The following is a 123795-nucleotide window of genomic DNA, read 5'->3' as shown; positions in this document are numbered from 1 at the left end:
TCATTGAAACATATAAGATTCTGAGGGAGTTTGACGGTAGATGCTGAGAGATTGTTTCCCCTGGCTGGAGAGTCCAGAACGAGGGGGCATAGTCTCAGGATAAGGGGTAGATGGGGAGGAATTTTTTCACACAGAGGGTTGTGAATCTTTGGAATTCTCTACCCCAGAGGGCTGTGAATGCTGAGTTGTTGAGTATATTCAAGGCTGAGATAGAGTTTTGGACACTAAGGGAATCAAGGGACACGGGGGATCGGGCAGGAAAGTGGAGTTGAGGTCGGAGATCAGCCATGATCTTATTGAATGGCGGATCAGGCTCGAGGGGCCGTATGGCCTGCTCCTGCTCCTAGTTCGTAAGTTCTCCGTCCCCTTCCCCCCCTACCCCCCACTCCCCCCCCTCCCCCCAGGAAACTGTCTATTTCTGTTTTAAATTTATTTAATGATGTAGCTTCCACAGCTTTCTGGGGCAGCAAATTCCACAGACCTACTACCCTCTGAGTGAAGAAGTTTCTCCTCATCTCAGTTTTGAAAGAGCAGCCCCTTATTCTAGATTATGCTCCCCAGTTCTTGTTTCACCCATCCTTGGGAACATCCTTACCGCATCCACCCGATCAAGCCCCTTCACAATCTATAGGAATCATAGAAGTTTACAACATGGAAACAGGCCCTTCGGCCCAACATGTCCATGTCGCCCAGTTTATACCACTAAGCTGGTCCCAATTGCCTGCACTTGGCCCATATCCCCTCTATACCCATCTTACCCATGTAACTGTCCAAATGCTTTTTAAAAGACAAAATTGTACCCGCCTCTACTACTGCCTCTGGCAGCTCGTTCCAGGACACTCACCACCCTTTGAGTGAAAATATTGCCCCTCTGGACCCTTTTGTATCTCTCCCCTCTCACCTTAAATCTATGCCCCCTCGTTATAGACTCCCCTACCTTTGGGAAAAGATTTTGACTATCTACCTTATCTATGCCCCTCATTATTTTATAGACTTCTATAAGATCACCCCTTAACCTCCTACTCTCCAGGGAAAAAAGTCCCAGTCTGTCTAACCTCTCCCTATAAGTCAAACCATCAAGTCCCGGCAGCATCCTAGTAAATCTTTTCTGCACTCTTTCTAGTTTAATAATATCCTTTCTATAATAGGGTGACCAGAACTGTACACAGTTCTTATATGTTTCAATAAGATCGCCTCTCATTCTTCTGAAGTCCAATGAGTAGAGTCTCAATCTACTCAACCTCTCCTCATATGTCCGCCCCCTCATCCCCGGGATTAACCGAGTGAACTTTCTTTGTACTGCCTCGAGAGCAAGTATGTCTTTTCTTAAGTATGGACACCAAAACTGTATGCAGTATTCCAGGTGCGGTCTAACCAATACCTTATATAACTGCAGCAATACCTCCCTGTTTTTATATTCTATCCCCCTAGCAACAAAAGCCAACATTCCATTGGCCTTCTTGATCACCTGCTGCACCTGCAAACTAACTTTTTGATTTTCTTGCACTAGGACCCCCAGATCCCTTTGTACTGCAGTACTTTCCAGTTTCTCGCCATTAAGATAATAACTTGCTCTCTGATTTTTCCTGCCAAAGTGCATAACCTCACATTTTCGAATATTGTATTGCATCTGCCAAATCTCCGCCCACTCACCCAGCCTGTCTATATCCCCTTGTAGGTTTTTTATGTCCTCCTCACTCTCTACTTTCCCTCCCATCTTCGTATCATCTGCAAACAGACTTGTGCCTTGTAGATGGTGGAAAGGCTTTGGGGAGTCAGGAGGTGAGTCACTCGCCACAGAATACCCAACCTCTGACCTGCTCTTGTAGCCACAGTATTTATGTGGCTGGTCCAGTTAAGTTTCTGGTCAATGGTGACCCCCAGGATGTTGACGGTGGGGGATTCGGCGATGGTAATGCCGTTGAATGTCAAGGGGAGGTGATTCAACTCTCTCTTGTTGGAGATAGTCATTGCCTGGCACTTGTCTGGCGCGAATGTTACTTGCCACTTATGAGCCCAAGCCTGGATGTTGTCCAGGCCTTGCTGCATGCGGGCACGGACTGCTTCATTATCTGAGGGTTGCAAATGGAACTGAACACTGTGCAATCATCAGCGAACATCCCCATTTCTGACCTTATGATGGAGGGAAGGTCATTGTTGAAGCAGCTAACGATGTTTGGGCCTAGGACACTGCCCTGAGGAACTCTTGCAGCAATGTCCTGGGGCTGAGATGATTGGCCTCCAACAACCACTACCATCTTCCTTTGTGCTCGGTATGACTCCAGCCACTGGAGAGTTTTCCCCCCTGATTCCCATTGACTTCAATTTTACTAGGGCTCCTTGGTGCCACACTTGGTCAAATGCTGCCTTGATGTCAAGGGCAGTCACTCTCACCTCACCTCTGCAATTCAGCTCTTTTGTCCATGTTTGGACCAAGGCAGTAATGAGGTCTGGAGCCGAGTGATCCTGGTGGAACCCAAACTGAGCAGGTTATTGGTGAGTAAGTGCCGCTTGATAGCGCTGTCGATGACACCTTCCATCACTTTGCTGATGATTGAGAGTAGACTGATGAGACGGTAATTGGCTGGATTGGATTTGTCCTGCTTTTTGTGGACAGGACATACCTGGGCAATTTTCCACATTGTCGGGTAGATGCCAGTGTTGTAGCTGTACTGGAACAGTTTGGCTGGAGGCACGGCTCGTTCTGGGGCACAAGGCTTCAGCACTACAGCCGGGATGTTGTCGGGGACCACAGCCTTTGCTGTAACCAGTGCACTCAGGAAGATGGGGAAGGGAAGAAAAGAGGTGGGGGTGGCAATGTTGATTAAGGAGAATATTGCAGTGCTGGAGAGAGAGGATGTCCTGGAGGGGTCAAGGACAGAATCTATTTGGGAAGAGTTAAGAAACAAAAGAGGTGCCATTGCATTACTGGGTGTATTCTATAGGCCACCAACGAGTGGGAAGGAGATAGAGGAGCAAATTTGCAGGGAATCATAGAAAGTTACAGCACAGAAGGAGGCCATTCAGTCCATCGTGTCTGTGCCAGCCGAAAAAGAGCTATCCAACTTCATCCCACTTTCCAGCACTTGGTCCGTAGCCCTGCAGGTCACGGCTCTTCAGGTGCACATCCAGGTACTTTTTAAATGAGTTGAGGGTTTCTGCCTCTACCACCCTTTCAGGCAGTGAGTTCCAGACTCCCACCACCCTCTGGGTGAAAAAACTTCTCCTCAGCTCCTGTCTGATCTTTCTAAATTTCTAAAATTCTCCAGCCCTGGCAACATCCTCGTAAATCTCCTCTGTACCCTCTCTAGTGCACTCACATCTTTCCTGTAATGTGGTGACCAGAACTGTGCGCAGTACTCAAGCTGTGGCCTAACTAGTGTTTTATACAGTTCCAGCATAACCTCACTGCTCTCATATTCTGTGCTTTGGCAACTAAAGGAAAGTTTCCCGTATGGCTTTTTAACCACCTTATCTACCTGTCCTGCTGCCTTCAGGGATCTGTGGACATGCACTCCAAGGTCCCTCACTTCCTCTACACCTCTCAGTACCCTCCCATTTATTGTGTATTCCCTTGCCTTGTTTGCCCTCCCCAAATGCATTACTTCAGACTTCTCCGGATTGAATTCCATTTGCTACTTTTCTGCCCATCTGACCAGTCCACTGATATCTTCCTGCAGTCTACAGCTTTCCTCCTCACTATCAACCACACGGCCAATTTTTGTCTCATTTGCAAACTTCTTGATCAAGCCCCCCACATTCAAGTCCAAATCATTAATATGTATCACAAAAAGCAAGGGACCAAGTACTGAGCCTTGTGGAACCCCACTGGAAACAGCCTTCCAGTCACAGAAAGACCCGTCGACCATTACCCTTTGCTTCCTGCCACTGAGCCAATTTTGGATCCAATTTGCCACATTCCCTTGGATCCCATGGGCTTTTACTTTTTTGACCAGTCTGCCATGTGGGACCTTATCAAAAGCCTTGCTAAAATCCATGTAGACTAAATCAAATGCACTACCCTCATCGACCCTCCTTGTTACCCGCTCAAAAAATTCAAACAAGTTAGTCAGACACGACCTTCCCTTAAATCCATGCTGACTGTCCTTGATTAGTCTGTGCCTTTCTAAATGATGATTTATGCTGTCCCTCAGAATCGATTCCAGTAATTTGCCCATCACCGAGGTTAGACTGACTGGCCTGTAATTACTCGGTCTATCTCTTTCTCCCTTTTTAAACAGCGGTACAACGTTAGCAGTCCTCCAATCCTCCGGCACTACACCTGTATCCAGGGAGGATTGGAAAATGATGGTCAGAGCCTCCGCTATTTCCTCCCTGGCTTCTTTTAACAGCCTGGGATATATTTCATCCGGGCCTGGTGATTTATCCACTTTCAAAGATGCTAATCCCCTTAATACTTCCTCCCTCACTATGTTTATCCCGTCCAATATTTCACACTCCTCCTCCTTAACTACAATCTCTGCATCGTCCCTCTCTCTGTGAAGACAGACGCAAAGTATTCATTAAGAACCAAACCCACATCTTCCACCTCCACACACAGGTTACCTTTTTGGTCTCTAATAGGCCCTACTCTTTCCTTAGTTATCCTCTTGCTCGTCATCAATAAAACATCTTTGGATTTTCCTTGATTTTACTTGCTCATAATTTTTCATGCCCTCTCTTTGTTTTCCTAATTTCCTTTTTTATTTTCACCCCTGCACTTTCTATACTCCTCTAAGCTTTCTGCAGTATTGAGCTCTTGGTTTCTGACATAAGCTTCCCTTTTTGGCCTTATCTTACTCTGTAGAATCATGGAAAGGTTACAGCACGGAAGGAGGCCATTCAGTCCATCGAGTCCGCACTGGCTCTATGCAAGAGCAATCCAGCTAGTCCCATTCCCCCACCCTATCCTCGTAGCCCTGCAGATTTTTTCCTTTCAAGTACTTATCCAGTTCTCTTTTCAAGGCCACAATTGAATCTGCCTCCACCACCCCCTCGGGCAGTGCATTCCAGATCCTAACTACTCACGGTATAAAAAAGTTTTTCCTCATGTCATCTTTGGTTCTTTTGCCAATCACCTTAAATCTATGCCCTCTGGTTCTTGACCCTTCCGCCAATAGGAACAGTTTCTCTCTATCTACTATGTCCAGACCGTTCATGATTTTGAACACCTCGATCAAATCTCCTCGCAACCGTCTCTGTTCCAAGGAGAACAACCCCAGCTTCTCTAGTCTATCCACATTACTAAAGTCCCTCATCGCTGGAATCATTCTAGTAAATCTCTTCTGCACCTTATCTAAGGCCTTCCCATCCTTCCTAAAGTGCGATGCCCAGAACTGGACCCAATAGTCCAGGTGTGGCCAAACCAGTGTTTTATAAAGGTTCATCATGATTTCCATAATTTGTACTCTATGCCTCTATTGATAAAGCCCAGGATTCCATCTGTTTTTCTAACTGCTTTCTCAACCTGCCCTGCTACCTTCAACGATTTGTGCACATTTACCCCCAGATCTCTCTGTTCCTGTATCCATTCTGGAGTTGTGCCCTCTAGTTTATATTGCCTCTCTTTGTTCTTCCTACTGAAATGTATCACTTTTTTTGCGTTAAATTTCATCTGCCACGTATCCGCCCATTCCACCAGCCTGTCTATATCCTCTTGAAGTCTATCACTATCCTCCTCACTGTTCACTACACTTCCAAGTTTTGTGTCATCTGCAAATTTTGAAATTGTACCCTGTATACCCAAGTCCAAGTCATTAATGTAGATCAAGAAAAGCAGGTTTTTTTTAAGGTCGAATTTATTTTAGTTAAGTTTAGTAAACAATCTGATAAATTGAGGCATGTCAGGGCAGCTCACACCCGTTGAATCCACGGCTTGTGCAATGTGGGAACTCCAGGATGCTTCCTGTGTCCTGGACAACCACAGGTGCAGGAAGTGTCGTTAGCTGGAGGAGGTCGAGCTCCGGGTCTCGGAGTTTGAGCAGTAGCTGGTGTCACTGCGGTGTATCTACGGGACTGAGAGCTCCGTGGATAGCACGTTTCAGGAGGTGGTCACCCCGCAGCTTAAGAGAGTGCAGGCAGAGAGGGACTGGGTGACCGCTAGACAGACCAGGTGGACCAGGCAGGTAGTGCAGGAGACCCTGAGGGCATCTCACTCTCTAACCAGTATTCAGTTCTGAATACTGGTGAGGGAGAGGGTTCCCCTGGGGAGTGCATCCAGAGCCAAGCCCACAGCACCATGGGTGGCTCAGCGGTACAAGGAGGGGGAGAAAGTTGAGGAGAGCGATAGTGATGGGGGATTCTATTGTTAGGGTAGCAGACGGGTGTTTCTGTGGCCGCAGACATCATTCCAGGATGGTATGTTGCCTTCCTGGTGCCAGGGTCAAGGATGTCACTGAGCGACTGCAGAACGTTCTGGGGGGAAAATGAAGAGCCAGAGGTCATGGTCCATATCAGTACCAGTGACATAGATAGAAAGAGGGATGAGGTCCTGCAGGCAGATTTTAAGGAGTTAGGAAAGAGATTAATAAGCAGGACCTCAAAGGTAGTAATCTCCTGATTACTCCCGGTACCACGTGCTAGTGTGTACAGAAATAGGAGGATAGAGCTGATGAAAGCATGGCTGGAGAGATGGTGCAGGAGGGAAGGCTTTAGATTGCTGGGGCATTGGGACCAGTTCTGGGGAAGGTGGGACCTGTACAGGTCAGACGGGCTGCACCTCAGTGGAGCTGGGACCAATGTCGTCTCGGGAGGTTCACTAGTGCTGTGGGGGAGTTTAAACTAATTTGGCAGGGGGATGGGCACCAGGATGTAGCATTGGAAAGGAGAAACAAGGTGCACAAAGGATTGGGAGAGACAGATAGCACTAGAATAAGAAATAGTACAATATTAGGTGGGATCAGACTGAGAGAGAGTGTAAGAAAGTCTAAGACTGATTTGCAGTGCCTGTGTGTAAACGCACAAAGCCTGGGAAACAAGGTTGGTGAGGTGCAGGTCCAAATAGCCACATGGGAATATGATGCTGTGGCGATAACGGAGACCTGGCTCAAAAAAGGGCAGGATTGGGTACTAAATATTCCTGGATACAAGGTGTTCAGGAAAGATAGGAGAGGGCATGGGAGTATTGATTAAGGAGAATATTACAGTGCTGGAGACAGAGGATGTCCTGGAGGGGCCAAGAACAGAATCTATTTGGTTAGAGTTAAGAAACAATAGAGGTGCCATTACACTACTGGGTGTATTCTACAGGCCACCAACTAGTGGGAAGGAGATAGAGGAGCAAATTTGCAGGGAAATTACAGAGAGGTACAAGAACTATAGGGTTGTGATAATGGGGGACTTCATCTATCCTAATATAGACCGGGATAGTAATAATGTAAAGGGCAAAGAGGGGGAGGAATTTTTGAAATGTGTTCAGGAGAACTTTCTTAACCAGTATGTTTCTGGCCCAATGAGGAAGGAGGCATTGCTGGACTTGGTTCTGGGGAATGAGGTGGGCCAAGTGGAGCAAGTGTCAGTGGGGGGGCATTTAGGGAACAGTGATCAAAGTATCATAAGGTTTAGAATAGCTAAAAGGACATGGACCACTCTAAAGTAAAAATACTCATTTGGAGGAGGGCCAATTTCATTGGGACGAGAGCCGATCTGGCCCGGGTAAATTGGAATCAATGATTGGCAGGCAAAACTGTAATTGAACAGTGGGCGGTCTTTAAAGAGGAGATGGTTCGGGTACAGTCTGGGTACATTCCCACGAGGGGTAAATGTAGAGCAACTAAAGCCAGAGCTCCCTGGATGACAAAAGAAATAGTGAGTAAGATGAAACAGAAAAAAGGGGCTTATGACAGATGTCAGGTTGGTAACACAAGTGAGAACCAGGCAGAATATAGAAAGTTCAGAGGGGAAGTGAAAAAGGAAATAAGAGGGGCAAAGAGAGAGTATGAGAATAGACTGGTGGCCAACATAAAAGGGAATCTAAAAGTATTCTATGGGCATATAAACAGTAAACGGGTAGCCATGATGTGGAGATGCCGGTGATGGACTGGGGTTGACAATTGTAAACAATTTTACAACACCAAGTTATAGTCCAGCAATTTTATTTTAAATTCACAAGCTTTCGGAGGTTACCTCCTTCCTCAGGTGAACGATGTGGAAATGAAATCCTCGAAATGAAATCGCATTTATAATTCACAGAACAATGCTTGGTGATTACAGACAGTTTTTTCAACTGCCCGTTGCCAAGGCAATCAGTGTGCAGACAGACAGGTGTTACCTGCCAGGTCTCAGAATATACAAATCACCAAAAAAAACAACAAACAAAAAAAAAACAGAGATAGAGAGGTAGAAACATAGAAAAGACAGCAACTGACCCGTTATATTAAAAACAGATAACATTTGTTCGCTGGTGGGGTAACGTGTAGCGTGACATGAACCCAAGATCCCGGTTGAGGCCGTCCTCATGGGTGCGGAACTTGGCTATCAATTTCTGCTCGACGATTTTGCGTTGTCGTGTGTCTCGAAGGCCGCCTTGGAGTACGCTTACCCGAAGGTCGGTGGATGAATGTCCATGACTGCTGAAGTGTTCCCCGACTGGGAGGGAACCCTCCTGTTTGGCGATTGTTGCGCGGTGTCCGTTCATCCGTTGTCGCAGCGTCTGCATGGTCTCGCCAATGTACCATGCTCTGGGGCATCCTTTCCTGCAACGTATGAGGTAGACAACGTTGGCCGAGTCACAGGAGTATGAACCATGCACCTGGTGGGTGGTGTCCTCTCGTGTGATGGTGGTATTTGTGTCGATGATCTGGCATGTCTTGCAGAGGTTACCGTGGCAGGGTTGTGTGGTGTCGTGGACGCTGTTCTCTTGAAAGCTAGGTAATTTGCTGCGAACGATGGTCTGTTTGAGGTTGGGTGGCTGTTTAAAGGCGAGTAGTGGAGGTGTGGGGATGGCCATAGCGAGGTGTTTGTCCTCATTGATGACATGTTGAAGGCTGCGGAGAACATGGCGTAGTTTCTCCGCTCCGGGGAAGTACTGGACGACAAAGGGTACTCTGTTGGTTGCGTCCCGTGTTAGTCTCCTGAGGAGGTCGATGCGATTTTTTGCTGTGGCCCGTCGGAACTGTCGATCGATGAGTCGAGCGTCATATCCCGTTCTTACTAGGACGTCTTTCAGCGTCTGTAGGTGTCCATCGCGTTCCTCCTCGTCTGAGCAGACCCTGTGTATTCGCAGGGCCTGTCCATAGGGGATGGCCTCTTTGACGTGGTTAGGGTGGAAGCTGGAAAAGTGGAGCATCGTGAGGTTGTCCGTGGGCTTGCGGTAGAGTGAGGTGCTGAGGTGCCCGTCTTTGATGGAGATTCGTGTGTCCAAGAAAGAAACTGATTCTGAGGAGTAGTCCATGGTGAGCTTGATGGTGGGATGGAACTTGTTGATGTTATCGTGTAGTCTCTTTAGTGATTCCTTGCCGTGGGTCCATAGAAAGAAAATGTCGTCGATGTATCTGGTGTATAGTGTTGGTTGGAGGTCTTGTGCAGTGAAGAAGTCCTGCTCGAACTTGTGCATGAAAATGTTGGCGTATTGGGGTGCGAATTTGGTCCCCATGGCTGTTCCGTGTGTTTGGGTAAAGAACTGGTTATCGAAGGTGAAGACATTGTGATCCAGGATGAAGCGGATGAGTTGTAGGATGGCTTCCGGAGATTGGCTGTTGTTGGTGTTGAGTATTGATGCTGTCGCAGCGATGCCGTCATCGTGGGGGATACTGGTGTATAGTGCCGAGACGTCCATCGTGGTGAGAAGTGTTCCTGGTTCAACTGGTCCGTGGGTACTGAGTTTTTGTAGGAAGTCTGTAGTGTCGCGACAGAAGCTGGGGGTTCCCTGTACGATGGGTTTCAGGATGCCCTCGATGTATCCAGAGAGGTTCTCTCACAGGGTTCCGTTGCCTGATACGATGGGACGTCCGGGTGTGTTGGCTTTGTGTATCTTTGGGGACCAAATTCGCACCCCAATACGCCAACATTTTCATGCACAAGTTCGAGCAGGACTTCTTCACTGCACAAGACCTCCAACCAACACTATACACCAGATACATCGACGACATTTTCTTTCTATGGACCCACGGCAAGGAATCACTAAAGAGACTACACGATAACATCAACAAGTTCCATCCCACCATCAAGCTCACCATGGACTACTCCTCAGAATCAGTTTCTTTCTTGGACACACGAATCTCCATCAAAGACGGGCACCTCAGCACCTCACTCTACCGCAAGCCCACGGACAACCTCACGATGCTCCACTTTTCCAGCTTCCACCCTAACCACGTCAAAGAGGCCATCCCCTATGGACAGGCCCTGCGAATACACAGGGTCTGCTCAGACGAGGAGGAACGCGATGGACACCTACAGACGCTGAAAGACGCCCTAGTAAGAACGGGATATGACGCTCGACTCATCGATCGACAGTTCCGACGGGCCACAGCAAAAAATCGCATCGACCTCCTCAGGAGACTAACACGGGACGCAACCAACAGAGTACCCTTTGTCGTCCAGTACTTCCCCGGAGCGGAGAAACTACGCCATGTTCTCCGCAGCCTTCAACATGTCATCAATGAGGACAAACACCTCGCTATGGCCATCCCCACACCTCCACTACTCGCCTTTAAACAGCCACCCAACCTCAAACAGACCATCGTTCGCAGCAAATTACCTAGCTTTCAAGAGAACAGCGTCCACGACACCACACAACCCTGCCACGGTAACCTCTGCAAGACATGCCAGATCATCGACACAAATACCACCATCACACGAGAGGACACCACCCACCAGGTGCATGGTTCATACTCCTGTGACTCGGCCAACGTTGTCTACCTCATACGTTGCAGGAAAGGATGCCCCAGAGCATGGTACATTGGCGAGACCATGCAGACACTGCGACAACGGATGAACGGACACCGCGCAACAATCGCCAAACAGGAGGGTTCCCTCCCAGTCGGGGAACACTTCAGCAGTCATGGACATTCATCTACCGACCTTCGGGTAAGCGTACTCCAAGGCGGCCTTCGAGACACACGACAACGCAAAATCGTCGAGCAGAAATTGATAGCCAAGTTCTGCACCCATGAGGACGGCCTCAACCGGGATCTTGGGTTCATGTCACGCTACACGTTACCCCACCAGCGAACAAATGTTATCTGTTTTTAATATAACGGGTCAGTTGCTGTCTTTTCTATGTTTCTACCTCTCTATCTCTTTTTTGTTTGTTGTTTTTTTTGGTGATTTGTATATTCTGAGACCTGGCAGGTAACACCTGTCTGTCTGCACACTGATTGCCTTGGCAACGGGCAGTTGAAAAAACTGTCTGTAATCACCAAGCATTGTTCTGTGAATTATAAATGCGATTTCATTTCGAGGATTTCATTTCCACATCGTTCACCTGAGGAAGGAGGTAACCTCCGAAAGCTTGTGAATTTAAAATAAAATTGCTGGACTATAACTTGGTGTTGTAAAATTGTTTACAATAGTAAACGGGTAGTAAGAGTAAGGGTGGGGCTGATCAGAGATCTACTCATGGAGGCAGAGGGCGTGGCTGAGGTACTAAATGAGTACTTTGCATCTGTCTTTACCAAGGAAGAAGATGCTGCCAGAGTTTCTGTAAAGGAAGATATAGTTGAGATACTGGATGGGCTAAAAATTGATAAAGAGGAGGTATTCGAAAGACTAGCTGTATTAAAGTAGATAAGTCACCCCGGTCTGGATGGGATGTATCCTGAGTTGCGGAGGGAAGTAAGGGTGGAAATTGCGGAGGTACTGGCCATAATCTTCCAAACATCCTTAGATACGGGGGTGGTGCCAGAGGACTGGAGAATTGCAAATGTTACACCCTTCATAGAGTTTTTTGATGAGGTAACAGGGAGGGTCGATGAGGGCAATGCGGTTGATGTGGTGTATATGGACTTTCAAAAGGCATTTGATAAAGTGCCGCATAATCGGCTTATCAACATTGAAGCCCATGGATTAAAGGGGGCAGTGTCAGCATGGATACAAAATTGGCTAAGTGACAGGAAACAGCGAGTAGTGGTGAATGGTTGTTTTTCGGACTGGAGGGAGGTGTACAGTGGTGTTCCCCAGGGGTCGGTGCTGGGACCACTGCTTTTCTTGATATATATTAATGACTTGGACTTGGGTGTACAGGGCACAATTTCCAAATTTGCAGATGACACAAAACTTGGAAGTGTAGTGAACAGTGAGAAGGATAGTGATAGACTTCAAGAGGATATAGACAGGCTGGTGGAATGGGCGGACACACGGCAGATGAAATTTAACGCAGAAAAATGCAAAGTGATACATTTTGGTAGGAAGAATGAGGAGAGGAAATTTAAACTGAAGAGCATAATTCTAAAAGGGGTACAGGAACAGAGAGATCTGGGGGTATATGCGCACAAATTGTTGAAAGTGGCAGGGCAGGTTGAGAAAGCAGTTTAAAGAAAGAGGGGATCCTGGGCTTTATTAATAGATGTGGAGATGCCGGTGATGGACTGGGGTTGACAATTGTAAACAATTTTACAACACCAAGTTATAGTCCAGCAATTTTATTTGAAATTCACAAGCTTTCGGAGGCTTCCTCCTTCCTCAGGTGAATGTTGTGGAATTTCATTTCATTTCCACAACATTCACCTGAGGAAGGAGGAAGCCTCCGAAAGCTTGTGAATTTCAAATAAAATTGCTGGACTATAACTTGGTGTTGTAAAATTGTTTACAATTTATTAATAGAGGCATAGAGTACAAAAGTATGAAAGTCATGATGAACCTTTTTAAAACACTGGTTCGACCACAACTGGAGTATTGTGTGCAATACTTGGCACCGCATTTAGGAAAGATGTGAAGGCCTTAGAGAGGGTGTGGAAAATATTTATTAAAATGGTTCCAGGGATGAGGAACTTTCGTTACATGAATAGACTGGAGAAGCTGGGTTTGTTCTTCTTGGAACAGAGAAGATTGAGAGGAGATTTGATAGAGATATTTAAAATCATGAAGGTTCTAGACAGAGTAGATAGAGAGAAACTGTTCCCATTGGTGGAAGGGTCAAGGACCAGAGGACATAGATTTAAGGTGATTGGCAAAAGAACCAAAGGTGACATGTGGAAAAACTTTTTTTACCCAGCGAGCGGTTGTGATCTGGAATGCACTGCCTGAGGGGGTGGTGGAGGCAGATTCAATCATGGCTTTCAAAAGGGAACTGGATAAATACTTTAAAGGAAAAAATTTGCAGGGCTACAGGGCTAGGGCAGGGGGAGTGGGATTAGCTGGATTGCTCTTGCATAGGCTCAATGGGCTGAATGGCCTCCTTCCATGCTGTAACCTTTCTATGATTGTAGGTGTCATGTTGCTTACAGTAATAATTGAAAAGCAGACCGAAGATCATGATTACCACAGCAAGTCTTTCTCCAATTTGTAACAACATTGCTGTGAAGATTGGAGCCTGCGAGTCCCAGTCCTCGAGTTGAATTTTAAGTATCAATAGTTGCTGTTAAACTTCAAACTTAATGTTACAAAGATTCTAGACCAAAGATCCTCAGATGGCTCGGCAGGTTTATTCAATATGCTTCTGATCCATTCAGAGCAGGAAGGGCCTAGGTTCAATTCCTGGTCTCTGCTGCATTGGCTGATCGCAGCTATTCCTGGATGGAAAACACTGTCAGTAGCGTGTGGTGTGTGCGCGCGTGTTTGGTGCCTGTGTGCGTGCTCGTTTGGTATGTTGTGTGCGAAGGGGGTGCCCGTGTGTGTGTGTGTGTGTGTGTGTGTGTGTGTGTGTGTGTGTGAAGCTCAGAGAGAATTGGCTGGACTATGATGGCCCCATGGTTGTGTAACTTACCGACTCTTATTGCCAATCCTCTTGCATGAATACTAGCCGCTCAGACAATATACTGGAGGGCCCTTACGAACCAAACATCTCATCCAGCCCTCTACATGTTTCTGCAGCAAAGTTGTGGAGAGAAAAATAGTTGAGAAACAATACTGCAGCCCACGGGTGAGTTTAACCTCCCCCCCCTCACTTCCCCTGGCAATAACCTTTGGATGACTTAGTAACCAATGTGCTGCACTTTGCAGAATCGGAAATGAAGGGACAATCTAAACCATTGCTAGACAGCTTAACCCTGCAGTGGAAATGTGAACATCTGATCAGTTCAATTGAATTGAAATCTCCCATCAAAATCGCAGAACCAAAAATGTGAAGTTTAGAATGGGGCGGTTCTCCTCGGCCAGGATAAGAGTTGAATATTCCAGCTGGCAGTGTGAGTGGGGTGCGCCAACTCCAGTTGGACGTATTCCTGGAGGTTTCATCACATGACCTCCTGCCTCCAACCACCCCGCCCGGCCAAACAGCCTTTTTTCCCCCATCTCCAATATTTTTATAACTAAGAAACAAAAGTGTTCAAAGAAAATGAAAAGACACAATTTATTTTTAACGCCCTGTGATTTTTCTCCCGAGTGTTGCTCGCAGCAGTGTCCAGACGATTAATCTTCAATTCCTGGAGACTCCAGGACAATCCCTGGAGGGTTGTGAGAGAGTTCCTCCAGTGCCTTATGGGGAAAAGCACTGTCTGCTGTTGTATTAAACACCAGAAGGCCCCAGGCCTGATTCCGGGTTTGTGCTGAATTGGCTGTCAGGGCACCAATGCAGAGCTATAGTTGACTGGAGCTCCCTTGGTTAAAGAGGGGAAAATCGGCCAGGATTCCCACTCCTGATCATGATCCGTTGTGGGCAGGATTGGACTCGGCTGTGATGCCCTCTGTAGTCAAATACCTGATAACACTCCCACGTGAAGAATGACCCCCTTGGACAAGGTACTGGAGGGCAGCCAGGGCTGGTGGAACAGTAACCAGTGGAGAGAAGGGAACAAAAGGAATAAAGAAATGATTTGGATATGTTGGTTGACCAGATGTTGAAGGTGTCACCACATTGTATGATGGCACTTAATATTGACAATCGGCATTTATAAAGCATCTTAAACATCGAAAAACATCCCAAGGCAATTTGAACTCTCAGCCTCTGGATTGCTCGTTCTGTACTGTAACCACGAGGCATCCTGATAGAAACAAATGTAGCAGCTATTTTAGGCACAGCAATATTCCCACAAACAGCAATGAGACGAATGACCAATTCATTTGTTTATTTTGTTGCGGGAAACAGTGTTGGTCACCATACCTCTCCAGCCTCCTTCGAATATTGGCCACAGGATCTTTTACACCCAGCTGAACAGACAGACGGGGTCTCAATTTAACTTCAGATCTGAAAGACGACACCTCCAACAATGCAGCGCTCCCTCAGTACCCCACTGGAGTCGCAGCCTTGTTCTTTGTGTTCAGGAGTGAGGCTTGAATGCACAATCTCATGACTATGGGGCGGGAGTGCTACCAACTGAGCCAAGTTTACAGTAGGGAAAGGAGGAAAGAAAATTACATGAAGAGAAAAGGAGTGGGGGAGAAGGGAAGATAAAGTTCCAGCGAGTGATTGTAAATATAAACAGAGCAAGTGTGAGCTTGGTCACTTGGTAGCACTCCTGCCAGAGTCAGAAGATCATGGGTTCAAGACCCACTCCAGGATTTGAGTACTTAATCCAGGCTGGGACTTCAGTGCAGTGCTGAGGGAGTGCTGCATTGTCCTCCCTAATGTATTTAGTGTGTGATAGCTAGTGGTAGCAGTACCCCAGGTTGGAATGATACAGCACAGAAGGAGGCCATTCGGCCCATCGTACCTGTGCCAGAAATAGCAGGCGGTTTGGTCAGTTGCGTCTCTCTGGATCAGCTTGAAACACCAACCTTCTAGTTAACAGCCGACCGCACTGACCCATTGCGCCGCAGAGGTTATCCAAACCACCAGTAACGGGCTTTGGAAGATTCCTGGGAGAAGGTCACTTGCTCGCCCTTGTTAACAGGGAATAAGGTGTGGAAGATAGGAACAGGAGGAGGCCATTCAGCCCCTCGAGCCTGTACTGCCATTCAATGAGATCATGGCTGATCTGTGACCTAACTCCATAGGGGTACGGTAGCATAGTAGTTATGTTACTGGACTAGTAATCCAGAGGCCTGGACGAATAATCCGGAGTCATGAGTTCAAATCCCGCCACGGCAGCTGGGGCATTTAAATTCAAATCATTAAATTCAATTAATTAAATAAAATCTGGAATTAAAATACTAGTAATCAGTAATGGTGGCCATGAAACCCATTTGGTTCACTAATCTTCTTTAGGGAAGGAAGCCTGCCGTCCTTACCCGGTCTGGCCGATATGTGACTCCAGACCCACAGCAATGTGGTTGATTCTTAATTGCCCTCTGAAATGGCCTAGCAAGCCACTTAGTTGTAAAATCTCGCTAAAAAAAGTCACAATAGAATAAAACCGGACGACAAAGGCAAATCAAGCCCAGTCGACCCTGCAAAGTCCTCCTCACTAACATCTGGGGACTTGTGCCAAAATTGGGAGAACTGTCCCACAGACTAGTCAAGCAACAGCCTGACATAGCCATACTCACAGAATCATACCTTTCAGCCAACGTCCCAGACTCTTCCATCACCATCCCTGGGTATGTCCTGTCCCACCGGCAGGACAGACACACCAGAGGTGGCGGTACAGTGATATACAGTCAGGAGGGAGTGGCCCTGGGAGTCCTCAACATTGACTCTGGACCCCATGAAATCTCATGGCATCAGGTCAAACATGGGCAAGGAAACCTCCTGCTGATTACCACCTACCGCCCTCCCTCAGCTGATTAATCAGTCCTCCTCCATGTTGAACACCACTTGGAGGAAGCACTGAGGGTAGCAAGGGCACAGAATGTACTCTGGGTGGGGGACTTCAATGTCCATCACCACGACTGACGGAGCTGGCCGAGTCCTGAAGGACATAGCTGCCAGACTGGGCCTGCGGCAGGTGGTGAGCGAACCAACACGAGGGAAGAACCGACTTGACCTCGTCCTCACCAATCTACCTGTCACAGATGCATCTGTCCACGACAGCATTGGTAGGAGTGGAGACGAAATCCTGCCTTCGCACTGAGGACACCATCCAACGTGTTGTGTGACACTACCACCGTGCTAAATGGGATAGATTCAGAACAGATCTCGCAGCTCAAAACTGGGCAACCATGAGGCGCTGTGGGCCATCAGCAGCAGCAGAATTGTATTCCAGCACAATCTGTAACCTCATGGCCTGGCATATTCCTCACTCTACCATTACCAACAAGCCAGGGGATCAACCCTGGTTCAATGAGGAGTGTAGAAGAGCATGCCAGGAGCAGCACCAGGCGTACCTAAAAATGAGGTGCCAACCTGGTGAAGCTACAACTCAGGACCACATGCATGTTAAACAGCGGAAGCAACATGCTATAGACAGAGCGAAGCGATTCCACAACCAACGGATCAGATCAAAGCTCTGCAGTCCTGCCACATCCTGTCGTGAATGGTGGTGGACAATTAAACAACTGACGGGAGGAGGAGGCTCTGTAAACATCCCCTTCCTCAACGATGGTGGAGTCCAGCACGTGAGCGCAAAAGACAAGGCTGAAGCGTTTGCAACCATCTTCAGCCAGAAGTGCCGAGTGGATGATCCATCTCGGCCTCCTCCCGATATCCCCACCATCACAGAAGCCAGTCTTCAGCCAATTCGATTCACTCCACGTGATATCAAGAAATGGCTGAGTGCACTGGATACAGCAAAGGCTATGGGCCCCGACAACGCCCCGGCTGTATTGCTGAAGACTTGTGCTCCAGAACTAGCCGCGCCTCTAGCCAAGCTGTTCCAGCACAGCTACAACACTGGCATCTACCCGACAATGTGGAAAATTGCCCAGGTATGTCCTGTCCACAAAAAGCAGGACAAATCCAATCCAGCCAATTACCGCCCCATCAGTCTACTCTCAATCATCAACAAAGTGATGGAAGGTGTCGTCGACAGTGCTATCAAGTGGCACTCACTGACCAATAACCTGCTCACCGATGCTCAGTTTGGGTTCCGCCAGGACCACTCGGCTCCAGACCTCATTACAGCCTTGGTCCAAACATGGACAAAAGATCTGAATTGCAGAGGTGAGGTGAGAGTGACTGCCCTTGACATCAAGGCAGCATTTGGCCAAGTGTGGCATCAAGGAGCCCGAGTAAAATTGAAGTCAGTGGGAATCAGGGGGAAAACTCTCCAGTGGCTGGAGTCATACCTAGCACAAAGGAAGATGGTAGTGGTTGTTGGAGGCCAATCATCTCAGCCCCAGGACATTGCTGCAGGAGTTCCTCAGGGCAGTGTCCTAGGCCCAACCATCTTCAGCTACTTCATCAATGACCTTCCCTCCATCATAAGGTCAGAAATGGGGATGTTCGCTGATGATTGTAGTGTTCAGTTCTATTCGCAACCCCTCAAATAATGAAGCAGTCCGAGCCTGCATGCAGCAAGACCTGGATAACATCCAGGCTTGGGCTGATAAGTGGCAAGTCACATTCGCGCCAGACAAGTGCCAGGCAATGACCATCTCCAACAAGAGAGAGTCTAACCACCTCCCGTTGACATTCAACGGCATTACCATCGCCGAATCCCCCACCATCAACATCCTGGGGGTCACCATTGACCAGAAACTTAACTGGACCAGCCATATAAATACTGTGGCTACAAGAGCAGATCAGAAGCTGGGTATTCTTTGACGAGTGACTCACCTCCTGACTCCCCAAAGCCTTTCCACCATCTGCAAGGCACAAGTCAGGAGTGTGATGGAATACTCTCCACTTGCCTGGATGAGTGCAGCTCCAACAACAATCAAGAAGCTTGACACCATCCAGGACAAAGCAGCCCGTTTGATTGGCACCTGATCCACCACCCTAAACATTCACTCCCTTCACCACTGGCGCACTGTGGCTGCAGTGTGCACCATCCACAGGATGCACTGCAGCAACTTGCCAAGGCTTCTTCGACAGCACCTCCCAAACCCGCGACCTCTACCACCGAGAAGGACAAGAGCAGCAGGCGCATGGGAACAACACCACCTGCACGTTCCCCTCCAAGTCACACACCATCCCGACTTGGAAATATATCGCCGTTCCTTCATCGTCGCTGGGTCAAAATCCTGGAACTCCCTTCCTAACAGCACTGTGGGAGAACCTTCACCACACGGACTGCAGCGGTTCAAGAAGGCGGCTCACCACCACCTTCTCAAGGGCAATTAGGGATGGGCAATAAATGCCGGCCTCGCCAGTGACGCCCACATCCCATGAATGAATTTTTTTAAAAAAGCCCCATATCCCTTAATACCTTTGGCTAACAAAAGTCTATCAATCTCAGATTTAAAATTAACAATTCAGTTTGCATCAAATGTCATTTATGGAAGAGAGTTCCAAACTTCTACCACCCTTTGTGTGTAGAAATGTTTGTATAATCTCTCCTCGTAATTTAATCCTTGGAGTTCAGGTATCATTCTAGTAAATCTACGCTGCACTCCGTCCAAGGCCAATATGTCCTTCCGAAGGTGCGGTGCCCAGAATTGAACACAGAACTCCAGGTGCGGTCTAACCAGGGTTTTGTATAACTGCAGCATAACTTCTGCCCCCTTGTATTCTAGTCCTTTAGTCTTTTTGATTATTTTCTGTACCTGTCCATGACATTTTAATGATCTATGTACATGGACCCCTAAGTCTATTTGAACCTCCACTGTTTCGACCTTTTCACCATTTAGAAAGTACTCTGTTCTATCCTTTTTAGGATGATCTCACATTGAAATCCATTTTTCACAGTTTTGCCCATTCACTTAATCTATTAATATCTCTCTGTGATTTTATGTTTCCATCTACACTGCTTACAATGCTGCTTATCTTTGTGTCATTGGCAAATTTGGATATGTGGCTCTCTATCCCACCATCTAAGTCGTTAATAAATACGGTGAATAGTTGAGGCCACAACACAGATCCCTGTGGGACACCACTAGTCACATCCTGACAATTTGAGTACCTGCCCATTATCCCTACTCTCTGCCTCCTGCCGCTCAGCCAATTTCCTAACCAGGTCAATAATTTGCCCTCAATTCCATGAGCTTCAACTTTAGCTAACAGTCTGCTATGCAAGACTTTATTGAATGCCTCCTGGAGGGCCACATTAAAAAAAATCCATCGACATTCCCCTGTCCACTAGTTTAGTCACCTCTTCGAAGAAAGATGGGCCGAATGGCCGCCTGCTGTGCTTGTATGATTCGAAACTGGGGTACTGCTGCTACCAGCTGTCACACACTAAGAAGAACAGAAAATTGTGTTACAATGGGGTAAAGTATTAGAGGCCAGAGGAGTGTTAGAGAGCGAGCATCACTTTCAACCACTTTCTTTTCCAGGTAAAAAGACTCACGATCTGGGAGAGTACGACCCGCTCAGGCAGGCTGACAGTGACGACAGCGAGGACGATGCCAATCTCAACTACCAGAAAAATGGGAACGTCCAGACTGAGGCGAACAGGGAAGCGGCTCGTGACGGAGACCCGGACTCTGCGGTCGAGATGCACACGTTGAAGGTGAAACAACGCAGGCTCGATGAAGCCAGCTCAACGGAGGTCCACGCGACTGAGGTGTCGGACGAGTTTACCATTCAAGCCAGATCTTCGGTCCTCCCCTGCCTGCGGACAGCTGCCTTCCTCCTCACTCTTGCTTTGACCATGGTCCTGGTCCTGGTCTGTGCTTTCTTCATCCCGTGTCCGAGGAGCCGGCCACTGAGGACGTCATGGAACAGGAGCCTTGGCCAAGCAGCTGGTAAGCAGCACTGAGATGGTGGAAAAGCAACGGCAGCCATACTTTGTGTGTTAGCGTGATGGGGGGTCGGAGGGGAGGAGCAAGCCTCGCATTCCCAGTGCACTGTGCTGCAGAGTGGGGAACAAGGACTGGTGAGCCCAGCCAGGGTGAAGTGCTGACCTTGGCCATGGGGAGGTGCTGAGTGTAGGCCAGGCACCTCAATCCAATCTTCAGCACCGTCTAGTGACAGACTGCACGATTACATGAGCTGAGGCCAGGCTGCACACTGTCCAGTTTGGTGGGGGAGTGAAAGGAAAATGCACTGGAATTTTGACCGAGTGGTGGTGCTTCTTTGTAACTTGCTTTATATTTTCTCCCTTCTCCTCTTCCTGCTGCCTCCGAGCCACGACCTGTACCTTGGTGTTGGGGGTGCAGGGAGTCAAGGGGACAGGTACCACTCAATCTGTGACTACCACTAATGCCAGCTGGTAGGAGATGGGGAGGATGGCCTGGGAATGCAAGCCCTGCAATTTATCGCCTCTATGGCGAACCGCCCGGCTCTCAGCGTCTCCCAATTTAAGAATTGTTATAAATGACAGGCTTCACAAGATGTATTTCTTGTGTTCAGTGCCAAGGACTATTCCTTAAAGTGAGCTCTCCCTCCCTACAAACTGAAATGTGCCATTAAGTGCACGATACATGGTAACATAGCGTTGCCTGGATGGTTAAACCTCTTTGTTATTTAACTGTACTCACTGGAATTGACACAAGCCCTCATGGTCCCCTGGCTTTCAGACCATCGCTTGATCAGACCGTGTGATTGAGGCTAGGAACTACGAATCAGATTTATTAAAGTTAAAATTAAACAATAGCAGAAATGAAATGCAGCGGATTTCATTGGATTACAGAACTTTTAACTTGCATCTCATCGGCTACAAAAGTAATAAAATGTCCAACAACCCCCATTGATACAGCGTCTTTAACGTAGTGTAAGGGGTTTTGTTTCAGGGGCTTATCGCAGGTCAGCCAGTTATGTTTTCCTGAGCTGCCCTGCCCGCTGTGCAGTTTCGAATCGCTTTCCCCTTCCTGATTCTGAGCTTAGGACTTATCAAGTGGTAATAAGGACAGAAGAACAGACCAGTGGATTGGTGCAAGGAAAATCAATGTTTATTAATAAGAAAACTAAAACTACAAGGTAAACAGTATTATACAGAAGATAAAAGGAATCGGGACCAATGTCCTCGGGGGGTGTTTGCTAGTGCTGGGGAAGGTTTAAACTAGAGTGGCAGGGGGATGGGAACCTGAGCGGGGAGTCAGAAGAGAATAAAGTTGAGAGCAGCAAGAGAGGGGAAGACCCAGGGGAAATCTACAATACAAATAGTACAAACAGTTGTTCAAGAACAAGTGAAAGGGAAAAGCGTAGAGCAGCGGAAAGAAAGTGTACTTTAGGCACGACAGATAAAATAAAAACTAGAAGGCGTAAGGCGACTAACCCAGCATCAAAGCTGTGGCAGGGAGTTGGAAACCTGAGCAGGGAGACAGAGGAAAGCGAGTCAGGAAGGGACAGAAGGTATGGAGTAAAAGGTAAAGTGTTAAAAAAGGAAAAAGCAGGAACTAAGTGTCACAAAACATATTTGAAAGTTCTTTATCTGAATGCACGTAGCATTCGTAACAAAATGGACGAGTTAACGGCACAAATAACTACGTATGGGTATGATTTTGTGGCCATTACAGAAACATGGCTGCAGGGTGACAACAACTGGGAATGAAATATGCCAGGATATTTAACAATAAGGAAGGACAGGCAGGAAGGAAGGGGAGGTGGGGTGGCTATGTTAATAAAGGAAGGAATCACTGTAATACAGAGAAATGATAGTGGGACAAAGGATCAGGATAATGAAACAGTTTGGGTAGAGATAAGGAATAATATGGGGAAAAAAACACTCGTGGGCGTAGTATATAGGCCTCCTAATAGTTGCAACTCTGCTGGAAGAAGTATTAATCAGGAAATAGTCGGGGCATGTAATAAGGGAACAGCTATAATTATGGGGGATTTTAATTATCATATTAACTGGACAAATCAAATTGGGCAGGGCAGCCTTGAGGAAGAGTTTATTGAGTGTATTAGGGATGGATTTCTTGAGCAGTATGTAACTGAACCTACAAGGGGGCAAGCAACCTTGGACCTGGTCCTGTGTAATGAGCCAGGATTAATTAATAATGTCCTAGTTAAGGATCCCCTTGGAATGAGTGACCATAACATGGATACATTCCATATCCAATTAGAGGGTGAGAAGGTTGGTTCTCAAACAAGCGTACTGAGCTTGAAAAAAGGAGACTATGATGGTATGAGAGCGGAATTGATTAAAGTGGACTGGGAAAATAGATTAAAGGGTAAGATGGTACATGAGCAGTGGTGTTCATTTAAGGAGTTATTTTACAACTTTCAAAAAAAAAATATTCCACTGAGGAAAGCAGGGTGTAAAAGAAATGAACAGCCATCCGTGGCTAAGTAAAGAAATTAAGGATAGTATCCGACTAAAAACAAGGACATATAAGGTAGCCAAACTTAGTGGGAGGATAGAAGATTGGGAAGTCTTCAAAAGACAGCAAAAAGTAACTGAAGGATTGATTAAGAAAGGGAAGATAGATTATGAAAATAAATTAGCAAAAAATATAAAAACAGATAGCAAGAGTTTCTACAGTTATATAAAAAGAGAAAGGGTGGCTAAGGCAAACGTCGGTCCCTTAGAGGATGAGACCGGGAAATTAATGGTGGGAAACATGGAGATGGAAAAAATGCTGAACAAATATTTTGTTTCAGTCTTTACGGTAGCGGACACTAAGAATATCCCAACACTGGACAAACAGGGGGCTCTCGGGGGGGAGGAGTTAAATACGATTAAAATCACTAAGGAATTGGTACTCAGTAAATGAATGGGACTCAAGGCAGATAAATCCCCTGGACCTGATGGCTTACATCCTAGGGTCTTGAAGGAAGTGGCAGTAGGGATTGTGGATGCTTTGGTAATAATTTTCCAAAATTCTCTGGACTCGGCAAAGGTCCCAGCAGATTGGAAAACTGCTAATGTAACACCCTTATTTAAAAAGGGTAGTAGGCAGAAGGCTGGAAATTATAGACCAGTTAGCCTAACATCTGTGGTGGGTAAAATTTTGGAGTCTATTATTAAGGAGACAGTAATGGAACATTTGGATAAACATAATTTAATAGGACAAAGTCAGCGTGGCTTTACGAAGGGGAAGTCATGTCTGACAAATTTGCTTGAGTTCTTTGAGGACATAACGTACAGGGTGGATAAAGGGGAACCAGTGGACATAGTGTATTTAGACTTCCAGAAGGCATTCGACAAGGTGCCACATAAAAGATTATTGCTCAAGATAAAGAATCACTGGATTGGGGGTAATATTCTGGCATGGGTGGAGGATTGGTTATCTAACAGGAAGCAGAGAGTTGGGATAAATGGTTCATTCCCGGACTGGCAACCAGTAGCCAGTGGTGTTCCGCAGGGGTCGGTGCTGGGTCCCCAACTCTTTACAATCTATATTAACGATTTGGAGGAGGGGACCGAGTGTAACATATCAAAGTTTACAGATGATACAAAGATGAGAGGGAAAGTAGAGAGTGAGGAGGACATAAAAAACATACAAGGGGATATAGACAGGCTGGGTGAGTGGGCGGAGATTTGGCAGATGCAATACAATATTGGAAAATGTGAGGTTATGCACTTTGGCAGGAAAAATCAGAGAGCAAGTTATTATCTTAATGGCGAGAAACTGGAAAGTACTGCAGTACAAAGGGATCTGGGGGTCCTAGTGCAAGAAAATCAAAAAGTTAGTTTGCAGGTGCAGCAGGTGATCAAGAAGGCCAACAGAATGTTGGCTTTTATTGTTTGGGGGATAGAATATAAAAACAGGGAGGTATTGCTGCAGTTATATAAGGTATTGGTGAGACCGCACCTGGAATACTGCATACAGTTTTGGTCTCCATACTTAAGAAAAGACATACTTGCTCTCGAGGAGGTACAAAGAAGGTTCACTCGGTTAATCCCGGGGATGAGGGGGTGGACATATGAGGAAAGATTGAGTAGATTGGGACTCTACTCATTGGAGTTCAGAAGAATGAGAGGCGATCTTATTGAAACCTATAAGATTGTGAAGGGGCTTGATCGGGTGGATGCGGTAAGGATGCTCCCAAGGATGGGTGAAACTAGAACTAGGGGGCATAATCTTAGAATCAGGGGCTGCTCTTTCAAAACTGAGATGAGGAGAAACTTCTTCACTCAGAGGGTAGTAGGTCTGTGGAATTTGCTGCCCCAGGAAGCTGTGGAAGCTGCATCATTAAATAAATTTAAAACAGAAATAGACAGTTTCCTAGAAGTAAAGGGAATTAGGGGTTATGGGGAGCGGGCAGAAAATTGGACATGAATTTAGATTTGAGGTTAGGATCAGATCAGCCATGATTTTATTGAATGGCGGAGCAGGCTTGAGGGGCCGATTGGCCTACTCCTGCTCCTATTTCTTATGTTCTTATGCTATGGATGCAATAGTCTTACACTTAACGGGATGGAAGAAACGGACACATCGAGGGAAAATTCTAAAATCACAATTTTAGCAATACCCCTTCAACTCCCACCCTCACACCTCGCTAGGTTGTCTTGTGGCAGCCAGAAAAAAAATAATGTTCACTATGAAACAGATGAAAAGGCCTGGCCCCTGTGTCCTGCTGCTGCCTTCGACATGTGGTTGCGATGTTTAATGGACAGCCTTCCTTCTTGGTTGCTAGCAGGCAGACAGGACACTGGGCCAAGGCGAAGAGAAAGAGAGAGAGGTTCTGGGATGCCCCCAGTTATACCCTCCCGGTAATGGGTTAATTTTGTGCCTCATCAGTTTGCCCCATTGTCCGATTTGGGCGTGAAAACGTGAGACAAAAGGGGTCCCGATCTTGGCCCATTCTCATTAATGGCCGGTTCCTGTACTGATCTGTTCCATAACTGCTTTCCATTGTTCCGAGTGTTCCTTGATGGGCTATCTTTAGTCCTGGGATTACTCCTGCTCGAATTTTGATGTATCGGCCGGCAGCGTTGATGGCTTGCCTCAGGGCGTGAATGCAACTGCATTGTTCAAAGAGAATCCAATTTCAAATGCTGCCGGCCTTTGGCCGCAGCCATTTTGAAAGACCCTGGATTTTTTTAAAACACAGTCACACCAGGGTTTCTTTAATAACTCCAATAAATCTTCGGGGTGGGGGGACATGTGAAATTTTGCAAATCCCTTCAGTAGTGAAACGTCCCTCGATGCTTCACAGGAGTGTAACCAGACAAAATTAATCAGACAAAATTTGACACCAAGCCACATAAGGAGATATTAGGACAGGTGACCAAAAGCTTGGTTTTAATGAGTGTCCTAAAGGAGGAGAGAGAGAGAGGTAGAAATGCAGAGAGCCTTCGGGAGGGAATTCCAGAGCTTAGGGCCCAGGCAACTGAAGGCACGGCCGCCAATGGTGGAGCGAAGAAAATCGGGGACGCGTAAAAGGCCAGAATTGGAGGAGCGCAGAGATCTCGGAGGGTTGTAGGGCTGGAGGAGGTTACAGAGATAGGGAGGGGCGAGGCCACGAAGGGATTTGAAAACAAGGATGAGAATTTTAAAATCGACCAATGTCCACACCCCAAATCTCTCGGTGTGGTTCGTTCTGCCCTCACGGACTCTTCGTGTCCAGCTCCACATGAGCAGTGGAACGAGACGTGCTGCCGGCCGGTGTCACACATACCTGCCAAACCCTTTGAAGTTCAGTTTGGTATTTTCCACCGTTCTGTCAATCATCCACAAGATTTAAAACACAGAAGTAGTCTGTTGTTATGGAAGTGCACTGCCTGGTGTGGCGGCAGACATGAAATAGATACCAGACACAGTGGGGGTAATTTTAACCCCCAAGAACGGGTGGGTGGGAGGTTAAAATAATAACTTTTTGGAACGGGACCGCTTCCCGGCTCTAACGCACCCACTTCCAGGTTTAACCAAGCCGTGTTTGGATGCGTGCGCATAACTGACACCAGGAAGTCCCGCCCCCACTTGAAGCTGATACTTAAAGGGGCAATGTACCTCATTGAAATAGTTGAGGTACTTAAGTTTTTGTGTATTATAAAAGTAAAATAAGTTTAACCTTACCTATCTGGGTTTCCCTTCGCTTCCCAACCATGACAGGTGAAAGCAGGGGGGAAGGGCCGGATCCATGAGGTGAGTGAGGGCCTTTATTGCACTGCTTGTGGGCCCAGAGGAGCAAGAGTGCTTCATCCAGGCTCAACAAGCTCACCTGGCCGACAGGACCCCGCGATTGGCCAACCCCTCCCCCCACCTCGATCCCCGATTCTGGATCCCCCCCGATCCCCATGCTGGTTGGATCCCCCTGATGTTGGAAACTCGGAAGCAGATTGTGACGCGCTCATTTGGCTTCTGAGTTCTCTGCGCGAACATCTGGGCGGGTTGGGTTCCCGGCTCCAAGTTAAAATCATGCCCAATGACACTGAGTGGCGATATACCTTTTGACTGAAATGAACATTCACAGAACTCTTGGGGCGGGCAATAAATGCCGGCCTTGCCAGTGATGCCCACGTCCCAAGAATAAATAATATTTTTTTAAATTGAAATCTAGTGGTTTGGTGAGGGATGAGGGACTTCAATTATGAGGAAAGACTGGAGAAGCTGGGATTGTTCTCCTTGGAACAGAGAAGGTTAAGGGGAGATTTGATCGAGGTGTTCAAAATCATGAACGGTTTTGATAGAGTGAATAAGGAGAAACTGTTTCCAGCGGCAGAAGGGTCGGTAACCAGAGGACACAGATTTAAGTTAATTGGCAAAAGAACCAGTGGGGAAGATGAGACATTTTTTTACACAGCAAGTTGTGATGATCTGGAATGCGCTGCCTGAAAGGACGGTGGGAGCAGATTCAATAATAACTTTCTAAAGGGAATTGGATAAATACTTGAAAAGGAGAAATTTGCAGGGCCATGGGGAAAGAGCAGGGGGAGTGGGACTAATTGGATAGCTCTTTCAAAGAGCCGACACAGGCACGATGGGCCGAATGACCACCTCCTGCTGTATCATTCTATGGTTTCTGACTGAACTGTAATCAAATTGTATTTGCATAACTAGTCTTCTGACTAAGTGTGAAAGGCCCTGGATTTTGCCTGGTGGTTGTATATTTGTTGTAGCTGGACTGCCTGCATCAATCAACGTTTCAAATGACCAGCAAGACCCGTAAATTAATATTAAATATATAAAGGAGCTGATTTTCATCTTACCGCATTTTTAGGGATTAACATCGTCGTCATGGCACTGGTGGGCTGCCTGTTGCGATTTTCGGGCGGATTGTGATTTAGGCAGCCAGCGTGGAAAGGCGGGGTCCTAATAAATATATGTATATCAGGGTCAAAGGACGTTGCCAGAATCCTGCGCCATTTTTGTCTCTAACTATTATTACCCCAAAGGGTTTTGTAGAGATCTGAGGCAGCGTTATAGAGTCTTTTGATGCTGAGAAGAAGCAGCAGCAAGTGTGAGCACGAGGTGCAAGTAGTTGTGAGGACAGTAGCAGGTTCTGAGTGTGAAAGTGCAAGCAGGAGATGCAGTGAAGTGTCATTATTGTGATGGAGGAGAGGCATGGGGAGGGAAGGATTGGTTCTGCCGTTGGAAATTTGGTTGGGCACCTGCTGCCCATGAGAGTACCTCCATGGCACCAGTAGAAAATCTGGGCTCTTGGACAAAGCTATTTTACTAACAGATTCAGAAATGCAATTGCCACTAACTAGTATAAGAACATAAGAAATAGGAGCAGGAGTAGGTCAGAGGGCCACTCGAGCCTGCTCCGCCATTCAATCAGATCATGGCTGATCTTCTACCTCAACTCTACTTTCCTGCCCTATCCCCATATTCCTTGATTCCCTTAGTGTCCAAGTATCCATCGATCTCAGCCTTGAATGTACTGAAGGATACATCATCCACAGCCCTCTGTTGTAGAGAATTTCAAATATTCACGACTGAGTGAAGAAATTCCTCCTCATCTCAGTCTTAAATGGCTGATCCCTTATCCTGAGATTATGACCCCTATTTCTAGACTCTCCAGCCAAAGAAAACAGCCTCTCAGCATCTACCCTGTCAAGCTCTCTTAGAATCTTTTATGTTTCAATGAGATCACCTCTCATTCTTCTAAACTCCAGAGAGTATAGGCCCATTCTACTCAATCTCTCCTCATCGGACAACCCTCTCATCCCAGGAATCAATCTAGTGAACCCTCTAAGGCAAGTATATCCTTCCTTAGATAAAGAGACCAAAACTGTACTCAGTACTCCAGGTGTGGTCTCACCAAAGCCCTGTATAATTGCAGCAAGACTTCCTTACTCTTATATTCCAACCACCTTGCAGTAAAGGCCAACATACCATTCGCCTTCCTAATTGCTTGCTGTACCTGCATGTTAACTTTTTGTGTTTCTTATATAAGGACACCCAAATCCCTTTGAACACCAACATTTGATAGTTCCTCACCATTTAAAAAATATTCTGTTTTTCTATTCTTCCTCACATTTCCCCACATTATACTCCATCTGCCACCTTCTTGCCCACTCACTTAATCTGTCTATATCCCTTTGCAGACTCTTTCTGTCGTCCTCACAGCTTACTTTCCCACCTAGCTTTGTATCGTCAGCAACTTGGATACATTACACTCGGGCCCTTCATATAAGTCATTAATATAGATTGTAAATAGCTGAGGCCCGAGCACTGATCCCTGCGGTACCCCACCAACCTGCCAACCTGAAAATGACCCTTCATTCCTACTCTCTGTTTTCTGTCCATTAACCAATCCTCAATCCATGCTAATATATTACCCCAATCCCATGAGCCCTAATCTTGGGTAACAACCTCTTGTCTGGCACCTCCCCTTTAAGAGGCGCAGGAAGCCTTTAAGTAGCAGCAGCCCACCAGATTTCCCACCCTCCCAACTGGTGAGCTAATTATAGGGAGCACAATAATCGCTGGAAGCTCGCTGAGTACATTTCAATTAAAAAAATAATAATTCTTGCCATTTATTACCCATCCCAGTTTGCCCTGAGAAGGTGATAGTGGGCCTCTTTCTTGAAATGCTGCTGGAAAATGGATAGGGCCTCCTACCACTCTCATCGGGTGGGTGGAGTCACTGAGAGACTGCGGGAGACACCAGGGAGAGAGCAGAGACACTGAGGGACTGGGAGAGACACCTGGGAAAGAGCAGAGACACTGAGGGACTGGGAGAGACACCAGGGAGAGAGCAGAGACACTGAGGGACTGGGAGAGACACCAGGGAGAGAGCAGAGACACTGAGGGACTGGGAGAGACACCAGGGAGAGAGCAGAGACACTGAGGGACTGGGAGAGACACCTGGGAAAGAGCAGAGACACTGAGGGACTGGGAGAGACACCAGGGAGAGAGCAGAGACACTGAGGGACTGGGAGGGACACCAGGGAGAGAGCAGAGACACTGAGGGACTGGGAGAGACACTAGGGTGAGACACCAGGGAGAGAGGAGAGACACGAGGGAGAGACACCAGGGAGAGAGGAGAGACACCGAGGGACTGGGAGGGACACCAGGGAGAGAGCAGAGTCACAGAGAGACTGGGAGAAACACCAGGGAGAGACTGGGAGAGACACCAGGGAGAGAGCAGAGTCATTGAGAGACTGGGAGAGACACCAGGGAGAGAGCACAGACACTGAGGGACTGGGAGAGACACCAGGGAGAGAGCACAGACACTGAGGGACTGGGAGAGACACTAGGGTGAGACACCAGGGAGAGAGGAGAGACACGAGGGAGAGACACCAGGGAGAGAGGAGAGACACCAGGGAGAGAGCAGAGTCACAGAGAGACTGGGAGAAACACCAGGGAGCAGAGTCACTGAGGGACTGGGAGAGACACTAGGGTGAGACACCAGGGAGAGAGCAGAGTCACAGAGAGACTGGGAGAAACACCAGGGAGAGACTGGAAGAGACACCAGGGAGAGAGCAGAGTCACAGAGAGACTGGGAGAAACACCAGGGAGCAGAGTCACTGAGGGACTGGGAGAGACACTAGGGTGAGACACCAGGGAGAGAGGAGAGACACGAGGGAGAGACACCAGGGAGAGAGGAGAGACACTGAGGGACTGGGAGGGACACCAGGGAGAGAGCAGAGTCACAGAGAGACTGGGAGAAACACCAGGGAGAGACTGGGAGAGACACCAGGGAGAGAGCAGAGTCATTGAGAGACTGGGAGAGACACCAGGGAGAGAGCACAGACACTGAGGGACTGGGAGAGACACCAGGGAGAGAGCACAGACACTGAGGGACTGGGAGAGACACCAGGGAGAGAGCACAAACACTGAGGGACTGGGAGAGACACCAGGGAGAGAGCAGAGTCATTGAGAGACTCGGAGAAACACCAGGGAGACAGCAGAGACACTCAGGGACTGGGAGAGACACCAGGGAGAGAGCCTGTCCATCGCCTGATCGATTTAGTACCACACCAAAATCAATCGTAAAGTCTTTCTTTTGATTTGAAGTAGGACAGATCTCCCTCTCTGTCCCAGATGAGTATACCTGCCCAGTGACTGACAGACTGACAGACTGACAGACAGTCACTGTTACATAAGAACAAAGTATTTTTAGGAACAGGCAGAAAAAACCCAACCAGCTTGTCCCTCTTTAATAGATCAGCCCCACCTCCATGGACCAAGTGTTCTTTTTTCATACAGGGCTGTCTCTCGTGTTGCTGTGTTTCTGCTGAGGTTTGTGTCCACAGTCCTGCCTGTTCATTGACAGGTCTTTCTTTCTTTCCCGCAGGTTTCCCTCCTGTGATTACCCTCTGGGATGTTAATAACGACCAGGTTTCAGATGTTATTGTTTCGTTCAGCTCCACTGGGAAAGCGCAGGACCAGAGAGGAAGCCTCAGGCCACAAGGTAAATTAGGGCTGGATGGAGTATCTCGCCTTCACTCAATCAATTAAAATCACTTTGTCCCATTATAACATGCACTGGACACCATGACCAAGCATAGTGAAGCAATTAATCCCACTCCAGGCAGGACCCGTAGCCCAGACATCCCAGGTTTCTCTCCTGTGATTACCCACTGGGAAGTCAATAATGACCAAGTCAATGAATTACATAAAACTTTAATTAAGTAAATATATAAAACAGGGTTAGATAGAGATGGCGGTGCAGGTGGTGCTGTAACTGCAGTGTGTGGGAGTTTGTGGAGACCAGTGAGATCCCGAGGAACCACACCTGCAGTAAGTGTCTGCAGCTCGAGGAACTTCAGCTCAGAGTTGTTGAGCTGGAGTCTGAGCTGCAGACATTGCATCAGGGAGGGGAGAGTTACCTGGACACTTTGATCCAGGAGGCAGTCACACCCCTTAGACCAGGTAGTAGCTTAGATTCATTCAGCGGTCAGGGACAGAAGGATGTGACTGAGTCAGGCAGTTATGGGAACCCAGGATGCAGTGATGGGGGAGCCTCAACAGGTACGAGGTACTTGCTTCCTGTGTGGATGAGAGCCAAGACTGCAGGGAGGATGGGTAAGCTGCCCAGGCACTGGTACAGGGGGCCATTCAAGTGGGGGGAGTAAAAAGGAATGTGAAAAGGGATAGTATCGTCAGGGGGATAGACACTGCTCCCTGCAGCCACGACCGGGAGTCCCGAAGGCTGTGCTGCCTGCCCAGTGCCAGGGTTAAGGACATCTCCTCACAGCTGGAAAAGAACTCAGAGCATGAGGGGGAGGATCCAGTTGTCGTGGTCCACGTATGAACCAATGACAAAGGTAGAACTAGGAATGGGGTTCTGCTGAGAGAGTTTGAGGAGCTGGGGTCTAAATTAATAAGCAGAACCTCAAAGGTTAAATGTGTGGCTGAAAGAGTGGAGTGGGGAGACAGGGGTTTCAATTCATGGGGCACTGGCACCAGTACTGGGGAAAGAGGGAGCTGTTCCACTGGGACGGGCTCCACTTAAACCGGGCTGGGACCAGCATCCTGGTGAATCGAATAGGGCGGTAGATAGGGATTAAAACTAATAAGGGGGGAGGGTTCAGGTGAGGGTAAATTTATCAGTCTAAAGAGAAAAATCAAGGCTGTAGAGCAGAGCAGCGATTTTGGTAAAAGCAAACAGAGTGTGTCAGGAAGGGACAGAAAGTTTAACAAAGGTAATAGGGCATCAGTGACTAAGGTCACATCAGGGAAAAATAGTAAAAAGTTAAAATTAAAGGCGCTGTATCTGAATGCTCAAGTATTTGTAACAAGACAGATGAATTAATGGCACAAATAGAGATAAACTGGTTTGATCCAGTAACCATTCCTGAGACGTGGTTACAGGGTGACCAAGGTTGGGAACTAAATATTGCAGGGTACTTGAGTTTTAGAAAAGACAGGCAGAATGGAAAAGGAGAGGGGGGAGGGGGGAGGGGGTGGGGGGAGCCCTGATAATAAAGGATGAGATAAGGACAGAAATGGGAAAGGATCTTAGCTCAGAAAATCAGGATGTAGAATCAGTCTGGGTGGAGCTAAAAAATAACAAGGGACAGAAAACACTGGTGGGAATGGTTTATAGGCCCCCTGACAGTAGTTATACTGTTGGACAGAGTATAAATCAGGAAATTAGAGGAGCGTGTAACAAGGGTAATGCAATAATCGTGGGGGATCTTTAATCTTCTTATAGACTGGGCAAACCAAATTGGCAAAACGAGTTTGGAGGACGGGTTCATGGAATGCATTCGAGATAGTTTTCCAGAACAATATAAGAAATAGGACAATCGGCCCCTCGAGCCTGCTCCGCCATTCAATAAGATCATGGCTGATCTGATCCCAACCTCAAATCAAAATTCATGTCCAATTTCCTGCCCGCTCCCCGTAACCCCTAATTCCCTTTGCTTCTAGGAAACTGTCTATTTCTGTTTTAAATTTATTTAATGATGTAGCTTCCACAGCTTCCTGGGGCAGCAAATTCAACAGACCTACTACCCTCTGAGTGAAGAAGTTTCTCCTCATCTCAGTTTTGAAAGAGCAGCCCCTTATTCTAAGATTATGCCCCCTAGTTCTAGTTTCACCCATCCTTGGGAACATCCACCCGATCAAGCCCCTTCACAATCTTATATGTCAAGGAACCAACTGGGGAACAGGCTATTTTGGATCTAGTATTGTGTAATGAGACAGGGTTAATTAGTAATCTTTTCGTTAAGGATCCTCTGGGGCAGAGTGATCATAAAATGATAGAATTTCATATTGAGTTTGAGAGTGATGTAGTTAAATCTGAAACGAGGGTCTTAAATTTAAACAAAGCCAATTACGTAGGTATGAATGGCGAGTTGGCCAAGGTAGGTTGGGAAATTAGATTAAATGATATGGCAGATAAGCAATGGCGAAGATTTAAAGAAATAATTTATAATTTTCAACATATTCCCATGAGGAATAAAACCTCCACAGAAAAAGTCATCCAACTGTGGCTAACTAGAGAAGTTAAGGATAGTATTAGATTAGAAGAGGCGGCTTACAATGTTGCTAAAAAGAGTAGTAAGCTTGAGGATTGGGAGGGTTTTAGAAATCAGCAAAGGACGATCAAGAAATTGATGGAGAAAATTGAATCTGAGAGTAAACTAGCAGGAAATATAAGAACAGATTGTAAGAGCTTCTGCAAGTATGTAAAAAGAAAGAGATGAGAGAAAGTAAACGTGGGTCCCTCAGAGACTAGAGAAATTATATAATGGGGAATAAGGAAATGGCAGAGACATTAAACAAATATTTTGTATCTGTCTTCACAGTAGAAGACACAAAAACATAACAGAAATAGTGGGGAACCAAGGCTCTAATGAGAGAGAGGAACTTAAAGTATTTAAGATTAGTAAAGAAAAAGTACCAGAGAAATTAATGGGACTAAAAGCCAACAAATCCCCTGGACCTGATGGTCTACATCCTAGGATTTTAAAAGCGGTGGCTGCAGAGATAGTGGATGCATTGGTTTGGTTCTTCCAGAAGTCCCTAGATTCTAGAACGGTCTCTGTGGATTGGAAGGTAGCAAATGTAACGTCACTATTCAAGAAAGGAGGGAGAGAGAAAACAGGGAACTAAAGACCAGTTAGCCTGACATCAGCAGCAGGGAAAATGCTAGAATCCATTATTAAGGACGTAGTAGCAGGGCACTTAGAAACTGATAATATGATTAGGCAGAGTCAGCATGGTTTTATGAAAGGGAAATCGTGTTTAACAATCCATCTGGTTCACTAATGTCCTTTAGGGAAGGAAACCTGCCATCCATAACCGGTCTGGCTTATATGTGACTCTAGACCCACAGCAATGTGGTTGATTCTTAATTGCCCCCTGAAACGGCCTAGTCAAGCAACAGCCTGACATAGCCATACTCACAGAATCATACCTTTAGCCAACGTCCCAGACTCTTCCATCACCATCCCTGGGTATGTCCTGTCCCACCGGCAGGACAGACCCACCAGAGGTGGCGGTACAGTGATATACAGTCAGGAGGGAGTGGCCCTGGGAGTCCTCAACATTGACTCTGGACCCCATGAAATCTCATGGCATCAGGTCAAACATGGGCAAGGAAACCTCCTGCTGATTACCACCTACTGCCCTCCCTCAGCTGATGAATCAGTCCTCCTCCATGTTGAGCACCACTTGGAGGAAGCACTGAGGGTACAAAGGGCACAGAATGTACTCTGGATGGGGGACTTCAATGTCCGTCACCAAGAGTGACTCGGTAGTACCACTACTGACGGAGCTGGCCGAGTCCTGAAGGACATAGCTGCCAGACTGGGCCTGCGGCAGGTGGTGAGCGAACCAACACGAGGGGAAAACCTACTTGACCTCATCCTCACCAATCTACCTGTCGCAAATGCATCTGTCCATGACAGTATTGGTAGGAGTGACAACCGCACAGTCCTCATGGAGATGAAGTCCAGTTTTCGCACTGAGGACACCATCCAACTTGTTGTGTGGCACTACCACCGTGCTAAATGTGATAGATTCAGAACAGATCTAGCAGCTCAAAACCGGGCATCCATGAGGCGCTGTGGGCCATCAGCAGCAGCAGAATTGTATTCCAGCACAACCTGTAACCTCAGGTAATGGCCCGGCATATTCCTCACTCTACCATTACCAACAAGCCAGGGGATCAACCCTGGTTCAATGAGGAGTGGAGAAGAGCATGCCAGGAGCAGCACTGGGCGTACCTAAAAATGAGGTGCCAAACTGGTGAATCTCCAACTCAGGACTACATGCATGCTAAGCAGCGGAAGCAACATGCTATAGACAGAGCTAAGCGATTCCACAACCAACGGATCAGATCAAAGCTCTGCAGTCCTGCCACATCCAGTCATGAATGGTGGTGGACAATTAAACAACTAATGGGAGAAGGAGGCTCTGCAAACATCCCCATCCTGAATGATGGCGGAGTCCAGCACGTGAGTGCAAAAGACAAGGCTGAAGTGTTTGCAACCATCTTTAGCCAGAAGTGCCGAGTGGATGATCCATCTCGGCCTCCTCCCGATATCCCCACCATCACAGAAGCCAGTCTTCAGCCAATTCGATTCACTCCACGTGATATCAAGAAACGGCTGAGTGCACTGGATACAGCATAGACTATGGGCCCCGACAATATCCTGGCTGTAGTGCTGAAGACTTGTGCTCCAGAACTAGCCGCACTTCTAGCCAAACTGTTCCAGTAGAGCTACAACACTGGCATCTACCCGACAATGTGGAAAATTGCCCAGGTATGTCCTGTCCACTAAAAGCAGGACAAATCCAATCCGGCCAATTACTCACCCATCAATCTACTCTCGATCATCAGCAAAGTGATGGAAGGTGTCGTCGACAGTGCTATCAAGCGGCACTTACTCACCAATAACCTGCTAACCGATGCTCAGTTTGGGTTCCGCCAGAACCACTCGGCTCCAGACCTCATTACAGCCTTGGTCCAAATGTGGACAAAAGAGCTGAATTGCAGAGGTGAGGTGAGAGTGACTGCCCTTGACATCAAGACATCATTTGACCGAGTGTGGCACCAAGGAGCCCGAGTAAAATTGAAGTGAATGGGAATCAGGGGGAAAAGTCTCCAGTGGCTGGAGTCATACCTAGCACAAAGGAAGATGGTAGTGTTTTTTTAAATTCGTTCATGGGATGTGGGCGTTGCTGGAAAGGACGGCATGAGTGCAGCTCCAACAACACTCAAGAAGCTCGACACCATCCAGGACAAAGCAGCCCCCTTGATTGGCACCCCATCCACCACCCTAAACATTCATTCCCTTCACCACCGACGCACAGTGGCTGCAGTGTGTACCATCCACAGGATGCACTGCAGCAACTCGCCAAGGCTTCTTCGACAGCACCTCCCAAACCCGTGACCTCTACCACCTAGAAGGACAAGAGCAGCAGGCACATGGGAACAACACCACCTGCACGTTCCCCTCCAAGTCACACACCATCCCGACTTGGAAATATATCGCCGTTCCTCCATCGTCGCTGGGTCACAATCCTGGAACTCCCTTCCTAACAGCACTGTGGGAGAACCGTCACCACACGGACTGCAGCGGTTCAAGAAGGCGGCTCACCACCACCTTCTCAAGGGCAATTAGGATGAGCAATATATGCCGGCCTCACCAGCGACGCCCACATCCCATGAACGAATAATAAACGAATAATAAAAAAATTGAAGGAAATTAGTATTAGTAAAAAAAATATTGCTGGAGAAATTAATGTCCAATAAATCCCAGGACCTGATAATCTGCATCCCAGAGTACTAGAAGAGGTAGCCATGGAAATGGATGCATTAGTTGTCATCTTCCAAAATTCTATAGATTATGGAACAGTTCCTGCACATTGGAGGGTGGCAAATGTAACCCCACTATTTAAAAAAGGAGGGAGAGAAAAAACAGTAGTAGGGAAAATGCTAGCGTCTATTATAAAGGATATGATAACAGGACACTTAGAAAATATCAACGGGATTAGACAAAGTCAACATGGATTTATGAAAGGGAAATCATGTTTGACAAACCTACTGGAGTTTTTTGAGGATGTAACTGGTAGAATAGATAGGGGAGAACCAGTGGATGTGGTTTATTTGGATTTTCAGAAGGCCTTTGATAAAGTCCCCCATAAGAGGTTAGTGTGCAAAATTAAAGCACATGGGATTGGGGTAATATATTGACATGGATTGAGAATTGGTTAACAGACAGGAAAGAGAGTAGAAATAAATGGGTCTTTTTCGGGGTGGCAGGCAGTGACTAGTGGGGTACCGCAGGGATCAGTGCTTGGGCCCCAGCTATTCACAATATATATCAATGATTTGGATGAGGGAACCAAATGTAATATTTCCAAGTTTGCTGACGACACAAAACTAGGTGGGATTGTGAGTTGTGAGGAGGATGCAAAGAGGCTTCAAGGCGATTTAGACAAGTTGAGTGAGTGGGCAAATACATGGCAGATGCAGTATAATGTGGATAAATGTGAAGTTATCCACTTCGGAAGGAAGAACAGAAAGGCAGAGTATTATTTAAATGGTGATAGGTTGGGAAATGTTGATGTACAAAGGGACCTGGGTGTCCTTGTACACCAGTCACTGAAAGCAAACATGCAGGTGCAGCAAGCAGTCAGGAAGGCAAATGGTATGTTGGCCTTCATTGCAAGAGGATTTGAGTACAGGAGCAAGGATGTCTTACTGCAGTTATACAGGGCCTTGGTGAGACCACACCTGGAGTATTGTGCGCAGTTTTGGTCTCCTTACCTAAGAAAGGATATACTTGCCATAGAGGGAGTGCAGCGAAGGTTCACCAGACTGATTCCTGGGATGGCAGGACTGTCGTATGAGGAGGGATTGGGTCGACTCGGCCTGTATTCACTCGAGTTTAGAAGAATGAGAGGGGATTTCATTGAAACATATAAAATTCTGACAGGGCTAGACAGACTGGATGCAGGGAGGATGTTTCCTCTGGCTGGGGGGTCCAGAACAAGGGGTCACAGTCTCAGGATACAGAGTAGGACATTTAGGACTGAGATGAGGAGAAATTTCTTCACTCAGGGTGGTGAACCTGTGGAATTCTCTACCACAGAAGGCTGTGGAGGCCAAGTCACTGAATATATTGAAGAAGGAGCTAGATAGATTTCTAGACACAAAAGACATCAAGGGGTATGGGGAGAGAGCGGGAATATGGTATTGAGATAGAGGATCAGCCATGATCATATTGAATGGTGGAGCAGGCTCGAAGGGCCGAATGGCCTACTCCTGCTCCTATTTATATAATGTGGGGAAATGTGAGGTTATTCACTTGGTAGGAAGAATAGAAAAGCAGAATATTTTTCAAAAGGTGAGAGACTAAGAAATGTTGCTAGTCAGAGAGATTCAAAACCATAGAACCATCGAAAAGATACAGCACAGAAGGGGGCCATTCGGCCCATCGTGTCCGCACCGGCTCGAAGAACGACCAGGTGCCCATTCTAATCCCACCTTCCAGCACCCGGTCTGAAGGGAGTCTGTTCTGTTTGGGTGGGACAGCTGATACAACTGGCCTGAACCCCCAGGCTGGAGAGCGGTGGTAAATCACCCAGATTTCCTGCTCCTGATTGCTCTTACTGGAGACTGCGCATGTGTAGCCATCGGGGAAGGGGGTGGCGGAGGCCCATCTGTGACTCTCCCTGAGTCGAATCGCCTGTTGGCACTGTGTTGTCCAGACTGACGCTGGGTGAATGGCAACTCGGGGGGAGGCAGTAAGAGTCAGCAAGAGGAATGGCAGACTGTATAAATTACGGAGGGGCTTGGAACTGGGAGAGAGGATGCTGTTGAGACGCGGTACGTCGGATCCTCTGACCTCCATTTGCTGTTTTTGCAGCCGGGTTGAAGCTTCACGTATCGGTGGCGGTGCTGTCCGGGGTCGACGGCAGCGTTCTGTGGACCTCCCCCGCCTCGGAGCGGCTGAAATTTATCCAGTGCGGCATTGGCTACACGGGAGGAGTACAGGATGCCCTCTGTCTACTGGTTGGAGTCAATCATATATTGAAGGCCGTCAACAGCAGCTCAGGTACGCAGCCCCCCCCCCCCCCCCCATTCAGCTCAGGTACGCAGCCCCCCCCCCCGCCATCAGCTCAGGTACGCAGCCCCCCCCCCCCCCCCCATTCAGCTCAGGTACACAGCCCCCCCCCCCCCCCCCCCCCGACAGCTCAGGTACACAGCCCCCCCCCCCCCCCCCCATTCAGCTCAGGTACGCAGCCCCCCCCCCCCCCCCTTTCAGCTCAGGTACGCAGCCCCCCCCCCCCCCCCATTCAGCTCAGGTACGCAGCCCCCCCCCCCCCCCCCCCCATTCAGCTCAGGTACACAGCCCCCCCCCCCCCCCCATTCAGCTCAGGTACACAGCCCCCCCCCCCCCCATTCAGCTCAGGTACGCAGCCCCCCCCCCCCCCCCCCCCATTCAGCTCAGGTACACAGCCCCCCCCCCCCCCCCCCATTCAGCTCAGGTACACAGCCCCCCCCCCCCCCCATTCAGCTCAGGTACACAGCCCCCCCCCCCCCCATTCAGCTCAGGTACACAGCCCCCCCCCCCCCCCCCCCCCATTCAGCTCAGGTACACAGCCCCCCCCCCTCCCCCCCCCCCATTCAGCTCAGGTACACAGCGCCCCTCCCCCCCCCCATTCAGCTCAGGTACACAGCCCCCCCCCCCCCCCCCCATTCAGCTCAGGTACACAGCCCCCCCCCCCCCCATTCAGCTCAGGTACACAGCCCCCCCCCCCCCCCCCCATTCAGCTCAGGTACACAGCCCCCCCCCCCCCCATTCAGCTCAGGTACACAGCGCCCCCCCCCCCCCCCCCCATTCAGCTCAGGTACACAGCCCCCCCCCCCCCCCCCATTCAGCTCAGGTACACAGCCCCCCCCCCCCCCCCCCATTCAGCTCAGGTACACAGCCCCCCCCCCCCCCCCCATTCAGCTCAGGTACACAGCCCCCCCCCCCCCCATTCAGCTCAGGTACACAGCCCCCCCCCCCCCCCATTCAGCTCAGGTACACAGCCCCCCCCCCCCCCCCCCCATTCAGCTCAGGTACACAGCCCCCCCCCCCCCCCCCATTCAGCTCAGGTACACAGCGACCCTCCCCCCCCCCCCCCCCCCCCACCAAGCCTGGTGAGGTGCCAGAGACCCGTTCTCCGATACCTTTCACTATCTCGGTATCTTCACACGCTGCCCTCTTACCGACGCTGGCTGCGGGTTTAACCGTCCCTCTGCACCGTACGGTGCCAGGACCTGGGTTTGTCACCACAGATTCCTACAATCTCACTGTGACAGAGCCCTGTGAATTTACAGTGCACTCTCCCTGCGGTAAATAACCACCCCATTCACAATTTTGTTTCAGGAAGTAACCTGTGGGAAATGAAGAGCGTGTACCGCCCTCATCGAACTCCAGCTGCCCCGGCACTGCTGCTTCCAGATATAGACGGTGATGGATTCGCAGACTTGCTGCTCGGGAGCAGACCTGCTGCACTGGTACGGAACCACTCACAATGTAAATAAACACAGAGCTCCCAGTAAAATACCCACAGGGTGGCCCCATCCCCAGTTAGGGTGGCGATCACCCTTCACGCCCAGTAAGTGACTGCTTTGCTCAGCGGTCGTGCTGTTGCCTCTGAGTCAGAAGGTTTTGGGGCAAACCCCATTCCAGCACATGGGGGATAAATTTGTGTGGGGATTCTCCCGCTTATTTGCCCTCAATCTGGCTAAGTTACAGTGGATAAGGAGGAAAACCTCTGTGGAAATTCACCCCCGACAGTCGCGTGCAGTACTGAGGGGGTGCTCCACTGTCAGAGGTGCCGTCTCTTGGAGGAGACGTCAAACCGAGTTCAGGTGGATGTGAAAAATCCCTCGGCACTATTCGAAACAGAGCAGAGCTCTCCCACTCTCTGAGCTGGCAATTCCTCCCTCTGTCGACACCACCAAAACTACAGATTAGCTGAGCATTCACCTAGTTTGAGGTTTGTGGGATCTTGCTGTGCACATTTGAGCTACTGCATTTCCCACATAACAACAGTGACTACACTTCAAAAATAATTAATTTGATGTTAAATGCTTTGGGCCATTCTGAGGACGGGAGACGATGCTGTTTAAACACATCAGGGTTGCTCATGTCATTAACCCCAAGGCTTTGTCTGACAGTGAACCATGCCTCACCCCCATGTCAGATGCCTACACTTGAGTGTGTTGCTAGGTTATAGTGAGAATAAAAATACTGTGCTTTCCAAACATCTCTGACTTTTGCTGACCAGAGCTCTGTACTCACCGTCCCAGTCTCAGGGGCCCATATACCCTGGCCCCACCCAGAGCTCTGTACTCACTGTCCCAGTCTCAGGGGCCCATATACCCTGGCCCCACCCAGAGCTCTGTACTCACTGTCCCAGTCTCCGGGGCCCATATACCCTGGCCCCACCCAGAGCTCTGTACTCACCGTCCCAGTCTCAGGGGCCCATATACCCTGGCCCCACCCAGAGCTCTGTACTCACTGTCCCAGTCTCAGGGGCCCATATACCCTGGCCCACCCAGAGCTCTGTACTCACTGTCCCAGTCTCAGGGGCCCATATACCCTGGCCCCACCCAGAGCTCTGTACTCACCGTCCCAGTCTCCGGGGCCCATATACCCTGGCCCCACCCAGAGCTCTGTACTCATCGTCCCAGTCTCAGGGGCCCATATACCCTGGCCCCACCCAGAGCTCTGTACTCACTGTCCCAGTCTCAGGGGCCCATATACCCTGGCCCCACCCAGAGCTCTGTACTCACCGTCCCAGTCTCAGGCCCATATACCCTGGCCCCACCCAGAGCTCTGTACTCACCGTCCCAGTCTCAGGCCCATATACCCTGGCCCCACCCAGAGCTCTGTACTCACCGTCCCAGTCTCGGGCCCATGTACCCTGGCCCCACCCAGAGCTCTGTACTCACCGTCCCAGTCTCAGGGGCCCATATACCCTGGCCCCACCCAGAGCTCTGTACTCACCGTGCCAGTCTCCGGGGCCCATACACCCTGCCCCCACCCAGAGCTCTGTACTCACCGTCCCAGTCTCAGGGGCCCATGTACCCTGGCCCCACCCAGAGCTCTGTACTCACCGTCCCAGTCTCAGGGGCCCATGTACCCTGGCCCCACCCAGAGCTCTGTACTCACTGTGCCAGTCTCGGGCAGAGGCCAATGTACCCTGGCCCCACCCAGAGCTCTGTACTCACCGTCCCAGTCTCCGGGGCCCATATACCCTGGCCCCACCCAGAGCTCTGTACTCACTGTGCCAGTCTCAGGGGCCCATATACCCTGGCCCCACCCAGAGCTCTGTACTCACTGTGCCAGTCTTGGGCAGAGGCCAATGTACCCTGCCCCTAACCAGTGCTGAGTACCCATGCACACTGCTCCTGCCCTGACTCGAATGCCCCTACCTGCCACTGATACAACAATTGGAACAGATCCTGATAGCTTATCATCATAGTAATTTTGAAAATAAATAATAGGCAAACCTGGTTAGTGTTGGTGATGTGTAGGATGTGGACAACGAGCAGTTATACTGAGCAAATAACCCCTGTAACATGCTGGCAAAAGTGCAGTGTCTCCCACACATACCGAGGGCTGGGATTTCCCGTTTGAGGTTTGGAGTAGCAAGGTGTTTGTGAAATGGAGTGGATCAGGCCTGTCAGGTACTGCTCTGGTGCTGTGGGTGGGCAGTCGCTTTATTGAATCAGCTAATGGATCCTCTGGGGCTCAGTCTGTTTTATTCAATGTTCTCCCCTCTCCTAAAGCGGTGCCACATTCGCCCATTCTTAGTGTATAGACTTAGACATTGAGTCCTTTTATTCATTCTCGGGATGTGGGCGTCACTGGCAAGGCCGGCATTTATTGCCTATCCCTAGTTGCCCCTGAGAATCACAGAATCACAGAAAATTTACAGCACGGAAGGAGGCCATTCGGCCCATCGTGTCCGTGCCGGCCGAAAATGAGCCATCCAGCCTAATCCCACTTTCCAGCACTTGGTCCGTAGCCCTGTCGGTTTCGGCTCTTCAGGTGCACATCCAGGTACTTTTTAAATGAGTTGAGGGTTTCTGCCTCCCACCCTCTCAGGCAGTGAGTTCCAGACCCCCATCACCCTCTGGGTGAAAAAATTCTTCCTCAGCTCCCCTCTAATCCTTCAACCAATTACTTTAAATCTATGCCCCCTGGTTATCGACCTCTCTGATAAGGGAAATAGGTCCATCCTATCCTATACTGTATCTAGGCCCCTCATAATTTTGTACACCTCAATTAAATCTCCTCTCAGCCTCCAAAGAAAACAACCCCAGCCTATCCAATCTTTCCTCATAGCTAAAATTCTCCAGCCCTGGCAACATCCTCGTAAATCTCCTCTGCACCCTCTCTAGTGCAATTACATCTTTCCTGTAATGTGGTGACCAGAACTGTACATGGTACTCAAGCTGTGGCCTAACTTGTGTTTTATACAGTTCCAGCATAACCTCCCTGCTCTTATATTCTATGCCTCGGCTAATAAAGGAAAGTCTCCCATATGCCTTTTTTAACCACCTTATCTACCTGTCCTGCTATCTTCAGGGATCTGTGGACATGCACTCCAAGGTCCCTCACTTCCTCTACACCTCTCAGTATCCTCCCATTTATTGTGTATTCCCTTGTCTTGTTTGCTCTCCCCAAATGCTCACACTTCTCGAGATTGAATTCCATTTGCCACTTTTCTGCCCACGGTGGTGCTGGGCCTTCTTGCCTTCTTTGCAGCCATTTGATACGACTGAGTGTCTTGCTAGGTCAGTTCAGAGGGAGTTAAGAGTTAACCATGTTAGTGTGGGGACTGGAGGCACATAAAGGCCCAGACCGGGTCAGGACGGCAGGTTTCCTTCCCTAAAGGATATTAATGAACCAGTTGGGTTTTTACGACATTCTGACAGTTTCATGGTCACTTTTACTGGTACCAGCTTTTTATTTCCAAACTTTTTAAAACTGAATTCAGTTCTCAAACTGGGATTTGAATTCACATTCTCTGGATTATTAGTCCAGTAATATAACTATTACCCCCCATGCTCCCAGCCACCAGCTGCAAAGCAGCTCTGGGAGCTGTCTGGGGGCAGGGAAGCTGCTTGCCCTCGCCTGGGAATGGGCGAACGCTTGGGGGGGGGGAGCGGGCGAGTGCCGGGGGGGTGGGGGGGGAATCGGGCGAGTACGGGGAATTGGTGAGTGCCGGAACAGGGAGTTCACGCAGGACGGAGAGAGGAGACGGGACAAAAATGAATATCCAAGTCTGTTGCGTATTTTCTAATGGATTGTTTCTATTCCAGACCAATCGGATTCGAGACGTGTCCTTTGTGTTTGTGTCAGGAGCAAAAGGGGTCCTGATTGGTCAGCCGGTTTTTTACAATGTCACCGGTGAAGGCAAGCTGATTGGCCCAAAGGCCTATGTATCTGGCGGAGGGGCTCTCTACGTTCTGTTTGGTTACGGTAAGCAGGAGAGAACAAACTTGTCTTCCCCCCGATCCCCTTCTAACATTTCACTGCTGTTCCCCACATGGGGTCCCCAGTTCCGCAGTGCCCCCTCCCTGCAGTCCGAGGCTGTGGTCACCGTTAGTGTCGCTGCACGGTCAGCTGACGGTGGTGTGACACGGTGACACCGTTTGGCGAGGTGGCCTATTGCGGCCGCATTGCCTGGTCAGGAGGTAGTGAACTTTAACCTATTGCTGTGCGGGTTTACCAGAGGATACGTCCATCTGGTCCTGAGTCAGTTGATCTTGGCCAGGTTGGAAGCAGAGAGGGACTGTTAACCGTTCACCCAATGGGCTCGGGGTGGGAGCTCCTGCTTCTGACCATTAGACACCCAATCGCTGCAATTCTAGGGTCTCCCCTCACCCCACCCCCCCACCTTGGCGAGGGGAACAATGTCTGACCCAAATCCATTTGCCGCCAGACTACTTTCTGACTTACTGAACCAATTGGTGACCAAAGCAAGACATTGTGCCAAATGGCTCTCAGTAGAAACACATCTAATCTGAATGAACTCCAGGGACTTGAGCATATAATCCAGGCTGACACTCCCAGTGCAGTACTGAAGGGGCGCTGCACTGTTGGAGGTGCCATCTTTCAGATGAGATGTTTGCCCTCTCAGGTGGATGTAAAAAAATCCCACGGCACTATTTGAAGAAGAACAGGGGAGTTCTCCGGGTGTCCTGGCCAATATTTATCCTTCAACCAAGTCACTAAAACAGATTATCTGGTTATTATCACATTACTGATTGTGGGATCTTGCTGCGCACAAATTGTCTGCCACGTTTCCTACATTACAATAGTGACTAGAATCATAGAATCAAAAAAGGGTTACAACACGGAAGGAGGCCATTCAGCCCATCGAGTCCGTGCCGGCTCTATGCAAGAGCAATCCAGCTAGTCCCACTCCCCCACCCTATCCCCGTAGCTCTGCAATTTTTTTCCTTTCAAGTACTTATCCTGTTACCTTTTGAAGGCAATGATTGACTCTGCCACCGCCCCCTCGCTAACCACTCGCTGCGTGAAAAAGTTTTTCCTCATGTCACCTTTGGTTCTTTTGCCAATCACCTTAAATCTATGTCCTCTGGTTCTTGACCCTTCCACCAATGGGAACAGTTTCTCGCTGTCTAGACCTGTCATGATTTTGACTTCCTCTATCAAATTTCCTCTCAACCTTCTCTGTTCCCATGAGAACAACCCCAGCTTCTCCAGTCTATCCACGTAACTAAAGTCCCTCATCCCTGGAATCATTCTAGTAAATCTCTTCTGCACCCTCTCTGAGGCCTTCACATCTTTCCTAAAGTGCGGTGCCCAGAACTGGACACAATACTCCAGATGCGGTCGAACCAGTGTTTTATAAAGGTTCATCATAACTTCCTTGCTTTTGTACTCTATGCCTCTATTTATAAAGCCCAGGATCCCATTTGCTTTATTAACCGCTTTCTCACCCTGCCCTACTGCATTCAACGATTTGTGCACATATTCCCCCAGATACACTTAAAAAAAGTACTTAATTAGCTGGAAAGCACTTTGTGTCGTCCTAAGGTCGTGAAAGACACTGTAGAAATGCAAGTCTTTCTTTATGGGAAAATCGTCCTCTCTGTTTAATTGGATATAAACACCGTGGACCCAGAGGCTTGCGTAAACTGAGCTGAATAACCACATTTTCAAGTGATTGCCAGTTCCCGTGTATTGATATTAAAATATATATGGATTTACTGATTAGAATTGTGACCGACAGTCACTACATCTCCTCCCTACTCGTTTTGCTCACATGCCTGTACAGTCACCTCTGGTCCTCGTCTCTTTATCATTTACACGGTGACCCCTTTGATTCCACCACTGTTATCACCCTCTAACTGCCTCTCCGACATGAAGTTCCGGATGAACTGTAACCTCCAATTTAATGTTGGTGCAATGAAAGCACCCTGTCCCTGAGCTGGGCTTTATCAGTCGTCTTGCTGCCATCTGGAGCCCAGCCTCGCCATCCTGCTGGGACCCAGCTTCCTGCCCCACAGCTGCTTTTTTGCCAAGATTGCTTTCTTCCACCGCCAAGGCATTGCCCACCTCCCCATCACTTCTTGCCCACTGTTGCCGAGGCGCCAGTCCGTAGTTTCCTCACCTCGCGGCTCGACTTCTTCCTCCTCCTCCCCCTCCTCCCCCTTCACCCTTCACTCAGTTCTGGGCACCGCACCCCAGGAAGGATATATTGGCCTTGGAAGGGATGCAGCGCAGATTCACCAGAATGATACCAGGGCTTAGAGGGTTAAATTATGAGGACTGATTGCACAGTCTAGGTTTGTATTCCCTGGAGAATAGGAGATTAAGGGATGATCAAATTGAGGTGTTTCAGATGATTAAATGATTTGACAGGGTAGATAGAGAGAAACTATTTCCTCTGGTGGGGGGAGTCCAGAACAAGGGGGCAGAACCTTAAAATTAGAGTCAGGCCGTTCAGGGGTGATGTCAGGAAACATTTCTTCACACAAAGGGGAGTGGGAATCTGGAACTCTCTCCCCCAAAAAGCTGTTGAGAGTGGGGGCCAATTGAAAATTTCAAAACTGAGATTGATGGATTTTTGTTAGGCAAGGATTACGGAACCAAGGCCGGTAGATGGAGTTAGGAACATAGGAACAGGAGTAGGCCATTCAGCCCCTTGTGCCTGCTCCGCCATTTGATAAGATCATGGCTGATCTGTGATCTAACTCCATATACCTGCCTTTGGCCCATATCCCTTAATACCTTTGGTTGCCAAAAAGCTATCTATCTCAGATTTAAATTTACCAATTGAGCTAGTATCAATTGCTGTTTGCGGAAGAGAGTTCCAAACTTCTACAACCCTTTGTGTGTAGAAATGTTTTCTGATCTCGCTCCTGAAAGGTCTGGCTCTAATTTTTAGACTGTGCCCCCTACTCTTAAAATCCCCAACCAGCGGAAATAGTTTCTCTCTATCCACCCTATCTGTTCCCCTTAATATCTTATAAACTTTGATCAGATCACCCCTTAACCTTCGAAACTCTAGAGAATACAACCCCAATTTGTGTAATCTCTCCTCGTAACTTAACCCTTGAAGTCCGGGAATCATTCTAGTAAATCTACGTTGCACTGCCTCCAAGGCCAATATGTCCTTCCGAAGGTGCGGTGCCCAGAACTGCTCACAGTACTCCAGGTGCGGTCTAACCAGGGTTTTGTATAGCTGCAGCATAACTTCTGCCCCCTTGTACTCCAGTCCTCTCGATATAAAGGCCAACATTCCATTTGCCTTCTTGATTATTTTCTGCACCTATTCATGACACTTCAATGATCTATGTACCTGAACCCCTAAGTCCCTTTGGACATCCACTGTTTTTAACTTTTTACCATTTAGAAAGTACCCTGTTCTATCCTTTTTTGATCCAAAGTGGATGACCTCACATTTGTCTACATTGAATTCCATTTGCCACAGTCTTGCCCATTCACCTAATCTATCAATATCGCTTTGTAATTTTATGTTTTCATCTACACTGCTTACAATGCCACCAATCTTTGTGTCATCGGCAAACTTAGATATGAGACTTTCTATGCCTTCATTTAATAAATATTGTGAATAATTGAGGCCCCAAGACAGATCCCTGCGGGACTCCACTAGTCACATCCTGCCAATGTGAGTACCTTCCCATTATCCCTACTCTCTGTCGCCTTTCGCTCAGCCAACTTAGGGTACTGATCAGCCATGATCTAATGGAATGGCGGAACAGGCTCAAGGGGCTGAATGGCCTCCTGCTGTTCCTATGGTCCACCCTTCACCAACCAAACCATGTGTAAAATGCCAAGACTGTGATCTCTCCCACACAAAGTGCCGCGTGCACATCCTTGCCAAACTCCACAGGCCACCCTGGCCCTTGTTCTCACATTCAGCTGGCCTCACTCCACCTGTGTCACCTCCTCCAGGGTCCCTGCTACCCTTGCTGCCAACCGCTCAATCGTTCACGGCTGCACCTTCTGCCACTGTGCCCCATCCTCCATCCCATCTTCTCTCCACCTCGGCAACTTCCTGATTTCGGGAACTTCCAACGAGCCCTTCTCGTTGGTGCCTGTACCCCCTATCCCTAACCGGTTTCCCCTGTTTCTCTCCCACTCAGTATCCACTCTGTGCAACACTCTGAGACACCCCTCTATGTGAGGAGCTCCTCAGAAATCTAAATTGTGATGAAAATTAATCGAAGACCTTAATCTCAGGAAATAATAACTCCACATCATGAAGCACAGGGGTAAGTGGAGAAGAAAAGGCTGTTACTGGATGAACTGTGTTTTCGTGACCAGTTTCCATTTTGGATCTTTCCGAGCTGCCACTAACAGAATTCCCACAATAAAGTGGAGTGTCCGATTCAAACTCTGAGCAGTGAGGCCCCTCACTGTGCTCCTCGCGGCTCCATGTAATGTGAATATTGAACAAGAAGACAAAAGTTAATCACCAGAAACAGCTTTTAAAAACTCATTGTTTATGAACTAAAAGAACTCCACCCGACCTAAACAGATTCACGTTAAACAGACCAATCTTTGAGAACAGGAGAAGAGGGGGACTGTTATTCTGTAGTCACTGGCACCACCTCTTGGAGGATATAAGGTGGAACAAGAAATATTTGAAGAGTTATATTTTACAGAGCAGTCCGGCAGGTTTTGTTTTAGTGAGAAGGATTGTCGCCGCTGTGCACAACAGCACTGAGGCCGAGAAAAGGAAGAGAGATCAAATAGTGATCAGGTGACAACAATCTTGGGTCTTAAAAGCCTGCAGATTGTAGGTGGAAAGGAAGACAGAGAGCTGCACGGTTATGAGGTGAGGCACCATGTCGATATACTGTGTGAATCCCAGTCTAACCAGCGATGATTTACATGGATGGAAATTTTCCCCAATTTCCGCAGCAAATGCCCCTGTTTATTTTTAAATTCTGGTCATAGTTTGTAACTAAATTATATCCGTGCAGACAGCAATTGCTCAGAGGTCAGCTTTGTAAATCAGTGAACAGAGCAACAGCAGCTTAATCGATTGAAGGAAAGATACACTGGGAGCACAAAGCAAGACTCTCAGTTACTAGAATGGGGAGCACCTCCTGCCTGTAAAGAAATCTCCTGCTCTTCACTGACACAATTTTTTTCCAAGGCCTCACCCCTCCCTTTCTCTGTAACCTCCTACAACCCTCCGAGATCTCCGCGCTCCTCCAATTCTGGCCTCTTGCGCATCCCCGATTTTCATCGCTCCACTGGCGGCCGTGCCTTCAGCTGCCTCGGCCCTAAGCTCTGGAATTCCCTCCCTAAACCTCTCCGCCTCTCTCTCCTCCTTTAAGACTCTCCTTAAAACCTACCTCTTTGACCAAGCTTTTGCTCACCTGTCCTAATGTCTCCTTATGCGGCTCGGTGTCAAATTTTGTTTGATAATCGCTCCTGTGAAGCACCTTGGGACGTTTTACTGTGTTAAAGGCTCTGTATAAATGCAAGTTGTTGTTGTTTTAAAGGGAACGTTCAGGCTGTGTCCGTGAGGGACATTTACAAGCAGGCGAATGGTAAAGGCAGCTTGCCTCCACTTCTACAAAGCCAGGACTCCGTATGGGAACGCAAGAGAGAGGGAAATGTGTCTGGATTGTTGGAGGTGTACAGGTGACTAGGCATTACTCTAACTATCACACACACAGCATGCGGACTGAAAGGGGGTGTTTTTCAGTGGGGCACCTGATGGATTTATGTCCAGATAGTTGTTTCTGAGAGCAGTCTTTTCCTTTGGACATGGATGTACTGGGAGGTGGAGGGAGGCTCCTCCAATACGTTGCAGTCACCAGGCCGAGCTCAGCCATTCCCTCAGTCCGGGGATTTCAACCACGTGACTCAAGAATAAAAGTTTAAGATGAAAAATCAGCGTCAGCAGTTGTTTCACTGTAGGTCAGGGAGGGTGGTAAACAATCTCAGCTCAGCAACGTGGCCCTGGACCTAACTTTCAGGGTACTCCTTGCATCTGTCATTATGTAAGTTGGACCCATGTTTGACTGGAATTTGATCACTGTGGTTTAGGAAATATTCTACCCTTGTAACATATGAGCTCAGTCACCTGACTTTGCATTTCTATAGCGTCTTTCACGACCTCAGAATGTCCCAGAGTGCTTTACAACCAATGAAGTACTTTTGAAGTGTAGTCACTGTTGTAATGTAGGAAACGCAGCAGCCAAGTTGCACACAGCAAGATCCCACAAACAGCAATGTGATAATGACCTGATAATCTGTTTTAGTTTTGTTGGTTGAGGGATAAATATTGGCCAGGACCCCGGGGAGAACTCCCCTGCTCCTCTTCGAAAAGTGCCGTGGGATCTTTCACGGGGCCTTAGTGTGAAAGACTTCTCAATGTATCAGTTGTCTGTGTAGAATGAAGTCTTTGTGAATACGACTTGTTTACTGGCTATCTTGAGATGAACAACTCAGTCTGATGGTAGGTTGGTGCAGGGTATGAGGTTAGCACCTGCCTTTGTGCCCTGTCCCTGAGGGTTTACATGTGATGCTGACTCCCTGCCAGGAGACTCTGCACTGAGTCACGTAGTGAGATCGATGCCAAGTCAAATTTGTCATCCTGCAACCCCAAAATAGCAGTAAGGTGACCTGTTCCTGCAAACAGTCACGTATTTGAGCGAGCTACTCTGGCACTCTTTCTCACAGGGCTCACATGACTGCATTGTGCTGTCAACGATCAGGGGATACATGCTTTAAAAGATTATTTTGACAGCTAAGGACACAGTTTAGATGACTGAATATAATGATGGCCTCTGAGCGATTTATTCCTGGGGTACAAGTTAAGTGCTGCTAGGGTGGACGGGGTGAATATACGTGAGGAGTGTTGGGCTTGTCTCGGTGCAATGTCTTAGCAGTTGGTGGAGTGTAAAAAGACAGAATGTGCATACAGTATTGCATGTACAGACCGCGGGCTCTCCCGCGCGCAGACCGCGGGCTCTCCCGCGCGCAGACCGCGGGCTCTCCCGCGCGCAGACCGCGGGCTCTCCCGCGCGCAGACCGCGGGCTCTCCCGCGCGCAGACCCATTTCCTATCGATACCCATGCTTCAATGTGCCGCCATGTTGAGTGAGAGGTCTCTGTTTAGAGGCAGCCTTTTCCTGTACAGTGACTTCCTGACCACAACTGGGCCCGGGTTTGAGGGTTGGAGTTGGAGTTGACCCAGGCCACTGCTGCGTTGAGTGCTGTCGGCTGGGGATGGGGGTCGATGACAGTGGGAGGGGTTGTTTGTCATTTTGATGCAGTATTTTCAACCCTAATTTACACACTTTATTCGTGACTTTGAATGTTGCCACCATGAGATACAGCCGCCAACGAAACCTCCTCTACCAATATGGCGGGTGCAGCACTTCCGGTCCGAACTGCGCGCACATCCTGCCCGCCATAATGAGCGCTTAATAGGCCGGTTAGTGCAGAAAACAGTGACTGGAAAACCGAATTCATCGGCTGAGGGACCTCTCCTGGAAGGACAAGGGCCCGTGGTCCTGACCCCTAGGCAGTCGGGAAGCTGCTGAATGGAACCAATGGCCATCCTCCCAGGAAAGGATATTACAGGGAGAACTGGGATGGGCCATTACTACAAACCCCCTCACCCTCACTGGGCAACCTGGGCATGAGTAACCCGCCTGTCCTCTCCATCGGGGCAAAGTGTGTGTGGCACGAGGGAAGGGAGACCTCGAGACAGAGAAGGAAAATTAGCAACAAAAATAGAGTAAAAGGCACGAGGAGCTGTATTTTTCCATCGCTGTGAATCTCACTGAACAAATGTAATGTAGAACTGTGGGAGCCAGGGCAGTGAGCAGACTGTGTGTCTATCTGCAGTCCATCACAGCTCCACTTTCAGCCTCTCTGTAACACATTACCTCCCTCTAGTGTAGTGCTATTCAGATAGAAATGTCTGTTGATCATGAGGATATTTGGGCAGAAACAAAAATTTATCATTTAACAAAGAATATAGTCAAACGTGGCGAGCCAGCAAGAGGGAGCACGACCGTTTCACACGACACTAGATCCACCTGCGGTTTAAATGTCCGAGACGTCAGCATCTTTTCATTCACCCTGGGGACAGATAGAGTTTCATTGCGAGATCACAGTGCTCTGTATTCACCCAGGGAGAGGTGTGTTTCCACACTGCAATCTACCAGAACAGTCACAGACGTGGATCCGACCCCGGGGTAGTCCCCCGACCCACTGAACCCCGGGGTAATCCCCCCGACCCACTGAACCCCGGGGTAATCCCCCCGACCCACTGAACCCCGGGGTAATCCCCCCGACCCACTGAACCCCGGGGTAATCCCCCCGCCCACTGAACCCCGGGGTAATCCCCCCGACCCACTGAACCCCGGGGTAATCCCCCCGACCCACTGAACCCCGGGGTAATCCCCCCGACCCACTGAACCCCGGGGTAATCCCCCCGACCCACTGAACCCCGGGGTAATCCCCCCGACCCACTGAACCCCGGGGTAATCCCCCCGACCCACTGAACCCCGGGGTAATCCCCCCGACCCACTGAACCCCGGGGTAATCCCCCCGACCCACTGAACCCCGGGGTAATCCCCCCGACCCACTGAACCCCGGGGTAATCCCCCCGTCCAGTGAACCCCGGGATAATCCCCCCGCCCAGTGAACCCCGGGGTAATCCCCCCGCCCAGTGAACCCCGGGGTAATCCCCCCGCCCACTGAACCCCGGGGTAATCCCCCCGACCCACTGAACCCCGGGGTAATCCCCCCGACCCACTGAACCCCGGGGTAATCCCCCCGCCCAGTGAACCCCGGGATAATCCCCCTGACCCACTGAACCCCGGGGTAATCCCCCCGACCCACTGAACCCCGGGGTAATCCCCCCGTCCAGTGAACCCCGGGATAATCCCCCCGCCCAGTGAACCCCGGGATAATCCCCCCGACCCACTGAACCCCGGGGTAATCCCCCCGACCCACTGAACCCCGGGGTAATCCCCCCGACCCACTGAACCCCGGGGTAATCCCCCCGCCCAGTGAACCCCGGGATAATCCCCCCGACCCACTGAACCCCGGGGTAATCCCCCCGACCCACTGAACCCCGGGGTAATCCCCCCGCCCAGTGAACCCCGGGGTAATCCCCCCGACCCACTGAACCCCGGGGTAATCCCCCCGTCCAGTGAACCCCGGGATAATCCCCCCGACCCACTGAACCCCGGGGTAATCCCCCCGACCCACTGAACCCCGGGGTAATCCCCCCGACCCACTGAACCCCGGGATAATCCCCCCGCCCAGTGAACCCCGGGATAATCCCCCCGCCCAGTGAACCCCGGGATAATCCCCCCGCCCAGTGAACCCCGGGGTAATCCCCCCGACCCACTGAACCCCGGGGTAATCCCCCCGCCCAGTGAACCCTGGGGTCATCTCCCACCAAGGGGCTGGTGTGCGAGCACCGACTGCGGATAGTTTGAGGTGGACGTGAGACAAGCCAAATGTTTTGTGTGAAATAAGATGGAGCGACAGAGCCACAGGTCAGTGTGAGCCGGAGCCCAGGGGGACACTGCCCCCTGCTGCCTCTCTGCCTGCACTGTAACAAGAGTGACAGCAATCAGTTCCTCAAAGGAAAGCATAGAATTTACCAGAAACAAACATGGATTTTATTTGTTATGTAAAATCTCCCACCACTTCAGGTGTGAGAGTCAAACTGGAAATATAGCCAGTGTCACATCAAACACAGCCAGTTCTGTCCCCACAGTCCGATCTGCCACTGGCTCCCTCGCACTGAGTGTTTGATGGGATATTGTAGAAGAAGCTTTACTCTGCATCAAACCTGTGCTGTACCTGTCAAGCCGCCCAGGTGTACACGGTGTGTGACAGAGTGGACTGTACATAGTGTGTAATGGGTTTGTAGTCTGTGACAGAGGGGGTTGTGCGCGATGCGGGACAGAGGGGGTTGTGCGCTGTCTGTGATGCGATTATACAAGGTGTGTGACAGCGAGGATTGTACGCTGGGTGGGACAGAGGGGATTGTACACGGGGTGGGACAGAGGGGATTGTACACGGGGTGGGACAGAGGGGATTGTACACGGGGTGGGACAGAGGGGATTGTACACGGGGTGGGACAGAGGGGATTGTACGCTGGGTGGGACAGAGGGGATTGTACACGGGGTGGGACAGAGGGGATTGTACACGGGGTGGGACAGAGGGGATTGTACACGGGGTGGGACAGAGGGGATTGTACACGGGGTGGGACAGAGGGGATTGTACACGGGGTGGGACAGAGGGGATTGTACACGTGGTGGGACAGAGGGGATTGTACACGGGGTGGGACAGAGGGGATTGTACACGGGGTGGGACAGAGGGGATTGTACACGGGGTGGGACAGAGGGGATTGTACACGTGGTGGGACAGAGGGGATTGTACACGGGGTGGGACAGAGGGGATTGTACACGGGGTGGGACAGAGGGGATTGTACACGGGGTGGGACAGAGGGGATTGTACACGTGGTGGGACAGAGGGGATTGTACACGGGGTGGGACAGAGGGGATTGTACGCTGGGTGGGACAGAGGGGATTGTACACGTGGTGGGACAGAGGGGATTGTACGCTGGGTGGGACAGAGGGGATTGTACACGTGGTGGGACAGAGGGGATTGTACACGGGGTGGGACAGAGGGGATTGTACACGGGGTGGGACAGAGGGGATTGTACACGGGGTGGGACAGAGGGGATTGTACACGGGGTGGGACAGAGGGGATTGTACACGGGGTGGGACAGAGGGGATTGTACACGGGGTGGGACAGAGGGGATTGTACACGGGGTGGGACAGAGGGGATTGTACACGTGGTGGGACAGAGGGGATTGTACACGGGGTGGGACAGAGGGGATTGTACACTGGGTGGGACAGAGGGGATTGTACACGGGGTGGGACAGAGGGGATTGTACACGGGGTGGGACAGAGGGGATTGTACACGGGGTGGGACAGAGGGGATTGTACACGGGGTGGGACAGAGGGGATTGTACACGGGGTGGGACAGAGGGGATTGTACACGGGGTGGGACAGAGGGGATTGTACACGGGGTGGGACAGAGGGGATTGTACACGGGGTGGGACAGAGGGGATTGTACACGGGGTGGGACAGAGGGGATTGTACACGGGGTGGGACAGAGGGGATTGTACACGGGGTGGGACAGAGGGGATTGTACACGGGGTGGGACAGAGGGGATTGTACACTGTGTCGGAATTGTACTAGGTGTGTGTGACGGGATTGTAAACTGTGTGACAGAGGGGATTGTACACTATGTGATGGGATTGTACAAGGTGTCTGACAGGAGACTGTACACGGCGTGTGTCGGAGGGGATTGTACACTGCGTGTGTGATAGAAGGGGTTGTACGCGGAGTGGGGCGGAGGGGGTTGCACGCGGAGTGAGACGGAGGGGATTGCACGCGGAGGGGGGCGGAGGGGATTGTACGCGGAGGGGGGCGGAGGGGATTGTACGCGGAGGGGGGCGGAGGGGATTGTACGCGGCGCGGGGCGGAGGGGATTGTACGCGTTAACTGTTATCTGAACATGTCCTTTGCCTCCCCAGCAGTGATGGTTCTGCGAGGGACCTGCAGACCCTGGGCAGGCCTGGAGAAAGTTTCAGTGATTTGCTGATCACTACAAGGAACAGGCTGCAGCTGCTGCGAGGACATCACCTGATGCAGGTGTGGTCTGCAAACCACAGTAATATTGAAAGGTGAGTGTCGGGTGAGGTTACTACACAGAGCAATTTAATCAGTGAGTGTAACCCAGGGAGGGAGGGTTACCTCTCAGGTTTGTGCTGCGCGTGAAGCCTCTCAGTGCAGCCGAAGCAAAATTCTGTTCTACCTTTACCAGGAAGAGATTAGCACTTTCAGGATTTACTGTCCCTGTATAATCCACACTGCACGGTACAGACGGTGTATAATCCACGCTGCGCGGTACGGTCCGCGTGCAATCCACGCTGCGCGGTACGGTCCGCGTGCAATCCACGCTGCGCGCTACGGTCCGCGTGCAATCCACGCTGCGCGCTACGGTCCGCGTGCAATCCACGCTGCGCGCTACGGTCCGCGTGCAATCCACGCTGCGCGCTAGGGTCCGCGTGCAATCCACGCTGCGCGCTAGGGTCCGCGTGCAATCCACGCTGCGCGCTAGGGTCCGCGTGCAATCCACGCTGCGCGCTAGGGTCCGCGTGCAATCCACGCTGCGCGCTAGGGTCCGCGTGCAATCCACGCTGCGCGCTACGGTCCGCGTGCAATCCACGCTGCGCGCTACGGTCCGCGTGCAATCCACGCTGCGCGCTACGGTCCGCGTGCAATCCACGCTGCGCGCTACGGTCCGCGTGCAATCCACGCTGCGCGCTACGGTCCGCGTGCAATCCACGCTGCGCGCTACGGTCCGCGTGCAATCCACGCTGCGCGCTACGGTCCGCGTGCAATCCACGCTGCGCGCTACGGTCCGCGTGCAATCCACGCTGCGCGCTACGGTCCGCGTGCAATCCACGCTGCGCGCTACGGTCCGCGTGCAATCCACGCTGCGCGGTACGGTCCGCGTGCAATCCACGCTGCGCGGTACGGTCCGCGTGCAATCCACGCTGCGCGGTACAGACCGCGTACAATCCACGCTGCCCGGTACTCCATGCTGACGGTATTTTACACTGCTGGTATGATTGGTGTTCAGTCCATGAGTGAACCTTGATGTGGATGTAACTGCAATGTCCACACTGCTCTCTCGATTGGGGATGGGCTGTGTGATTGCACGGTGCAGTAGATGGGAGTTGGAGATTCTTTGTTCTGTGCCCGGGAATACCTGCTTCATTCCCTTTGTGTAACACTAACAGGAATGGTTTTCTTTCCAGTGCTCCTGTGGCCGGCTTCTTCAACGAGGACAGGATCCCGGATTTCCTGATCCAGATCACCGGTGGGAACAACACGAGAAAGGTGTGTGCTGGGGACTTTTTCTCTTCAGGTGTCCCAGCACCAGACACCGTTCCCCGTAAGGAGGGCTGGCCATCTCCCAGGCCCCTGACATTGTCCCGAGGCAGCCTGCCGGATTGTGCGAGCATTGCTGGGAGGAATCAGCGCCTCTGATTTCCCATTCCTGCTTTGTGCTTCCTTTGACAGAGGTTGGGATGTCCCAGTCTGCCACAACCTTCCTCCTTGGAATCGTGCACTGAATTGTGGCTCAGCCTTGTACATGAGAGATCAGAGGACAGCCAGTCGCAGCACAGGACCGGGAGCCTCACAACACACCCACTGTTAACTCGACTGAGAGTAACACCTAGGAACATAGGAACAGGAGGAGGCCATTCAGCCCCTCGTGCCTGCTCCGCCATTTGATAAGATCATGGCTGATCTGTGATCTAACTCCATATACCTGCCTTTGGCCCATATCCCTTAATACCTTTGGTTGCCAAAAAGCTATCTATCTCAGATTCAGAGCAGCATTACTAGAAACTGCCTGGCCCCTTCCTCTCCCCTCTTTCCCACACCGGGCCACATAAATACCAGCGGGGAGAAGAAACAGGAGCAGCACCTAGTTGGGAGCTCTGCTCAAAACACTAAAATAAAATCAAACAGCAGTGTAGAGGCACTTACGTGGGCGCAGTGACCTCCCTCTGTGCTGTATCATTCTATGATTCTATTCTATGATAAGATACACAGCAAGTCCGTCAGCACCTGAGCTGAGTTGGTTTTGGGTGGGGATGTTTCATCAGAAATCCCCCCAGGAAAAGTTCAGATGCTGACCAACTTGCTGCAGTCACAATAAGAATAAAACCGGACGGACCACCCGGCATCGGACCACTAGGCACCGGACACGACAACGGCAAAACACCAAGCCCAGTCGACCCTGCAAGGTCCTCCTTACTAACATCTGGGGACTTGTGCCAAAATTGGGAGACCTGTCTGACAGACTAGTCAAGCAACAGCCTGACATAGCCATACTCACAGAATCATACCTTTCAGCCAACGTCCCAGACTCTTCCATCACCATCCCTGGGTGTGTCCTGTCCCACCGGCAGGACAGACCCACCAGAGGTGGCGGTACAGTGATATACAGTCAGGAGGGAGTGGCCCTGGGAGTCCCCAACATTGACTCTGGACCCCATGAAATCTCATGGCATCAGGTCAAACATGGGCAAGGAAACCTCCTGCTGATTACCACCTACCATCCTCCCTCAGCTGATGAATCAGTCCTCCTCCATGTTGAACACCACTTGGAGGAAGCACTGAGGGTAGCAAGGGCACAAAATGTACTCTGGGTGGGGGACTTCAATGTCCATCACCAAGAGTGGCTCAGTAGCACTATTACTGGCCGAGTCCTGAAGGACATAGCTGCTAGACTGGGCCTGCGGCAGGTGGTGAGCGAACCAACACGAGGGGAAAAACTTACTTGACCTCGTCCTCAACAATCTACCTGTCGCAAATGCATCTGTCCATGACAGTATTGGTGGGAGTGACCACCGCACAGTCCTCGTGGAGATGAAGTCCCGTCTTCGCACTGAGGACACCATCCAACGTGTTGTGTGGCACTACCACCGTGCTAAATCGGATAGATTGAGAACAGATCTAGCAGCTCAAAACTGGGCATCCATGAGGCGCTGTGGGCCATCAGCAGCAGCAGAATTGTATTCCAGCACAATCTGTAACCTCATGGCCCGGCATATTCCTCACTCTACCATTACCAACAAGCCAGGGGATCAACCCTGGTTCAATGAGGAGTGGAGAAGAGCATGCCAGGAGCAGCACCGGGCGTACCTAAAAATGAGGTGCCAACCTGGTAAAGCTACAACTCAGGACTACATGCATGCTAAACAGCGGAAGCAACATGCTATAGACAGAGCTAAGCGATTCCACAACCAACGGATCAGATCAAAGCTCTGCAGTCCTGCCACATCCAGTCGTGAATGGTGGTGGACAATTAAACAACTAACGGGAGGAGGAGGCTCAGTAAACATCCCCATTCTCAACGATGGCGGAGTCCAGCAGGTGAGTGCAAAAGACAAGGCTGAAGTGTTAGCAACCATCTTCAGCCAGAAGTGTCGAGTGGATGGTCCATCTCGGCCTCCTCCCGATATCCCCACCATCACAGAAGCCAGTCTTCAGCCAATTCGATTCACTCCACGTGATATCAAGAAATGGCTGAGTGCACTGGATACAGCAAAGGCTACGGGCCCCGACAACATCCCAGCTGTAGTGCTGAAGACTTGTGCTCCAGAACTAGCCGCGCCTCTAGCCAAGCTGTTCCAGTACAGTTACAACACTGGCATCTACCTGACAATGTGGAAAATTGCCCAGGTATGTCCTGTCCACAAAAAGCAGGACAAATCCAATCCAGCCAAATACCGCCCCTCAGTCTACTCTCAATCATCAGCAAAGTGATGGAAGGTGTCGTCGACAGTGCTATCAAGCGGCACTTACTCACCAATAACCTGCTCACCGATGCTCAGTTTGGGTTCCGCCAGGACCACTCGGCTCCAGACCTCATTACAGCCTTGGTCCAAACATGGACAAAAGAGCTGAATTGCAGAGGTGAGGTGAGAGTGACTGCCCTTGACATCAAGGCAGCATTTGACCAAGTGTGGCACCAAGGAGCCCTAGTAAAATTGAAGTGAATGGGAATCGGGGAAAACTCTCCAGTGGCTGGAGTCATACCTAGCACAAAGGAAGATGGTAGTGGTTGTTGGAGGCCAATCATCTCAGCCACAGGACATTGCTGCAGGAGTTCCTCAGGGTAGTGTCCTCGGCCCAACCATCTTCAGCTGCTTCATCAATGACCTTCCCTCCATCATAAGGTTAGAAATGGGGATATTCGCTGATGATTACACAGTGTTCAGTTCCATTCGCAACCCCTCAAATAATGAAGCAGTCCGAGCCCGCATGCAGCAAGACCTGGACAACATCCAGGCTTGGGCTCATAAGTGGCAAGTAACATTCGCGCCAGACAAGTGCCAGGCAATGACCATCTCCAACAAGAGAGAGTCTAACCACCTCCCCTTGACATTCAACGGCATTACCATCGCTGAATCCCCCACCATCAACATCCTGGGGGTCTTCATTGACCGCAAACTTAACTGGACCAGCCATATAAATACTGTGGCTACAAGAGCAGGTCAGAGGCTGGGTATTCTGCGGCGAGTGACTCACCTCCTGATTCCTCAAAGCCTTTCCACCATCTACAAGGCACAAGCCAGGAGTGTGATGGAATACTCTCCACTTGCCTGGATGAGTGCAGCTCCAACAAAACTCAAGAAGCTCGACACCATCCAGGACAAAGCAGCCCGCTTGATTGGCACCCCATCCACCACCCTAAATATTCACTCCCTTCACCACCGGCGCACAGTGGCTGCAGTGTGCACCATCCACAGGATGCACTGCAGCAACTCGCCAAGGCTTCTTCGACAGCACCTCCCAAACCCGCGACCTCGACCACCGAGAAGGACAAGGGCAGCAGGCACATGGGAACAACACCACCTGCACGTTCCCCTCCAAGTCACACACCATCCCGACTTGGAAATATATCGCCGTTCCTTCATCGTCGCTGGGTCAAAATCCTGGAACTCCCTTCCTAACAGCACTGTGGGAGAACCGTCACCACACGGACTGCAGCGGTTCAAGAAGGCGGCTCACCACCACCTTCTCAAGGGCAATTAGGGATGGGCAATAAATGCCGGCCTCGCCAGCGACTCCCACATCCCATGAACGAATAAAAAAAATGTCTCCAGCATTTTCTAGTTTTATCCTGGGTTTGTGTTAATAGAATTACAGAACATAGAATTTACAACACAAACAGGCCATTCCCGGTCTATCCCGGTGTTTATGCTCCACACGAGCCTCCTCCCTCCCTACTTCATCTAACCCTATCTGCATATCCTTCTATTCCTTTCTCCCCCATGTATTTATCCAGCTTCCCCTTAATATTGCTGCTTCCCGCTTTATATTCACTCCTAATGTTAGTCCACTGATTAGTGTATAAAACAGTGTGGAAACTCGATGGGATGGTGAGAGTGTTTGCACGGGTGTGACAAAGCTTACAGAAGTCGGTTGTTGTATTTATATCTGTGTTTGCCGTGTCAGTCTCTGAATTAATGCCCGTATTTGAACCTTGTGCTGCTTGTTTGGCTGCAGAATCCCGACCGTCTTTACAAACACTTCTTCCTTATCCTAGAGTTTAATTATTGATGGGAGTTCAGGCATGGAGCTGTGGAAAGCAGAGCTGGGCTGTCAGTTCCAGGGCTCGGAGGCAGCCTCCATACCAGTGTCTGACGGGAGATCGGCATTTCTGTTCTGGGCTGGAGAGTGCGGAGTGAACCCCCCCTCGGTGAGTGCGGAGTGAACCCCCCCTCGGTGAGTGCGGAGTGAACCCCCCCTCGGTGAGTGCGGAGTGAACCCCCCCTCGGTGAGTGCGGAGTGAACCCCCCCTCGGTGAGTGCGGAGTGAACCCCCCCTCGGTGAGTGCGGAGTGAACCCCCCCTCGGTGAGTGCGGAGTGAACCCCCCCTCGGTGAGTGCGGAGTGAACCCCCCCTCGGTGAGTGCGGAATGAACCCCCCCCCCTCGGTGAGTGCGGAGTGAACCCCCCCCCCTCGGTGAGTGCGGAGTGAACCCCCCCTCGGTGAGTGCGGAGTGAACCCCCCCTCGGTGAGTGCGGAGTGAACCCCCCCCCTCGGTGAGTGCGTGCGGAGTGAACCCCCCCCCTCGGTGAGTGCGGAGTGAACCCCCCCCCCCTCGGTGAGTGCGGAGTGAACCCCCCCCCCCCTCGGTGAGTGCGTGCGGAGTGAACCCCCCCTCGGTGAGTGCGGAGTGAACCCCCCCCCCTCGGTGAGTGCGTGCGGAGTGAACCCCCCCCCCCTCGGTGAGTGCGGAGTGAACCCCCCCCCCTCGGTGAGTGCGGAGTGAACCCCCCCCCCTCGGTGAGTGAGTGCGGAGTGAACCCCCCCCCCCTCGGTGAGTGCGTGCGGAGTGAACTGTGGAAGGCATTACCATTGAGCCCGATCCTGTCCTCACCCTTGACCCACGTACACGCTGTGCAACAGGGGTCACCGGAGAGTGATCGGGAGCAGCTCACTGGATCGGGATGCACTTTACAGCATTTAATTCTCTGTGGTTTTGTTGGTAAACTCGGAAGCCAATTTGCCCACAGCAAAGTCCCTCATTGAGCAGTGAGCAGTTCATCTGTTTTGGTTGTGGAATATTATCTTCGACACTGGAGAACATCCTGCTTTTCGAAATAGTGCCATTGGATCTTTTACACCGACCTGAGGGGCAGACTGGGCCTCGGTTTAAAGTCTCATCTGAAAGACGGCTCTTCCGACAGTGCAGCGCTCCCTCAGTACTGACCCTCCGACAGTGCGGCGCTCCCTCAGTACTGACCCTCCGACAGTGCAGCGCTCCCTCAGTACTGACCCTCCGACAGTGCAGCGCTCCCTCAGTACTGACCCTCCGACAGTGCAGCGCTCCCTCAGTACTGACCCTCCGACAGGGCGCCTCTCCCTCAGTACTGACCCTCCGACAGGGCGCCTCTCCCTCAGTACTGACCCTCCGACAGGGCGCCTCTCCCTCAGTACTGACCCTCCGACTGCAGCTCTGGAGTGTCAGCCTAGATTATTGGCTCAAGTCTCTGGAGTGGGATTTGCACCCATGACCTTCTGACTCAGAGGCGCTGCCAACTGAGCCACGGGTCTGGGCTCTGCGGCTCTGGGCTCTGGGCTCTGCGGCTCTGGGCTCTGGGCTCTGGGGGTCTGGGCTCTGCGGGTCTGGGCTCTGGGCTCTGCGGGTCTGGGCTCTGCGGGTCTGCGGGTCTGGGCTCTGCGGGTCTGGGCTCTGCGGCTCTGGGCTCTGCGGCTCTGGGCTCTGCGGGTCTGGGCTCTGCGGCTCTGGGCTCTGCCTTCACCAGATGTGAGTGAATCTATCGAGTTATAGCTAATTTGTTCATTCACCTCAATTACACAAGGTGTGGTGGGGAAATGCATGAAAGCAAAACTAAGTTTAGGAACAGGAAATAACCAGTTCACACCTAAAGTTAATCCCTTCTCGGTCGATCTCCCTCCACCTACCCACCCCTCATTATATTCTCTCAATCTCTTCTCTCTCCAGAAATGCATGGTTTTGCCTCTTGACCCTGTTTACACTGCGTGCATCAGTGTCCTCTCCCGGTAACTCATTCTCCAGGTCCTACACCTTGTGTGAAGGCTTTTCCTGACGTCCGCTCTTACCCTGAACATGCCGACCTTGAATCTGTGTCACCTGGTATTTGGTCACAGTGAGCAATGTGCCTGCATCAGTTTTCTCAAACCCCCTTTGTAGTATTGAAAACAATGTTAATGCTCTAGATTTAGCTTCAGTTACCTGGGGCCAGAGAGGGGAAAGTAGCCAGAGCTCCTCAGGTGAAGACAGAAGTAGGCCTGGCTCTGATGCTATCTGATGCTGTATGGTCTTGCCTACACCCATAGTCTTGACTCACATGGAAAGTGGCAGCTTGGTGAGGTACCTGAGGGTGTCTGGAGCCCATGGACCCCTCCTTCAGGAGAGGCAACGAGAAAGTTGCCAAGAAAAAAAATAAATGAAACCTTGAGTCAGAGGAGTGTTGCTGTTGTAAATTGCACTGACTCCTCCATTGCTTCATAATGTGTGCTGTGTACACGAGCCGGCCGCATGGCAATAGAGTTTAGTGTGGCAGTAAATTCAAGGGCTGTGTTTGTTGATGATTGCTCGCTGTTCTGTTTAATCAAAGGCTCAGAGGACAGACTCCGACTCGCAGAGCCAGTACCGCCTCTACCTCCTGCACCCGTCGTACCCCAGTGTCCTCCTGGAGCTGGCCAACAGCACAAGGACCGTGACAGCATCAGCCAGTGAGTACAGGCAGAACGTCCAGGTTTGAAAGGGTGACTGAGAAATGGAGCTGTCAGGCTGGGGCAGGGATCTGGAGATCGGAGTGGGGCACAGCATCGTCACTCCAACCTCTCCACTCCGGCCCCGTCACTCCAGTATGGTACTAGGCCGTACAAGACCAGAGGTTCTGAGGGCCGGCTCTGTTAGCTGATCCCAGCCTAGATTGGGCCCGGTTTCCCTGAGCCAGGGTGCGTGCAGTGGATCACTAACGAGTGCTGCCTTCCTCCACCCCCCACTGAAAAGTGTGTGTGGACATAAAGTGAGGGTATTGTTGGACTCGTGTGCCACGTTTCCAGTAACTTGCCGACACTTGGGCTCCACCGCCCCACGAGGAGCAACAGGTTGAGGTGGCAGAGCGAGTGTGGTGATATCGCCCAGTCTGAGTCATCGACTTCAGGAGAGGAGGGACAAGGGTCGAAAATTGGGCAGAAGAAACAGAGAAGGATTAAAAATAATCCACAGATTATCCAGCCAGGCTTAATCGGAACAAAAATAATTCCTGGAGATTTCAAAACACAAGATGAGGCCACTAACCCTGCTGGTTCAGCACATCCGTGTGCAGTCTGCCGTCTCTCACTGCTCTATCTAGATATCACTGTTTACTCTTCTGAGGGGAAAATCACAGGGAAAACAACAACAATTCTCATTTATTCTGCACCCGTAACACAGGAGCGTAAATCAGACAAACATCGACACCGAGCCAAAACAAGGAGATATTAGGACAGGTGACCAAACAATCGGTCAAAAAGGTAGGTTTTAAGGAGGAGAGAGGTGGGGAGGTTTAGGGAGGGAATTCCAGAGCTTAGTGGCTAGACGGCTGAAGGCACGGCCGCCAATGGTGGGGTGAAGGAAGTGGGGGATGCACAAGAGGCCAGAATTGGAGGAGCGCAGAGATCTCGGAGGGCTGGAGGAGGTTACAGAGATAGGGAGGGGCGAGGCCATGGAGGATGAGAATTTTAAAATCGAGGCGTTCCTGGACCAGGAGCCAATGTAGGTCAGCGAGCACAGGGGTGAACAGGACTTGGTGTGAGTTAGGATACGGGGCAGCAGAGTTTTGGATGAGCTGAAGTTTATGGAGGGTGGAAGATGGGAGGCCGGCCAGGAGAGCACTGGAATAGTCCAGTCTGGAAGTAACAAAGTCTGTGAACTTTCTCCATAAAAGGCCTTGACCTGAAATCCGCAGGGCTGTAGATATCAGCTGTCGTCGTCCTCAGCAATCAGGAGCCTGGAATATTCCCCCGACACTCCTGTGGGGCTCACTGACATAGTAGACATTGTGTCCCACACGGGGTTTGATCATTTCACTCTGTCTCATCCTTACAACCTTTATCTCTTTCATACGTAGCCATTCATCCAACTCCTTTGACAGGAGCTAATCAACTCAGCCTTTATCTGACCTCATCATAGTGGGAATTTATACTCGTGTCCTCTGGTCTTCAGAACAATTATTAAAAAAAAGTTAACTATCGTAAGAACCTCTTTCATCCTATTTGATAAGCTGTGTGTTCGAGGCCTGGTTCCAGACCTGTGCAAAGTGACCCGGAGCGGATAATCCCGAGGCGTAAAATGCAAGGCGACAGTGTTATATTGAACATGTTATGATGAATCTTTATAAAACACTGGTTCAACCACAACTGGAGTATTGTGTCCAGTTCTGGGCACCGCACTTTAGGAAGGATGTGAAGGCCTTAGAGAGGGTGCAGAAAAGATTTACTAGAATGGTACCAGGGATGAAGGACCTCAGTTACGTGGATAGACTGGAGAAACTGGGGTTGTTCTCCTTAGAGCAGAGACGGTTGCGAGGAGATTTGATAGAAATGTTTAAAATCATGAAGGGTCTAGACAGAGTAGTTAGAGAGAAACTGTTCCCATTGGCGGAGAGGTCACAAACCAGAGGGGACAGATTTAAGGTGATTGGCAAAAGAACCAAAGGTGACATGAGGAAAAACTTTTTTACACAGCGAGTGGTTATGATCTGGAATGCACTGCCCGAGGGGGTGGTGGGAGCAGGGTCAATTGTGGTTTTCAAAAAGGAATTAGATAGGTCAAAAGCAAAATACTGGGGATGCTGGAAATCTGAAATAAGAACAGAAAATGCTGGAGAAGCTCAGCAAGTGAGGCAGCGTCTGTGGAGAGAGAGAGAGAGTTAACGTTTCAGGTCGAAGACTTGTCGTCAGATGCTGCCAGTCTTGCTGAGCTTCTCCTGCATTTTCAGGAATTAGATAAGTACCTGAAGGAGAAAAATCTGCAGGGCTACGGGTAAAGAGTGGGGGAGGGGGATTAACTGGATTGCTCGTGCAGAGAGCTGGCGCAGACTCGATGGGCCGAATAGCCTCCTTCTGTGCCGTAGCCATTCTATGATTCTTATACTGCCAGCTCTGCATTGCACGCTACCCTGGGACAGCAGAGCCCTGAGTGCCAGTTAAGTATTAATGTTGGGAGAGAGCCAGCGCAGGGGGTGTGAATCCCCCGAGTGGTTTCACACCTCACTCAGCTTTGCTGTCGTGTCCACAGCTCTGATGCATTTCTATAAGGCAGGCTATCTATCCAAATATTTTCCCAAGAAGGCTCCTGCTCTCTGTGCTCACTGACCTACATTGGCTCTCAGTCCAGCAACGCCTCAAATTTAAAACACTCATCTTTGTGTTCAAATCCGTCCGTGTGCTCGCCCCTCTCCCTATCTCTGCAACCTCCTCCAGCCCTACAACCCCCCGAGATCTCTGCGCTCCTCCAATTCTGGCCACTTGCCCATCCCCGATTCCCACCATTGGCGGCCGTGCCTTCAGCTGCCTGGGCCCTAAGCTCTGGAATTCCCTCCCTAAACCTCCCCGTCTCTCTACCTCTCTCCTCCTTTAAGACCTCTCTTAAAACCCACCTCTTGTTACCTCTGTTAATATCTCCTACCGTGGCTCGGTGTCAAATTTTGTCTGATTATGCTCCTGTGAAGCGCCGCAGGATGTTTAAAGGCGCTATATAAATGCAAATATTTGTTGTAATGTAGAATGGGTGAGGAATATTTACTGAGCAGTTTCTCCCTTTCACCTTCCTCTCCTGAAGGCACTGACTCCTTGCTGGGGTACAGTGTCACTACACCGTGTGTTCCCCACTGCATCCTTTGTGCCTGAGGCTAGACAGTAAGTGCGTCAGTAGCTATTTGACAATGGAAGGCACCACAGCTGAGCCTGTTTGTCATCAGCTGACTTGTGCACACGTGTCCTTCCCAGCTGGGGGTCATTGGGCAGCGGTCAGGAGCGGAGTTCCCCTGTTTCCCCCCCCCCCCCCGCCCCGGGGGTGCTGAGGGCCAGTTGTAACACCCCTCCCACTGCCCCAGCTGCGGTCAGCTAGCTTGGCCCACACTGGGGATTGAAGCCTATCAGGCTCGGTCCCACACAGTAAAAGAGATTTAAGCAGCTTAGCCCAGCAGCTTTGTCGGGACTGCCAATCAAAACAGCCCATCTGCAAGTCCTTGCAATTGCCGATCTGTTTTTATGATGTAACCGTGGAACTTTCTGGAATTACTTCCTCTTGTTTTTATAGCTGGACTATGGGAGCAACAGAAGGACGCGTTCTACGTTACCGTGACGACGGGCTCCACACGGGGGGCCCACAAGAGCCGGGCTGGGCCCCTGTTGGTGACTGACCTGGGCCTGAAGTGGGCCATTTCCCACAGCAGGGCAATGACCCTGGAGGCAGAGACCGTCAGCACCCAGTCCATCAGGAAGTTCTTCTCCCAGCTCCACTTCTCTGCAGTTCAGCAGTGAAGGGTAAATAGACAAAAACTTCATTTACACAGCACCCTTCACATCCTCCCACAGTGCCCCCCAACCAATGAGTGCAGTCACTGGCATTGTGCAGGAGACTCGGCAGCCAATTTGCGCACAGCAAGATCCCTTAAACAGCGAAAGTGATCAACGACCAGTTAATATGTTTGGGTGATGTTGGTTGAGGGATAAATATCGGCCGGGACACTGGGGAGAACTCCCCTTCTCTTCTTTAAATAGTACCATGGGATTTTTCACCCGAACAGCCAATGTTTAATGTCTCGTCCAAAACAATGACCCCCTCCCTCCAGCAATACAGCGCTCCCTCAATACTGCGCTGGAGTGTAAGGCTGGATTATGTGCTTAAAACCTGAAGAGGGATTTGAACCCACGACCTTCTGACTCAGAGAGCTAAACTGACTGAGCCAAACTGGCACTAATAACTTTCAGGAATAGGGAAAGCCCATAAGGCCCAACAAACCCATCCCTTTTTTGTAGTTCAGTCCTGACCCACTCTCTCACCATATCCTTCTGGCCCATCTCTCTCTAGAAACCCATCTCATTCTCTCTCATTCTGTCACTTCAGCGGCCTCTCTCCCTGGTAAATTATTCCACATCATTTTTACCCTCTGAGCCCAACTTTGCTTCTTTCTCCGGTCTCAGCCGTGCCTCAGTGGGCAGCACCCACGCCTCTGAGTCAGAAGGTCATGGGTTCAAGTCCCACTCCAGAGACTTGAGCCCATAATCCAGCCTGACACTCCAGTGCAGTACTGAGGGAGTGCTGCACTGTCGGAGGGGCCGTCTTTCGAATGAGACGTCAAATTAAGGCCCCGTCCGCCCTCTCAGGAGGATGTAAAAGATCCCATGGCAACTATTCGAAGAAGAGCAGGGGAGTTCTTCCCGATATCCTGGGCCAATATTAATTCTTCAACCAACATCACTAAATAACAGATTATCACTTTGCTGTTTGTGGGATCTTGCTGTGCACAAATTGGCTGCTGCGTTTCCTGCATTACAACAGTGACTACACTTCAAAAGTATTTAATTGGCTGTAAAGCACTTTGGGACGTCCTGAGGTGGTGAAAGGTGCGAGAGAAATGCAAATCTTTTTCTTTTTCTGATCTCCCAAAACCTGGAACTTTCTGGAAGTAAAGCCAGAGATTTACCCATTGAACTGAGAGGCTTCTGGCTGCAGGCAGTTACAACAGCGGTCTTGTACCATCACTGCCGAGTACTTCCTGCCTGAAGTCAGAGAACCTGACAAGCAGAATAGAGAGACTCTGACCTGCAGTCCTCACCTGCTTAACCTCAGGCAGCTGCACAGAGAGGCAACCTGCAGTCCGGGCCAGTCACCTTCATATTCACAGTAACACCGCTCCCCGATCACACTCTGCAACACCGCTCCCCGATCACACTCTGTAACACCGCTCCCCGATCACACTCACAGTAACACCCCGATCACACTCTGTAACACCGCTCCCCGATCACACTCTGTAACACCGCTCCCTGATCACACTCTGTGACACCGCTCCCCGATCACACTCTGTAACACCGCTCCCCGATCACACTCTGTAACACCGCTCCCCGATCACACTCTGTAACACCGCTCCCCGATCACACTCACAGTAACACCCCGATCACACTCTGTAACACCACTCCCCGATCACACTCACAGTAACACCCCGATCACACTCTGCAACACCGCTCCCCGATCACACTCTGTAACACCCCGATCACACTCTGTAACACCCCGATCACACTCTGTAACACCGCTCCCCGATCGCACTCTGTAACACCGCTCCCCGATCGCACTCTGTAACACCGCTCCCCGATCACACTCACAGTAACACCCCGATCACACTCTGTAACACCGCTCCCCGATCACACTCTGTAACACCCCGATCACACTCTGTAACACCGCTCCCCGATCACACTCACAGTAACACCGCTCCCCGATCGCACTCACAGTAACACCGCTCCCCGATCGCACTCACTGTAACACCGCTCCCCGATCACACTCTGTAACACCCCGATCACACTCTGTCACACCGCTCCCCGATCGCACTCACAGTAACACCGCTCCCCGATCGCACTCACTGTAACACCGCTCCCCGATCGCACTCACTGTAACACCGCTCCCCGATCGCACTCACTGTAACACCGCTCCCCGATCGCACTCTGTAACACCGCTCCCCGATCGCACTCTGTAACACCGCTCCCCGATCGCACTCTGTAACACCGCTCCCCGATCGCACTCTGTAACACCGCTCCCCGATCGCACTCTGTAACACCGCTCCCCGATCGCACTCTCTAACACCGCTCCCCGATCGCACTCTCTAACACCGCTCCCCGATCGCACTCTCTAACACCGCTCCCCGATCGCACTCTGTAACACCGCTCCCCGATCGCACTCTGTAACACCGCTCCCCGATCGCACTCTGTAACACCGCTCCCCGATCGCACTCTGTAACACCGCTCCCCGATCGCACTCTGTAACACCGCTCCCCGATCGCACTCTGTAACACCGCTCCCCGATCGCACTCTCTAACACCGCTCCCCGATCGCACTCACAGTAACACCGCTCCCCGATCGCACTCACAGTAACACCGCTCCCCGATCGCACTCACAGTAACACCCCGATCACACTCTGTCACACCGCTCCCCGATCACACTCTGTCACACCGCTCCCCGATCACACTCTGTCACACCGCTCCCCGATCACACTCTGTCACACCGCTCCCCGATCACACTCTGTCACACCGCTCCCCGGTCTCTATTCCATACCATCCCATCTCATCCTATCCCATTCCTGTCCAATCAGTGTCTATCAGCCGGCTATCCTCATGGGAGCAACTTTTTTGAGCTGGAGGTAACTTGAAAATGATCGACGAGACACCAATAATAGCTGGAGCTTTCTGGTAGCCACTGTTTACAGCAGAGCATGTTTCGAAAGGAATCGCATTCCTTCTGTTGCTACAACCGACCATCTCCCAGATCACCTCCATCCTGCTGTTGCCTGGACTCAGCCATCTCTACAAGAGGGTCCCAGTCAGGCTGTTGTCCACAAGGAACCATCTTTAGAACAATGTATCTGAGACATAGCAACAGGGGAGAAATCTCCACAAGGTCCTGTTTAAGGCACCCAATCTTAACAAGAATCTCTCTTTGTAACCACTTTAGAATGGAACACTCATGTCTTATTCCAGCTACGGTTTGAAGATTTTTAGAGGAGCATCTTGTTATAGTTCCTGTGTATAAAAGTGTCCCATTCAAGCTATTGTCTACAAGACAGCCATTTTAGAAGAGGTTGTCTTGGTAACAACCCCACACTGGAGCTGCCTTGCCAGTTTCCCATTTTAGCTGTTGAGCTTGAGGCAGCCATTTTATATCTTGAAGATGTTATTATCACTGGTATAATTAACCAGGTAAAGGGGGAGGGCGGGAGGGAAAGAGGTGATGGGGCAGCCGGTCAGTTAGTTATAAAAGGAGCTCTCTCCCCTGGGCTGACTGCAGGTACTGAAAGCACCAAATGGTAATGGCAGCAAAAAGGGAGCACAAAACATTTTATCTACAACCGATTGGTTGTTTTTGACAGTAGCAACACTGAGCCAATCAAAAAATTGGAACGTGTCTACACTGAGCCAGTCAGAAAGCTTGAATGTGAACTTCTACTGATACAAATACGAACAATCGTTGTTGCATAGATTATTTATATGTATATATAGACAAATAGATTATAAATAGTTATACCCTAAACCAGTATATATGTAGTTTAAACAAATGTAATATATAATATATGTCTGTGTGTTTACGGTATTTATTTTGACAGTCCTCGCCATAGCACAAGGTGACCTTTAACCTCTTTATTGGAGGTCGCTGAGTCATGTACCTCTCTCAGGGTTCAAAGGGCACATGGTATGTCAGTCTCAAGGTTAGAATCCATTGCCTTGATAGTTACTGTAACTCCAAATTAACTTGCCATGCCATGGTTACTGATCTTTAATCCTTTACTGTGGGAATATCGGATCATGCATCAGTTACAGGGAGAATCCCAACCGAAAGGCTCAACATTGACACCTGTCACATGCAAAAGAAAAAGGTCAAAGTTAGAGTCTGGCCCCGACCTGCCCCCCGCTCCAAACACAACCGTGTATATGACACGGGACTGATCTCGGGCACCAATCTCTCCGGTCAGACAACACTCACCAGCTGAGTGAGTTTTTACTCTTACAGCCAGCTCACGACAACACCTGAAGCCCCCGGTCTGTTCACGGGGGCCCCCGGTCTGTTCACGGGGGCTCGGTTCATACCCCAAATGTGTTCTCTATTTAACCTATCTGTCCCCATCTTCATTTATTGTGCTGTATGTACTTTCCCCTGGTATGTATATGTTTCTATATTTTCTTGTAACCTGTGCTGGGAGAGTGTGGATTATTTGCCTGTCGCTCCAGTCCGCGGTCACTCCTCTAATCTGAGGTTCCTGCTAATTATTACAGCGGTTTGTGTCTCTGCAGCAACAAAGACACCAGCAGACATTTGTTTTAACAAATGAAGACCGGGGATGGGGGGACTGTTAATCCTGGCTGTGTCGGGACCCTTGCTGCTCCTTGGGCCTGTACATGTCTGCAGGTTACCCAGCTACCTGTCTGAGAATGATGAGTAAACCCAGAGTAACATCAGTTACCTCCTCTCCTCCTGTCTGTGAGAATGATGAGTAAACCCAGAGTAACATCTCCTCCTGTGATGCTTGACACAAATTAATAGGAATAAAATGCCATAAAGTGTACTGGTGTGTGTGCTGATTTTTATTTATTACTAGTTAATAACATCGGTTTATTTTGTTAACTGGGTGAAGTTTATAACATCCTGATTGTTTAAGATTCATACGTTGTTTTTATTACGAGTCAGTCTCTAAGGTGCTGCATGTCGAGAGTGGTGACTTAAGGTAAAGTGTGATAGAAGCCGCGGGGGTTGCACAGGGGGAGCTGACATAACTCAGTCCCCAATTTTAAAGCCACATATTCTGACAGAGTGTCGGGGTTGGTCGGAGCAAGAGTTTCTCCGCAGTGCAGGCTGAGGTGCGGGAGGGTGTAATTACAGTGTGACAAGTTTACATAGGCTCATTCCATTATAAATATGAACACTGGAATTTATGATAGGAAAGTTGGCACAAAAGTGAAACAGAAATGTGGCAACAGGGAGTGTGCACACTTACAATATCAGTGTAATATTGTAATATAATGTTACAATAATTATATTACATTCCCCACTGACAGCTCAATCCACCTGACCCAATGCCCCTCTCTCAGTAACAGTGGTCCCTATACCTGTCCTAATGCCCTTTACCGTTCCCTCTCTCAGTTACAGTGGTCCCTATACCTGTCCTAATGCCCTTTACCGTTCCCTCACACAGTTACAGTGGTCCCTATACCTGTCCTAATGCCCTTTACCGTTCCCTCTCTCAGTTACAGTGGTCCCTATCCCTGTCCTAATGCCCTTTACTGTTCCCTCTTTCAGTTACAGTGGTCCCTATACCTGTCCCAATGCCCTTTACTGTTCCCTCACACAGTTACAGTGGTCCCTATACCTGTCCTAATGCCCTTTACTGTTCCCTCACACAGTTACAGTGGTCCCTATACCTGTCCTAATGCCCTTTACCGTTCCCTCTCTCAGTTACAGTGGTCCCTATACCTGTCCTAATGCCCTTTACCGTTCCCTCTCTCAGTTACAGTGGTCCCTATACCTGTCCTAATGCCCTTTACTGTTCCCTCTCTCAGTTACAGTGGTCCCTATACCTGTCCTAATGCCCTTTACTGTTCCCTCACACAGTTACAGTGGTCCCTATACCTGTCCCAATGCCCTTTACTGTTCCCTCACACAGTTACAGTGGTCCCTATACCTGAGCCCCTGACCTTTACCAGTCCTCACTGCCCCTCTGTGTTATGATCAGCCCCACTGTGTAATTTGCCCATCTTCCTATTCCAGTTCTGATGAGGGGCTCCAGGAAAACATTAAGCTTTCAGTTCAGAAGCTGGCAGCTCACTTTCTGATTTGACTCGGTGTTTGAAGTGGTGTCTGATTGGCAGTCTCCAGTGTACAGGCCGGCTTTGAGAAACCCAACTAATTGAATTCAGTTTGATCTGAACCACAGCTGTTCCGAGGACTCCATTTAAATCCTAGAAATGCAATCGTGCTCCATCTGTCTGCAGAATGGATTTAATTGTTATCAAATCCTTTCCATCAGTGAGGAACTGTGAGATCATTCCTTGATGGGAAAGGAGCAAAGTGATAATAGTCTGGTCATCGCCGTTTCATTTTTCAGGCAACAAGAGGATGTCTGTGTCAAACAGTCCTCTTTGGTACTGAGTGTACTCACTGGGGACACAGCCTGTGTCCTCTCCTGATCCAATAAAACTGCTGCCTCCCCGCCCACTGCCCCCCCACCCCAGTCAGCCCACACCACGCTGATAAACCTCCAAAAAGAAAACAGTACCAAAGGAAAGAGAATTAAACCTCCATTTTACTCTCACTCCATGTATCTCTCACTCGGGCCATTTCCCTTTCTCTGTCTCTCACTCACTTCCTTTTACAATCTGTCACTAGTTCTCCTGCTCTCTCTCTAGTTCTCAGTCTCTCTCCAGTCTCTCTCTCCAGTTCTCAATCTCTCTAGTTATCTCTCTCTAGTTCTCTTTCTCTCTAGTTCTCAGTCTCTCTCTCCAGTTCTCAGTCTCTAGTCTCTCTCTCTCTCTCCAGCTCTCAGTCTCTCTCTAGTTCTCAGTCTCTCTGTGGATCCAAGTCTCTCACTCTCTAGTACCCTGTCTCTCTCTCTAGTTCTCAGTCTCTAGTTCTCTCTCTGGTTCTCTGTCTCTCTAGTTCTCTGTCTCTCTCTAGTTCTCTGTCTCTCTCTAGTTCTCTGTCTCTCTCTAGTTCTCTGTCTCTCTCTAGTTCTCTGTCTCTCTCTAGTTCTCTGTCTCTCTCTAGTTCTCTGTCTCTTCAGTTTCTGTCTCTCGAGTTCTCCGTCTCTGTACTTCTCAGTCGCTCTCTACTTCTCTGTCTCTTTAGTTCTGTCTCTCTAGTTCTGTCTCTCTAGTTCTGTCTCTCTAGTTCTGTCTCTCTAGTTCTGTCTCTCTAGTTCTGTCTCTCTAGTTCTGTCCCTCGAGTTCTCTGTCTCTCTAGTTCTCTGTCTCTCTAGTTCTCTGTGTATCTCCGGTTCTCTGTCTCTCTAGTTCTCTGTCTCTCTAGTTCTCAATTGTAAACAATTTTACAACACCAAGTTATAGTCCAGCAATTTTATTTTAAATTCACAAGCTTTCGGAGACTTCCTCCTTCCTCAGGTAAATGTTCAGGATCTCCTTGAAGCCTACGCATTTATACATATAGAACAATACATGGTGTTTACAGACTGCCCCTGCAACTGCCCGTTGCCAAGGCAATCACCGTGTTCAGACAGAGAGGTGTCACCTGCAGAACCCCCGAATACACATTCAACAAAAAAACAAACAGGGAAAAAAAAACAGAGAAGAAAAACAGAGAGAGGCAGAAACATCTGGAAGGCAGAGAGAGCCAGCAAATGACCCATTATATTAAAAACAGATAACATTTGTTCGCTGGTGGGGTAACGTGTAGCGTGACATGAACCCAAGATCCCGGTTGAGGCCGTCCTCATGGGTGCGGAACTTGGCTATCAATTTCTGCTCGACGATTTTGCGTTGTCGTGTGTCTCGAAGGCCGCCTTGGAGTACGCTTACCCGAAGGTCGGTGGATGAATGTCCATGACTGCTGAAGTGTTCCCCGACTGGGAGGGAACCCTCCTGTTTGGCGATTGTTGCGCGGTGTCCGTTCATCCGTTGTCGCAGCGTCTGCATGGTCTCGCCAATGTACCATGCTCTGGGGCATCCAAACAGGAGGGTTCCCTCCCAGTCGGGGAACACTTCAGCAGTCATGGACATTCATCCACCGACCTTCGGGTAAGCGTACTCCAAGGCGGCCTTCGAGACACACGACAACGCAAAATCGTCGAGCAGAAATTGATAGCAAAGTTCCGCACCCATGAGGACGGCCTCAACCGGGATCTTGGGTTCATGTCACGCTACACGTTACCCCACCAGCGAACAAATGTTATCTGTTTTTAATATAATGGGTCATTTGCTGGCTCTCTCTGCCTTCCGGATGTTTCTGCCTCTCTCTGTTTTTCTTCTCTGTTTTTTTTTCCCTGTTTGTTTTTTTGTTGAATGTGTATTCGGGGGTTCTGCAGGTGACACCTCTCTGTCTGAACACGGTGATTGCCTTGGCAACGGGCAGTTGCAGGGGCAGTCTGTAAACACCGTGTATTGTTCTATATGTATAAATGCGTAGGTTTCAAGGAGATCCTGAACATTTACCTGAGGAAGGAGGAAGTCTCCGAAAGCTTGTGAATTTAAAATAAAATTGCTGGACTATAACTTGGTGTTGTAAAATTGTTTACAATTGTCAACCCCAGTCCATCACCGGCATCTCCACATCATCTCTAGTTCTCAGTCTCTCTAGTTCTCAGTCTCTATCCAGTTCCCAGTCTCTATCCAGTTCTCAGTCTCTATCCAGTTCTCAGTCTCTCTTCAGTTTCTGTCTCTCTCGTTCTGTCCCTCGAGTTCTCTGTCCCTCGAGTTCTCTGTCCCTCGAGTTCTCTGTCCCTCGAGTTCTCTGTCCCTCGAGTTCTCTGTCCCTAATTCTCTCTCTGGTTCTCAGTGACTCGAGTTCTCAGTCTCTCTCTAGTTCTCTCTTTCTCTAGTTCTGAGTCTCTCTGGTTCTCAGTCTCTCCAGTTCTCTGTTTCTCTCTGGTTCTCTGTATCTCTCTGGTTCTCTGACTCTCTCGAGTTCTCTGTCTCTCTCGAGTTCTCTGTCTCTCTCGAGTTCTCTGTCTCTCTCGAGTTCTCTGTCTCTCTCGAGTTCTCTGTCTCTCTCGAGTTCTCTGTCTCTCGAGTTCTCAGTTTCTCTCTAGTTCTCTGTCTCTCTCTAGTTCTCTGTCTCTCTCGAGTTCTCTGTCTCTCTCGAGTTCTCTGTCTCTCTCGAGTTCTCTGTCTCTCGAGTTCTCAGTTTCTCTCTAGTTCTCAGTTTCTCTCTAGTTCTCTGTCTCTCTCTAGTTCTCTGTCTCTCTCGAGTTCTCTGCCTCTCTCGAGTTCTCTGCCTCTCTCGAGTTCTCTGCCTCTCTCGAGTTCTCTGCCTCTCTCGAGTTCTCTGCCTCTCTCGAGTTCTCTGCCTCTCTCGAGTTCTCTGTCTCTCTCTAGTTCTGTCTCTCGAGTTCTCCGTCTCTGTACTTCTCAGTCGCTCTCTACTTCTCTGTCTCTTTAGTTCTGTCTCTCTAGTTCTGTCTCTCTAGTTCTGTCTCTCTAGTTCTGTCTCTCTAGTTCTGTCTCTCTAGTTCTGTCTCTCTAGTTCTGTCTCTCTAGTTCTGTCCCTCGAGTTCTCTGTCTCTCTAGTTCTCTGTCTCTCTAGTTCTCTGTCTCTCTAGTTCTCTGTCTCTCTAGTTCTCAGTCTCTATCCAGTTCCCAGTCTCTATCCAGTTCTCAGTCTCTATCCAGTTCTCAGTCTCTCTTCAGTTTCTGTCTCTCTCGTTCTGTCCCTCGAGTTCTCTGTCCCTCGAGTTCTCTGTCCCTCGAGTTCTCTGTCCCTCGAGTTCTCTGTCCCTCGAGTTCTCTGTCCCTCGAGTTCTCTGTCCCGAATTCTCTCTCTGGTTCTCAGTGACTCTAGTTCTCTCTTTCTCTAGTTCTGAGTCTCTCTGGTTCTCAGTCTCTCTGGTTCTCAGTCTCTCTCGGGTTCTCTGTCTCTCTCGAGTTCTCTGTCTCTCTCGAGTTCTCTGTCTCTCTCGAGTTCTCTGTCTCTCTCGAGTTCTCTGTCTCTCGAGTTCTCTGTCTCTCTCTAGTTCTCTGTCTCCGTCTAGTTCTCTGTCTCTCTCTAGTTCTCTGTCTCTCTCTAGTTCTCTGTCTCTCTCTAGTTCTCTGTCTCTCTCTAGTTCTCTGCCTCTCTCTAGTTCTCTGCCTCTCTCTAGTTCTCTGCCTCTCTCGAGTTTTCTGCCTCTCTCGAGTTCTCTGCCTCTCTCGAGTTCTCTGCCTCTCTCGAGTTCTCTGCCTCTCTCGAGTTCTCTGCCTCTCTCGAGTTCTCTGCCTCTCTCGAGTTCTCTGCCTCTCTCGAGTTCTCTGCCTCTCTCGAGTTCTCTGCCTCTCTCGAGTTCTCTGTCTCTCTCGAGTTCTGTCTCTAGTTCTCAATGTCTTTAGTTCTCTGTCTCTGGTTCTCAGCCTCTCTCTAGTGCTCCCTTTCTCGAGTTCTCTGTCTCTCTCGAGTTCTCTGTCTCTCTCTAGTTCTCTGTCTCTCTCTAGTTCTCTGTCTCTCTCCAGATCTTTCTTCAGTTCTCAGTCACTCTCTCTAGTTCTCTCTCTAGTTCTCTCTCTAGTTCTCTCTCTAGTTCTCTCCCTAGTTCTCTCTCTCCCTAGTTCTCAGTCTCTCTCTAGTTCTCAGTCTCTCTCTAGTTCTCTCTCTCTCTAGTTCTCTCTCTCTCTCTCTCTAGTTCTCTCTCTCTCTCTCTAGTTCTCTCTCTCTCTCTCTAGTTCTCTCTCTCTCTAGTTCTCTCTCTCTCTAGTTCTCTCTCTCTCTAGTTCTCTCTCTCTCTAGTTCTCTCTCTCTCTCTAGTTCTCTCTCTCTCTCTAGTTCTCTCTCTAGTTCTCTCTCTCTCTAGTTCTCTCTCTCTCTAGTTCTCAGCCTCTCTCTAGTGCTCCCTCTCTCGAGTTCTCAGTTTCTCTCTAGTTCTCTGTCTCTCTCTAGATCTTTCTTCAGTTCTCTCTCTAGTTCTCTCTCTAGTTCTCTCTCTAGTTCTCTCTCTAGTTCTCTCTCTAGTTCTCAGTCTCTCCCTAGTTCTCTCTCTCTCTCTAGTTCTCAGTCTCTCTCTCTCTGGTTCTCAGTCTCTCTCTCTGGTTCTCAGTCTCTCTCTCTGGTTCCCAGTCTCTCTCTCTGGTTCTCAGTCTCTCTCTCTGGTTCTCAGTCTCTCTCTCTGGTTCTCAGTCTCTCTCCCTGGTTCTCAGTCTCTCTCTCTGGTTCTCAGTCTCTCTCTCTGGTTCTCAGTCTCTCTCTCTGGTTCTCAGTCTCTCTCTCTGGTTCTCAGTCTCTCTAGTTCTCACTCACTCTAGATCCCAGTTTCTCTCTCTTTCTCAGTCTCTCTCTATTTCTCTCTCTATTTCTCAGTCTTTCCCTAGTTCTCAGACTCGAGTTATCAGTCTCTCTCTAATTCTCTCTCTCTAATTCTCTCTCTCGAGTTCTCAGTTTCTCTCTAGTTCTCTATCTTTCTAGTTCTCAGTCTCACTAGTTCTCAGTCTCTCTCTAGTTCTCTCTCCCTAGTTCTCTCTCTCTCTCTAGTTCTCAGTCACTCTCTTGTTCTCTAGTTCTCAGTCTCTTTCTAGTTCTCTCTCTCTAGTTCAGTTTCTCTAGTTCAGTCTCTCTCTAGTTCTCAGTCTGTCTCCAGTTCTCAATAACTCTCTAGTTTTCAGTCTCTCTCTAATTCTCAGTCTCTAGTTCTCAGTCTCTCTCTCGTTCTCCGTGTCTCTAGTTCTCAGTCTCTAGTTCTCTCTCTCTCTCGAATTCTCTCTCTCCAGTTCTCAGTCTCTCATTCTCTCTCTCTCTCTAGTTCTCAGTCTCTAATTCTGTCTCTCTCCAGCTCTCTCTAGTTCTCAGTCTCTCTATCTAGTTCTCAGTCTCTCTATCTAGTTCTCTGTCTCGATCTAGTTCTCTGTCTCTCTCGAGTTCTCTGTCTCTCTCGAGTTCTCTGTCTCTCTCGAGTTCTCTGTCTCTCTCGAGTTCTCTGTCTCTCTCGAGTTCTCTGTCTCTCTCGAGTTCTCTGTCTCTCTCGAGTTCTCTGTCTCTCGAGTTCTCAGTTTCTCTCTAGTTCTCTGTCTCTCTCTAGTTCTCTGTCTCTCTCGAGTTCTCTGTCTCTCTCGAGTTCTCTGTCTCTCTCGAGTTCTCTGTCTCTCGAGTTCTCAGTTTCTCTCTAGTTCTCTGTCTCTCTCTAGTTCTCTGTCTCTCTCGAGTTCTCTGCCTCTCTCGAGTTCTCTGCCTCTCTCGAGTTCTCTGCCTCTCTCGAGTTCTCTGCCTCTCTCGAGTTCTCTGCCTCTCTCGAGTTCTCTGCCTCTCTCGAGTTCTCTGCCTCTCTCGAGTTCTCTGCCTCTCTCGAGTTCTCTGCCTCTCTCGAGTTCTCTGTCTCTCTCTAGTTCTGTCTCTCGAGTTCTCCGTCTCTGTACTTCTCAGTCGCTCTCTACTTCTCTGTCTCTTTAGTTCTGTCTCTCTAGTTCTGTCTCTCTAGTTCTGTCTCTCTAGTTCTGTCTCTCTAGTTCTGTCTCTCTAGTTCTGTCTCTCTAGTTCTGTCCCTCGAGTTCTCTGTCTCTCTAGTTCTCTGTCTCTCTAGTTCTCTGTCTCTCTAGTTCTCTGTCTCTCTAGTTCTCTGTCTCTCTAGTTCTCAGTCTCTATCCAGTTCCCAGTCTCTATCCAGTTCTCAGTCTCTATCCAGTTCTCAGTCTCTCTTCAGTTTCTGTCTCTCTCGTTCTGTCCCTCGAGTTCTCTGTCCCTCGAGTTCTCTGTCCCTCGAGTTCTCTGTCCCTCGAGTTCTCTGTCCCTCGAGTTCTCTGTCCCTCGAGTTCTCTGTCCCGAATTCTCTCTCTGGTTCTCAGTGACTCTAGTTCTCTCTTTCTCTAGTTCTGAGTCTCTCTGGTTCTCAGTCTCTCTGGTTCTCAGTCTCTCTCGGGTTCTCTGTCTCTCTCGAGTTCTCTGTCTCTCTCGAGTTCTCTGTCTCTCTCGAGTTCTCTGTCTCTCTCGAGTTCTCTGTCTCTCGAGTTCTCTGTCTCTCTCTAGTTCTCTGTCTCCGTCTAGTTCTCTGTCTCTCTCTAGTTCTCTGTCTCTCTCTAGTTCTCTGTCTCTCTCTAGTTCTCTGTCTCTCTCTAGTTCTCTGCCTCTCTCTAGTTCTCTGCCTCTCTCTAGTTCTCTGCCTCTCTCGAGTTTTCTGCCTCTCTCGAGTTCTCTGCCTCTCTCGAGTTCTCTGCCTCTCTCGAGTTCTCTGCCTCTCTCGAGTTCTCTGCCTCTCTCGAGTTCTCTGCCTCTCTCGAGTTCTCTGCCTCTCTCGAGTTCTCTGCCTCTCTCGAGTTCTCTGCCTCTCTCGAGTTCTCTGTCTCTCTCGAGTTCTGTCTCTAGTTCTCAATGTCTTTAGTTCTCTGTCTCTGGTTCTCAGCCTCTCTCTAGTGCTCCCTTTCTCGAGTTCTCTGTCTCTCTCTAGTTCTCTGTCTCTCTCTAGTTCTCTGTCTCTCTCTAGTTCTCTGTCTCTCTCCAGATCTTTCTTCAGTTCTCAGTCACTCTCTCTAGTTCTCTCTCTAGTTCTCTCTCTAGTTCTCTCCCTAGTTCTCTCTCTCCCTAGTTCTCAGTCTCTCTCTAGTTCTCAGTCTCTCTCTAGTTCTCTCTCTCTCTAGTTCTCTCTCTCTCTCTCTCTCTAGTTCTCTCTCTCTCTCTCTAGTTCTCTCTCTCTCTCTCTAGTTCTCTCTCTCTCTAGTTCTCTCTCTCTCTAGTTCTCTCTCTCTCTAGTTCTCTCTCTCTCTAGTTCTCTCTCTCTCTCTAGTTCTCTCTCTCTCTCTAGTTCTCTCTCTAGTTCTCTCTCTCTCTAGTTCTCTCTCTCTCTAGTTCTCAGCCTCTCTCTAGTGCTCCCTCTCTCGAGTTCTCAGTTTCTCTCTAGTTCTCTGTCTCTCTCTAGATCTTTCTTCAGTTCTCTCTCTAGTTCTCTCTCTAGTTCTCTCTCTAGTTCTCTCTCTAGTTCTCTCTCTAGTTCTCAGTCTCTCCCTAGTTCTCTCTCTCTCTCTAGTTCTCAGTCTCTCTCTAGTTCTCAGTCTCTCTCTCTCTGGTTCTCAGTCTCTCTCTCTGGTTCTCAGTCTCTCTCTCTGGTTCCCAGTCTCTCTCTCTGGTTCTCAGTCTCTCTCTCTGGTTCTCAGTCTCTCTCTCTGGTTCTCAGTCTCTCTCCCTGGTTCTCAGTCTCTCTCTCTGGTTCTCAGTCTCTCTCTCTGGTTCTCAGTCTCTCTCTCTGGTTCTCAGTCTCTCTCTCTGGTTCTCAGTCTCTCTAGTTCTCACTCACTCTAGATCCCAGTTTCTCTCTCTTTCTCAGTCTCTCTCTATTTCTCTCTCTATTTCTCAGTCTTTCCCTAGTTCTCAGACTCGAGTTATCAGTCTCTCTCTAATTCTCTCTCTCTAATTCTCTCTCTCGAGTTCTCAGTTTCTCTCTAGTTCTCTATCTTTCTAGTTCTCAGTCTCACTAGTTCTCAGTCTCTCTCTAGTTCTCTCTCCCTAGTTCTCTCTCTCTCTCTAGTTCTCAGTCACACTCTTGTTCTCTAGTTCTCAGTCTCTTTCTAGTTCTCTCTCTCTAGTTCAGTTTCTCTAGTTCAGTCTCTCTCTAGTTCTCAGTCTGTCTCCAGTTCTCAATAACTCTCTAGTTTTCAGTCTCTCTCTAATTCTCAGTCTCTAGTTCTCAGTCTCTCTCTCGTTCTCCGTGTCTCTAGTTCTCAGTCTCTAGTTCTCTCTCTCTCTCGAATTCTCTCTCTCCAGTTCTCAGTCTCTCATTCTCTCTCTCTCTCTAGTTCTCAGTCTCTAATTCTGTCTCTCTCCAGCTCTCTCTAGTTCTCAGTCTCTCTATCTAGTTCTCTGTCTCGATCTAGTTCTCTGTCTCTCTCCAGTTCTCTGTCTCTCCAGTTCTGTCTCTCCAGTTCTGTCCCTCGAGTTCTCTGTCTCTCTGGTTCTCTCTCTCTATCCAGTTCCCAGTCTCTATCCAGTTCCCAGTCTCTATCCAGTTCCCAGTCTCTATCCAGTTCCCAGTCTCTATCCAGTTCCCAGTCTCTCTCGTTCTGTCTATCGAGTTCTCTGTCGCTCTAGTTTTCTGTCTCTAATTCTCTCTCTGGTTCTCAGTGACTCTAGTTCTCAGTCTCTCTCTAGCTCTCTCCAGTTCTGGGTCTCTCTCTCTGGTTCTCAGTCTCTTTAGTTCTCTGTCTCTCTCTCGTTCTCTGTCTCTCTCTCGTTCTCAGTCTCTCTCTCGTTCTCTGTCTCTCTCTCGTTCTCAGTCTCTCTCTCGTTCTCTGTCTCTCTCGAGTTCTCTGTCTCTCTCGAGTTCTCTGTCTCTCTCGAGTTCTCTGTCTCTCTCGAGTTCTCTGTCTCTCTCGAGTTCTCTGTCTCTCTCGAGTTCTCTGTCTCTCTCGTTCTGTCTCGAGTTCTCTCTCTAGTTCTCAATGTCTCTAGTTCTCAGCCTCTCTCTAGATCTTTCTTCAGTTCTCAGTCGCTCTCTCTAGTTCTCTCTCGAGTTCTCTCTCGAGTTCTCAGTCTCACTAGTTCTCAGTCTCACTAGTTCTCAGTCTCACTAGTTCTCAGTCTCACGAGTTCTCAGTCTCACTAGTTCTCAGTTTCTCCCTTGTTCTCTCTCTCTCTAGTTCTCTCTCTCTCTAGTTCTCAGTCTCTCTCTAGTTCTGAGTCTCTCTCTCTCTCTGGTTCTCAGTCTCTCTCTAGTTCTCAGTCTCTCTCTAGTTCTCAGTCTCTCCCTCTCTGGTTCTCAGTCTCTCTCTCTCTGGTTCTCAGTCTCTCTCTCTGGTTCTCAGTCTCTCTCTCTGGTTCTCAGTCTCTCTCTAGTTCTCTCTCTCTCTCTAGTTCTCAGTCTCTCATTCTCTCTCTCTCTCTAGTTCTCAGTCTCTAATTCTGTCTCTCTCCAGCTCTCTAGTTCTCAGTCTCTCTCTAGTTCTCATTCTCCCTCGAGTTCTCATTCTCCCTCGAGTTCTCATTCTCCCTCGAGTTCTCATTCTCCCTCCAGTTCTCATTCTCCCTCCAGTTCTCATTCTCCCTCCAGTTCTCATTCTCCCTCCAGTTCTCATTCTCCCTCCAGTTCTCATTCTCCCTCCAGTTCTCATTCTCCCTCCAGTTCTCATTCTCCCTCCAGTTCTCATTCTCCCTCCAGTTCTCATTCTCCCTCCAGTTCTCATTCTCCCTCCAGTTCTCATTCTCCCTCCAGTTCTCTGTCTCTCTCCAGTTTTTTCTCTCTCTATTTCTCTGTCTTTCTCTAGTTCTCTGTCTCTCTCTAGTTCTCTGTCTCTCTCTAGTTCTCTGTCTCTCTCGAGTTCTCTGTCTCTCTCGAGTTCTCTGTCTCTCTCGAGTTCTCTGTCTCTCTCGAGTTCTCTGTCTCTCTCGAGTTCTCTGTCTCTCTCGAGTTCTCTGTCTCTCTCGAGTTCTTAGTTTCTCTCTAGTTCTCTGTCTCTCTCTAGATCTTTCTTCAGTTCTCTCTCTAGTTCTCTCTCTAGTTCTCTCTCTAGTTCTCTCTCTAGTTCTCTCTCTAGTTCTCAGTCTCTCCCTAGTTCTCAGTCTCTCTGGTTCTCAGTCTCTCTGGTTCTCAGTCTCTCTCTCTCTGGTTCTCAGTCTCTCTCTCTGGTTCTCAGTCTCTCTCTCTCTCTGGTTCTCAGTCTCTCTCTCTCTGGTTCTCAGTCTCTCTCTCTGGTTCTCAGTCTCTCTCTCTCTGGTTCTCAGTCTCTCTCTGGTTCTCAGTCTCTCTCTCTCTGGTTCTCAGTCTCTCTCTCTCTGGTTCTCAGTCTCTCTCTCTCTGGTTCTCAGTCTCTCTCTCTCTGGTTCTCAGTCTCTCTCTCTCTGGTTCTCAGTCTCTCTCTCTCTGGTTCTCAGTCTCTCTCTCTCTGGTTCTCAGTCTCTCTCTCTGGTTCTCAGTCTCTCTCTCTCTGGTTCTCAGTCTCTCTCTCTGGTTCTCAGTCTCTCTCTCTGGTTCTCAGTCTCTCTCTCTGGTTCTCAGTCTCTCTCTCTGGTTCTCAGTCTCTCTCTCTGGTTCTCAGTCTCTCTCTCTGGTTCTCAGTCTCTCTCTCTGGTTCTCTGTCTCTCTCGAGTTCTCTGTCTCTCTCGAGTTCTCTGTCTCTCGAGTTCTGTCTCGAGTTCTCTCTCTAGATCTCAATGTCTCTAGTTCTCAGCCTCTCTCTAGATCTTTCTTCAGTTCTCAGTCGCTCTCTCTAGTTCTCTCTCGAGTTCTCTCTCGAGTTCTCAGTCTCACTAGTTCTCAGTCTCACTAGTTCTCAGTTTCTCCCTTGTTCTCTCTCTCTCTAGTTCTCTCTCTCTCTAGTTCTCAATCTCTCTCTAGTTCTGAGTCTCTCTCTCTCTCTGGTTCTCAGTCTCTCTCTGGTTCTCAGTCTCTCTCTAGTTCTCAGTCTCTCTCTAGTTCTCAGTCTCTCCCTCTCCGGTTCTCAGTCTCTCTCTCTGGTTCTCAGTCTCTCTCTCTGGTTCTCAGTCTCTCTCTAGTTCTCTCTCTCTCGAGTTCTCTCTCTCTCTAGTTCTCAGTCTCTCATTCTCTCTCTCTCTCTCGTTCTCAGTCTCTAATTCTGTCTCTCTCCAGCTCTCTAGTTCTCAGTCTCTCTCTAGTTCTCAGTCTCTCTCTAGTTCTCATTCTCCCTCGAGTTCTCATTCTCCCTCGAGTTCTCATTCTCCCTCGAGTTCTCATTCTCCCTCGAGTTCTCATTCTCCCTCCAGTTCTCATTCTCCCTCCAGTTCTCATTCTCCCTCCAGTTCTCATTCTCCCTCCAGTTCTCATTCTCCCTCGAGTTCTCATTCTCCCTCCAGTTCTCATTCTCCCTCCAGTTCTCATTCTCCCTCCAGTTCTCATTCTCCCTCCAGTTCTCATTCTCCCTCCAGTTCTCATTCTCCCTCCAGTTCTCATTCTCCCTCCAGTTCTCATTCTCCCTCCAGTTCTCTGTCTCTCTCTAGTTTTTTCTCTCTCTATTTCTCAGTCTTTCTCTAGTTCTCTGTCTTTCTCTAGTTCTCTGTCTCTCTCGAGTTCTCTGTCTCTGGTTCTCAGTCTCTCTGTCTCTGGTTCTCAGTCTCTCTCTCTCTGGTTCTCAGTCTCTCTCTCTCTGGTTCTCAGTCTCTCTCTCTCTGGTTCTCAGTCTCTCTCTCTCTGGTTCTCAGTCTCTCTCTCTCTGGTTCTCAGTCTCTCTCTCTGGTTCTCAGTCTCTCTCTCTGGTTCTCTATCTCTCTCTGGTTCTCAGTCTCTCTCTCTGGTTCTCAGTCTCTCTCTCTGGTTCTCAGTCTCTCTCTCTGGTTCTCAGTCTCTCTCTCTGGTTCTCAGTCTCTCTCTCTGGTTCTCTCTCTATTTCTCAGTCTTTCCCTAGTTCTCAGACTCGAGTTATCAGTCTCTCTCTAATTCTCTCTCTCTAATTCTCTCTCTCTAGTTCTCAGTTTCTCTCTAGTTCTCTATCTTTCTAGTTCTCAGTCTCACCAGTTCTCAGTCTCTCTCTAGTTCTCTCTCCCAAGTTCTCTCTCTCTAGTTCTCAGTCTCTCTCTCGTTCTCAGTCACTCTCTTGTTCTCTAGTTCTCAGTCTCTCTAGTTCTCAGTCTCTTTCGAGTTCTCTCTCTCTAGTTCAGTTTCTCTAGTTCAGTCTCTCTCTAGTTCTCAGTCTGTCTCCAGTTCTCAATAACTCTCGAGTTCTCATTCTCCCTCTAGTTCTCAGTCTCTAGTTCTCAGTCTCTCTCTAGTTCTCAGTCTCTCTCTCATTCTCAGTCTCTCTCTCGTTCTCCGTGTCTCTAGTTCTCAGTTTCCAGTTCTCTCTCTCTCGAATTCTCTCTCTCTAGTTCTCAGTCTCGAATTCTCTCTCTCTCTAGTTCTCAGTCTCTAATTCTGTCTCTCTCCAGCTCTCTCTAGTTCTCAGTCTCTCTCTCCAGTTCTCTGTCTCTATCTAGTTCTCTGTCTCTATCTAGTTCTCTGTCTCTCTCCAGTTCTCTGTCTCTCCAGTTCTGTCTCTCCAGTTCTGTCTCTCCAGTTCTGTGTCTTTCTGGTTCCCAGTCTCTATCCAGTTCCCAGTCTCTATCCAGTTCCCAGTCTCTATCCAGTTCCCAGTCTCTCTCGTTCTGTCTATCGAGTTCTCTGTCGCTCTAGTTTTCTGTCTCTAATTCTCTCTCTGGTTCTCAGTGACTCTAGTTCTCAGTTTCTCTCCAGATCTCTCCAGTTCTGGGTCTCTCTCTCTGGTTCTCAGTCTCTCTCGTTCTCTGTCTCTCTCTCGTTCTCTGTCTCTCTCTCGTTCTCTGTCTCTCTCTCGAGTTCTCTGTCTAGTTCTCAATGTCTCTAGTTCTCAGCCTCTCTCGAGTTCTCAGTTTCTCTCTAGTTCTCTGTCTCTCTCTAGATCTTTCTTCAGTTCTCAGTCGCTCTCTCTAGTTCTCTCTCTAGTTCTCTCTCTCGTTCTCTCTCTAGTTCTCTCTCTAGTTCTCTCTCTCGTTCTCTCTCTCGAGTTCTCAGTCTCTCGAGTTCTCAGTCTCACGAGTTCTCAGTCTCACGAGTTCTCAGTTTCTCCCTTGTTCTCTCTCTCTCCAGTTCTCTCTCTCTCTCTCTGGTTCTCAGTCTCTCTCTCTGGTTCTCAGTCTCTCTCTCTGGTTCTCAGTCTCTCTCTCTGGTTCTCAGTCTCTCTCTCTGGTTCTCAGTCTCTCTCTCTGGTTCTCTGTCTCTCTCTCGTTCTCAGTCTCTCTCTCGTTCTCTGTCTCTCTCTCGTTCTCAGTCTCTCTCTCGTTCTCTGTCTCTCTCTCGTTCTCTGTCTCTCTCGAGTTCTCTGTCTCTCTCGAGTTCTCTGTCTCTCTCGTTCTGTCTCGAGTTCTCTCTCTAGTTCTCAATGTCTCTAGTTCTCAGCCTCTCTCTAGATCTTTCTTCAGTTCTCAGTCGCTCTCTCTAGTTCTCTCTCGAGTTCTCTCTCGAGTTCTCAGTCTCACTAGTTCTCAGTCTCACTAGTTCTCAGTTTCTCCCTTGTTCTCTCTCTCTCTAGTTCTCTCTCTCTCTAGTTCTCAGTCTCTCTCTAGTTCTGAGTCTCTCTCTCTCTCTGGTTCTCAGTCTCTCTCTGGTTCTCAGTCTCTCTCTAGTTCTCAGTCTCTCTCTAGTTCTCAGTCTCTCCCTCTCTGGTTCTCAGTCTCTCTCTCTGGTTCTCAGTCTCTCTCTCTGGTTCTCAGTCTCTCTCTAGTTCTCTCTCTCTCGAGTTCTCTCTCTCTCTAGTTCTCAGTCTCTCATTCTCTCTCTCTCTCTCGTTCTCAGTCTCTAATTCTGTCTCTCTCCAGCTCTCTAGTTCTCAGTCTCTCTCTAGTTCTCAGTCTCTCTCTAGTTCTCATTCTCCCTCGAGTTCTCATTCTCCCTCGAGTTCTCATTCTCCCTCGAGTTCTCATTCTCCCTCCAGTTCTCATTCTCCCTCCAGTTCTCATTCTCCCTCCAGTTCTCATTCTCCCTCCAGTTCTCATTCTCCCTCCAGTTCTCATTTTCCCTCCAGTTCTCATTCTCCCTCCAGTTCTCATTCTCCCTCCAGTTCTCATTCTCCCTCCAGTTCTCATTCTCCCTCCAGTTCTCTGTCTCTCTCTAGTTTTTTCTCTCTCTATTTCTCAGTCTTTCTCTAGTTCTCTGTCTTTCTCTAGTTCTCTGTCTCTCTCGAGTTCTCTGTCTCTGGTTCTCAGTCTCTCTGTCTCTGGTTCTCAGTCTCTCTCTCTCTGGTTCTCAGTCTCTCTCTCTCTGGTTCTCAGTCTCTCTCTCTCTGGTTCTCAGTCTCTCTCTCTCTGGTTCTCAGTCTCTCTCTCTGGTTCTCAGTCTCTCTCTCTGGTTCTCAGTCTCTCTCTCTGGTTCTCAGTCTCTCTCTCTGGTTCTCAGTCTCTCTCTCTTGTTCTCAGTCTCTCTCTCTGGTTCTCTATCTCTCTCTGGTTCTCAGTCTCTCTCTCTGGTTCTCAGTCTCTCTCTCTGGTTCTCAGTCTCTCTCTCTGGTTCTCAGTCTCTCTCTCTGGTTCTCAGTCTCTCTCTCTGGTTCTCAGTCTCTCTCTCTGGTTCTCTCTCTATTTCTCAGTCTTTCCCTAGTTCTCAGACTCGAGTTATCAGTCTCTCTCTAATTCTCTCTCTCTAATTCTCTCTCTCTAGTTCTCAGTTTCTCTCTAGTTCTCTATCTTTCTAGTTCTCAGTCTCACCAGTTCTCAGTCTCTCTCTAGTTCTCTCTCCCAAGTTCTCTCTCTCTAGTTCTCAGTCTCTCTCTAGTTCTCAGTCTCTCTCTCGTTCTCAGTCACTCTCTTGTTCTCTCGTTCTCAGTCTCTCTAGTTCTCAGTCTCTTTCGAGTTCTCTCTCTCTAGTTCAGTTTCTCTAGTTCAGTCTCTCTCTAGTTCTCAGTCTGTCTCCAGTTCTCAATAACTCTCGAGTTCTCATTCTCCCTCTAGTTCTCAGTCTCTAGTTCTCAGTCTCTCTCTCGTTCTCAGTCTCTCTCTCGTTCTCCGTGTCTCTAGTTCTCAGTTTCCAGTTCTCTCTCTCTCGAATTCTCTCTCTCTAGTTCTCAGTCTCGAATTCTCTCTCTCTCTAGTTCTCAGTCTCTAATTCTGTCTCTCTCCAGCTCTCTCTAGTTCTCAGTCTCTCTCTCCAGTTCTCTGTCTCTATCTAGTTCTCTGTCTCTATCTAGTTCTCTGTCTCTCTCTAGTTCTCTGTCTCTCCAGTTCTGTCTCTCCAGTTCTGTCTCTCCAGTTCTGTGTCTTTCTGGTTCCCAGTCTCTATCCAGTTCCCAGTCTCTATCCAGTTCCCAGTCTCTATCCAGTTCCCAGTCTCTATCCAGTTCCCAGTCTCTCTCGTTCTGTCTATCGAGTTCTCTGTCGCTCTAGTTTTCTGTCTCTAATTCTCTCTCTGGTTCTCAGTGACTCTAGTTCTCAGTCTCTCTCCAGATCTCTCCAGTTCTGGGTCTCTCTCTCTGGTTCTCAGTCTCTCTCGTTCTCTGTCTCTCTCTCGTTCTCTGTCTCTCTCTCGTTCTCTGTCTCTCTCTCGAGTTCTCTGTCTAGTTCTCAATGTCTCTAGTTCTCAGCCTCTCTCGAGTTCTCAGTTTCTCTCTAGTTCTCTGTCTCTCTCTAGATCTTTCTTCAGTTCTCAGTCGCTCTCTCTAGTTCTCTCTCTAGTTCTCTCTCTAGTTCTCTCTCCAGTTCTCTCTCTAGTTCTCTCTCTAGTTCTCTCTCTAGTTCTCTCTCTAGTTCTCTCTCTCGTTCTCTCTCTAGTTCTCTCTCTAGTTCTCTCTCTCGTTCTCTCTCTCTCGAGTTCTCAGTCTCTCGAGTTCTCAGTCTCACGAGTTCTCAGTCTCACGAGTTCTCAGTTTCTCCCTTGTTCTCTCTCTCTCTAGTTCTCTCTCTCTCTCTCTGGTTCTCAGTCTCTCTCTAGTTCTCAGTCTCTCTCTCTCTCTGGTTCTCAGTCTCTCTCTCTCTCTGGTTCTCAGTCTCTCTCTAGTTCTCAGTCTCTCTCTAGTTCTGAGTCTCTCCCTCTCTGGTTCTCAGTCTCTCTCTCTGGTTCTCAGTCTCTCTCTAGTTCTCTCTCTCGAGTTCTCTCTCTCTCTAGTTCTCAGTCTCTCATTCTCTCTCTCTCTCTAGTTCTCAGTCTCTAATTCTGTCTCTCTCCAGCTCTCTAGTTCTCAGTCTCTCTCTAGTTCTCAGTCTCACTCTAGTTCTCAGTCTCTCTCTAGTTCTCAGTCTCTCTCTAGTTCTCAGTCTCCCTCTAGTTCTCATTCTCCCTCTAGTTCTCATTCTCCCTCTAGTTCTCATTCTCCCTCTAGTTCTCATTCTCCCTCTAGTTCTCATTCTCCCTCTAGTTCTCATTCTCCCTCTAGTTCTCAGTCTCCCTCTAGTTCTCAGTCTCCCTCTAGTTCTCAGTCTCCCTCTAGTTCTCAGTCTCCCTCTAGTTCTCAGTCTCCCTCTAGTTCTCAGTCTCCCTCTAGTTCTCATTCTCCCTCCAGTTCTCATTCTCCCTCTAGTTCTCATTCTCCCTCTAGTTCTCATTCTCCCTCTAGTTCTCATTCTCCCTCTAGTTCTCATTCTCCCTCTAGTTCTCAGTCTCCCTCTAGTTCTCAGTCTCCCTCTAGTTCTCAGTCTCCCTCTAGTTCTCAGTCTCCCTCTAGTTCTCTGTCTCTCTCTAGTTTTTCCTCTCTCTATTTCTCAGTCTTTCTCGAGTTCTCTGTCTCTCTCTAGTTCTCTGTCTCTCTCTAGTTCTCTGTCTCTCTCTAGTTCTCACTCTAGATCTCATTCTCTCTCATTAGTTCTCTCTCTCTCTCATTCTCTCTCTCTAGTTCTCAGTCTCTCTCTAATTCTCTCTCCCTAGTTCTCAGTGTCTCTCCAGTTCTCAGTCTCTCTTTCTAGTTCTCAGTCTCACTAGTTCTCAGTTTCCCTCTAGTTCTCTCTCTAGTTCTCTGTCTCTCTCTAGTTCAGTCTCTCTCTAGATCTTCCTTCAGTTCTCAGTCACTCTCTCTAGTTCTCTCTCTAGTTCTCTCTCTAGTTCTCTCGTTCTGTCTCTAGTTCTTAGTCTCACTAGTTCTCAGTCTCTCCCTAGTTATCTCTTTCTCCAGTTCTCAGTCTCTCTCTAGTTCTCAGTCTCTCTCTGGTTCTCAGTCTCTCTCTCTCTGGTTCTCATTCTCTCTCTAGTTCTCTCCCTCCAGTTCTCAGTCTCCCTCCAGTTCTCAGTCACTCTCCAGTTCTCAGTCTCTCTAGTTTTTTCTCTCTCTCTATTTCTCAGTCTTTCTCTAGTTCTCTCTCTAGTTCTCTGTCTCTCTCCAGTTCTCTGTCTAGTTCTCACTCTAGATCTCATTCTCTCTCTATTTCTCAGTCTCACTAGTTCTCTCTCTCTAATTCTCTCTCTAGTTCTCAGTCTCTCTCTCTAATTCTCTCTCCCTAGTTCTCAGTGTCTCTCTAGTTCTCAGTCTCTCTCTTTCTAGTTCTCAGTCTCACTAGTTCTCAGTTTCTCTCTAGTTCTCTCTCTAGTTCTCTGTCTTTCTCTAGTTCAGTCTCTCTCTAGATCTTTCTTCAGTTCTCAGTCACTCTCTCTAGTTCTCTCTCTAGTTCTCTCGTTCTGTCTCTAGTTCTTAGTCTCACTAGTTCTCAGTCTCTCCCTAGTTCTCTCTTTCTCCAGTTCTCAGTCTCTCTCTAGTTCTCAGTCTCTCTCTAGTTCTCAGTCTCTCTCTGGTTCTCAGTCTCTCTCTGGTTCTCAGTCTCTCTCTCTCTGGTTCTCACTCTCTCTCTAGTTCTCTCTCTCGAGTTCTCAGTCTCCCTCTAGTTCTCAGTCTCCCTCTAGTTCTCAGTCTCCCTCGAGTTCTCAGTCTCCCTCGAGTTCTCAGTCTCTCTCTAGTTCTCAGTCTCCCTCTAGTTCTCAGTCTCCCTCTAGTTCTCAGTCTCCCTCTAGTTCTCAGTCTCCCTCCAGTTCCCAGTTTCCCTCTAGTTCCCAGTCTCCCTCTAGTTCCCAGTCTCCCTCTAGTTCCCAGTCTCCCTCGAGTTCCCAGTCTCCCTCTAGTTCCCAGTCTCCCTCTAGTTCCCAGTCTCCCTCCAGTTCTCAGTCTCCCTCCAGTTCTCAGTCTCCCTCAAGTTCTCAGTCTCCCTCCAGTTCTCAGTCTCTCTAGTTCTGTCTCTCTCTAGTTCTCAGTGTCTCATTCTCTGTCTCTCGAGTTCTCTCTCTGGTTCTCAGTGCCTCTAGTTCTCAGTCTCTCTATTTCACAGTCTCTCTATTTCACAGTCTCTCTATTTCACAGTCTCTCTATTTCACAGTCTCTCTATTTCACAGTCTCTCTAGTTCTCAGTCTCTCTAGTTCTCAGTCTCTCTAGTTCTCAGTCGCTCTAGTTCTCAGTCGCTCTAGTTCTCAGTCTCTCTAGTTCTCAGTCTCCCTCTAGTTCTCATTCTCCCTCTAGTTCTCATTCTCCCTCCAGTTCTCATTCTCCCTCTAGTTCTCATTCTCCCTCTAGTTCTCATTCTCCCTCTAGTTCTCATTCTCCCTCTAGTTCTCAGTCTCCCTCTAGTTCTCAGTCTCCCTCTAGTTCTCAGTCTCCCTCTAGTTCTCAGTCTCCCTCTAGTTCTCAGTCTCCCTCTAGTTCTCAGTCTCCCTCTAGTTCTCATTCTCCCTCCAGTTCTCATTCTCCCTCTAGTTCTCATTCTCCCTCTAGTTCTCATTCTCCCTCTAGTTCTCATTCTCCCTCTAGTTCTCATTCTCCCTCTAGTTCTCAGTCTCCCTCTAGTTCTCAGTCTCCCTCTAGTTCTCAGTCTCCCTCTAGTTCTCAGTCTCCCTCTAGTTCTCTGTCTCTCTCTAGTTTTTCCTCTCTCTATTTCTCAGTCTTTCTCGAGTTCTCTGTCTCTCTCTAGTTCTCTGTCTCTCTCTAGTTCTCTGTCTCTCTCTAGTTCTCTGTCTCTCTCTAGTTCTCACTCTAGATCTCATTCTCTCTCATTAGTTCTCTCTCTCTCTCATTCTCTCTCTCTAGTTCTCAGTCTCTCTCTAATTCTCTCTCCCTAGTTCTCAGTGTCTCTCCAGTTCTCAGTCTCTCTTTCTAGTTCTCAGTCTCACTAGTTCTCAGTTTCCCTCTAGTTCTCTCTCTAGTTCTCTGTCTCTCTCTAGTTCAGTCTCTCTCTAGATCTTCCTTCAGTTCTCAGTCACTCTCTCTAGTTCTCTCTCTAGTTCTCTCTCTAGTTCTCTCGTTCTGTCTCTAGTTCTTAGTCTCACTAGTTCTCAGTCTCTCCCTAGTTATCTCTTTCTCCAGTTCTCAGTCTCTCTCTAGTTCTCAGTCTCTCTCTGGTTCTCAGTCTCTCTCTCTCTGGTTCTCATTCTCTCTCTAGTTCTCTCCCTCCAGTTCTCAGTCTCCCTCCAGTTCTCAGTCACTCTCCAGTTCTCAGTCTCTCTAGTTTTTTCTCTCTCTCTATTTCTCAGTCTTTCTCTAGTTCTCTCTCTAGTTCTCTGTCTCTCTCCAGTTCTCTGTCTAGTTCTCACTCTAGATCTCATTCTCTCTCTATTTCTCAGTCTCACTAGTTCTCTCTCTCTAATTCTCTCTCTAGTTCTCAGTCTCTCTCTCTAATTCTCTCTCCCTAGTTCTCAGTGTCTCTCTAGTTCTCAGTCTCTCTCTTTCTAGTTCTCAGTCTCACTAGTTCTCAGTTTCTCTCTAGTTCTCTCTCTAGTTCTCTGTCTTTCTCTAGTTCAGTCTCTCTCTAGATCTTTCTTCAGTTCTCAGTCACTCTCTCTAGTTCTCTCTCTAGTTCTCTCGTTCTGTCTCTAGTTCTTAGTCTCACTAGTTCTCAGTCTCTCCCTAGTTCTCTCTTTCTCCAGTTCTCAGTCTCTCTCTAGTTCTCAGTCTCTCTCTGGTTCTCAGTCTCTCTCTGGTTCTCAGTCTCTCTCTCTCTGGTTCTCACTCTCTCTCTAGTTCTCTCTCTCGAGTTCTCAGTCTCCCTCTAGTTCTCAGTCTCCCTCTAGTTCTCAGTCTCCCTCGAGTTCTCAGTCTCCCTCGAGTTCTCAGTCTCTCTCTAGTTCTCAGTCTCCCTCTAGTTCTCAGTCTCCCTCTAGTTCTCAGTCTCCCTCTAGTTCTCAGTCTCCCTCCAGTTCCCAGTTTCCCTCTAGTTCCCAGTCTCCCTCTAGTTCCCAGTCTCCCTCTAGTTCCCAGTCTCCCTCGAGTTCCCAGTCTCCCTCTAGTTCCCAGTCTCCCTCTAGTTCCCAGTCTCCCTCCAGTTCTCAGTCTCCCTCCAGTTCTCAGTCTCCCTCAAGTTCTCAGTCTCCCTCCAGTTCTCAGTCTCTCTAGTTCTGTCTCTCTCTAGTTCTCAGTGTCTCATTCTCTGTCTCTCGAGTTCTCTCTCTGGTTCTCAGTGCCTCTAGTTCTCAGTCTCTCTATTTCACAGTCTCTCTATTTCACAGTCTCTCTATTTCACAGTCTCTCTATTTCACAGTCTCTCTAGTTCTCAGTCTCTCTAGTTCTCAGTCTCTCTAGTTCTCAGTCTCTCTAGTTCTCAGTCGCTCTAGTTCTCAGTCTCTCTAGTTCTCAGTCTCTCTAGTTCTCAGTCTCTCTAGTTCTCAGTCTCTCTAGTTCTCAGTCTCTCTAGTTCTCAGTCTCTCTAGTTCTCAGTCTCTCTTGTTCTCAGTCTCTCTTGTTCTCAGTCTCTCTTGTTCTCAGTCTCCCTCCAGTTCTCAGTCTCAATAGTTCTGTCTCTCTCTCTAGTTCTCAGTCTCCCTCTAGTTCTCAGTCTCCCTCTAGTTCTCAGTGCCTCTAGTTCTCAGTCTCTAGTTCTCAGTCTCTCTCGAGTGCTCCCTCTCTCCAGTTCTCAGTTTCTCCCCAGTTCTCTCTCCAGTTCTCAGTTTCTCTCTTTTTGTCTCTCTAGTTCTCTGTCTCTCTCTCTAGTTCAGTCTCTCTCTAGATCTTTCTTCAATTCTCAGTCGCTCTCTCCAGTTCTCTCTCTAGTTCTTAGTCTCCCTCTGGTTCTCAGTCTCTCCCTCGTTCTCTCTTTCTCGAGTTCTCAGTCTCTCTCCAGTTCTGTCTCTCGAGTTCTCAGTCTCCCGCGAGTTCTCAGTCTCCCGCGAGTTCTCAGTCTCCCGCGAGTTCTCAGTCTCCCGCGAGTTCTCAGTCTCCCGCGAGTTCTCAGTCTCCCTCGAGTTCTCAGTCTCCCTCGAGTTCTCAGTCTCCCTCGAGCTCTCAGTCTCCCTCGAGTTCTCAGTCTCCCTCGAGTTCTCAGTCTCCCTCGAGTTCTCAGTCTCCCTCGAGTTCTCAGTCTCCCTCCAGTTCTCAGTCTCCCTCCAGTTCTCAGTCTCCCTCTAGTTCTCAGTCTCCCTCTAGTTCTCAGTCTCCCTCTAGTTCTCAGTCTCCCTCTGGTTCTCAGTCTCCCTCTAGTTCTCAGTCTCCCTCCAGTTCTCAGTCTCCCTCCAGTTCTCAGTCTCCCTCCAGTTCTCAGTCTCCCTCCAGTTCTCAGTCTCCCTCCAGTTCTCAGTCTCCCTCCAGTTCTCAGTCTCTCCCTCCAGTTCTCAGTCTCTCCCTCCAGTTCTCAGTCTCTGTCTCCAGTTCTCAGTCTCTGTCTCCAGTTCTCAGTCTCTGTCTCCAGTTCTCAGTCTCTCTCTCCAGTTCTCAGTCTCTCTCTCCAGTTCTCAGTCTCCCTCGAGTTCTCAGTCTCCCGCGAGTTCTCAGTCTCCCTCGAGTTCTCAGTCTCCCTCGAGTTCTCAGTCTCCCTCGAGTTCTCAGTCTCCCTCCAGTTCTCAGTCTCCCTCCAGTTCTCAGTCTCCCTCTAGTTCTCAGTCTCCCTCTAGTTCTCAGTCTCCCTCTAGTTCTCAGTCTCCCTCTAGTTCTCATTCTCCCTCTAGTTCTCATTCTCCCTCTAGTTCTCATTCTCCCTCTAGTTCTCATTCTCCCTCTAGTTCTCATTCTCCCTCTAGTTCTCAGTCTCCCTCTAGTTCTCAGTCTCCCTCTAGTTCTCAGTCTCCCTCTAGTTCTCTGTCTCTCTCTAGTTTTTCCTCTCTCTATTTCTCAGTCTTTCTCGAGTTCTCTGTCTCTCTCTAGTTCTCTGTCTCTCTCTAGTTCTCTGTCTCTCTCTAGTTCTCTGTCTCTCTCTAGTTCTCTGTCTCTCTCTAGTTCTCACTCTAGATCTCATTCTCTCTCATTAGTTCTCTCTCTCTCTCATTCTCTCTCTCTAGTTCTCAGTCTCTCTCTAATTCTCTCTCCCTAGTTCTCAGTGTCTCTCCAGTTCTCAGTCTCTCTTTCTAGTTCTCAGTCTCACTAGTTCTCAGTTTCCCTCTAGTTCTCTCTCTAGTTCTCTGTCTCTCTCTAGTTCAGTCTCTCTCTAGATCTTCCTTCAGTTCTCAGTCACTCTCTCTAGTTCTCTCTCTAGTTCTCTCTCTAGTTCTCAGTCTCCCTCTAGTTCTCAGTCTCCCTCTAGTTCTCAGTGCCTCTAGTTCTCAGTCTCTAGTTCTCAGTCTCTCTCGAGTGCTCCCTCTCTCTAGTTCTCAGTTTCTCCCCAGTTCTCTCTCCAGTTCTCAGTTTCTCTCTTTTTGTCTCTCTAGTTCTCTGTCTCTCTCTCTAGTTCAGTCTCTCTCTCGATCTTTCTTCAATTCTCAGTCGCTCTCTCCAGTTCTCTCTCTAGTTCTTAGTCTCCCTCTGGTTCTCAGTCTCTCCCTCGTTCTCTCTTTCTCGAGTTCTCAGTCTCTCTCCAGTTCTGTCTCTCGAGTTCTCAGTCTCCCGCGAGTTCTCAGTCTCCCGCGAGTTCTCAGTCTCCCGCGAGTTCTCAGTCTCCCTCGAGTTCTCAGTCTCCCTCGAGTTCTCAGTCTCCCTCGAGCTCTCAGTCTCCCTCGAGTTCTCAGTCTCCCTCGAGTTCTCAGTCTCCCTCGAGTTCTCAGTCTCCCTCGAGTTCTCAGTCTCCCTCTAGTTCTCAGTCTCCCTCCAGTTCCCAGTTTCCCTCTAGTTCCCAGTCTCCCTCTAGTTCCCAGTCTCCCTCTCGTTCCCAGTCTCCCTCGAGTTCCCAGTCTCCCTCTAGTTCCCAGTCTCCCTCTAGTTCCCAGTCTCCCTCCAGTTCTCAGTCTCCCTCCAGTTCTCAGTCTCCCTCCAGTTCTCAGTCTCCCTCCAGTTCTCAGTCTCTCTAGTTCTGTCTCTCTCTAGTTCTCAGTGTCTCATTCTCTGTCTCTCGAGTTCTCTCTCTGGTTCTCAGTGCCTCTAGTTCTCAGTCTCTCTATTTCACAGTCTCTCTATTTCACAGTCTCTCTATTTCACAGTCTCTCTATTTCACAGTCTCTCTATTTCACAGTCTCTCTATTTCACAGTCTCTCTAGTTCTCAGTCTCTCTAGTTCTCAGTCTCTCTAGTTCTCAGTCTCTCTAGTTCTCAGTCGCTCTAGTTCTCAGTCTCTCTAGTTCTCAGTCTCTCTAGTTCTCAGTCTCTCTAGTTCTCAGTCTCTCTAGTTCTCAGTCTCTCTAGTTCTCAGTCTCTCTTGTTCTCAGTCTCTCTTGTTCTCAGTCTCTCTTGTTCTCAGTCTCCCTCCAGTTCTCAGTCTCAATAGTTCTGTCTCTCTCTCTAGTTCTCAGTCTCCCTCTAGTTCTCAGTCTCCCTCTAGTTCTCAGTGCCTCTAGTTCTCAGTCTCTAGTTCTCAGTCTCTCTCGAGTGCTCCCTCTCTCTAGTTCTCAGTTTCTCCCCAGTTCTCTCTCCAGTTCTCAGTTTCTCTCTTTTTGTCTCTCTAGTTCTCTGTCTCTCTCTCTAGTTCAGTCCCTCTCTAGATCTTTCTTCAATTCTCAGTCGCTCTCTCCAGTTCTCTCTCTAGTTCTTAGTCTCCCTCTGGTTCTCAGTCTCTCCCTCGTTCTCTCTTTCTCGAGTTCTCAGTCTCTCTCCAGTTCTGTCTCTCGAGTTCTCAGTCTCCCGCGAGTTCTCAGTCTCCCGCGAGTTCTCAGTCTCCCGCGAGTTCTCAGTCTCCCTCGAGTTCTCAGTCTCCCTCGAGTTCTCAGTCTCCCTCGAGCTCTCAGTCTCCCTCGAGTTCTCAGTCTCCCTCGAGTTCTCAGTCTCCCTCGAGTTCTCAGTCTCCCTCGAGTTCTCAGTCTCCCTCCAGTTCTCAGTCTCCCTCTAGTTCTCAGTCTCCCTCTAGTTCTCAGTCTCCCTCTAGTTCTCAGTCTCCCTCTAGTTCTCAGTCTCCCTCCAGTTCTCAGTCTCCCTCCAGTTCTCAGTCTCCCTCCAGTTCTCAGTCTCCCTACAGTTCTCAGTCTCCCTCCAGTTCTCAGTCTCCCTCCAGTTCTCAGTCTCCCTCCAGTTCTCAGTCTCCCTCCAGTTCTCAGTCTCTCCCTCCAGTTCTCAGTCTCTCTCTCCAGTTCTCAGTCTCTCTCTCCAGTTCTCAGTCTCTCTCTCCAGTTCTCAGTCTCTCTCTCCAGTTCTCAGTCTCCCTCGAGTTCTCAGTCTCCCTCGAGTTCTCAGTCTCCCTCCAGTTCTCAGTCTCCCTCCAGTTCTCAGTCTCCCTCGAGTTCTCAGTCTCCCTCTAGTTCTCAGTCTCCCTCTAGTTCTCAGTCTCCCTCTAGTTCTCAGTCTCCCTCTAGTTCTCAGTCTCCCTCTAGTTCTCAGTCTCCCTCTAGTTCTCATTCTCCCTCTAGTTCTCATTCTCCCTCTAGTTCTCATTCTCCCTCTAGTTCTCAGTCTCCCTCTAGTTCTCAGTCTCCCTCTAGTTCTCAGTCTCCCTCTAGTTCTCTGTCTCTCTCTAGTTTTTCCTCTCTCTATTTCTCAGTCTTTCTCGAGTTCTCTGTCTCTCTCTAGTTCTCTGTCTCTCTCTAGTTCTCTGTCTCTCTCTAGTTCTCTGTCTCTCTCTAGTTCTCTGTCTCTCTCTAGTTCTCTGTCTCTCTCTAATTCTCTCTCCCTAGTTCTCAGTGTCTCTCCAGTTCTCAGTCTCTCTTTCTAGTTCTCAGTCTCACTAGTTCTCAGTTTCCCTCTAGTTCTCTCTCTAGTTCTCTGTCTCTCTCTAGTTCAGTCTCTCTCTAGATCTTCCTTCAGTTCTCAGTCACTCTCTCTAGTTCTCTCTCTAGTTCTCTCTCTAGTTCTCTCGTTCTGTCTCTAGTTCTTAGTCTCACTAGTTCTCAGTCTCTCCCTAGTTATCTCTTTCTCCAGTTCTCAGTCTCTCTCTAGTTCTCAGTCTCTCTCTGGTTCTCAGTCTCTCTCTCTCTGGTTCTCATTCTCTCTCTAGTTCTCTCCCTCCAGTTCTCAGTCTCCCTCCAGTTCTCAGTCACTCTCCAGTTCTCAGTCTCTCTAGTTTTTTCTCTCTCTCTATTTCTCAGTCTTTCTCTAGTTCTCTCTCTAGTTCTCTGTCTCTCTCCAGTTCTCTGTCTAGTTCTCACTCCAGATCTCATTCTCTCTCTATTTCTCAGTCTCACTAGTTCTCTCTCTCTAATTCTCTCTCTAGTTCTCAGTCTCTCTCTCTAATTCTCTCTCCCTAGTTCTCAGTGTCTCTCTAGTTCTCAGTCTCTCTCTTTCTAGTTCTCAGTCTCACTAGTTCTCAGTTTCTCTCTAGTTCTCTCTCTAGTTCTCTGTCTCTCTCTAGTTCAGTCTCTCTCTAGATCTTTCTTCAGTTCTCAGTCACTCTCTCTAGTTCTCTCTCTAGTTCTCTCGTTCTGTCTCTAGTTCTTAGTCTCACTAGTTCTCAGTCTCTCCCTAGTTCTCTCTTTCTCCAGTTCTCAGTCTCTCTCTAGTTCTCAGTCTCTCTCTGGTTCTCAGTCTCTCTCTGGTTCTCAGTCTCTCTCTCTCTGGTTCTCACTCTCTCTCTAGTTCTCTCTCTCGAGTTCTCAGTCTCCCTCCAGTTCTCAGTCTCCCTCTAGTTCTCAGTCTCCCTCGAGTTCTCAGTCTCCCTCGAGTTCTCAGTCTCTCTCTAGTTCTCAGTCTCCCTCTAGTTCTCAGTCTCCCTCTAGTTCTCAGTCTCCCTCTAGTTCTCAGTCTCCCTCCAGTTCCCAGTCTCCCTCTAGTTCCCAGTTTCCCTCTAGTTCCCAGTCTCCCTCTAGTTCCCAGTCTCCCTCTAGTTCCCAGTCTCCCTCGAGTTCCCAGTCTCCCTCTAGTTCCCAGTCTCCCTCTAGTTCCCAGTCTCCCTCCAGTTCCCAGTCTCCCTCCAGTTCTCAGTCTCCCTCCAGTTCTCAGTCTCCCTCCAGTTCTCAGTCTCTCTAGTTCTGTCTCTCTCTAGTTCTCAGTGTCTCATTCTCTGTCTCTCGAGTTCTCTCTCTGGTTCTCAGTGCCTCTAGTTCTCAGTCTCTCTATTTCACAGTCTCTCTATTTTACAGTCTCTCTATTTCACAGTCTCTCTAGTTCTCAGTCTCTCTAGTTCTCAGTCTCTCTAGTTCTCAGTCTCTCTAGTTCTCAGTCGCTCTAGTTCTCAGTCTCTCTAGTTCTCAGTCTCTCTAGTTCTCAGTCTCCCTCTAGTTCTCAGTCTCCCTCTAGTTCTCAGTCTCCCTCTAGTTCTCAGTCTCCCTCTAGTTCTCAGTCTCCCTCTAGTTCTCAGTCTCCCTCGAGTTCTCAGTCTCCCTCGAGTTCTCAGTCTCCCTCGAGTTCTCAGTCTCCCTCGAGTTCTCAGTCTCCCTCGAGTTCTCAGTCTCCCTCGAGTTCTCAGTCTCCCTCGAGTTCTCAGTCTCCCTCGAGTTCTCAGTCTCCCTCGAGTTCTCAGTCTCCCTCGAGTTCTCAGTTTCCCTCGAGTTCTCAGTCTCCCTCTCGAGATCTCAGTCTCCCTCTCGAGATCTCAGTTTCTCTCTCTCTATTTCTCAGTCTTTCTCTAGATCTCAGACTCTAGTTATCAGTCTCTCTCCAGTTCTCTGTCTCTCCAGTTCTCTGTCTCTCCAGTTCTCTGTCTCACCAGTTCTCAGTCTCTCTAGTTCTCGGTCTCTCTAGTTCTCGGTCTCTCTAGTTCTCCCTCTAGTTCTCATTCTCTCTCTCTTTCTCAGTCTCACTGGTTCTCTCTCATTCTATCTCTCCAATTCTCAGTGTCTCTCTAGTTCTCAGTGTCTCTCTAGTTCTCTCTCTCGTTCTCAGTCTCCATCTGGTTCTCAGTCTCTCTTGTTCTCATTCTCTCTCTCTCTTGTTCTCTGTTTATCAGTCTCTCTCGTTCTCATTCTCTCTCGTTCTCAGTCTCTCTCGTTCTCAGTCTCTCTCGTTCTCAGTCTCTCTAGTTCTCAGTCTCCCTCTAGTTCTCAGTCTCCCTCTCGAGATCTCAGTTTCTCTCTCTCCAGTTCTCTCTCTCTATTTCTCAGTCTTTCTCTAGATCTCAGACTCTAGTTATCAGTCTCTCTCCAGTTCTCTGTCTCTCCAGTTCTCTCTCTCTCCAGTTCTCTGTCTCTCCAGTTCTCTGTCTCTCCAGTTCTCTGTCTCTCCAGTTCTCTGTCTCTCCAGTTCTCTGTCTCACCAGTTCTCTGTCTCTCCAGTTCTCGTTCTCTCCAGTTCTTGTTCTCTCTAGTTCTCGGTCTCTCGAGTTCTCGGTCTCTCTAGTTCTCCCTCTAGTTCTCTCTCTCGATCTCATTCTCTCTCTCTTTCTCAGTCTCACTGGTTCTCTCTCTCTCATTCTCTCTCTCCAATTCTCAGTGTCTCTCTAGTTCTCAGTGTCTCTCTAGTTCTCTCTCTCGTTCTCAGTCTCCATCTGGTTCTCAGTCTCTCTTGTTCTCATTCTCTCTCTCTTGTTCTCTGTTTCTCAGTCTCTCTAGTTCTCAGTCTCTCTAGTTCTCAGTCTCTCCAGTTCTCAGTCTCTCCAGTTCTCAGTCTCTCTAGTTCTCAGTCTCTCCAGTTCTCAGTCTCTCTAGTTCTCAGTCTCTCTAGTTCTCAGTCTCTCTAGTTTTCAGTCTCTCTAGTTCTCAGTCTCTCTAGTTCTCAGTCTCTCTCTAGTTCTCTCTCTCTCGAGTTCTCTCCCTTGAGTTCTCAGTCTCCCTCTAGTTCTCAGTCTCCCTCTAGTTCTCAGTCTCCCTCTAGTTCTCAGTCTCCCTCTAGTTCTCAGTCTCCCTCTAGTTCTCAGTCTCCCTCTAGTTCTCAGTCTCCCTCTAGTTCTCAGTCTCCCTCTAGTTCTCAGTCTCCCTCCAGTTCTCAGTCTCCCTCCAGTTCTCAGTCTCCCTCCAGTTCTCAGTCTCCCTCCAGTTCTCAGTCTCCCTCCAGTTCTCAGTCTCTCTCTCCAGTTCTCAGTCTCTCTCTCCAGTTCTCAGTCTCTCTCTCCAGTTCTCAGTCTCTCTCTCCAGTTCTCAGTCTCTCTCTCCAGTTCTCTGTCTCTCGAGTTCTCTCTCTAGTTCTCAGTGCCTCTAGTTCTCAGTCTCCAGTTCTCAGCCTCTCTCGAGTGCTCCCTCTCTCTAGTTCTCAGTTTCTCCCCAGTTCTCTCTCTGGTTCTCAGTTTCTCTCTTTTTCTCTCTCTAGTTCTCTGTCTCTCTCTCCAGTTCAGTCTCTCTCCAGATCTTTCTTCAGTTCTCAGTCGCTCTCTCTCGTTCTCTCTCCAGTTCTTAGTCTCACTGGTTCTCAGTCTCTCCCTAGTTCTCTCTGTCTCCAGTTCTCACTCTCTCTCCAGTTCTCTCTCTCGAGTTCTCAGTCTCCCTCTAGTTCTCAGTCTCCCTCTAGTTCTCAGTCTCCCCCTAGTTCTCAGTCTCCCTCGAGTTCTCAGTCTCCCTCTAGTTCTCAGTCTCCCTCTAGTTCTCAGTCTCCCTCTAGTTCTCAGTCTCCCTCCAGTTCTCAGTCTCCCTCGAGTTCTCAGTCTCCCTCGAGTTCTCAGTCTCCCTCCAGTTCTCAGTCTCCCTCCAGTTCTCAGTCTCCCTCGAGTTCTCAGTCTCCCTCGAGTTCTCAGTCTCCCTCGAATTCTCAGTCTCCCTCGAGTTCTCAGTCTCCCTCGAGTTCTCAGTCTCCCTCGAGTTCTCAGTCTCCCTCGAGTTCTCAGTCTCCCTCGAGTTCTCAGTCTCCCTCGAGTTCTCAGTCTCCCTCGAGTTCTCAGTCTCCCTCGAGTTCTCAGTCTCCCTCGAGTTCTCAGTCTCCCCCTAGTTCTCAGTCTCCCCCTAGTTCTCAGTCTCCCCCTAGTTCTCAGTCTCCCTCGAGTTCTCAGTCTCCCTCGAGTTCTCAGTCTCCCTCGAGTTCTCAGTCTCCCTCTAGTTCTCAGTCTCCCTCTAGTTCTCAGTCTCCCTCCAGTTCTCAGTCTCCCTCTAGTTCTCAGTCTCCCTCCAGTTCTCAGTCTCCATCCAGTTCTCAGTCTCCCTCGAGTTCTCAGTCTCCCTCCAGTTCTCAGTCTCCCTCCAGTTCTCAGTCTCCCTCGAGTTCTCAGTCTCCCTCCAGTTCTCAGTCTCCCTCGAGTTCTCAGTCTCCCTCGAGTTCTCAGTCTCCCTCGAGTTCTCAGTCTCCCTCGAGTTCTCAGTCTCCCTCGAGTTCTCAGTCTCCCTCGAGTTCTCAGTCTCCCTCGAGTTCTCTGTCTCCCTCGAGTTCTCAGTCTCCCTCGAGTTCTCAGTCTCCCTCTCGAGATCTCAGTCTCCCTCTCGAGATCTCAGTTTCTCTCTCTCTATTTCTCAGTCTTTCTCTAGATCTCAGACTCTAGTTATCAGTCTCTCTCCAGTTCTCTGTCTCTCCAGTTCTCTGTCTCTCCAGTTCTCTGTCTCTCCAGTTCTCTGTCTCACCAGTTCTCGGTCTCTCTAGTTCTCAGTCTCTCTAGTTCTCGGTCTCTCTAGTTCTCCCTCTCGTTCTCATTCTCTCTCTCTTTCTCAGTCTCACTGGTTCTCTCTCATTCTCTCTCTCCAATTCTCAGTGTCTCTCTAGTTCTCAGTCTCCAGTTCTCAGCCTCTCTCGAGTGCTCCCTCTCTCTAGTTCTCAGTTTCTCCCCAGTTCTCTCTCTGGTTCTCAGTTTCTCTCTTTTTCTCTCTCTAGTTCTCTGTCTCTCTCTCCAGTTCAGTCTCTCTCTAGATCTTTCTTCAGTTCTCAGTCGCTCTCTCTCGTTCTCTCTCCAGTTCTTAGTCTCACTGGTTCTCAGTCTCTCCCTAGTTCTCTCTGTCTCCAGTTCTCACTCTCTCTCCAGTTCTCTCTCTCGAGTTCTCAGTCTCCCTCTAGTTCTCAGTCTCCCTCTAGTTCTCAGTCTCCCCCTAGTTCTCAGTCTCCCCCTAGTTCTCAGTCTCCACCTAGTTCTCAGTCTCCCTCGAGTTCTCAGTCTCCCTCTAGTTCTCAGTCTCCCTCTAGTTCTCAGTCTCCCTCGAGTTCTCAGTCTCCCTCGAGTTCTCAGTCTCCCTCCAGTTCTCAGTCTCCCTCCAGTTCTCAGTCTCCCTCGAGTTCTCAGTCTCCCTCGAGTTCTCAGTCTCCCTCGAGTTCTCAGTCTCCCTCGAGTTCTCAGTCTCCCTTGAGTTCTCAGTCTCCCTCGAGTTCTCAGTCTCCCTCGAGTTCTCAGTCTCCCTCGAGTTCTCAGTCTCCCTCGAGTTCTCAGTCTCCCCCTAGTTCTCAGTCTCCCCCTAGTTCTCAGTCTCCCCCTAGTTCTCAGTCTCCCTCGAGTTCTCAGTCTCCCTCTAGTTCTCAGTCTCCCTCTAGTTCTCAGTCTCCCTCCAGTTCTCAGTCTCCATCCAGTTCTCAGTCTCCCTCGAGTTCTCAGTCTCCCTCCAGTTCTCAGTCTCCCTCCAGTTCTCAGTCTCCCTCGAGTTCTCAGTCTCCCTCGAGTTCTCAGTCTCCCTCGAGTTCTCAGTCTCCCTCGAGTTCTCAGTCTCCCTCGAGTTCTCAGTCTCCCTCGAGTTCTCAGTCTCCCTCGAGTTCTCAGTCTCCCTCTCGAGATCTCAGTCTCCCTCTCGAGATCTCAGTTTCTCTCTCTCTATTTCTCAGTCTTTCTCTAGATCTCAGACTCTAGTTATCAGTCTCTCTCCAGTTCTCTGTCTCTCCAGTTCTCTGTCTCTCCAGTTCTCTGTCTCACCAGTTCTCGGTCTCTCTAGTTCTCGGTCTCGCTAGTTCTCGGTCTCTCTAGTTCTCCCTCTCGTTCTCATTCTCTCTCTCTTTCTCAGTCTCACTGGTTCTCTCTCATTCTCTCTCTCCAATTCTCAGTGTCTCTCTAGTTCTCAGTGTCTCTCTAGTTCTCAGTGTCTCTCTAGTTCTCTCTCTCGTTCTCAGTCTCCATCTGGTTCTCAGTCTCTCTTGTTCTCATTCTCTCTCTCTCTTGTTCTCTGTTTCTCAGTCTCTCTAGTTCTCAGTCTCTCTCGTTCTCAGTCTCTCTCGTTCTCAGTCTCTCCAGTTCTCAGTCTCTCTAGTTCTCAGTTTCTCTAGTTCTCAGTCTCCCTCTAGTTCTCAGTCTCCCTCTCGAGATCTCAGTTTCTCTCTCTCCAGTTCTCTCTCTCTATTTCTCAGTCTTTCTCTAGATCTCAGACTCTAGTTATCAGTCTCTCTCCAGTTCTCTGTCTCTCCAGTTCTCTGTCTCACCAGTTCTCTGTCTCACCAGTTCTCGTTCTCTCCAGTTCTCGTTCTCTCCAGTTCTCGTTCTCTCCAGTTCTCGTTCTCTCCAGTTCTCGGTCTCTCTAGTTCTCGGTCTCTCTAGTTCTCCCTCTAGTTCTCTCTCTCGATCTCATTCTCTCTCTCTTTCTCAGTCTCACTGGTTCTCTCTCTCACATTCTCTCTCTCCAATTCTCAGTGTCTCGCTAGTTCTCAGTGTCTCTCTAGTTCTCTCTCTCGTTCTCAGTCTCCATCTGGTTCTCAGTCTCTCTTGTTCTCATTCTCTCTCTCTCTTGTTCTCTGTTTCTCAGTCTCTCTAGTTCTCAGTCTCTCTCGTTCTCAGTCTCTCCAGTTCTCAGTCTCTCCAGTTCTCAGTCTCTCTAGTTCTCAGTCTCTCTAGTTCTCAGTCTCTCTAGTTCTCAGTCTCTCTAGTTCTCAGTCTCTCTAGTTCTCAGTCTCTCTAGTTCTCAGTCTCTTTCTAGTTCTCTCTCTATAGTTCAGCTTCTCTAGTTCAGTCTCTCTCGAGTTCTCAGCCTCTCTCCAGTTCTCAGCCTCTCTCCTGTTCTCAGTGTCTCTCTCGTTCTCTCTCTCGTTCTCAGTCTCCATCTGGTTCTCAGTCTCTCTTGTTCTCATTCTCTTTCTCTCTTGTTCTCTGTTTCTCAGTCTCTCTAGTTCTCTGTTTCTCAGTCTCTCTAGTTCTCAGTCTCTCTAGTTCTCAGTCTCTCTAGTTCTCAGTCTCTAGTTCTCAGTCTCTCTAGTTCTCAGTCTCTTTCTAGTTCTCTCTCTATAGTTCAATTTCTCTAGTTCAGTCTCTCTCGAGTTCTCAGTCTCTCTCCGGTTCTCAGTCTCTCTCTAGTTCTCTCTCTCTCTTTCTCTTTCTCAGTCTTTCTCCAGTTCTCAGACTCTAGTTATCAGTCTCTCTCTAGTTCTCTGTGTCTCGAGTTCTCTGTCTCTCTAGTTCTCCCTCTAGTTCTCTCTCTGGATCTCATTCTCTCTCTCTTTCTCAGTCTCACTAGTTCTCTCTCTCTCTCTAATTCTCTCTCTCTAGTTCTCAGTGTCGCTCCAGTTCCAAGTCTCTCTCGAGTTCTCTCTCTCCCTAGTTCTCTATCTCTAGTTCTCAGTCTCCCTCTAGTTCTCAGTCTCTCTTGTTCTCATTCTCTCTCTCTCTCTTGTTCTCTATTTCTCAGTGTCTCTAGTTCTCAGTCTCTTTCGAGTTCTCTCTCTATAGTTCAGTTTCTCTCGTTCAGTCCCTCTCGAGTTCTCAGTCTCTCTCTCGAGTTCTCAGTCTCTCTCTCGAGTTCTCAGTCTCTCTCTCTAGTTCTCAGTCTCTCTCTCTAGTTCTCAGTCTCTCTCTCTTGTTCTCAGTGTCTCTAATTCTCAGTCTCTCTCTAGTTCTCTCTCTCTCGAGTTCTCTCCCTTGAGTTCTCAGTCTCCCTTGAGTTCTCAGTCTCCCTCTAGTTCTCAGTCTCCCTCTAGTTCTCAGTCTCCCTCTAGTTCTCAGTCTCCCTCTAGTTCTCAGTCTCCCTCTAGTTCTCAGTCTCCCTCTAGTTCTCAGTCTCCCTCTAGTTCTCAGTCTCCCTCTAGTTCTCAGTCTCTCTAGTTCTCAGTCTCCCTCCAGTTCTCAGTCTCCCTCTAGTTCTCAGTCTCCCTCTAGTTCTCAGTCTCCCTCTAGTTCTCAGTCTCCCTCTAGTTCTCAGTCTCCCTCCAGTTCTCAGTCTCACTCTCTCTAGATCTCAGTTTCTGTCTAGTTCTCAGTCTCTCTCTAGTTTTCTCTCTCTCTCTAGTTTTCTCTCTCTCTCTAGTTCTCTCTCTCTCTCTCCATTTCTCAGTCTTTCTCTAGTTCTCAGACTCTAGTTATCAGTCTCTGTCTGGTTCTCTGTCTCTCTAGTTCTCTGTCTCTCTAGTTCTCGGTTTCTCTAGTTCTCCCTCTCGTTCTCTCTCTAGATCTCATCCTCTCTCTGTCTCAGTCTCACTAGTTCTCTCTCTCTCTCTCTATAATTCTCTCTCTCTAGTTCTCAGTGTCTCTCTGGTTCTCTCTCTCCCGAGTTCTCGCTCTCTAGTTCTCAGTCTCCATCTAGTTCTACGTCTCTCTTGTTCTCATTCTCTCTCTCTCTTGTTCTCTATTTCTCAGTCACTCTATTTCTCAGTCACTCTATTTCTCAGTCACTCTATTTCTCAGTCACTCTATTTCTCTGTCACTCTATTTCTCTGTCACTCTATTTCTCTGTCACTCTATTTCTCTGTCACTCTATTTCCCTGTCACTCTATTTCTCTGTCACTCTATTTCTCTGTCACTCTATTTCTCTGTCACTCTATTTCTCTGTCACTCTAGTTCTCTGTCACTCTAGTTCTCTGTCACTCTAGTTCTCTGTCACTCTTGTTCTCTGTCACTCTAGTTCTCTGTCACTCTAGTTCTCTGTCACTCTAGTTCTCTGTCACTCTAGTTCTCAGTCTCTTTCTAGTTCTCTCTCTATAGTTCAGTTTCTCTAGTTCAGTCTCTCTCGAGTTCTCAGTCTCTCTCTCTAGTTCTCAGTGTCTCTCTCTCTTGTTCTCAGTGTCTCTCTCTCTTGTTCTCAGTGTCTCTAATTCTCAGTCTCTCCCTCGTTCTCTCTCTCTCGAGTTCTCTCTCTCTAGTTCTCAGTCTCTAATTCTCTGTCTCTCTCTAGCTCTCTCTCTCTTGATCTCTGTCTCTCTCTAGTTCTCTGTCTCTCTCTAGTTCACTGTCTCTCTCTAGTTTTCTCTCTTTCTCTCTCGTTCGTTCTTTCTCTCTCTCTAGTTATCTCTCTCTATTTCTGTCTCTAGGTCTCTGTCTATCTAGTTCTCAGTCTCTCTCTAGTTCTCTCTCTAGTTCTCAGTCTCTCTAGTTCTGTCTCTCTCTCTATTTCTCAGTATCTCTCTAGTTCTCAGTCTCTCTCTCTCGTTCTCTGTCTCTCGTTCTCTGTCTCTCGAGTTCTCTCTCTAGTTCTCAGTGCCTCTTGTTCTCAGTCTCTAGTTCTCAGCCTCTCACTAGTGCTCCCTCTCTCGAGTGCTCCCTCTCTCGAGTGCTCCCTCCCTCTAGTTCTCAGTTTCTCTCTAGTTCTCTCTCTAATTCTTTCACTCTCTAGTTCTCTCTCTAGTTCTCACTCTCTCTAGTTCTCTCTCTAGTTCTCTGCCTCTCTCTCGTTCAGTCTCTCTCTAGATGTTTCTTCAGTTCTCAGTCGCTCTCTCTAGTTCTTTCACTTGTTCTTAGTCTCTCCCTAGTTCTCTCTTTCTCTAGTTCTGAGTCTCTCTCTAGTTCTGAGTCTCTCTCTCTGGTTCTCAGTCTCCCTGTCTCTCTGGTTCTCAGTCTCCTGTTCTGTCTCTCGATTTCTCAGTCTCTCTCAAGTTCTCAGTCTCTCTCGAGTTCCCAGTCTCTCTCGAGTTCTCAGTCTCTCTCGAGTTATAGAATCATAGAATCATAGAAGTTACAACATGGAAACAGGCCCTTCGGCCCAACATGTCCATGTCGCCCAGTTTATACCACTAAGCTAGTCCCAATTGCCTGCACTTGGCCCATATCCCTCGATACCCATCTTCCCCATGTAACTGTCCAAATGCTTTTTAAAAGACAAAATTGTACCCGCCTCTACTACTGCCTCTGGCAGCTCGTTCCAGACACTCACCACCCTTTGAGTGAAAAAATTGCCCCTCTGGATCCTTTTGTATCTCTCCCCTCTCACCTTAAATCTGTGCCCCCTCGTTATAGACTCCCCTACCTTTGGGAAAAGATTTTGACTATCGACCTTATCTATGCCCCTCATTATTTTATAGACTTCTATAAGATCACCCCTTAACCTCCTACTCTCCAGGGAATAAAGTCCCAGTCTGTCTAACCTCTCCCTGTAAGTCAAACCATCAAGTCCCGGTAGCATCCTAGTAAATCTTTTCTGCACTCTTTCTAGTTTAATAATATCCTTTCTATAATAGGGTGACCAGAACTGTACACAGTACTCCAAGTGTGGCCTCACCAATGCCCTGTACAACTTCAACAAGACATCCCAACTCCTGCATTCAATGTTCTGACCAATGAAACCAAGCATGCTGAATGCCTTCTTCACCACCCTATCCACCTGTGACTCCACTTTCAAGGAGCTATGAATCTGTACTCCTAGATCTCTTTGTTCTATAACTCTCCCCAACGCCCTACCATTAACGGAGTAGGTCCTGGCCCGATTCGATCTACCAAAATGCATCACCTCACATTTATCTAAATTAAACTCCATCTGCCATTCATCGGCCCACTGGCCCAATTTATCAAGATCCCGTTGCAATCCTAGATAACCTTCTTCACTGTCCACAATGCCACCAATCTTGGTGTCATCTGCAAACTTACTAACCATGCCTCCTAAATTCTCATCCAAATCATTAATATAAATAACAAATAACAGCGGACCCAGCACCGATCCCTGAGGCACACCGCTGGACACAGGCATCCAGTTTGAAAAACAACCCTCGACAACCACCCTCTGTCTTCTGTCGTCAAGCCAATTTTGTATCCAATTGGCTACCTCACCTTGGATCCCATGAGATTTAACCTTATGTAACAACCTACCATGCGGTACCTTGTCAAATGCTTTGCTGAAGTCCATGTAGACCACGTCTACTGCACAGCCCTCATCTATCTTCTTGGTTACCCCTTCAAAAAACTCAATCAAATTCGTGAGACATGATTTTCCTCTCACAAAACCATGCTGACTGTTCCTAATTAGTCCCTGCCTCTCCAAATGCCTGTAGATTCTGTCCCTCAGAATACCCTCTAACAACTTACCCACTACAGATGTCAGGCTCACTGGTCTGTAGTTCCCAGGCTTTTCCCTGCCGCCCTTCTTAAACAAAGGCACAACATTTGCTACCCTCCAATCTTCAGGCACCTCACCTGTAGCGGTGGATGATTCAAATATCTCTGCTAGGGGACCCGCAATTTCCTCCCTAACCTCCCATAACGTCCTGGGATACATTTCATCAGGTCCCGGAGATTTATCTACCTTGATGCGCGTTAAGACTTCCAGCACCTCCCTCTCTGTAATATGTACACTCCTCAAGACATCACTATTTATTTCCCCAAGTTCCCTAACATCCATGCCTTTCTCAACCGTAAATACCGATGTGAAATATTCATTCAGGATCTCACCCATCTCTTGTGGTTCCGCACATAGATGACCTTGTTGATCCTTAAGAGGCCCTACTCTCTCCCTTGTTACCCTTTTGCCCTTTATGTATTTGTAGAAGCTCTTTGGATTCACCTTTGCCTGATCTGCCAAAGCAATCTCATATCCCATTTTTGCCCTCCTGATTTCTCTCTTAACTCTACTCCGGCAATCTCTATACTCTTCAAGGGATCCACTTGATCCCAGCTGCCTATGCATGTCATATGCCTCCTTCTTATTTTTGACTAGTGCCTCAATCTCCCGAGTCATCCAAGGTTCCCTACTTCCACCAGCCTTGCCCTTCACTTTATAAGGAATGTGCTTACACTGAACCCTGGTTAACACACTTTTGAAAGCCTCCCACTTACCAGACGTCCCTTTGCCTGCCAACAGACTCTCCCAATCAACTTCTGAAAGTTCCTGTCTAATACCATCAAAATTGGCCTTTCCCCAATTTAGAATTTTAACTTTTGGGCCAGACCTATCCTTCTCCATAGCTATCTTAAAACTAATGGAATTATGATCACTGGTCCCAAAGTGATCCCTCACTAACACTTCTGTCACCTGCCCTTCCTTATTTCCCAAGAGGAGGTCAAGTTTTGCCCCCTCTCTAGTCGGGCCATCCACATACTGAATGAGAAATTCCTCCTGAATACACTCAACAAATTTCTCTCCATCCAAGCCCCTAATGCTATGGCTGTCCCAGTCAATGTTGGGAAAGTTAAAGTCCCCTACTATTACCACCCTATTTTTCTTGCAGCTGTCTGTAATCTCCTTACATATTTGCTCCTCAATTTCCCGTTGACTATTTGGGGGTCTGTAGTACAATCCTATCAAAGTGATCTCTCCCTTCTTATTTTTCAGTTCTACCCATATGGACTCAGTGGGCGAACCCTCGGATATATCCCCTCTCACTACTGCCGTGATGTTCTCCCTAATCAAGAACGCAACTCCCCCTCCTCTCTTACCTCCTGCTCCATCTTTCCTATAGCATCTGTACCCTGGAACATTGAGCTGCCAGTCCTGCCCCTCCCTTAGCCATGTTTCAGTAATAGCTATAACATCCCAGTCCCATGTACCCATCCATGCCCTGAGTTCATCTGCCTTGCCCATCAGACTTCTTGCATTGAAATAAATGCAGTTTAATCTAGACTTCCCTTGGTCTTTGCCCTGCTTTCTCAGACCATCTGTCCGGTCATGTTCTGTACACTCTCCCTTACTGCCTTTTGTTTCTGTCACCACTTTATTTCCCACTGACTTCCTGCATCGGTTCCCATCCCCCTGCCACATTAGTTTAAACCCTCCCCAACAGCACTAGCAAACACTCCCCCTAGGACATTGGTTCCAGTCCTGCCCAGATGCAGACCGTCCAATTTGTACTGGTCCCACCTCCCCCAGAACCGGTTCCAATGGCCCAGGAATTTGAATCCCTCCCTCTTGCACCATCTCTCAAGCCACGTATTCATCTCAGCTATCCTGTCATTCCTACCCTGACTAGCCCGTGGCACTGGTAGCAATCCTGAGATTACTACCTTTGAGGTCCTACTCTTTAGTTTAACTCCTAACTCCCTAAATTCAGCTTGTAGGACCTCATCCTGTTTTTTACCTATATCGTTGGTGCCTATATGCACCACGACAACTGGCTGTTCACCCTCCCCCTCCAGAATGTCCTGCAGCCGCTCCGAGACATCCTTGACCCTTGCACCAGGGAGGCAACATACCATCCTGGAGTCTCGGTTGCGTCCGCAGAAACGCCTGTCTATTCCCCTTACAATCGAGTCCCCTATCACTATAGCTCTGCCACTCTTTTTCCTGCCCTCCTGTGCAGCAGAGCCAGCCACGGTGCCATGAACCTGGCCACTGCCACCTTCCCCTGGTGAGCCATCTCCGCCAACAGTATCCAAAACGGTATACCTGTTTTGGAGGGAGATGACCGCAGGGGACCCCTGCACTGCCTTCCTACTCTTCCTCTGTCTGTTGGTCACCCATTCACTATCTCCCTCAGTAATTTTTATCTGCGGTGTGACCAACTCACTGAACGTGCTATCCACGACTTTCTCAGCATCGCGGATGCTCCAAAGTGAGTCCATCCGCAGCTCCAGAGCCGTCAAGCGGTCAAACAATAGCTGCAGCTGGACACACTTCCCGCAGGTGAAGGAATCAGGGATACAGGAAGGAGCCCTGAATTCCCACATCCCACAAGAGGAACATGACACGGCCCTGGGATCTCCTGCCATGACTTAACCCTTAAATTAGCTTAAGAACAACTACAATGTCAAGAGAAAAAAAAAGGAAAGAAAAACTACTTACCACTCCCTTTAAGGAGTTTACTCCTTTAAATTGTTCTCAATTTAGAGAATGTTAACTACACTAGGGACCTTGATTCACTAAAAAATAAACGCTACTTCCTATAAGACCTGCAGACCTTCCCTTTCTTTTTACTTCAGTTACTGCAGATAAGGAGAAATACTCACCTGAACCTACTCACCAATCAGGTGCCTCCCCTGTGTCGCGTCCCGATCTGATTCCTGACGTCACTTCGAACTCGGTCGCAGCTCCGCTCGGCTCCTCTCAGCGCTCTGAAATCCCGCCTTTTATCGGACGCTCCCTCCGCTCCGCTCGGCTCCTCTCAGATCCTCTCAGCGCTCTGAAATCCCGCCTTTTATCGGACGCTCCCTCCGCTCGGCTCGGCTCCTCTCAGCTGTTCTCAGCGCTCTGAAATCCCGCCTTTTATCGGACGCTCCCTCCGCTCGGCTCGGCTCCTCTCAGCTGTTCTCAGCGCTCTGAAATCCCGCCTTTTATCGGACGCTCCCTCCGCTCGGCTCGGCTCCTCTCAGCGCTCTGAAATCCCGCCTTTTATCGGACGCTCCCTCCGCTCGGCTCGGCTCCTCTCAGCTGTTCTCAGCGCTCTGAAATCCCGCCTTTTATCGGACGCTCCCTCCGCTCGGCTCGGCTCCTCTCAGCTGTTCTCAGCGCTCTGAAATCCCGCCTTTTATCGGACGCTCCCTCCGCTCGGCTCGGCTCCTCTCAGCTGTTCTCAGCGCTCTGAAATCCCGCCTTTTATCGGACGCTCCCTCCGCTCGGCTCGGCTCCTCTCAGCTGTTCTCAGCGTTCTGAAATCCCGCCTTTTATCGGACGCTCCCTCCGCTCGGCTCGGCTCCTCTCAGCTGTTCTCAGCGCTCTGAAATCCCGCCTTTTATCGGACGCTCCCTCCGCTCGGCTCGGCTCCTCTCAGTCTCTCTCGAGTTCTCAGTCTCTCTCGAGTTCTCAGTCTCTCTCGAGTTCTCAGTCTCTCTCGAGTTCTCAGTCTCTCTCGAGTTCTCAGTCTCTCTCGAGTTCTCAGTCTCTCACGAGTTCTCAGTCTCCCTCTAGTTCTCAGTCTCCCTCTAGTTCTCTCTCTCTCTCTAGTTTTTTCTCTCTCTCTATTTCTCAGTCTTTCTCTAGTTCTCTCTCGAGTTCTCAGTCTCTCTCGAGTTCTCAGTCTCTCTCGAGTTCTCAGTCTCTCTCGAGTTCTCAGTCTCTCTCGAGTTCTCAGTCTCTCTCGAGTTCTCAGTCTCTCTCGAGTTCTCAGTCTCTCTCGAGTTCTCAGTCTCTCACGAGTTCTCAGTCTCCCTCTAGTTCTCAGTCTCCCTCTAGTTCTCTCTCTCTCTCTAGTTTTTTCTCTCTCTCTATTTCTCAGTCTTTCTCTAGTTCTCTCTCGAGTTCTCAGTCTCTCTCGAGTTCTCAGTCTCTCTCGAGTTCTCAGTCTCTCTCGAGTTCTCAGTCTCTCTCGAGTTCTCAGTCTCTCTCGAGTTCTCAGTCTCTCTCGAGTTCTCAGGCTCCCTCTAGTTCTCAGTCTCCCTCTAGTTCTCAGTCTCCCTCTAGTTCTCAGTCTCCCTCTAGTTCTCAGTCTCCCTCTAGTTCTCAGTCTCCCTCTAGTTCTCAGTCTCCCTCTAGATCTCAGTCTCCCTCTAGTTCTCAGTCTCCCTCTAGTTCTCAGTCTCCCTCTCGTTCTCAGTCTCCCTCTCGTTCTCAGTCTCCCTCTCGTTCTCAGTCTCCCTCTCGTTCTCAGTCTCCCTCTCGTTCTCAGTCTCCCTCTCGTTCTCAGTCTCCCTCTCGTTCTCAGTCTCCCTCTCGTTCTCTCTCTCTCTCTAGTTTTTTCTCTCTCTCTATTTCTCAGTCTTTCTCTAGTTCTCTCTCTAGTTCTCTGTCTCTCTCTAGTTCTCTGTCCAGTTCTCACTCTAGATCTCATTCTCTCTCTATTTCTCAGTCTCACGAGTTCTCTCTCTCTAATTCTCTCTCTCTAGTTCTCAGTCTCTCTCTCTCTAGTTCTCAGTCTCTCTCTCTCTAATTCTCTCTCACTAGTTCTCAGTGTCTCTCTAGTTCTCAGTCTCTCTCTTTCTAGTTCTCAGTCTCACTAGTTGTCAGTTTCTCTCGAGTTCTCTCTCTAGTTCTCAGTGCCTCTAGTTCTCAGTCTCTAGTTCTCAGCCTCTCACTAGTGCTCCCTCTCTCGAGTGCTCCCTCTCTCGAGTGCTCCCTCCCTCTAGTTCTCAGTTTCTCTCTAGTTCTCTCTCTAATTCTTTCACTCTCTAGTTCTCTCTCTAGTTCTCACTCTCTCTAGTTCTCTCTCTAGTTCTCTGCCTCTCTCTCGTTCAGTCTCTCTCTAGATGTTTCTTCAGTTCTCAGTCGCTCTCTCTAGTTCTTTCACTTGTTCTTAGTCTCTCCCTAGTTCTCTCTTTCTCTAGTTCTGAGTCTCTCTCTAGTTCTGAGTCTCTCCCTCTAGTTCTCAGTCTCCCTCTAGTTCTCAGTCTCCCTCTAGTTCTCAGTCTCCCTCTAGATCTCAGTCTCCCTCTAGTTCTCAGTCTCCCTCTAGTTCTCAGTCTCCCTCTCGTTCTCAGTCTCCCTCTCGTTCTCAGTCTCCCTCTCGTTCTCAGTCTCCCTCTCGTTCTCAGTCTCCCTCTCGTTCTCAGTCTCCCTCTCGTTCTCAGTCTCCCTCTCGTTCTCAGTCTCCCTCTCGTTCTCAGTCTCCCTCTCGTTCTCAGTCTCCCTCTCGTTCTCAGTCTCCCTCTCGTTCTCTCTCTCTCTCTAGTTTTTTCTCTCTCTCTATTTCTCAGTCTTTCTCTAGTTCTCTCTCTAGTTCTCTGTCTCTCTCTAGTTCTCTGTCCAGTTCTCACTCTAGATCTCATTCTCTCTCTATTTCTCAGTCTCACGAGTTCTCTCTCTCTAATTCTCTCTCTCTAGTTCTCAGTTTCTCTCTCTCTAGTTCTCAGTCTCTCTCTCTCTAATTCTCTCTCACTAGTTCTCAGTGTCTCTCTAGTTTTCAGTCTCTCTCTTTCTAGTTCTCAGTCTCACTAGTTGTCAGTTTCTCTCTAGTTCTCTCTCTAGTTCTCTGTCTCTCTCCAGTTCAGTCTCTCTCTAGATCTTTCTTCAGTTCTCAGTCACTCTAGTTCTCTCTCCAGTTCTCTCTCCAGTTCTCTCTCCAGTTCTCTCTCTAGTTCTCTCTCCAGTTCTCTCTCCAGTTCTCTCTCCAGTTCTCTCCAGTTCTCTCTCCAGTTCTCTCTCCAGTTCTCTCTCCAGTTCTCTCTCTTGTTCTCTCTCCAGTTCTTAGTCTCACTAGTTCTCAGTCTCTCCCTCGTTCTCTCTTTCTCCAGTTGTCAGTCTCTCTGTAGTTCTCCGTCTCTCTCTGGTTCTCAGTCTCTCTCTCTCTCTCTGGTTCTCAGTCTCCCTCTAGTTCTCAGTCTCCCTCTAGTTCTCAGTCTCCCTCTAGTTCTCAGTCTCCCTCTAGTTCTCAGTCTCCCTCTAGTTCTCAGTCTCCCTCTAGTTCTCAGTCTCCCTCTAGTTCTCAGTCTCCCTCTAGTTCTCAGTCTCCCTCTAGTTCTCAGTCTCCCTCCAGTTCTCAGTCTCCCTCTAGTTCTCAGTCTCCCTCTAGTTCTCAGTCTCCCTCTAGTTCTCAGTCTCCCTCCAGTTCTCAGTCTCCACCTAGTTCTCAGTCTCCCCCTAGTTCTCAGTCTCCCCCTAGTTCTCAGTCTCCCCCTAGTTCTCAGTCTCCCCCTAGTTTTCAGTCTCCCCCTAGTTCTCAGTCTCCCCCTAGTTCTCAGTCTCCCCCTAGTTCTCAGTCTCCCCCTAGTTCTCAGTCTCCCCCTAGTTTTCAGTCTCCCCCTAGTTCTCAGTCTCCCCCTAGTTCTCAGTCTCCCCCTAGTTCTCAGTCTCCCCCTAGTTCTCAGTCTCCCCCTAGTTCTCAGTCTCCCCCTAGTTCTCAGTCTCCCCCTAGTTCTCAGTCTCCCCCTAGTTTTCAGTTTCCCCCTAGTTCTCAGTCTCCCCCTAGTTCTAAGTCTCCCCCTAGTTCTCAGTCTCCCCCTAGTTCTCAGTCTCCCCCTAGTTCTCAGTCGCCCTCTCGTTCTCAGTCTCTCTCTAGTTCTCTCTCTCTCTCTCCATTTCTCAGTCTTTCTCTAGTTCTCAGACTCTAGTTATCAGTCTCTGTCTGGTTCTCTGTCTCTCTAGTTCTCTGTCTCTCTAGTTCTCGGTTTCTCTAGTTCTCCCTCTCGTTCTCTCTCTAGATCTCATCCTCTCTCTGTCTCAGTCTCACTAGTTCTCTCTCTCTCTCTCTATAATTCTCTCTCTCTAGTTCTCAGTGTCTCTCTGGTTCTCTCTCTCCCGAGTTCTCGCTCTCTAGTTCTCAGTCTCCATCTAGTTCTACGTCTCTCTTGTTCTCATTCTCTCTCTCTCTTGTTCTCTATTTCTCAGTCACTCTATTTCTCAGTCACTCTATTTCTCAGTCACTCTATTTCTCTGTCACTCTATTTCTCTGTCACTCTATTTCTCTGTCACTCTATTTCCCTGTCACTCTATTTCTCTGTCACTCTAGTTCTCTGTCACTCTAGTTCTCTGTCACTCTAGTTCTCTGTCACTCTAGTTCTCTGTCACTCTAGTTCTCTGTCACTCTAGTTCTCTGTCACTCTAGTTCTCTGTCACTCTAGTTCTCAGTCTCTTTCTAGTTCTCTCTCTATAGTTCAGTTTCTCTAGTTCAGTCTCTCTCGAGTTCTCAGTCTCTCTCTCTAGTTCTCAGTGTCTCTCTCTCTTGTTCTCAGTGTCTCTCTCTCTTGTTCTCAGTGTCTCTAATTCTCAGTCTCTCCCTCGTTCTCTCTCTCTCGAGTTCTCTCTCTCTAGTTCTCAGTCTCTAATTCTCTGTCTCTCTCTAGCTCTCTCTCTCTTGATCTCTGTCTCTCTCTAGTTCTCTGTCTCTCTCTAGTTCACTGTCTCTCTCTAGTTTTCTCTCTTTCTCTCTCGTTCGTTCTTTCTCTCTCTCTAGTTATCTCTCTCTATTTCTGTCTCTAGGTCTCTGTCTATCTAGTTCTCAGTCTCTCTCTAGTTCTCTCTCTAGTTCTCAGTCTCTCTAGTTCTGTCTCTCTCTCTATTTCTCAGTATCTCTCTAGTTCTCAGTCTCTCTCTCTCGTTCTCTGTCTCTCGTTCTCTGTCTCTCGAGTTCTCTCTCTAGTTCTCAGTGCCTCTAGTTCTCAGTCTCTAGTTCTCAGCCTCTCACTAGTGCTCCCTCTCTCGAGTGCTCCCTCTCTCGAGTGCTCCCTCCCTCTAGTTCTCAGTTTCTCTCTAGTTCTCTCTCTAATTCTTTCACTCTCTAGTTCTCTCTCTAGTTCTCACTCTCTCTAGTTCTCTCTCTAGTTCTCTGCCTCTCTCTCGTTCAGTCTCTCTCTAGATGTTTCTTCAGTTCTCAGTCGCTCTCTCTAGTTCTTTCACTTGTTCTTAGTCTCTCCCTAGTTCTCTCTTTCTCTAGTTCTGAGTCTCTCTCTAGTTCTGAGTCTCTCCCTCTAGTTCTCAGTCTCCCTCTAGTTCTCAGTCTCCCTCTAGTTCTCAGTCTCCCTCTAGATCTCAGTCTCCCTCTAGTTCTCAGTCTCCCTCTAGTTCTCAGTCTCCCTCTCGTTCTCAGTCTCCCTCTCGTTCTCAGTCTCCCTCTCGTTCTCAGTCTCCCTCTCGTTCTCAGTCTCCCTCTCGTTCTCAGTCTCCCTCTCGTTCTCAGTCTCCCTCTCGTTCTCAGTCTCCCTCTCGTTCTCAGTCTCCCTCTCGTTCTCAGTCTCCCTCTCGTTCTCAGTCTCCCTCTCGTTCTCAGTCTCCCTCTCGTTCTCAGTCTCCCTCTCGTCCTCTCTCTCTCTCTCTAGTTTTTTCTCTCTCTCTATTTCTCAGTCTTTCTCTAGTTCTCTCTCTAGTTCTCTGTCTCTCTCTAGTTCTCTGTCCAGTTCTCACTCTAGATCTCATTCTCTCTCTATTTCTCAGTCTCACGAGTTCTCTCTCTCTAATTCTCTCTCTCTAGTTCTCAGTCTCTCTCTCTCTAGTTCTCAGTCTCTCTCTCTCTAATTCTCTCTCACTAGTTCTCAGTGTCTCTCTAGTTCTCAGTCTCTCTCTTTCTAGTTCTCAGTCTGACTAGTTGTCAGTTTCTCTCTAGTTCTCTCTCTAGTTCTCTTTCTCTCTCCAGTTCAGTCTCTCTCTAGATCTTTCTTCAGTTCTCAGTCACTCTAGTTCTCTCTCCAGTTCTCTCTCCAGTTCTCTCTCCAGTTCTCTCTCTAGTTCTCTCTCCAGTTCTCTCTCCAGTTCTCTCTCCAGTTCTCTCTCCAGTTCTCTCTCCAGTTCTCTCTCCAGTTCTCTCTCCAGTTCTCTCTCTTGTTCTCTCTCCAGTTCTTAGTCTCACTAGTTCTCAGTCTCTCCCTCGTTCTCTCTTTCTCCAGTTGTCAGTCTCTCTGTAGTTCTCCGTCTCTCTCTGGTTCTCAGTCTCTCTCTCTCTCTCTGGTTCTCAGTCTCCCTCTAGTTCTCAGTCTCCCTCTAGTTCTCAGTCTCCCTCTAGTTCTCAGTCTCCCTCGAGTTCTCAGTCTCCCTCTAGTTCTCAGTCTCCCTCTAGTTCTCAGTCTCCCTCTAGTTCTCAGTCTCCCTCCAGTTCTCAGTCTCCCTCTAGTTCTCAGTCTCCCTCTAGTTCTCAGTCTCCCTCTAGTTCTCAGTCTCCCTCCAGTTCTCAGTCTCCACCTAGTTCTCAGTCTCCCCCTAGTTCTCAGTCTCCCCCTAGTTCTCAGTCTCCCCCTAGTTCTCAGTCTCCCCCTAGTTCTCAGTCTCCCCCTAGTTCTCAGTCTCCCCCTAGTTCTCAGTCTCCCCCTAGTTCTCAGTCTCCCCCTAGTTCTCAGTCTCCCCCTAGTTTTCAGTTTCCCCCTAGTTCTCAGTCTCCCCCTAGTTCTCAGTCTCCCCCTAGTTCTCAGTCTCCCCCTAGTTCTCAGTCTCCCCCTAGTTCTCAGTCGCCCTCTCGTTCTCAGTCTCTCGTTCTCTGTCTCTCGAGTTCTCTCTCTAGTTCTCAGTGCCTCTAGTTCTCAGCCTCTCTCGAGTGCTCCCTCTCTCTAGTTCTCAGTTTCTCCCTAGTTCTCTCTCTCGTTCTCAGTTTCTCTCCTTTTCTCTCTCTCGTTCTCTGTCTCTCTCTCCAGTTTAGTCTCTCTCTAGATCTTTCTTCAGTTCTCAGTCGCTCTCTCTCGTTCTCTCTCGAGTTCTTAGTCTCACTGGTTCTCAGTCTCTCTCGAGTTCTCTCTTTCTCTAGTTCTCAGTCTCTCTCTCGTTCTCAGTCTCTCTCGAGTTCTCAGTCTCCCTCAAGTTCTCAGTCTCCCTCGAGTTCTCAGTCTCCCTCGAGTTCTCAGTCTCCCTCTCGTTCTCAGTCTCCCTCTCGTTCTCAGTCTCCCTCTCGTTCTCAGTCTCCCTCTCGTTCTCAGTCTCCCTCTCGTTCTCAGTCTCCCTCTCGTTCTCAGTCTCCCTCTCGTTCTCAGTCTCCCTCTCGTTCTCAGTCTCCCTCTCGTTCTCAGTCTCCCTCTCGTTCTCAGTCTCCCTCTCGTTCTCAGTCTCCCTCTCGTTCTCAGTCTCCCTCTCGTTCTCAGTCTCCCTCTCGTTCTCAGTCTCCCTCTCGTTCTCAGTCTCCCTCTCTAGATCTCAGTTTCTCTCTCTCCAGTTCTCCCTCTCGTTCTCAGTCTCCCTCTCGTTCTCAGTCTCCCTCTCGTTCTCAGTCTCCCTCTCGTTCTCAGTCTCCCTCTCGTTCTCAGTCTCCCTCTCGTTCTCAGTCTCCCTCTCGTTCTCAGTCTCCCTCTAGTTCTCAGTCTCCCTCTCGTTCTCAGTCTCCCTCTCCAGATCTCAGTTTCCCTCTCTAGATCTCAGTTTCTCTCTCTCCAGTTCTCTCTCTCGTTCTCAGTCTCCCTCTCGTTCTCAGTCTCCCTCTCGTTCTCAGTCTCCCTCTCGTTCTCAGTCTCCCTCTCGTTCTCAGTCTCCCTCTCGTTCTCAGTCTCCCTCTCGTTCTCAGTCTCCCTCTCGTTCTCAGTCTCCCTCTCTAGATCTCAGTCTCCCTCTCTAGATCTCAGTTTCCCTCTCTAGATCTCAGTTTCTCTCTCTCCAGTTCTCTCTCTATTTTTCAGTCTCCCTCTCGTTCTCAGTCTCCCTCTCGTTCTCAGTCTCCCTCTCGTTCTCAGTCTCCCTCTCGTTCTCAGTCTCCCTCTCGTTCTCAGTCTCCCTCTCGTTCTCAGTCTCCCTCTCGTTCTCAGTCTCCCTCTCGTTCTCAGTCTCTCTCTCTGGATCTCAGTTTCTGTCTAGTTCTCAGTCTCTCTCTCGTTTTCTCTCTCTCTCTGGTTCTCTCTCTCTCTCTCTTTCTCAGTCTTTCTCTAGTTCTCAGACTCTAGTTATCAGTCTCTCTCTAGTTTTCTGTCTCTCCAGTTCTCTGTCTCTCTCGTTCTCCCTCTAGTTCTCTCTCTAGATCTCATTCTCTCTCTCTTTCTCAGTCTCACTGGTTCTCTCTCTCTCTCTCTCTCATTCTCTCTCTCTAGTTCTCAGTGTCTCTCTAGTTCTCAGTGTCTCTCTCGTTCTCTCTCTCCCGAGTTCTCTCTCTCTCGTTCTCAGTCTCCATCTCGTTGTCAGTCTCTCTTGTTCTAATTCTCTCTGTCTCTTGTTCTCTGTTTCTCAGTCTCTCTAGTTCTCAGTCTCTCTAGTTCTCAGTCTCTCCAGTTCTCAGTCTCTCCAGTTCTCAGTCTCTCCAGTTCTCAGTCTCTCCAGTTCTCAGTCTCTCCAGTTCTCAGTCTCTCCAGTTCTCAGTCTCTCCAGTTCTCAGTCTCTCTAGTTCTCAGTCTCTCTAGTTCTCAGTCTCTCTAGTTCTCAGTCTCTTTCTAGTTCTCTCTCCATAGTTCAGTTTCTCTAGTTCAGTCTCTCTCGAGTTCTCAGTCTCTCTCTAGTTCTCAGTCTCTCTCTAGTTCTCTCTCTCTCTCTTTCTCTTTCTCAGTCTTTCTCTAGTTCTCAGACTCTAGTTATCAGTCTCTCTCTAGTTCTCTGTCTCTCTAGTTCTCTCTCTAGTTCTCTGCCTCTCTCTAGTTCAGTCCCTCTCCAGATCTTTCTTCAGTTCTCAGTCGCTCTCTCTAGTTCTCTCTCTTGTTCTTAGTCTCTCCCTAGTTCACTCTTTCTCTAGTTCTGAGTCTCTCTCTAGTTCTGAGTCTCTCTCTATGGTTCTCAGTCTCCCTGTCTCTCTGGTTCTCAGTCTCCAGTTCTCTCTCTCGAGTTCTCAGTCTCTCTCGAGTTCTCAGTCTCTCTCGAGTTCTCAGTCTCTCTCGAGTTCTCAGTCTCTCTCGAGTTCTCAGTCTCTCTCGAGTTCTCAGTCTCTCTCGAGTTCTCAGTCTCTCTCTAGTTCTCTGTCTCTCTAGTTCTCGGTCTCTCTTGTTCTCCCTCTAGTTCTCTCTCTAGATCTCATCCTCTCTCTCTGTCTCAGTCTCACTAGTTCTCTCTCCCCCTCTAATTCTCTCTCTCCAGTTCTCAGTGTCTCTGTAGTTCTCTCTCTCCCCAGTTCTCCCTCTCCAGTTCTCAGTCTCCATCTAGTTCTCAGTCTCTCTTGTTCTCATTCTCTCTCTCTTGTTCTCTATTTCTCAGTCACTCTATTTCTCAGTCTCTCTATTTCTCAGTCTCTCTATTTCTCAGTCTCTCTATTTCTCAGTCTCTCTATTTCTCAGTCTCTCTAGTTCTCAGTCTCTCTAGTTCTC

General features: G+C 49.0%; 1 protein-coding gene across 1 annotated transcript; it reads left to right on the top strand.

Moving 5' to 3' along the window:
• Positions 1-20346: 20346 nt before the first annotated feature.
• fam234b (family with sequence similarity 234 member B) lies at positions 20347-73732 on the top strand (the record flags this gene model as incomplete). Its single annotated transcript, XM_067974736.1, has 12 exons — positions 20347-20757; positions 31595-31711; positions 39630-39818; positions 41139-41269; positions 45092-45251; positions 50783-50924; positions 56865-57014; positions 58155-58236; positions 62465-62617; positions 65028-65145; positions 68723-68949; positions 73461-73732. Coding segments are annotated over 11 exons (1877 nt in total), but the record flags the coding sequence as incomplete, so codon positions are not given.
• Between the last annotated feature and the right edge of the window lie 50063 nt (positions 73733-123795).

This window comes from Heptranchias perlo, chromosome 40 (genome assembly GCF_035084215.1).
Source record: "Heptranchias perlo isolate sHepPer1 chromosome 40, sHepPer1.hap1, whole genome shotgun sequence".
Lineage (NCBI taxonomy): Eukaryota > Metazoa > Chordata > Chondrichthyes > Hexanchiformes > Hexanchidae > Heptranchias > Heptranchias perlo.
This window is presented reverse-complemented; position numbering and strand designations above follow the sequence as displayed.